The sequence below is a fragment of the Rissa tridactyla genome, chromosome 3, assembly GCF_028500815.1.
Source record: "Rissa tridactyla isolate bRisTri1 chromosome 3, bRisTri1.patW.cur.20221130, whole genome shotgun sequence".
NCBI lineage: Eukaryota > Metazoa > Chordata > Aves > Charadriiformes > Laridae > Rissa > Rissa tridactyla.
This window is the reverse complement of record NC_071468.1, coordinates 61,241,444-61,385,622: the sequence shown is the minus strand read 5'-3', so window position 1 is coordinate 61,385,622 and position 144,179 is coordinate 61,241,444. Positions and strand designations below refer to the sequence as shown.

General features: G+C 38.8%; 1 protein-coding gene across 7 annotated transcripts; it reads left to right on the top strand.

The window, feature by feature from the left end:
- The first annotated feature begins 29,226 nt into the window (after window positions 1–29,226).
- On the top strand, window positions 29,227–143,776 carry ADGRG6 (adhesion G protein-coupled receptor G6). 7 transcript variants are annotated; one of them, XM_054197072.1, is made up of 26 exons: window positions 29,310–29,467; window positions 35,433–35,533; window positions 71,971–72,312; window positions 77,876–78,496; window positions 83,413–83,481; window positions 86,566–86,649; window positions 93,782–93,867; window positions 95,227–95,279; window positions 95,360–95,413; window positions 104,561–104,703; window positions 105,431–105,545; window positions 107,593–107,654; window positions 109,149–109,356; window positions 109,843–110,008; window positions 113,258–113,398; window positions 116,473–116,589; window positions 117,720–117,765; window positions 119,542–119,648; window positions 121,990–122,117; window positions 123,458–123,726; window positions 125,316–125,430; window positions 126,501–126,784; window positions 130,547–130,648; window positions 133,000–133,152; window positions 138,057–138,103; window positions 140,479–140,617. In XM_054197072.1, coding segments are annotated over exons 1-25 (3,582 nt in total). In that variant the 5' UTR covers window positions 29,310–29,465; the 3' UTR covers window positions 138,071–138,103; window positions 140,479–140,617. The 7 variants fall into 7 exon arrangements, with proteins under 7 accessions (XP_054053046.1, XP_054053040.1, XP_054053047.1 ...); XM_054197065.1 differs by lacking the exon at window positions 138,057–138,103 and having other exon boundaries at window positions 29,308–29,467; window positions 140,479–143,776; XM_054197070.1 differs by lacking the exons at window positions 29,310–29,467; window positions 138,057–138,103 and adding an exon at window positions 29,585–29,941 and having other exon boundaries at window positions 140,479–143,776.
- Window positions 143,777–144,179: the final 403 nt, after the last annotated feature.

Sequence of the window (144,179 nt, the reverse complement as noted above, 5' to 3'; positions counted from 1 at the left end):
TGCCATGAGTCATGAACAAATCACGTAAATGGTTTAAAAGAAACTCAATCTGACCCCTGCAATGTGGCAACAGTAATGGCAGGTACTTTAGACTTGTCGGTAGCTTTTTTTTTTTTTAACATTACGTTGTAAAATTTAACACGAGTTGCTGGTGAATGGCTTGCTTTGTTCTCCTGAGATATGCACCAAGCTTGCACATAGTAAGCTATTTTACGTATTGCTGCAAGTGTGATTTCCATGAATCTGTACAATTACTACAGGAACGGTAGGTTCTTGGAGAAGGGACAGATATTCTTTGGTGACATGTGATTGCAGAGCATATAAAGGAGAAGTGGGAAAAATTTCCAGGGATGGTGGTGGTGAATAATTTGAGGATGCTGGAGAAAAATCCAGATTGAGTAAGTGGAAGCAAAAATTATTAAAAACAGAAAAAAATACTCTTAAGAATCAGTTCAGTTCAGTGGTTTAGTGCTTAATTTGTTCTGAAGATTTTAGCTACTAAACTGTGCTCCTAAAAGTTTTTTAATATGGGTTCAAAATTTACACAAACTAAATGTCATCAATGGCTACCATGGTTTTGTCCGTTTGCTTCGCAATACTAGGGTCTGGTATCTGTAGAGCACAAGCTATAAAAAGAACTATGTATATGTCATGAAAGCTTTTGTGTGTCACATTTGTTCAGGTATTTTGCTTCCTACCTTTATATTACTTGCCACTTCCAAGATTTGCTTGGGAGTGGGAGTTGTAATGACCAGCTGGCGTACCCCCATCTGGGCACTCCTGGAGAGTGCAGTTTTCTGCCTGTGCCATGACATTCTTGACACGCGATAGAATGAATTGCCTTGTATTTTCTTCTGGGATACAGGTTTCCACAGCTTCTCACTTTTTGTTCTAGATGCACATTCTTGTTCAATGCAGCCTAGCACTGGACGGAAGGATTCACTTATTTCTGTATCTTGTCAGCTCTCCTAAAAGTCAGCAGACTAACCAAAGATAATTTTCTTCTCCTTACAGCTAATCTTGAATGTATTTTTCTTGAACATCTTATACAAAACAAACAATTTGTAAACTGGAAAGAAAAAATTACATCACTTTATATGATTTTATTTTTTTCTATATATAGCCTTATTCTATATATAGCCTTATTCCACATTAGCAGATACTGTTTTTTCAGTTGTTTTTCCATTATAATTTGAATGTATTATTTCTTAACAGCATACATCTCTGTTTATTTTCTCTAATTACAGTTTTGGATGTGAAACATGGCTACATTTGCCAAAATTACAATCCAGTGAACCAAGAATAGTTCAGGGGGAAAAAGTGAGTCAGTATTTTGCAGTGCAGGTTCCATTTTGATCCAGTTTTGCTTTGCCTTTTGGAATATTCTTGGATAACAAAAGTTTAGGGTACAAACGCAGATGAACCCAGGTAGGAGAGTGGAAAGCAGACCGCTGTGTCAAACAGCATCCCTCAGCTTCGCGTCACTTAGCTGTCATTACCCTGCATAACAGCTGCCAATTTTCTATATGGGCGATTTTTCTAATTAGGAGGTGTGCTGGGGTTTTTTTTTTTCCTTTAGTTCTAACTAATTTCTTTCAAATAGGAGTGCTGTTCTGGAGGGAAAAAAAAAAAAAAAGAATGTATTAATGTATTAATTTTGTCTTGGAAGCTGCTCTGATGGGTATCCAAGAGCAGTACTTCTGACCACAGTATAAAAAAAAAACCCAACAGAATAAAAGGAACAGGATGTAAGCATACCAGAGTTTTACAAAGCACCCTTCTTCTTTTAAAAATGGGAGTGTATTAATGTGTTGAAGTATATCCAGTGTCAATTAGACTACAAAGGCATAACCATCTCTTTGCAGACTAATTAGACTTCCTACTCTTGCCTATTTGGAGTCAACAGTTATTGTGTACTGCTTCCTTGGCAAAGCTAGGAGCCATGCAGAGCAGAGGATCAGACAGAGCTGTGACTTTCCTACCTTACTAATGAATCTGAACTTCTAAAGGGAGAGGTGTGCATTTTTATATTTAACTTTGATTACTTACTTTATGAATCCTCCCTGACTGGCATTAAAAAAAAACCAAAAAAACAAAAAAACCAAACAAACAAACAAAAAAAAAAAAAACCCTAGCCTTTACTTTGATTCAGTGATGGATTTCTGCTATAATGTTTAGTTTTAATTTTTATTTTACCAGTAAATTCTTATGAGTCTTATTCAACTAGTGACCCTTCTTCTATTAAGGATGTTTTCTATTTTCTATAGCACAAGCTCGATAAAACTGATAGATTTTTAAGAAAAGTTGCTGTTGAGGGGAACTAAAATCATAAAAGGTTCAACAATTTCTCAGTTCACCTGACAGAATTTATTAATCATGAAGTTTATTACTGATGAAGTTCTAATACATTTTACCGTATTCGCAAAGGAACTTGCCATTGGTGTACAAAAGATTAAATTAATCCAATCACCACTGCGGTATTCCTTGATCATCCATAACGAACGTACGTATTGGAGGGGTTCTGACTTCCCCAACTGATCTCTCTGCTTTTCAGCAAAGATAGTTGGCAGTAAAAGCTACTCATAATTTTTTAAACACTAATCCTGAACGTGCAATGAGAATGTGCTATCGCAAACAGTGTTACCAGCATAAATTCTGTTCTTCAGAGCTGTGTTTCCTTAGGATCGCTCCTGGCGTGCTTGCTGCAGGGGGGCTGGTGCAGACATGAGAGAGGCAGTGGTTGGAGAGAGACTGTCACGTACTGCTCAGGCTGTTCCCTCGGTGTCTAACCAGATTTCTGGCATTACTGGCGCAGTGAGTGCACCCATTTTCCTTCTCTGGTTGGAGCTGGTATCCAGCGCTGTGACAGATTACTCCACTGAACAACCTCATCTGCCCTCTCTGGTTTAATCCTCTCTTCCAGTGTTTTTCTGCTTTTTTTCCTGTAGTTCTGCCAAACTTGAAGAAACATTTATGTTCTAATATGTACTTTGTATAAATACAGGACCTTTGATCCTGAAGTGTGCTAATGCAGTAAGTGAGATGTAAATGACGCCAGTGGTGAAGAAGGGAAACAAACTGGGAAGCAATGTATTCTGTCCGGGTAATTTGAGGGGAGGATATCTGGGTAAATTCTACTTTCCATAAAACCTCGCGGGTTCTAAATCTTGCAGAAGAAGGTGTAAGCACTCAGCATCACTAAGGGGCTACAGAGAAGACACACAGCTGTTTCCACACAGCACTCGAGTTATCCAAATGCTAGAGACAGAAAATAAATCATGCCTGGAATTAAACTAGCTAGAAAGTCTAAACTAACCTTTTGTTTAGTGCTCGTACTTCCAGTTTCGTACTCAGTTGTGCTGATGTTTGAGTTTTAGCTGTGCTTTTGGCCAGGCCATCACAGCTCCTAGACTGAGAACAATTGAACAAGGTGTTACAAATTAGGGCTCTGTACTACCATACACTGTGGAAATTATCACAAGGAAAAACAGACAAATGATACGTAAGCAAGTATGAGTATAGTAGAGCAATTGTATTGTCCAAGTGAAATAAGGGATTTCTGAATATATATTTTTAACTCTCCAGAATGTCACTATTAAAATTACATCTTTTTAACACACCAATTCTGGGCAGATACACAGAAACATAATTTGAGAATTGCGTAGTCTAACAGTTATTTTCAAACACAATTAAGCAGGAGCTTTAATTGCCCTTCAGTTTCTTTCTTTCATGACCGAAGGCTTCATCGGGGAGAAGTAGCTATAGTGAAACACGTAGTGACATGTCATGAGATAGGACTGTATTAAACTTACTGCATGTACAAGAAAAGGATAGGCTGTAAGGACATAGAGTAAATAATTCTGCTGAAGGAACACAATATGGAGCTGCATGGAATTTATGGCACATTTTTACCAATCAAGAATTAAAGTTTCATTTTGTCACCGTTCCTATTTCCACCTCTTATATCCAACTGGGCAGGGTTAATAATTCCATGTATGAAAATAAAATACAGTCTAGAATAAAAATTTAGAATCATCGTATCCCATTCAAAAAAGCCCATAGAGAGACAAAACCTTTGCATTTCATTGATAGGTACTATTTAAAACTTATCTGCTTCCAAAATGCCAGGCGGATACCAGTTCAGTTTAAATTACCTATCTGCCCAGGTGGACAGTTGTGCTGGGTAGCAACTTCCATGAACCTCTACGGTTGTTGGAACAAGGTGAGGAAGCTTCAGGTATGTGTGGTCTATGAGAACTACAGTTGTAAGTGTAGGAAATTTGGGGAAAGCGGTATATTTATAAACTCTGGTGTCTCCATAGTTACTAATCCAACATTCTTCTCCATTCCAAAGGCAGCTTCCTGGTTTGACATTAATATTCTTCATCTTGGTCATACCTGTGATGGCAGTGATATCTTTCTGTAGATAAATTCTTTGTGTAGTTGAAAACCAAGTGGTATTCTCTGACATCATTCTTCAGTTGTTATTTCACCAGAACTGTTGATCTTGTCATTTTACGTCATAATCTTGCATAAGTATGTATGGAGAAAAAAAATCAACAAAGTAAATGAGAACCTGATCCTTAAAGTATTTCTCTGTAGATGACTTGAAGTAGATGAATGGCTCTGTTTGTACACACAAACGCATTTTCTCTGTTTAATGTAACCGCACTATCATTTATGAAAAATGATTAGCTGAGTACCTGTCATGTGAATTTAAATCCTGTTTCCTTGCTGCTTATCAGAAAGCTAGAGGCGATATGCTGTTTCTGGTGTTTTGTTCCCAGAGAAGACAGAGGTGCTACAGCTGCGGCAAATGTAAACCTGGCAGACACTGGGGACAAGGAGGGGGAAGGAAGTACGTTAAGTGCTTAAAGTTGGGTAGTGTAAATATCCTTTTCCCACTCCCCATGCCGTTGAAATCACGAATACTTAGACCAACTGATAAAGCCAAAAGGGAGCTCTTTGTTTCCATGCATAAAAAGCTCTCTAAAACTACCTGAAAGGAGGTTATAGAGAGGTGGGGGCCGGTCTCTTCTCCCAAGTAACAGGCGATAGGACAAGAGGAAAAGGCCTGAAGTTGTGCCAGGGGAGGTTTAGACTGGATATTAGGAAAAATTTTTACACCAAAAGGGTTATTAAGCATTGGACCAGGCTGCCCAGGAAAGGGGTTGAGGCACCATCCCTGGAGGTATTTAAAAGACGGGCAGATGTGGTGCTTAGAGAGACGGTTTAGTGATGGTTTTTGTCAGAGTTAAGTTGATGGTTGGACTCAATGATCTGAAAGGTCCCTTCCAACCTAGGCGATTCTATGATTCTATGACATATTTTTGAAGGCTGTTTAACTTCAAGTGAGGAGCATTACTGCAGCAAAAGTAGCCATATCGAAGTTACCATAAATACTGCTAACGGCAAAATTGCGGCAGCTTGGGTTTCAGTGCTGCTGGTTACCCCTGCTGGCCTGAGGTTAGGAGTGCTCATACAGCAGCTGAAGCCTGTGTCGGGGCTGCTTCGCTGCCATCAGTACTATGGATTGTTGCAACAGTTGGCTTATGGTGCTTCCTGGAACTGGGTTTGTTAAAATATCAGTCTCTGTACGTTACTGTTTAAGTTGTCAGATTATGCTTAAATTATTAAATTAGACTGTTAAACAGGTTCCTCTGACCGGTGAAGTAACAGTGTCCTCAATTACTCCTTTGTCTGTCAAATCAAGCATTTTGGTGATACCCTTAACTAGGGAACAGCTCACTTTAGGAATATTATTTCTAATGCATTAAATCTGCATTTTCTACTAGTGAAAACCTTTAGCTACCGATCATGTTCTACTTTTTGTCCTCAGATCAAAAATGCCTTCGAAGACCATTTTTACTGCTATACAATAATTTGTTCAATTTTGAAACTGATGGGCACTGAAACACCTTTGGAGCCATACCAAATCCAATTTAATTTGCTCAAATGGTTTCTGTTTTTCAAAGGATACGTGCAAAAATGCTACTAAAAAATCAGGCATAGAGAAGTATTTGACATCAACTGTACTTCAGTAGTATATCCCTATAACAGAAATGGGAAAAGTATTTTCTTTTTATATTTAGGTACCTTTAAAGTAAGGTTTTCACATGAATTGCCTACACTTCAGAAAAGGTGCTTTTAAAAGAACTGTGTCTTGGGGGAAAAAGAGTCTTTATGACCTTTCATACTTTGATACCAATGCAGAACTTGCGCTGACGAAGCAATTATAATAAATGTAATTTCCTTATCATATAGATACACTGCAGCTAAATGCAATTTTCAAACACAATGCAGCCGAAATTCCACTCAAATTCATTGAAGCCAAATGAGCCACTCCAGCAAAATTCATGCAGTGCATTCCCATCACACGCTGCGCTATGTTTTCCTCACGGCCTTTTAATTTGCATCTGCAATAGGCAGCTGGAAAAGATCATCCACCAAAGCTAACTTTTTCCTAGGGAGGTGAACTTTTCTAAAGTACATTTCTCATCTTCAGTTCCAGGTAATAATATGTTCCCTGTCAGCAGTTAGTTAAGCTTAATTCTGGAAACTTTGCTGAAGCTGTATCCACTCTGCAGGAGGTACCTGAATACCTGTTACATATAGTTGATTCTAGTGCAAAAGATTAGGTTTTTTAAGTGAGAAATAATGAATTTTAATTATAATTTGACTGTTACCTGGAGAAGTGAGGAAGGTAAAGGATTTTTCCACAAAAATCGAAGGAACTGCCTAAAACTCTGCTAGGTTTTATAGTTCTCAGCTGCACTTAGCTCACCTTCCGTTAGGCCGTGTAAACACGTGCTTGACCTTCCAGTGGAGCCTGACTTGCTTAGGTGTGCAGCGTTGCACTGTTAGCTTTTATTTGCTGTCCTTTGAATAAAAGTTGAATTTAACTGGCTTTATCTGGACTGCAGCCTGCTCTTTATAAGTAGAATATTAGTATTTTGATTATTAGTTGTGGAGAAGACAAATAACATGTCAATTTTCGAGGGGCCTGTAAAAAACAGTAAACACAAATTGGTTCGTTAATGGCAGCGCTCTGACATGAAAGAACTGTAAACAATAACTGGAAATAGTAGATTAGGCATGAAAAATAAGACCTTAAAACTGACTTTATGCTGCTCCTTAAGTCTCTTCCTACTATGGGACTGCCTGTTTGAATCTGTTTATTAAATCTTGGTGCTGAAGGCTGTAACAATTACAGTGTCGTTAATGACAGACAATAGCAAAGCCTTCTCTTTCAGTATTTTCACTTTATGTACAGTTTCTCAGACTTTAATATTGGGAGGAACAGTGTATCTCAGTTGTCCTGGCTCTTGTTTTTTATTGGACAGTTGCTACATCAAACCCGGTAATTCCGTAGCTGATTGGGGTGATAGCTTTCAGTGACACCTTGGGGCTGGATCTCTATGATTTCTGGTTTGATGGAACTATGTAGGGAGTTACATCAGCACAATGCCTTTTGGGAGCATCAATATGCTTTGTTACTAGCATAGTTTAGTCTTCCCCCCAGATGGATGTAAATTATTTCAGTATTAACAGGTCAGTGCTAGTCCTGTGCATTCCACTAGTTGTCTCAGTCGATGAAGTGCAACAATCTCTCTGTGCAAAGAAGGCCTGTATCCTTTTTAATTCTTTTTTAGGGAGTGTCTTTTACCTCTGGGGATTATCCTTATAGTAATCTCTCTATTTTTTTTTTAATCTTAATGAATAATACCGTGTAGTATTTTGAATTTTGAACTGACAAATTGGCAGGTATAGATTGATAGTTGCATCTAGCCAAATTAAATGTCGTTTACAACACAGCCGAGAAGTAAATGAAAAACAAGATATGCACAGGGATCCTATCCATCCAGTGGAGTGCAATGAAATCAACAAAATACTTAAAGCATTGTGCTGTCCTCTATAAAATATTTTTCTAATGGAAGCCAGGCAGTACATGCCCATGTGAAACAGACTGCACCAGGCATTCTCAATAGTGGAAAAAAAAATGCAAATCTCTTGCCGATTGGCAAGCAATTTCAGTCAACAAAAAAGGTCTAAAATAGTATAGCCAACTAGTGAGCACTACAGCCACCTGCAAGCTCTTCCAAAGGAAATTCCAATTCTTAGAGTTCCAGCAAAAGGAGGGACAGCATGAGTCAAGATGAATTAATGAAAAGGAGTGCTGTGTGTGCTCTGCCTGCCCCTTTCCACCTACTGTAAAAACCATGGTTATGTCTACAAATATTAATTGTTAAGCTCCTTTCCCATATCTTAAAATGTTCTCCCCAAACTGCTAAGCCACGTTGCAAAATATTTCAGATGGGAAAGCTTCAGCTTTGAAATTCTCATGTGCGATAGGGAAAGGAACAGACATGTCAGAGGCATTGACTTGCAGCATTTAGGAGCAAAAAAGTAAAGGAAGCCTTCAAACGTGGACACGAGAATGATAGCTGCTTACAGGATAAAAGTTATATTTGGCATAGCATCTATTGAAAAGTGAAATACTGTCACCTTTAAGAAATTGTTGCATGAGTGATGAAATGCACTTCATTACAGAGCCATATGAAACAATTTATGTCCATAAATGAAAAATGGCCAGTCACCTAGGGCCGTTTTAGAGGAAAATTAAAAAATTAAATTCTAATTCTGAACACTGATGTGTTGGCAGAGATTTTTTTATTTTTTATTTATAAAGAGAGGGGTAAATAGACTTTTGGAAAGTTGGCCTTTTCTAGCTGTGGACAACCATTTGCTACCCCATTCATGAACTGAAATCTTAGCTAAATCAGTGAGTGTTCTATGTCTGATGTAAATGCCAAGTTCTGCTATCAGTGATTCTCACCTTGACTTGCTCTGCGAAGTTCAGCATTCAGTATCTATCAAAAAAAAAAAACCAACACACATTTATTCTGGCATGTTCTCCCAACATCTTTGAACTTCAGTGGTTCTCTCTTGCAGAGAAAACAATTTGTTTTATGAGGTCATAGTCCTCAAAAAAGCCACAAAGGCAAGGCTCCGTATCTTATTCTTGCAATATTCCACTCATTTCATTATATGTATGTCCACTCAGTGGACAAATGTGAACATGCTCATTGATACAGCACTCAGATGTATTCTGTAGCTTATACCAAGGCAACGGTTGTGTTGTAAACTTTGGGTCCCACTGACAAATACATGCAGAGAGCATCCAGATAGAAGGCAGAATCTTATCAAGCAACAGAGAAAACAGGAGCATAATTTCCCACAGTGACGGGACAAAGTCAAGTAAGTTTTCTGTTCCCATGTGATAATTTATTTGTCATTCTGACAAAATACAAAAGGACTTTGGAAGGAAGTACAAAAGTTTTAGAAGCTCTCCTTAAAGTAAACTAGCCTGAAGTGACAGCCAAAAAAATTGAATCTCAAGAGAAAGACAAGACCAAAAGTTTAGCCTAGAAGGAAGGGTAATAGAGCCTTTCCTTCAAAAGCCATAGCTCTAATTTCTTAATCTGGGTTGTGTTCTGAGTATGCATGTATAAGTAGAAGATCTTGGGCTGTTCAGCACATTCACTTACAGGAAGACGTGTAGACAGATCCACCGCAAAAGTTTGGGCTGTCTTGAGATCATCATAGAAAGGCTTTATGCAGCTTTCAGTAAACATGGCGGGATTACCACATGCAGTTAACAACCTACAGTCAACATGTTCCAAAGGTGCTTGGAAGATAGAGAAAGTGATGTGCGTTCCAACTGAAGGAGGAATTCAGATTCAGTATCAAAAAGAGAGGTAAGGTGAAGATTTAAGTCCTGTCACAGCCCCTGCCTGATGGCACTGGAGCCAGGAAGGTGGATGAATGGGATGGGATGGGATCTCGCTTGGCATCTAGTGAGCTGGTGCTGTGCTAAGGCTAAAACAAGCGGGTATGATCATGAGAGAACAACCCAGAAAACCATTCAGATTCCTAGGAGCAGTGTAGGGAAAGGAGTCAAAAATAGCCCAGTCTGAACTATACATTACTTCTTTTAGGGAATAACCTTCCTGAAGGCTGAGACTTCATTGATCCATAAGCGATGAGCTTTGGGAGGGCAGTGGGGAAGGGAGATTGGACCAGGTGGACAGAACATTTGTACCTTGAGTTCTGACACTGTGTAGTGGGAAACTAAAACCAAAGGATGACTGCCAAAGCTGTTGCGGAGATGGATATGTTATTGATTGTCTCCATAAACATATTGTTGGCTTATTGTTAATACTTTCCAAAAATGAAAGGCAGATTCCTTCTCCTCTTAAAATTTTCTTTGTTTAGATGCCATTATCATTCTTAAGAGAGAAAGGAAACAGAGCAATTGTGTGGGGTCAGTTTCCATCCTTTGCTCGCTGTGATTGAATTAAGTTGTGGTCCTATTATCTTTTTTTAGTAATTCTGTAAAGGAAAGAGAAGAAGTGGATGATCAACTAACAAATATTATAAATGCTCATGGCAACCATTACAAAAAGATTTTTCTTCACTCATTTGATGGCCATTTGAGGAGAGTCTAGTCACTTTATTTCTGTGCCTACAGCATAAACTGCCCTCCGCTACTGAAAGGATGTTCTGAAGAAATACTGGTAATGTTTTGACTATCAACTAAGCTGACAAGCAAAATGGGAAATCATTTTAGAATAGTTTCTTCTGGAGTAAAAGGAGCTCTGTGACTCTAAGAAAGGCTCTCTTGGAGTTTACCTCAGTTTCCCCTTGTAAAAGTGTAAAATTGTATTCAAAGTTTTTCTTAAGTATGGTTGTGTGTATATCATAATAAGGGTGCACACATAAAACTTGTGAATCATTGCTTTACAGTCACTCTGATTAGACTAAGCCTAAAATAAGTGTTTGCATTGGGAAATTGCAGCTTTCTATCTTAAAGCTTATATCAGGATATGTCAAGAGTTATATATCAAGTTTTTGTTACTGAATTTAATTATTCACTTCACATCTCACCATCGTATAGTTAAAGTGCCATACCAGTTAAAAATGCTTCTCATTAGTTTGAGAAACAGCCATAAACATGATATTGCCTGTTGCACAATAGGAATTTTATATATATATATATATGTATGCTTATGTAACTGGCTTTTCATGAAAATAAGCTGCAGTTTGCAGGGAGGAAGATTTTGTCTGTGTCATCTTAGTATGTGAGACTCAACTTTTTTCAGTGACGTTCACACAGTTAAGAAAATCAGCAGTGAGTTAGCCCCTCCTGGGATTTCTATTTAATAGTGTTAGTTAAGTTCATAATTGTACCTGAAACTTTTTGAAAAACACTTCGGCTTATTTTGAAATAAGGAGGGGCATTCTCGCACGTGAGAAGTAGCTACAGCCTGCCATGACACAGTAATAAGAGAAGCGGAGCCGGGGTAAGAAGAAATTGTTTGCAATGGCTTACAAATACCAGAAGGGGACTCCAAAAGTGTTGCAGACAAAACTGTCAAATTTATTTTGTTTATTGCTAGTTAACTTAAATTTCTAATAATTGGTTCTGAAAAAGAAACCATAAACAGTTAAATAAACACAAGCGAAACATCTTTCCTCCCCCTTTCCTAGGCTCAGCTTCTGTCAAATATCACTCCCCCACTCTTCCTGGTCTCGGCTCCCCTCGTTTTTACCACCTGTTACACTGAGACTGTCCCAGCTCCTTTACTGGGGTTGGTGGATAATTGTTACTTTCTGGCACTCCTTGCTTACTCTTTTTTCTCTATTGCTCTTCACTTCATACTCATTGTCCTCTGTCCCAGTGTGGGTCATTCACAGGCCACAGTCCCTCTGGGGTGTCCCTGCCCCGGCATGGGTCATCCATAGCTGGAGTCCCTCAAAGCCATAACTCCTTCATCGTGGAGCACCTCCTTCCAAGAGTGTGTCTCCAGCCACATCCCAGAAAATGTACCCTTCTACTTTCCTCCTCTGCTCCTTCTGCCCCGAGCAGCTACTGCTCTTTCTTAAACGTCTGAGCACAGGTGCTGGGTGCTCCCCTGCAGTAGTGTACAATAGGTTACCCACGCAGGTTTCAGAGCCAGTATGATGGGTTGCCTGCATGCGTTTTGGAGACAGGTGGACCCAGCTGTAGCTACCACAGAGCAGCTCATGGCTGCCTCCTACACAGGTCTTCCCTACTGCCACCTGTCCCCAAACCCTGTCAGTTATACTCAATATATTAGCCATGATGATTTTGAACATGCTGTACCTCCTCTATAGAGAAATCATATGAAATATCATAATAAGTTTGTCAGTTACAGGAGAATATGTTACAGTTGACTGGATGATTCTAAAGAGCTGGTGAGATAAAAGGGAAAGGAGAACATGATGAATTTGCAGAGGAACTATGGGGTTCATCTCACTTGACATTTGTTAAGTTCGTTAGGCCTCCCATGTTACGCTGATTTTCTTCACTCCTGTGGTCATTGCATCCTTCATCAAGCAAGTTCTCCCACCTGATTATAGGTGTCCAAAAAACATGGAATGTCTTTTCTACAGCTCTCTCGCGTAATGAATGAGGTAGCATAGATGTCTGTATTAGACGGTCTTCTAGATAGCTTCACTTTTATCTGCTCAATGAATCCCGCTCTGTTTTCAGTTATCAGTTATAAAATTAATTATCAAACCCACGCTACTTTCACAGACCAAATTTCCATTAGCATTGTGAGAAAATTTATGATTTAAGGGCACATAACTTTTCTCTTGCCCCTCTACTCTGCTCTGGTGAGACCCCACCTGGAATACTGCATTCAGCTCTGGAGTCCTCAGCACAGGAAGGACATGGACCTGTTGGGGCCAGTCCGGCAGAGGACCATGAAGATGATCAGAGGGCTGGAGCACCTCTGCTATGAGGACAGGCTGAGGGAGTTGGGGTTGTTCAGCCTGGAGAAGAGAAGGCTCCGGGGAGACCTTGTAGCAGTCTTCCAGTACCTAAAGGGGGCCTACAGGAAGGATGGGGAGGGACTCTTTATCAGGGAGTGTAATGATAGGACAAGGGGTAACAGCTTCAAACTGAAAGAGGGAAGATTTAGATTGGATATCAGGAAGAAATTCTTTACTGTGAGGGTGGTGAGACACTGGAACCGGTTGCCCAGAGAAGCTGTGGATGCCCCATCCCTGGAAGTGGTTCAAGGCCAGCCTGGATGGGACTTTGAGTAGCCTGGTCTAGTGGGAGGTGTCCCTGCCCAGGGCAGGGGAGTTGGAACTAGGTGATCTTTAAGGGCCCTTCCAACCTGAACCATTCTGTGATTCTATGATTCTTGTGTTAGCTTATTTGTTTTTCTTCTTTGTTTCTATTGAGAATAGCCACAGAGCTATTCTCAAAGTTTTACATACATGGATATTTCCATAATTGCTCAGACACCTAGGGTATTTAAAAGACGGGTAGACGTAGTGCTTAGCAATATGGTTTAGTGATGGGTTTTGTCAGCGTTAGGTTGATGGTTGGACTAGATGATCTGAAAGGTCCCTTCCAACCTAGAAATTGTATGATTCTATCTTTCCCATTCCTACAGAGGTAAATTCAGTCTTCTCTAAGAACAGTCCACAGATCAGTTAAGTTCTTCTGCCAGTTACCTTTCTTTCATCTGGCTCATGCCAGCTTGTTTCTCTCATTTACCAGGTCTACTTCCAGAGTCTGAGGATGCAGTGAATCAGGCTGGGACAGAGGGAGGGTGAAGGAAAAGAGTTGTAGGTAAAAGGCTGTGGTCTCAAAAAAACGACAGTACATGAAGTTATTTGCTTTATGACCACAGCAGGGCGGAAAGTAGGCTGGGAAGAGGATTCAAGGTTGGTATCTTCTTGCATTGCACCAACCACCACAGGGAACAGCGCTGAGGTTGGTTGGGATGTGATGGAGGCTGCAGGGCTGGGGTCTCCACGGCACAATGAGGGTCAGGAGAAGAAGGGGGCTTTTGCGAAGACATAGGCAGTATATGGCTTGGAGGAAAGACCATACTGTAGGTACCAAAATTTTCCTAGGTGGCTGCTTTCTATTGTTAGGGTATCAACACCATGGGGGCCAGTTCAGCATCCAGCAAGCAGAAGGCAATTTTGAAATTTTAGTGCATCATGGCTGTGAGAGGAAGGACTAAAAGGCTGCATTTGCCATAGTTTAAGCAACTTGAAATGCAAGCAAAAATACATGGATAAAGCATTAGAAGAAGGAGCATCGGTTTTTGGTTAGACAGTGTTACCCTCATTTGGATTCCAGATCTTAACTGTTGTCTTGGTGATTTTACTCACTGGGCTGTGCAAGACTTGTTTTTATTACATCAGTAATTTAAATGAGTAACTCTATCATCAGCTAGAGCTAAAATAATAAACTAGAATATATTTACATCTATCTAGACACAAGTGGGTTCTTAGCTCCTTTATTAAGCTAATATTTTACTTGAGCAATACACATATTAGCAAGCTGATTGTTTTTCCATGTTATTTTATGAATACAGCACTTCTTTTTCAGTGTGCATCTATGAGCTCTGTTTCTTTCAGTCCCCATGCAGACAATAAATTAATTAGTTATTAGTCAACACACATATATATTTTTGTGAGTGAATGTAGGGTATACATGAATATATCTTGATCATGACACACGACATTTTCTCTGAAGAAAGAGTCTTTTGTACTAACTATTCACACTGTCCTGCTGTTTCTTATGCAAAGCAAGTAGAAAAGCCATGGTGAGTTGCCAAGGAACTATTACCTCAAGGGAAAATAAACCCAAAACCTCAGGCATTTTGATCTATTGTGCATTTAAAGTAAAAACAAACTCTGTGCTAAAAGAGACCCAGATCAGGGGACCTGCAATCTCATCAAGGCTCGGTCATATACCTGGTTCACCAACCGACGCAAGTAGAATATAAAATATTGCATCCAACTTGCCTGCAACAACTTTTGCATCGTTAACTAAAATTGCACTGAATTTGGGCCCGTGCTTTAAGAATCTAGTTGTCAAGATGACTTTTTTAGGCATGCCATGGTAAGGCAACCGTGCTGTATCACTGTATTATTTTCCTGCTAAGTTTAGGCTTGGGGGGTGTGGTGAATGGGTTACAGTCAAGGGATTTTTTTAATTGTGCTTCCCAACTGCTTTTACATGGTTCCCACCAAAAAAAAATGTTAGTGGGAAGCTTAACTTCGTATTTTCTAAAGAAGAAAGCCTCAAGGGCCACATTTTTTCAGAAGCTTAGACAGTAACGTGTAAATTGCACGTATTTGCACTGTTGACACTGGGAAAGATGAATGTGCTTTCTGGCTCAGAAAAGGACAAATGCTTTCCTCTGCGCTGGAAGTTCACAGTCTTTATGAACTTGCTCCCCTACACCAGTCTTTATTCAAACCTGGTTTTCTGGTAAAAATTGTCTATTTGTTATATCTTAAAAATACCCTTGTGCCACAATAAATTTAATACAGTGCTCACATTTGCTGCTTTTGTCTGCAAGTCTGCTTGAGCAGAAAGTTCTTGAAGGCAAAACCAGTGATTAATCCATTGATGATCTAAAGAATACAATGTTTAAGCACTTGCGGTGCCTAATATGATGATTTAATACATGTCCAGCCTATGTCATGAAAATAAATCAGTGGTTTCAATTCTGGTCTAGTATATAAATTATTTATTTTCAAGGTGTTGTGTCCCCCCTTTGTAATAACTTTTAAATCTAGTGTAATTCAGAAGGCATTAACACTTAACTAATTTACAAATATGAAAACCAATGGAAAATTAAGAGGAAAAAAATCGGCATTTTTGCTAAGTCTCCACACAAAATCAACTTTTAGAGGGATGTCTTACTATAATCTCAATAAAAAGAGCATTCGATAAAAGGGGTATTCCTTGGCTCTTAATATTCCCAAATTTGATAAAAGGGAGGGGTAATGTTATACACTGTATCAAAGAGGATATCCCGGTATTAGTAGTCAGACTATTTCCAAACAAGCACGAAATAGATGCTGACGGGGAATGGAATTCTCCAGTGTACAATCTGACATTTAACCAAAACTTTATTCAGAAGAATTGTCTGTGGGTTCTAACACCATTGACTGTTTTCCTAGACCATACGTTCCTATATTTTGGTTGTTGTTGCCGTTGGTAAAGACTATTTAAAACGGCTTGGTTTCTCATGAATGTACTCGCATTCTGTTGAAGATTTGAAAGCAAAAAGAAAAATTCAGTCTTTTCTCCTGTTTCTTTCTTCCTGACCCTTTTCTGGATGGGGAATAATTAGAGCTAGAAAACAAAGGATAGAAAGTCTCATCTCTTCCAGGAATGAAGCATTCTGAAATTCCCCGTTTCTCTCTCTGTGTTTATCTGGCAGAGCCCCAGATCCTGTCACCAGTATTTACCCTGCGCAGCTCCTTACTCAAACCTTAATCCAAAGCCTGTTGAAGTCAATGGGAACCTTTCCCTTAACCTCAGGGGGAATCAGCTCTGCTTGTGTAGGCAGAGCAGTTTCAAATTATTTCCACTGCTGATTACAGTATAAATACTGGTTGAAATCAGCAACCTGTCATGAGATCCAACACTATAGCTAAGTTGACGATGTCTTAAGTTACTATTATACTCTTTTAGTTGTGCTTTAAGAAGTAGTTAAGTAGTAACAGCTGCCAGAAAAACAACAGATAAATGACTTTTTTCTTCTCTACCGAGACTAAAGAAATTAAGAACAACTGTACAGCTTCTAAAGACTGTGTCATTAATAACCATCACTGGAGACATCATAATGATTCTTCTTGTCTTTTGAAATGTTTATGTCTATAATACAAGGTAATCTAGTCAATATAACTTAGGGGAAAAGACAGGTTTTTTCTGGAGATTGTTTTTAATGGTAGAGGAAGTTCTTCTCATACAAGATAAAGGGACAAAATTTGGAGAGCAGCTTAATAGACACTGTTCTTACCAACTTCAGTAGGCATTTGGGGTGTTTGGACCTTTCTGAATCAGAGCTGGTTATTTATGGAAACTCTACAAAAAGTCAGATTTAAATCTTACTGACTATTGAACCAAGCAGCATTGGGAGCCATTCCAGGCAGACTGGAGCAAATTCAGCTCCATTTTCCTCATTAGCTTAATGGATGTCTGCTTTCCAGTTCATAAAAAAAAAGATGGGAAATAGAGGAAGAATGTAATGGTTGTAAATTCATGGCTGTTAATGATTTAGATTGTTCGTCCTTATAATATTTGGTGTAGTGGGCATTATCTCTACACAAACATTCTCACATAATACATGTGATGCCTAAAAACAGTGCTCTGAAAGGTGCATTTCAAGTTAAATTGTTAAAATGTTTACAAAAATGCTTGCAGTGTATGAACTCCAGGTCCAAGTTTTTGCATCATCTTTTCCAGCACCCGTTTCCTTTTGATCTAATAATTTTAATTTTAATAAACTTAATGCTTACTTCATACTTTTGAAGTTTTCCAATCTAATTTGGTTTTTTCCTTCTGTATGTCCTTCTGCCTTCTTTCATTCTTTCCTCTTCTCATTACGATGACTTCTCTTTCCATTTTTTCACTCTGTAGCAGTATTTCTCTTTCCCCGCTCTCCATCATGAGGTCCTGTCTCTACCTCTTCAGCACCTCTTTGGTTTATCCATCCAGTCTTCTCCCACCAGTCCATCTTCAACACTTCTACCATTTTCCCAGTGTCTTTCTTCTGAACTTTCTACCTGCTGAGATTGGCTCTATCTTCTTAATCGCCCCACAGATGTCTGTCTTCTGCCACCTCATACACCCACCCTTCTTCCTCATCAGTGCTTAGGGTTTTGCACTCCTTTGTTTACATGTGCCTTATTTGCTAAGATGATGTGTGAAATTCCAATGCAGGGTGGATCCAGCTGCCTATTATTGAGCAAGGAGAAGGTGGAGGGGGAGTGCTGTGCGCTTGGGAGGCAGAAAGATGACTAGGAAGCCGTTGTTGTGGTCTGTGGACACAGTGCTTTTTCCTTTTCATCATCCTCCAGAAACGCATTAGGCAATAAGGGCAGAGAGGAGATGGGGAGGAAGCACGTTTCACAAGAAAGGGCAGTACTCGTAGGAACACCCGCTCTGATTATCTAAATGCAGCCTTTTATAGTAGGATCATTTAATGGTACACAAAATAACTCTACTAATAAATTAATATTTCTGGCATACTACTTTACATGCCCTAAGGCAGTTATTTCAAAGTGGGACTCTAGTGCTGCAGACTACACTTTCATAGGAGGAGTTTGGGATAGACATTGCTACCTTCCCAGGTCATTCATCTAAGATGTCTTGTCCATAAGTTGAATGTTATATACCTACCATAAATGAGAGGTCGGCCCTCACCGCAGTTCCATTCACTTCTCTGATGAGACTTTAAATAAAGATCCCAAGGCAGATGTTTAGAGTTATGATGTGATGATGGTAAAACCAAGTCATTGAGAACCAGACTCCAATAACTTAGGACATAAAAGAACCTGTATATTAGATCATTGCTTTAGGGACATATTTGAGCTGCTGAGTCATTAACTCTAACTGGTCCGCCAAATATCTCTAGTTTGATACATTACTGACAATATTAATGTTGTGAAATTAATAAGCAGCACTAACATTCAACTGTCTGAATTTCCTTTTCTATTTGAAAAAATAAATACGTATGTTCAGGATAGATTAGACAAAGGCTAGATGCAGGAAGACGTTTCAACATCATAATGAAAATGGTGAACTTCAAAAGAATTACTGTATTTTTTTAATTAATCTTTGTGGATTATCAAAAAAAAGATCATTAAACTAAGTTCAGATGTTTTCTTACATGGGATTTATTTGGAATTTGTTCTTTAACCCTCTGCATTCTAGTGACTGCCCATTTCTAACAAAAATAATTTAAAATAGCAAAATAAGAAAGTTAAATGCAAATGATATTCAAACACCTTTAAACTTTAGGAATCTTGAATATTTATACTTTGTCTGTATTTACATTATTTGCAATGGTTTCTCTCTGTCATTGTTTATTGTAATAAATTTTGGAGATTAAGGGTGTATATAAGTAGTCAGTAATTAATATTGTTAATAGTAAGAGCAGACTTTGCTTATTTATTTTTCCTTTGCAGCATCTTAACCCCAATATATGCTATAATGTAACACTTGGAGCATGTAAGTAGTAGCAGCTCTCACGATTAGCTAGACCTGAAGACTGAAATTTGAAGCGAGCCACGGGAGCGCAGGAGCAGCTACAGTTCCTGTGCTGAGGGATCTGTCCTCTCCTCCTGTGTCCTGGTCGGCGGGCAAAGCTCGCTCCTCGCCTCTGTAAGTAATGGGTGATTTCTCCTCACGGGCTGGACTTTGCTGTGGGTCAGCTACGGGCTCTTGCTGCCGTCATTTCACTGGGAAACGTTGTCCCCTGCCTTTTTAACCACAGACCTGGGGAGAGGGTTGTGGTATGGGGTGGGTTACGCCGCCGGCTACATCTGCACTTAAACCCCTCCTGGCAGTCAGGGATACAGTCCGCAGGATTATTTTGTGTACCCACATATAATATAAAGCTTGGGGAAGTAAAATAAATAGTCTCCAGGTACTAGCAAAAAGAGCACAGCAGACGCCTCGACTGAGGGTAGGACTGGTCCATATTTCCTCAAAACAAATGGAAAATAGTGCTTAAAAATTATGAAAAAGTTAGAGGTAGGGGTTTTTTCTTTCTTTTCTTTTTTTTTTTTTTTAAGGAAGAGGTTTTGACTGACTTTGTTCTGTAACGCAGTTTGTTCTTTTTATGATGTTTTGAAAATTTTAATACAATTCAGGGAAATGACTGAGTATATCTAGGTAATACAAGCTTGGAGATCGTGGCTTGGGGTATTTTTCCACAAACATATATTAATCTCACTGTTTCTCAAAATACATGCAAAATATAGATTTTTTAATACTTTAAAAGGTATATCATAATTTTTCATTTAAGTAGGTCTTAATATAGAATTAAGTTGAATAACATTGAATTTAGAATCTCTAATTAAAGCAATTTTTCCATCAAAAACTCGTGAGGCAGGGAGGTAAAGGGAGAAGGAAGGGAGAGGAAGCAGGGCAGGAAGGAAAGAAGGGGGGAAAGAGGGTAGGAAAAATTTTATAATAAGAAGAATGAAACACCAAGTTTTCACACACGGTTAAATGGAAAATATCTTCTTTTCTCCTTATATAGTTTTCTGTGATTTGTCAAGCCCTGATTTTGAACTGGGGAAGCAGACATTCCTTGTTTCTTTCCTCTTCCCCACAAAATTTTCCAGGTCTTACTTATTCATCATGAAGAAATACAACCTCAATTGTTTTTCTTACGCACTCTCTCTTAAATTAAGGAAAAAAAGCATAGATATAACCATCCAACACATGCGCCATAGAAGCAACACTGAAAGATTAAGTGATTTCAATTCCTGAGGCTATGTTTTTAGGATGTTTTACTAGTCTCATTCTGAAAAACTGAAGAAAATGCATAAACTTTCACAAAAGATATAAAAGATATAATAAAAATCAAGTGTGACTTGGGTTATGACAACTTATAAGAACATCCTACAAATATAACCTTAATTACCTCACTAAATGGGAAATTCATGGGACTTCACATTCATGTTGCAGTACAAGTAGGTGCAGTCTTGCTTATATGATGAGAGTCACAGCAGTGTTTAAAAAGGAATAAAATAAAATAAATTGAAAACATATGCATCTAGCTCAGCTTTCACAATGAATTAAGCATGCTCAGATGGTGGACTAGGTCTTCTATTACAAGTCTGAATTAAAGCCGTCTATAAAACTTTGGTGTCTGTTTCTTCACTGCTGACTTCCTTCCCCTGTCCTGCAGCTGGTCCGTGGAAAGTCACCACTGATACTTCTCCTCATTCCCTGGAATCACGAGAAGATATTCTGTTCTAGTAATCATTGTCTTAATGGGGCTGTGCCTTTGCTTTTCAGGGTTTTTTGCTGCATTTTTTTATTTTCTGCCTGTGAGAGGAAAGGAGAAGATACAATGAAGAAGTAGCCAGGAGGTCTGCAGAGGTGTGGATTCCTAAATCATCTTCTGGAAAAGTCCAGGTTTGGGTGAGGCAAATATATATTAATCTAGTGATTCTGAACTCATTTTGGCTCATCTAGTGGTATTCCTTTGAGTGAATAAATTATACCTGTTTTAGATAAGCTCTTTTCCCTCACAACTTGTTTTTCCTTAGCTGCAAGTCCTAACAAGGATGTTGTATCAGTGTCAGGTCAAGTTGGACAAAATATGGTGGCTAAATTGGAGATTCTGGAGTTAGATGATCCAGTTTCAAGAGGAGCTCAGTGAGCTGAACATGGTTAGAAAGTAGCCACATAACAATATATATTGTGATATGAGTGTTCATTTCTCACCACACCCTCCTCGAGGTCCCAGCTTTATTCACTGCTGTGAGTCTACACATGTTCCTGCAAGAATCAGAATTATTTGTAGAACTTGAGATGCTTCTTCACTGTGCACGATACCTGCAGCCAGTGAGAAAGGGGAAACCACATATGGGAAAGGAGTTGAAGGCAGACAAAGCGAAGCTGTGAAGAACTTGTTCCTGCCGCTGCCATAGAGTTTTTTGAATTGAAAAAAAAAATCATTACTAGTTGCTCTATTTCCACTTCCCTATTAGTTTTTACTATGCGTAAGCCTGAGCTCAACAGGAATGCATCTTAAAAATACAGAAGTGTTATAAATATAGCACAAAAATCACAAGGGAAAATAATATCCTAAGAATTCCAGGCTGGACACTTAGTGTGTGGGCACTTTTCTGTAATTTTGCCCTTAATCTCTTTGTCTGTCAGTTCCCTATTTGGAAAATAAGGGTAAGTCAATGTATTCACTCAGGGGTGCGGTTTTATCAAGCATTCAGATATTGTGGTGAGGGTGATTTAAAACGTACTTCGAAAAGTTCGGTTTTTGGATTTTTTTCTCAGATGACACTCTTAATGGAAAGCTCTTTTTTATTTTAATTAACTGTTCTTGTGCTGGCTAGGGTCTGGTTGTCTGAAGCATGAGTTTAATCATTACTCTGAATTCACACCAGAGTCTGCCTGTTTAGTTCAGCTTTTAAATATTTCCTCATTATTCGGTTTGGGGAGCTGAAGGCTGCCAGACTAGATGTGCCCTGTATCTCTCCATTATGTGCTCCAGGATCAAGAAATTGTCATGTTTCTTTCTTGCCATGTGGAACAGATAGTATATGCTTGTGTCATTTATAATAATGCATATGAACAGGACACAGAATTTAAGTTATAAAGGCAGACCAAATTTTCATTTGGTTTTGAGCCAATGTTATTCTTTTTTTGTATAATTTATTGAAAAGTGGAATTGCAAGAACTTTTCTCATACTTTCAGAACAATGCTTTACAGCACTGGCTTAAAACACTGCTCTGTAACTCCTGTGGTTTCAGCCCGAATACTGTGAAAGGTTTTAGAAGAGCAGTTGATATCTAGTTTATCTCAAACATCGCACTATCGTATTTTTTTCTTTCATTCTCTTAAAAGTCAGAAAGGGTTTATACATCTGTATGCTTACTGCTTTCACCCTACAACTGCAGCTCTGCTCTTTGAAAACTTTTTTTTGATTTAATGTTGTACGGGTGTTTAGCATCTAATTTCCATTCTGCATGAGAAGTATATTCTTGTTTATGACATGGGGAAAAGCTAATTGATTATGATTAATGTGCAATTATTTCCGTTTCGATGTGATCCTGTGATTTTGTTACCACTTGTGTGGTTTTTACGAAGAATGATGAATGAACTTCATAATGTTCACTTTGGTTTCAGTTCTGATAAGCATCCAAATATTTTGATGCTTACTCAAAACTTATCCAAAGTTTCCTAAGCTCTTGAGTCTGCAAAACTAGTCTGAACACTTAGACAGAGAAGGGCTTTCCTCATGAGGTTTCCAGTTGTTCCACTAGTGGAACCTGATGGAAATACCATGAGGTCAGCTTTTCTTCCAGTTGTTCCAAATCTTTAACATCTGGACAGAAACCGGAAGTGAGAAATCCTGCCCAGAAGTTGTATTATAGGAAAAGTTGGGTTCTAAAAATAGGTGAAGAATGACTGTTTTTTCAACTCCTCCAAACTGGTTAATCCATGACTGAAAGTAACAAAGAATCAGAATTAGAGATGAATCAGGTTAACTGGTACCAGAAACTATAGCCTACTCAGCTGAAACCTTTTTCTCCTTAGAATTTGGTTATTTGCGAAGTGACATATGCAGAGCAAAATTCAAATTTGGTGACATTTGATGACACTTTAGAAGCTTTCAGGGATGAGTACTTGCTCTCATTCGGGCCAAGTATTTATTCATTCATGAGAGGGTAGTACACAGATCCTGATGGGAAAAGATTATCTCTGTTTTGTACAAAAAATATCTGTGTTTTCTTCCAATATTAATACTCTGGGGGAGACCCTAGCTATCAGTGTTACCTTATTTAAATAGCTCTAATTTCAGAGTTAGTCTGCTGAGAAGGTGGGGGAGTTTAGTTGGTGTCGAACTTAGCATTGAAATGACTTGCAGCCACAGAGACACACTTTTAGACAAAATAGTTGGATAGCTTAATGCATTCTACCCTGTCGGTTGGTATCTAATAAGTTCAAAGCATACTTTGCAGAATAAATGATCTCTTTGATGAAGGCCCTATTTTCACTACCCGTAATCTTCTCTTTACTGTGCTTCTTTCCCCATGCTTCATGTCACACCCCGAACGACTAGCTCTCCCTGCATATCCTCTGATTCTACAAGCTCTTGCTTACCAGGTTTATCTTCCTATTTGAATACCAGATGCCAGCTGAGATCAGGCTGCTGATAATTGCTCATGGCTGATGAACATCATCCTACAGGTTCTTTATAGCATTAGAGTGCATCACCATGTAATGCGAGCATGGCTCCCATGTCCATTCATCTGAAGCTGGGAAAAAGTTCTGAGGTTTTTCTTTCCCTTGAGAGAAACGAAAGTTCAGAAAGCCTTCACAAGTTGGCAAGGAAGGACCTCCAGTATCCTCCCAATCCCACAGATCAGAAATGTGTGCAAGAACAGCAGTGGCAGCATGCTCCACTTAGCAGCAGGCTAAGGTTTCGGACCTCCAGAGTGCTTGATCAAGAGTAAGGAGTTGAACTGAGCTCAGAAAAAAAAAAAGAGACAGTTACTAAAAACCTGAAATGTTTTGTGAAAGCCATACAAATTAGTTTGTTGCCCCATCTCTCTCTTGCTTTGCTCGAGGTCACAGACTTTACAGAATTTTATGGACTGTGGTGTGTGCAGGCACTGTATGTGCCATGCTCTCAGCACTTCATCAGAGACATTTCATCTGGCACAAAGCACAGTGTTTTAGCCGTTGGTAACCTCCCTAACAGGAAATATTTCATAACCTAATTTTTATGCACATGAAAGTACCAATGAGGCAAATATCCAAGTGTATATTAGCCCCTAAACTTCTGCACATGCATTGTAAACGTATATTGGAGTTACAATTCACTTTATGCTTGTTTTCAGGAGACAAAATATTAAATTCAAGAACATATATGTCAGCGCAACCATTTATAGGCGATATCACCAATTAACTGTAGTCAATGCAGTCCTTCCAATTCCCTTGTCTCCCAAGTCCCTGGAAGCCCATGCTTGCTTAGTACTTGATCAGGCACAGAAACTGCCTGCTGTTTCCCCCTATCTACTGGATCATCAGCCTCTAGGAAACATTCGCTCACCCAGCGTTCAGCCATCCCTGCCCAGCATGTACGTGAAACCTTTGCATTAAGGACCGCAGTGAAAACTGACTTGCCACCTCTTCAGTCTCTTAGTAATAGGAACCAGCCCTGTCTGGATGGCATCTCAAATCTGAAGGGAAAACATCTCTCCGGGAAAAAGGACTGACCAAAGAAGACCTGCCTGATCCTATTCTCACCTCATCTACACCTGAAACAGAAAGGTAAGGTTCCTAATCTCCCAAATAAGGGAAAATAAGGAAAGAGGAATCATTTAGAGACCTTCTGGCAGACTTGGTAGAAAAGCCAGGAAGTTCAGGCAGATGATCTTCTGGACTGCGAAAGATGGCTTCTGCTGTGACCCAGCTAGGGGCAAACAAGGCTGATGGGGGCTGGGAAGTCTGAGAGCTGATTAAGTAGTCTTCACATAGATAGAAGACCCTTGAAAAGGAAGAGTTGCAGGACTATAAAATTACTTTATGTAAAAGCATAGGGAAACAGGGTTCTTATCTGCTCTATCTCAATGGTCTGAAGTAATTCTTGAATTACAAGTATTGGGAGCGTCAGTTCACATCAACTCTGCTACTTCACTTTTTAGATCAATGCCCAGACTTTGATCCACAAAACCAGCTTCTGGGAGCTCACCTTTGAACTTTCAGGCTCAGCTGGGGATATCTACCATGTTTTCTCCAAGATGGGAGAATGACCAGGCAGAAAGCCAGGAATGATTGTAGAGTGCAAAGACAATTATTTTTTTTGCCCCTGAACTTTTTGAGAATGCATAGGATCTTGAGTTTTCTTCATAAGTTTATAGCATTGCACTATTTATTTTAAGCTTCCTTTTTATTGTTGTGCATGAAGTGTTTTCTCTTTTGCACTGCTACAGGCAATAAAGTTTCAGTATTTGTACTTCTTTGGAAAATAAACACAGGTTTTCCTAAATGTAATTGATATAATAAGGAGGAAACTTTCAAAACAAATGTTCCAAGAAAAATCACGTTTCTCAAACATTAAAATGAAGTATACAGACATTAAATATGATATTTCATATTATTATTTCATGAAATGTTCTTTAACATTCTTATAAAATATTTTCAGAGGTCCATGCAATGTTGCACAAAACATAAGGAAACCACCCTAACCGTAAGTTTAAAAAAAATAAATTAACACAGCCATAAAAATAGTGGCCTATAAAATTCATACAAAATATTTCACTAATCATCTGAGAATATTCATGAAACACTCTGGAATATTCATAGAATATGCTATCCCTGTGCCTAACAATATTCAGACACCATTACTTGTAGTATAATAAAAATAAGCGTAAAGCAACTTTGCCACTACAGACACAGTAAGAAAAGAATAAAAAGATCCGCTCGTCTTTCTGTTGGTATGGCTCACTAGATAAAGAACCTTTCACTGGTTGATTATAGCGCTGTTTCCCAGACTTGGGTAATTTTTTTCCTCTTACTCATATTGTGCAAAACACAGCCTGCAATGTTAACCCGAGATGGGTGCTGTAAGGTAGCTCGCAGTCTCTCACTCTGAGACGGGGACCTTAAAATGACTGTAATCTACACACACACAAACTCTTACTCTTGCGAAGCAGCAACACGACACTTATCAGATAGCAGGCTTCCACGGCTGTAACAGTGGGAGTAGATTAATTCTCTCAGCATTACAAGAGAGACGTTAACATCGTTCATGTCCATATTGGTTTTGAAAGGAAATATTCCTTTTTTTCATTACATGGAAGTGGTGAATTCCCAGCAGCTTGAACCTTTCTGTATCATCCCGTGTTAACAAGGGCGAACATGTCATGATGATTAACCACATTATGGAAGTTAGTAAGAAATATCTATGTCTGTTAAAGAGATCATTGCTCTTACAAAGAATTTGTTTCAACTATGATGTTAGGCCAAATAAGTAAAGATGTCTTCTTCAGAAAAGTAGCCCCTCTCTGACTACTCACCCCATACCAAGTTGTTTCACTACTGATTAAAGGCAGATGTGGCGCAATGAGCAGCTGCCAGATAATGATGGGCATTTTCTCATGAGCAGTTAGGCTGCTCTTTGCTGCTCTGCAGCTCTGAGACAATCTCCAGCAACACGCTACTTCATCATCCAGAAAATCTGCGCTGCACGTTATCCCCACTGGACAGCGCTGGCATTTCTCACCAGGCAGTGCTTGGTTTGGGGATCCAGAAGCAGCAGTGCTCCTGCCATGAAGGGGAAAGCAGAGTGATGATTGAGTAAGTATACGGCAGCAAATTCAGAACAGGAAAGTTAGCCAACAAAGAGCTTAACAAAAGTACGACAGGAGAAAAATCCCATTATTTCTTTATTTTTTCTTTTTTTTTTTTTTTCTTGATTGCCAGGTTCTGGGGTTGCAGTCACCTCTAATGCCTTCCAAGTAGGGAAGGAAGATGTAAGTTTCCAACAGCCCAGTAGATATGCACTACACACATTAACACTACTTTCTGCATAAACAGATTGACCTCTCCCAGATGCTCTTGACTTACTGTGTACATCAGGTACAACGTGGGTCCAATATGCCCAGGAGATATTGAGCTTAGTCTTCAATTGATCTGCACAGGTACAGTGAGTCCAACGCATTCTAGATGCACAAACTTTGCTGTGCACATGAGGTAAATGCAATCTGCATGTGTACAATAAACCCGGGCCGCGAAAATTTGTAGGTTTATTGCCCAAGCACAAACTGACTGTACATAATAGAGTAAGTCTTGTGTGCATTGATACATTGGACTCATTGCAAATGCAATATAAAGTTGATCTACACAGACTTTATCCAGAAATAGAGCAGATTGCTACAGAAAGCAATAGGGCAGTTGACGACACGTCTTGGAGGAAGGCTGGCACGGACCTCTCCCTGTGCCTCCCACAGTCCCCTGGGGGATCCCCCGTGTGACACCAGCCCAGAAGCAGGGTGGAAAGCTGTGCAATGCCAACTCAGAATGCAGAGCTCTCAACATGGAGAAAAGGCCGACCATGTACAAAGTCATCCATGCTGCCTCCCAGTCGCCCCTGGCCACGTAGGTTTGGCTAACCCAGCCCCAGCGGTTCCTGCGCCCATGTTGAGTGCCAGGAAGTTACACTGAAAGCAAGCCTACAGCTTATCGGTTTTAAAGAGATACTAAAAATTGACCAGAATGAGTGAATATTAATGGTCAGTATAAAGTTCATGAAAAATTTAGTGATTTTTTTTTTATTTTTTTTAAAAAATAGGAACTCTATTTGCTTTTAACTGCCATTGTACGCTGATAACTTCATTGAATGATTCATTATGCCAAGTCTTCTCTTCCCCCATCCTTCCTAATCCTGCCAGCTCAGACCCAAGGAGCACTGTGAAAAGTTTGGTCTTCTTTTGTGACCTTGTGTTTTGCTGCGTTTCCTTTGCTATCATTTCAATGTTTTCCAACCTAGCTGTAGCGCAGTACCATGTTCTACAGATTTTAATTGAGCAAAGCAACTCAGGATCATTAGCAAATGGTGCAAACTACCATCCTCCAAAAATGCTACCCAGGAGTGAGGTGTGGACCAGCGCTGTATGTGCGAGCAGCACACAGCCTTGTATGCTTCAGAAAATGGGCCAGGGATGCGTCGCCTCCACCTATCTGTCTTCTATCCCAGGTGTAGTGCATTATGTGCATCAGAAAAAAAAAAAAAGCCACAACTGAAGTGCCATGGGGTCTGTGTCAGCAGTCCTGGGACACAGCGCGGTCGTTTGTTTCCCGGAGGCATGTGGGCAGGCCTGTGTCCAGTGTAGTGGGTGCATGGGGCGTGTTTGTCCCCTGGGATGCTGCGAGGTGCTGCATGCCCAGGAGGTACAGCTATGGAGGGTAGTGCACCTGGGATGGGATGTCCTCAGAGGTGACCTGTGTCCTTTGGGTATGGCTCTGGTAACTACCAAGGGTGGTGTACCTGGGATGGGATCTCCTCAGAGGTGAGTTGCGCCCTTTGGGGATGGCTTGGCAACTACGGAGAGTAGTCTACCTGGGATGGTACCTCCTCAGAGGTCACCTATGTCCTTTGGGTACGGCTCTGGCAACTAGCGAGAGTAGTGTACCTAGGATGGGACATCTGCAGAGGTGACCTCTGTCCTTTGGGGACAGCTTTGGGCCTGCAGCTACCCACCCCTGCCTGGGGACTGTGCACCCCTGGGCTAGGCCCAAACCAGTGGGCCGGGGCACTGTGTGGCAGCGACTGAGTAAGAGATGGCGTCTGGCGTGGCCCGAGGAGCGCCCCTCCCGAGGGTCGCTGTCGGGGGCTGTGGGTGTTGCCCCGGTAGACACCCCTCTCCCCAGAGCGGCACGCCGGTCCCGTGGAGCGGGAGGAGAACGCCGGGCCCCACGGTGGCGGCAGCCCGACGGGCCCTGTCCTGCCCCCCCGCGGTGGGCGGCTGGGGCCGGGCCAGCCCGCGGGGCCGCGCCGGAGCCGCCACCTGAGCCCCCGGCTCGGGGACCGGCGGGCCCTGCCCTCTGCGGGGGCGGCTTCGCTCGACACCGAAGTTTCCCCGACTCCGTGCCGAGAGAGAGAGAGAAAGGCAGGTCCCGGCGCGGGGCGGGCATCGGCGGCGGAGGAGGAGCGGACCGGCGCGGTCCCGGCCGCCGCGGGCGGCGTGTGCGGGGGCGGGCGTGGACGAGAGGTGGGCGAGCAGCGATGACCTTTGCGAGGAGCCCGCGAGGGAGAGGGCCAGAGGCAGAGCGAGCGGCGGCGGGGGAGGAGGAGGAGGATGGTTGCTGAGACTCGGAGGAGAGCCGCCCCGTAATGTCACCATGTAAGTCTCTTCTCCGGACTCTGGGCTGCGGGTTTGCTTCGTGGGGCAGGAAACCAGGGCCAGATAGGAAGGGCTTTCCCGCCAACCGCCCCCCCACCCCGTACCGTAGTAGGTGATGAGTAATGTCAGGTTTGAGCCGTGTAGATAGGTAGGGCTGAAGGAATGGGGAAACGAGGGAGTTTCACATCGGGAGCTCAGAGGGCAGGGCTCTGCCCCGTCCGGGCTCCGGGTCCGCCGGCGGCTGCCCTGCAGGGTCTCGGGCGGCCACTGCCTCTCTCAGAGCACTCTAATCCCGTCCCTGGGGCTGCTCTCGTGAGTTTCCCCGTGCTCGGAGGCAAGTAGCGAAACCCTCAGCCCCGCTCGCTGCGAACGCCGGTGTCCCGGCGCCCGCCCGGCCCGGCCTCTCGGCTCGGGGCCGTGGTCGCTCACGTCGAGGGGCCCCGTCCAGCACAGGCGCCGTTCCCAGCTCTCCAGGTGCGGTGCCAGCACAAGTCGGGAAAAAAAAGGGAGAGGGAGGGCCGGGCGGGCTCCATAAAACCTTCCCAGCCCCACCGCTCCTCCCTGCAGCGCACGGCGGAGCGGAGGCAGCGCGGGGATCCGCCGCCGTCGGGGGGCGAGGGGCGGGCGTGGGCGCCGCGGGCGGGTCGGTGGCACTCTGTCCTGTCCTCACCCCGCCTGGCCCCGGGCGGGCCACCGCCGTGGCCTCTGGACTCCTTCCCCGATATGGTTTGCCCTTACTGACAGGCTCTCGCCGAAGGTAAGGCAAGGCGCCACAGTTGGGGATTTGGCGTTTCGGCGGTGCGTTCGCAGCCAGGTGAGAGGGGGGACCTGCGGCTGGAGATAAGAGAAGGAATCAGTGCAAGGGCAAAAAGGGTAGGGTTTGCTAACAGCGCACGGGGGAAGTTAAGGCAGAAATGAGAAGTTCTGAAAGACCTAGTGCTGCAGCACTACGGAGTTGCAAACTCTGGTTGCGGTTGCCTGCAACTGGGAAAAGTTCATTTTGAAAGGGAAGCCAAGGGACCAAGGCGGATCTGATACAGCTGGCACTCTTTAAATTGAAAGGTAGTGTCTTATTTTTTCCATCTCTTTCGATGAGTGTGAGGGTGTTTTCAAGATTGACTGTAAGAATAATTAGGAACTAGTAGGGCTTAACAAAATGAAAGTTTTAAGTGGTGTTGTGTAATTCATCTTTCAAGACATTTGTGCACTACAGTTTAAAGGGTTTCAAAGAAAAAATCGACTCCTCTCTTAGCCTGCAGGAACCAAACTGTGAGTTGTAATCACTTTTCTCCTGTTGTAGTTCCACTTCAGAGTGATTAAGCTTAAAATCTTTTTGTTTACAATCTATATGAAAAAAAGAAATTGTGAAATTGATGTTATCTTTCCTTTAATTTTAAAGTGTCAGCAACATTTTTCCTTAATAGCTTTAGACATGTCAAAGACTGGAGAAAGTCATGCCAGTCTGCCTGAGGCAGAATTCACATCCTACTCCAGGGAACTTTGCCGAAGCTTTGAACAAGGAAGATGGTGTATTCAAATGTGTAGTGCATGTTTTGAGATCATACAATATACAAATGAAATGCTCCAGGATTATTCACGTTTTGAGAATACTTTCTTGCAGAGCTGCATACTCCTTAAAAGGTGATGATATTGTGCTAGCTGGCTGCTGGCATGTAGAGTAAAAGGTTTAGTAGTTAGATGTAGCAAGACTCCCACTAATTTCATCTTGAACTATGTCAAGTTACCATCCATTTATGGTTTAGATAAATTACATGTCTATTTTGCTCTTCTGGAATGAATTGTGAATAAGGTCATTGTCTCCCTATGTTATAGGAAATGAAAGTAGCTGTGGACTGGGCTTTATTGAATTGGTAGCTAGAGTGCATAGCTGGTCATGTCACACAGTGTCTACAATGATATAATGCAAGTCCATAGAAAAATCAGTAGTTCTTCTATCAGACTCCATAGAAGGTCACTTTCTGATTTTTCTGCTGTTTTTATTATTATTTTTAAAAACGGCATTAAGAGGGATTGCTGTTGTGAGACTATATGCAACTGTAATAGAGGTACTTCTACTATAGGAGCAGTCCTCAAATATATTTGGTAAAATGTTGGTTTGGATTTGTGTTTGACAATCTACAATGATTTGTTCAGAGCTGCTAGTGTGTTGCCAGCTGGGAACAGAATAGGGCTTTTTCATTTAAATTGAAACAGAATATAGAAGAAAACCCACTATGAACAGTGTTGAGCAATTTTAATGTATCCAGGGTTAAAGACTGAAATAATCCATCTGTGTTCTGAGATCTTTGTTATGGACTGCTTACTTACTTAAACTCTTGGTGTGTTTTAGTAAATTACTCTGCTGATATCCATTCTCTGTGCTACTGATGAATATTAAATGACAGAATACATCCTTTTAATACAATTTAAAACAGGAACACAAGACCAAAAGTGTCTCTTGGGCCATCAAGTCAGTGCTGTTGTGGCAGGGGACCATATAGTCCCTTGATAAGCTATAAACTAACCCAGAACTGTTTGTGTTTTGTTTTGTTTGGTTTTTTTTTCTGTTGAATTATTCATATGCTGTTTGGATTCAGTTCGAGATGTTAATTAACATTAGTAATCAAGAAAATGAACCTTAAAATAAATATAAACATAGTGAGTATTAACAGGTGAATAATATCTGCAACTAAGTTCAATTTTTTTTGATGCCTGGCAAGTATTTACCAGTTGCTCTGGCTCCTTTGCGTAATTGTCTGCCAATTGGGATCTCACATTATAATAACATCAGGGATGGATTTTGTTATGGAAGAAGCCTTTTTGTTGGCAATGTGTTAGCTGACTTCCATCCCTGACAACTTCTTGTGTGAACAGGGGCGTTACACACGTCACAGTGTAAGGCTGTGAACAGTCAGTCTTCTGAATTTTTGGCTTTCTGTCTATGCAAGATCTCAAGAACATGTAAATAACTGATTTCCTCACTCATTTATAGCACTCAGCTAGAGGTTATGCTTTGTAACATAGATCTTCAAAAGTCCTCTCTAAAAGAAACAGACCTGACTTATGGTGCCTGCATTTGTGGTGTGGTTTTGTGGTGTGCTTTTTCTATGGCCTCGTTTGAATTCGATAAACCTTTCTTGTCAACTGAGATGAGGCAGTGTAAAGAAAATTGTTTTGTCCTTCAGCAGTAGAGAATGTAAGCAAAGGAGACAGGTTTGCTATTTTTTACATATTTGTTTGTTTATTTTGGTGGAGAATTTTATATTTTTTTTACAGCAATTGTATAATTACCTAGCCTTTTTCTCTGGGGAAAAGTCTTTATAGCTACTCCTTTCTGCCTTGTTGTTTGCACTTACTTATGCTCTGCGCTGTTGTTGATTATCCATGTTCTTGAAATCTTTCTTGACTTGTGCTTTTTACAAGAGTGAGGATGAAGAAACAGACTGTAAACTAACATGGTGGAGTACTGGCTTGTAAACTTTACTGCAATGCAAGTAAACATTAACAAATAGAAACTGGCCAAATTAAATAGCTCTCAGGCTAATGCAGAATCTCAGATTCTTTAAGAAAGGCACTAAAGGCAATGTGACTGGGTAGATTCACTTCAATCGAGGCAGTAGAAACCTGTCATGTTATTTTTCCATGAGTATCTCACAAGTTGTGTCTTGGTTTCTCCAGCTATTCAATGAGAAAAAACTTCAGCTGAATTCAGAGACATCAAAATTGATGGTTGCTGTAACACACAAAAAATGTATCAATGCGATGAAAACCAAAAGCGATTTCTTCTGAATTAATAAATAATTGTTTGCAACTGTTTCCTCGTCTGATAACTTTACCTGTGCTTGCTTAAAACAAACCAACAAACAAAAAGCCAGTAATGCAACCACTTCTACAGGTTTGCATTGGTAGATTATGCAGCAGTTTGTTTCTTCTGTATAAACAGCAATATACTTCTGTGTCTCTGGTATGTCATGCTGTTATCCTCAGCATTTCCATTTTCCCACTCTGTGAGTATATACGCATGCTATATGTGTTTTTATGTGCATATAACTGTTTTCATGTCTTAAATGGACTTCTGTTCCAAGTCAATTTTCTAAAGTCATATTAAGGGTATTGTGGACTTATGAATTATATACATCAAACAGTAACTGCTCCCAAACATCAGCATTCTGATGTCTGAGATTTTAATAGGGATTTTTGGGTCATTAAGTTGAAGGACAATAATTCTATTGTTTGATAATCTGGTTATTTTGTGTGTCTGGCTTCATCAAAGAGATTCTTGTATTTCAGAGCCCAGTGTTTTCTGTGCTTGTCTTCAACACTTGTTAAGTTTGACTTTACAATATCTCAGAAAAATAAATCGCCTTCAAATTCCTAATTTGATACAACTACCCATAAAGAACTGGACTTCTTTTGTAATCGGATACTTGTGCTATGTAGGGAAACCTAACTGATTGCAGCAGTCTGTTGAAGTGCCATTTACCTGGGCCCATTGGCGTCTGGCCCACAGGAGTGGTTTGATGAACTGCTACTTTTAAAACTGAAACATTAGTTGTTCCTTTACAATGGTTTATCTTGCTGCATTTAAGCTTGGCTTGTCTACATTACAGAACTCCCCTTTGGGAGGAAACAGAAGCCGATACTAGGAAAGGATTTACGCTTGCCCCCAGGTTTCACTGGCCCATTCACAGCAATGTCTGTGGAGCAGAAGGAAGACTATTTTCCCAAGTTTAAGAAAATTAATTTTTCTTGCCACTGAGTATGAACTCTGTTCTTTTTCACTTACCTCTTTCACATTTCTGTCCTCATAAATCATACTGGTGGCTATTCCAAATACCTTCCTTTCTTCTGTATTTAATATGCACTAACCTCGACATTTGTGTTCACCAGTGTTTCTTCATGACTATGCATTTGTGGTTTTTCTTCACATACTGTTGCTGGGAAAAGACTTGTGGAATATTTTGGGGATTCTGTTAGAGGTTTTCTCCCAGTATAACTAGATAATATCTTACTGAACAAAAGCCAGTTATCGCCAAATAAGAGGGGAAGGAGTTGGTCAAAATAATGCGTGTTGTGTTTCATTACTTGTTGCTTGCTTTTGCGTGTTGCTGATTTGTTGAATAAACTGAGATGGGAATGTAATGAAGCACCATTCATTTGGGATGCATGGTTACAAGTCTGATCAAGTTTGTTAACAGTCTTTCTTGCTTCCTCTCCTGGCCACTATGGAGGAAACATTTTGGTTTAGCCATTAAATGTCCTGTATGCTTCAACGCAAAGGAAACTTTAACTTCAAGCTATAACTGATAAAGATTTTTATATAATTGCATTTGTTTTATTAAATAATAAAGATGCCCCTGACTGTACTGGCAGCACAGATGAGCCCCTAGATTTTGGCAAGGAAATTGTCATGATTTTCATTAAAGTTCCCAGCGGAAAATGTCATAGCTATCAAAATATTAGCATTGAAAAATATGGAAAGGCTGGTTAAGGGCAAAGACAAATTCTCACCCACCATCTTTATATAGTTAATAACAAATATGTATGTATTACATATATTTAAACAGCATAAATGTATTTGTATATGTAAATTATGTAACTAGGTAAAGTAAAACTTTGTAATTTCCAAAAAAACCCTCTGCGCCTTAACTCTTTCAGACTGTCACCATATGGGCTGCTTGTTTCTTTTGCTGAGACACCACCCACACCTGTCTGCTTAGAAGCCTGGTGCTGGCCAGTCTTCTGTTTTGTTGTCTCGTAAGAACCAGACAACATAATTTCTGACCCTTTTTAGCAAGCATAGAGACTTCTGTCTCTGTTTAAGCAACACTAGGGCCATCCGGAATTTTCATGTGCTGCTTTATTTACTGCTAGTTACTAGTTTGACTAACAACAGTATTTTCTCGTTTTCTTGGCTTGTTGTAAAGCTCCCTGAATTCTTCCTCGCTTTTTTTTTTCCCCACAGGATGTCTCATGTAAGTGAAATGTGGTGCTATCACTGGAAATGGAAGCTGCAGCACTGTCTCTGCTTGTTTACCACATATATTATATGCATGCAGCAAGGAGGTATGTCAGCAAATTATCTTCTCGCTTAAATAAATGGTCTGGGAGACAAAGTTTTCATGACTGAGGGCTATGCTTACGTATGACTGAATTATGTACAATATAATGTTTTGATGAAAATGATGTGTTATAGTTATTAATTGTGATTTGATAGGTTGGGTCATATTTTCTGCTACCGCTGAATTTTCTTTTTGTTGTTTTTTTATCATTTTGCTGTTATTAATTGTTACCATTTTTTTTTTCTTTGACTTTGTTCTTTGAATTCTTTCATTTTGCCCTCCCTTTGTCTTTACCTTGTTAAGACCTACCTCTCCTTTGAATTTCCTCTGGTTGTTGGCATACTGTGAGTAATCATGTTAGTTCTTCCCTTTTCCATAGTACTGTTTGTGCCTGTAGATCATGTATTCAGTAACCCTTCACCCCAGTTCAAAGCTGTAAAATAACTGTAGCACGCTTATTATTTTTAAACATTTGTATCATTAAAATAATAGAAACATTCTTCAGCAAGCTATGTGTACATAAGATAATCATACACTGTAAAGAACAGTCAGTTTAAACTTAACATTATCTTGGTCTGTAGTGACACTCGAGTACAGACTCATGTAACACATTCTGACTGTTTTCTTTAAACATATGAATGAGAGATTTCATTTACTAAATGTTTTTTCCTAACCACTAGAGTGCAAAATATTTTAGGAGCTCCGTCTGCTTTACTGGAAAAAAGAAACCCTCTGGAGTTTATTCTGGAGCATATGAAAATTTTGGAGCAGCCGGTAGTGCTCAGCTAATTCCATATCAGATGGGTAGTTTTGCTGTTACAGACTTGCCATTGGAAAAAGGATGGGTTATATATAGAAAGAGTTTCTAGCTTCTTTGATATTGCTTTTTCTTTAAATAAAAAGTGCAGTTGTTTTGGGTTCGGTTGTTGTTTTTTTGTTTTTTTTTTTTTTTTTTAAACCTGCACTTTTTATTTAGAGAAAAAACAACGCAGTAGCTGTGCAGTAGCAGTTTCCAACTTCATGTCACTTTAATAGTTGTTTTCCATTTCCATTAAATTGTGTAGCCAGAAAGGTACTTAGGACCCAGCTCTCACATTGGCTGATGGCTTTTGTGTCCCTGTATTCCTGAGCCATATGTGACCCTGGGCCATGCAGCTGCCAATCTCAGCATAAAGTAAATTGGGAAAAACTGCTATAATTTACAGCTACTCTGGGTTGTTATCTGGTGACTAAAATATTAAGACCCAAAGACCATTAGTCTTTGCTAATTCCTCTTGAAAAAAGTTTAGTTATTGAAAGTGCAGGTGACAGAGCAAGACTAAGTCCCATGAGCCAGAAGGTCCTAGCTAGTATACCATGATGGAGAAAGACAGCAACAAACTCACCTGTGCACTCAGTTAATCCCAGCATAGCGTTGCTACCTGTGCTGGTACTGAACAAGTAGGTGGGTCAAAAGCCCTATGCCAAACTCCGAGATACACTTCTACAAAACCCTATATGCCCTTGGCTAACTACTTCAGCAATAAAGTTGTTGGTGCCATTGGATTGGTAAAAGCACACGAAGTGATCTAGGTGATTCGGTCTCCTCTGTTACAGTTACTGTCTGTGCTCCTTTCTCAGGCACTGGTTCGGCATGTAGGAGACTCAGAACCAGGTCTCTGATGGAAATCAGAGCAGAGACCTGAACCTGAGTCTTTTACATCTCAAGTGCATGCCCCTGGGGGCTTTTCCTTTCTTGCTTCAACTGGAAAAGATTTGAAAACTTCAAAAATTTCAATAAATGGAAAAGACCTTTCCCTGTCTGCCTGAATGATGAGTAGATAAATAAAGTACAGAGTAAACACCCAGGTTCAATAGACAAATGTTTGCTGTTCAAGAGTGAAAGAGATCATAGATAGTCTGCTGTTAATACTTGACTGAAATGAAAATAAGACTTTTACCTTTACAGCAACCTGTCATTCAGCAGTACTTGCCTGTAGACCCTCAGGGTTCATGTTTCTTTTTATGTTGGTGTAAAAGCATAGGTTATTCTGCAAAATGGAGACTTTTCATTTGCTCTTTTTACTAGAGGAAGGCAGGCAAGGTGGGAAACACTACTGCTCCTGCATTTTTTGTGTTCTTAAAAGGTATTGGTCACTTTGGCTGTGAATTCATATGGTATCCATAATCTCTCTGGCAGTTTAAGCTTTACTGAAGTTATAGGAGAAATACCATAAAACCTGACATTCATCCAGCTTCACTAGTGAACTGTAAGCTTAGAAAGCTGTTGGGGCTTATTAAGCTTTGCCTAGAGGAGGTTACATAAAAGCGAGGGATTAAGATCATCAGGTACAGGTTTTACGGATTATTTAAGTGGCTATTCAGAAGGATAAAAATATCAGTCATGCTGTGACATGGAAAAAATGAAAAAATAATAATTTTATAGTTTAGCTGGAGAAGAACTACAGGAGTTGGCCTGCTTTCAGAAAGAAAGCTTAGGAGAAGGATTACAGAGTAGAACACTTAGAACATGAGTGGCATGGTCTGTGAAACGACTGTTTAGCCACAAATTGATCAGTAAGGTACTGACAAGCAGGTGCAGCAGTGGAGTGTAATCCCAAAATATTGGTCTGATACCTCAGAGGAATCAATGGATACACTCTGACGCTTAAGACAGGAAGACAGAAAGAAATTATGAAAAATAAATTAAAAAAATGTAACATGTTCTTTAGTTAAAATCTCAGCAGCCATAACTGTTTTGGCATACAGGCTTCAGATCATGTGTTGTGACATGAGGAGAAGTTGGCCGGTTTCTATTCCTGTCTGGGGTAGACATCCCTATTGGCCTTGAGAAAGTCATTTAGCTGTGCCTCAGTTTCCCTGCCTGTAATGATGAGTGTATATCTTGCCTCCCTGGTAAACAGCTTGCCTATCTTCCAGTGAAAGGATTGTATAGAAAATGAGATGGTAGAATGGTGATGTTTTAAACACAATCAGTTAAATCTGCTTTTATCTGAGATTTAGACATTCCCGGCTTTCCGTTTGTATGTATGTTTTAGTGGTTTCAGAGAGCCCAAAAGAGAACAAAGAGAGCGAAGAGAGTTCAGGAAAACATAACTAATGGGGGCAGACAGAAGGAACTAAGATTTTTTTTGGTCTAGAGTAGGCAGAAAGGGGAATGCATAAGAATTGAGAATATTTAAAGAGATAGCTGCAGTGTGAAGGGATAGACTGATCTTTCCGGGCAGCTGAAAGGGCAAAAAGAATGGGCTTAAATTACAGCAAGATAAACGAGGGGAGGACATCTCATTGAAAGGTATAGATAGCAGCGGAATAGATTGCCAAGGTAGACTGCAGAATCTCAATCCTTGGGAATCTATAGTAATATCTGCCAGAAATGGTTTAAATCTATAGTCCTCTTTCCATAGGGCTGAGAAACACGTTAGATGATTTCCAGATTTCCTTCATTTCTATAGTGCTTCCTTAATCTTTGCCCTGTAGAATCTACTTTGGCTCAAAATCTGGGAGATGAGCAGGTCCATTGGAAATTGCACTTTTCAGAATATGACAGTGCTTTTGCTGTGGTGTTTGTCCTGTTGCAATGGCCTCATTTTTAACTGACATAAGGAAGCAGCAGCTCAGTATGGAAGGTAAAAATCGGTAGCTTCAGGCATGTGTAACCTCACAAAAAGTGTTCCATTTAGTCTCCCCTTGCTTTTTGGCATTTCTGCTCTCATAGCAAAATGTCTAATGTTTCAATATTATACTATCTTTTGGTTTTGACTGTGCTCTCTATGGTAACTCCAGAGCAGAACTGGAGTTTTTTCAGTGACCTTAAAAGCAGATTACAGTTTGCATAATTACTTTCCAATCCAGTTTTCAAGTGTCTTGTCAGTACTGGACTTCCAGGGTTTTGGACTCTTGCACATTTTGAGGAGATTGCAACATCCTCATAACAGTGTTTTTTTTTTACCTTCTTCTGTCATCAATAGGTACATAATTGCATAAGAGTCGATAACTGTGTTTAAATTTTGACTACCATGCAACCATATATAGTTTTATTCAGGATGTGGAAAATACTTATTTTAATAAAGCCATGAGTACATCTGCAATTCTTATTGCGCTGTTTCTGCATTATGCCCTATACTGCTGTTACCACACAACTACTATGACTGTAGGTAATGCCAGAGTGAGCATTTGTCCTTTCGTTCATCCATCAGTAAAGTGTATTGGTGTCTGTAGTCATGTTTCCATGTCTTCAAAAAGATTTAATCAATCCCCAGAAGCTCACCAAAGAGTAAGTTTCAATTCTTTTACAGTCCCTGAAACTGTAATTTCGTTTTTTTTTAAGTGGTGATTCAAAGCAAAAATTTGTTCTGTTTTTAACTCCTCAAGAAAAAGAGGTGAGAAAAAAGAATAAAACTGAAAGCAGGTCCTTCACCCACATGGCTGATAATGGTCTCCAATATAGGATCATGTCTGTCCATCACGCTCCTTAACTGGGCCTGTGTAGCTAAAGGAGGGATTAAAGTCCCCCCCTTGTTTATGGGAGACTTTCAGAGTGACCCTGCGGGCTCAGGATCCTAATAAGAGGTGGGACGGGAGTATGGTGGGAAGTATGGCTTATGCCACCTGCGCTAGCAGCAAGCGTTAGTCACATTGCTGTCTGTGAAAATGGTTTGGGTTTTATCTTGAACGGCCCAAGTCAGGAAGTGCGTTTTTTCACCACAGATCTGAAACTGCCTGCCCCAGACAAGGGCCAAAGATCCTATCGCTGAGCGAATGATGAAATGGTTGTCAGCACGTTCCCTTATCTTCCTCTCTCTTTTACCATGTGCACAGCCAGAACCAAGATGTTAACCCACTCAATCAGCACAATCCTCACATACGGCAGGGAGGCAGGGGATGACTTTATAACATGATTACTGGCACTTTGTGAAACTTCTCCTGTGGTATCCTCAGGGTGAGAACAGATGTGCATATATTGCTGAGTAGACGTATTGCAGGGTAGGTGTGACTGAGAGTGCTGTCCCTGACTCAGGCACAGAAATTCATGTTTCTGAAAGTTATGGAAAAACTCGGAAAACCTAAAAAGTTTGAAAAAATTATTCAGTCTGGCAGTCCCTTTCCTTACATAGGCATAGATACATCATGTGTAATTGAGAGATTAGTCAGAAGGAATCTGGATATTTAATGAATAGCTCCAAAGTATTTTTATTCTTACTGCTTTCTCTGTCAGTCTTCTTTTGTATTGTAATGTAGCTTAAGCAAAACAAATCAAAAGCAATCCTTTATGTTCTGTTTAATATCTAAATTTCTGCTGGCTTGAGGCATGTGTTTAGAATTTCTGTTCGTATAAATCTTGCAGAGAAAAAGTTATTAGTTGGCTTTCTTGTATTTCCCTTAGTTGACAGTTCATTAATGTAAAAGTAAATCACTACTGGAATGAATTTCACAGGAAGCTGCCTCTCATTACCTCTGTTTACTTTTTTAACTATAATTTTTTGATGGTGTTGATAATGCTTTTCCCTAAAGTGTTTGGACTTCATTGCATTCATTAACCATAACAATATTGCCTTAAAAGCACAGTGATTTTTTCCACACCCCCCCGCCTTCCTCTGATATGCACCTGTAGCCAAACTCAAATGGAATATTGCAAAACATCACAGAAATTCAAAGTTTCCTAGGACCTCATCTTACAGGGTGTCTGCACTCCTTTATTAGATGACAGGCTAAATAGTGTACCTTTCTCTAAAGAATATACCTTTCACTGAAGGTCCTGTCTTTATGAACTGTAGGTTTTAGAATATGTTTGTAATTTATTTTTGCCTCACTTTTCCTGTTCACTGTTAAAAACATAGCCAAATGACAATTTGTCAGTTTGTCTATATTGTCTAATGGACAATGGACAATAAAAGTATCTAGCTCAGTGGTATATCCAACATTAACCCCAAAATTACTTGTGGCCAATTGGCTGCCTCTGATAAAGGCTATTATGTAAAGAAATTAATTCTTTACGGTATTTGTCATTTGCTCTCAATAAAGTGAATGAATATTTCAGAACAAAATGAGCTTCTGTCTCATTAAAAGCCAAGCCTGAAGTCTTTGCAAATGCCACTTTTTTTCTCTTGTGGATTAGTAATGTGAGAAACGTTGCATCATGAAGCAGAGGTCTTAACTAGAAATAGAAGAGTATACCAGATAAAAGTTCCTTACATATAAGTCTAACAATCATGTGACATGCATTTTAGTAAGTATTAGAATTAATACAGAGTATTTAAAATGGTTGATTTCACGTACCAGTGGACCTTTTAAAAGTGAGTGATTACCACTGTAAAGTCAGCCCCTGTAAATTAATAAAAAGGGCTAATCTTGCAGATTTTGGATGCATATTGTTATGTCCGTGACTGTTTTGCTAGAATATTGGATTTGCTTACTTAATGGGATTGCTTAAGCGATTTGCATAAGGTGTAACATGTAATGTTCAGTGTTCACTAGATCAAGGCTTCAGTTATCACTGTCTGACAACTGAAATGTTAAAATTTGCATTTTTATTACAACCACAGCACAGAGATGTCTGAGACAGATATACCTACCCCACATATTATGTACGGACAATACTAAAATGTAGAAATATATGTATGACTTTTATTTTACAAGACACTATTTACTAAGGTACTAAGAAATAAGAAAACCTGCCCAGAAAACTACATTCCTTGTTAAGATTGTGTATAGAAATACCTCTGATTAAATAATTCACCTAAATAATTCACTAAAATATTAGTGTAATAATGATAAATTACATGAGAGAAGTGCTGTGAAGTACTGAAGTTATGACGATACATTGAACCAAAACTACCTTTCCTGTCCAAAATACAATAATATAGGCACTCATATCAAGGGAAGACAGAGCTTCCAGAAGTACCTCTTGTTTTGTCTGGATTCAGTGCTCGCTGGTCTGCTCAGTTCCTGTAAATGACAGACTAAGCTCTAACTCTTGCTGCAGTACAGGAAAATTAAGTGCATAATTCATAGTTAGAGTTCTGCTTATGTACTCCGGCCTCCAGGTATCATTCACACTAATTCATTTTATTGGGCTTCTCTTGAAGAATCTAACCACTTTCTGCTCTAAACCCAACTCCAGTCAGAATTTTTTGGCACCACTATGAACTTGTACTCCTTTTTTCCTCATCTTTCATGTTGTCATTTTTACCCTATTGTCTGGGACAACAGCAGCTTGAGCAGTATGTTGACTGTTTTGAATTTGTTAGTTGGAAACAGTTCTGCTAATTGTCCTCCAGATTTCAGCCCCCAATCATGCTTACCAATTCCCATTCTGTGAATTTTCCCTTCAGTAATTTCTGAACAACTTTTGTGTTATTTACTGGTTTGTCCAAATTCCAGTGTAGCAAATAGTTGCTTTTGACAAGAGAGGCCACCACGGTGGTAAGTCAGATTGTTTAATACTCCAAAACTGCAGCTATATCAATTAAGATGCAAAATACTTAGTATTCTATGGAAGTGTCAGCATGGCATATTTTCAGATAATGTTTGTTTTTTTTTTTTTAAAGTTCTTGTGGACTGAAAGTGTGTTGGAAAATATTTTGCTTATTTAAAGAGTGACAGAAAGTTAGTTCCCATTCTTGAAACCACTTTGGGATATCCCCAAAGTAGTCCAACTGTCTTCCAGTACACTGTAAAACAACTGCTTTTTTCGTGGGTAAATATCTGCAAGAGTTAGCTCTTGAAGAACACAGGGTAGATCCATGAAAAGATCGTCACACAGCTAACCTAATTTTTGAAAGGATACAATGCAATTGTAGTTTTTCCAGTTCCAGCTTTTTTCCCCTCGTGAATATACTTCTTAATGGGTGTCAGGCAGAAAACTGCAGCTCCCTATCTTGAACAGAGTTTGTTTTGTTCAGATGCATGCTCTGGCTTCTCACAGCTCTGCTCATTAAGAGCTGTGCAGCGACAAATCCATACTATGAAGCTGAAGTCAGTTTGTTTTTTTTTTTTTTTTAATCAGAACTTGCTATTTAGGTGGAGAAAAAGACCTCATGGTTGAAGTTATCACAGAGGCATTTGTACAAGTCCCAGTCCTCAGTGATTTTTGGTTTGTGGCGCGAGGATTGAGGGGAAGTGTGGTGGTTTGTTGGGTTTTTTTCCCCCCTCATTGTCTTGAATTTACAGGAAAGGCTTATAAGCGGGTTTAAATTTTAAATCTCTTACTGTTTTTTCTTCTAATTCTGTGTCTAAATATTTTCCAGTTCCAATGTGTGTTAGTCATATATCATGCTGCACTTCACAAGAACTGGAAGTGTCCAGGGAATGCTGAAATCACCTTGCCTGCGGAGTCGTTAGCACATGCAAAGGAATACCAATATTGTGTCTTCATATGGAAATCTAAAATAACTAAGAGATTTCATGCTGGGTATGGGTGTCCACCTATCCAATATTTTGAATAACAAATTGCCCAAATTGTGTTCAACTCGTCTTGGATTTTAACTTTGGTTTAAAGTATAGTTGTATATCAAGAAATCATATCTGTAATATACACAGAAAAATAAAAGGGCGAAATGCTGGTGTTGAACAAAGGCATCGTTCATACAATGAGTTAGAAGTTGCGGGGTTTTTAAGAAACAAAAGATTGTTTGACTGGTAAGAATGTTTAAAGGAAGTGTAACTATAAAAACAATGAGCCCTCTCCCTTCACGTGTAAGCCTGGTACATCAAATGTGCTGTGTGCACCAGCTGCTCTGGTTACAGTTTATGATGTAACTAGTTTATAAAATGTAGGCTTTTTTTCCTCAGATTTTGGCGGTATATTGTTTTCATGATGTATGGTATTTTGATGTTATTTTGAATTGGGTGTGCCTCTGCTACAATCTTGCCACTGGAACTGGCAGGTACAGCAACAGCACCACCAGTCAGGGCTTCCCTCTCTGTCCCCGCGTATGGGGAATTACTCTTCTGTTAAGTAATTATTTCACTGTGTTGCAAATGCGTTGCACTTAACCCTTCCGCGTTCTTAGAAGGGTCTCAGTGAAAGTCAAAATGGTAGAAGTAGCATTGGTATAATAATAAATTCCTCTTTTTGGTGGCACACGGCAATTAGCAGATAGTACTGAGGATTAAAAAGGCAACCGTCTCTCTCTGTATACACACTCACTCCCTCTAATAAAATCTGCGCATGCTTTTCATGTGTGGGTAATACCAAATGAGTGGTTTCTCAATCTTAAACTTAAAAATTACCTGTAAATAATATATGTCTAGCTTAGTCAGTTGTCTTTAGTTTTGGGTGGTTTTCTTCCTCCCGTTGTCAGGAGTATTGATTTAATGTGATACAAATAATCTCTTTTAGGCAGCTCCTGTAGTCACTGACTTTTTTGACTACTGCCCTCACCAAATAGTATCTGAAGTGGTTCTATATTTTTTTTATAGCATATCAGAATTGAGTGACTGGCAATTTAATTATATAATCAATAGCTGAACTCAAGATCTTAGGAAAAAATCATCTATTTTCTTGTGCTTGGCTGCATAAATCTTTTTCTGAATAGCACATCATAGCAAAGGAATGTATCAGATGCCAGAAATGTAGCTGAGAAGAGTCCAATTTTTAAAGCTATTGTTTTCAAAACTTTTATCTTGCTTTTTCATCTTAATTGGTTTTCTGATATAATAAATATTCTGAATTTGAAGGAGAAAATTACAATGTTAACTTTACAATTTCACCATATTATTCCATTTCTAAGAAGAATTAATTTTCCTAAATAAAAAGATTTTTTTTTTCGAGAAAGTAAAGTAACTCTTACTAATAACATGATTGAAAAAAATAATAAAATAATTTCATAGCAAGCATGCCATTTGTTTTTTTATGATTAGGAATGGTGAAATAGAGTCAGATCTGCTTTAACCTTGAAATAGTTTTGCACAGCTTTTGGAATAAGATACAAGGAAACTCTTCAGTAAATATTCAGCTATATACAGTCTAGTGGTTCCTCCATTTTAACTGAATTGCATAACATTGATTTTATTTGGTACCACCAAAGCCAGAGCAAGTTTTACTGCCCCCTTGAATAGGAGCCGAGATACATCACTGTTGAGCACTTTGGAAAATCCCTCCCCAAATGTCCAAATAGAACCTATTTGGAAGTTGGTGTCTTGGCCAAACAATGTTATGTCAGAGGAAGCCAAAGTTCTGCCCCGTGCCTTTAAAAAGATTTAACTTGCATGGTGCTGCAGCATCACTGTTCAGTGCTTGGAAAGGGAAAAGGCTTAAAGAACGAAAGAAGAGTTGCTGTGTACGCTTGGCAGCAATTATATGTTGTAGCTTGTGGTTTTTGTCTGCAGATTACTGTGATCTCACCCAGTAATGCTTGAAATGGAAGAGGGTTTTGTACTCTGCTTTTTGTCTGTGTAATCCCCATGTCATGTGAATCCTGACTTGGTACCGAAGAATTGACTTGAGCTCCAGCAAAAAACTCAAATGCACAAACTCTCCTGGAAGGACTGTTACTGAAAGACTTTTTCTTCCAGCACCGTTCATGCTTTACGCAGGACACCGTACCATTTGCAGGAGTTTGGAGCACCTGATTCCGAGAGATTTAGTGGGAAATGAGCATCGTCAGCACTGCCAAAAACTGAGCCAAGGAGAAGATAGCATTTTTTCTGTTTCTCCCTCTTTTCAGCTAGGCTTACTGCATCCTCCTGGGGATTGTGCAGTAACCAGCAGAGCCAGTTAAAATATCATAAGAATCCAGACAGCCATTCTTGTTTCTATTTACCCACCCATCCATAATCTGCCCGTTTTTTAATACGAACACAGAGAAGAAAGCTTTCCTTTTCCTCTTTAAATGGATTGCTTTTGATTATAGTGGCATGAAAGATTTTTTTGAGCTTTCCTCATCTTTTACTGTAGTGTGTGTGTTTCTAGTGAGAAGGCAGCTCAGCCTGGCCACAGTTTTAATCTTTAGGGTGAGGTCTGCAATGCCTCTTATCTTAATCAGCTACTGTGTTTATTCACTTGAAATATGTGAAAATCTGAAGAAACATCTTCTATTAGTAGGGATCAAACCAAACTACCAAAAAACCCACAAGAATCTGGTCTTTAGCAATTCATGGTATTTCACATTATATTTCTATCAGCTTTCCTTTGCAGAATTCATAGTAAGGAATGATATAATGACAGCAGAATGGAAAATAATCTTGCATATTTCAAAAACAAAAAAAAGGTCTTGAATTAGAATCTGGTAATCAGAACATGAATGTTGTGTCACAAATATAAATTACTTAATAGAGTTATTTAATAGCCATTGGTGAAAATTGAAGGAAACTTTTTTTTTCTCTTGCCAAGAATCTCTTCTGTGGTACTTGCATTTTGTTCTTTATAATTTGCCATAATTTAATTTTCTTTGTGTTTGTGGTTCAGTTTTTTATATTGGCCCTCCAATAGTTCTTATAAACAGTCCCCACTAGTCCATTTATATCATTCCTTGTAAAACTTACGGTGTTGAAGTGTAAACTTAGAAGTATGTATACAAATACCAATGGTAACAAATATCGTGATAATCAAATGCTATGCAAGTAGAATTTGTATGGTCAAGGTACTCTACAGATTCAAAAACCAGTTACTTGAAATGCAAGGAGATAATCTGCACCATTAGATACCGTTGCTGGGCTATTCCTACCAACTTCTCAACCATTATGAAAAACACTGGTCTAGTGAATGTGTTCCCATATGGATGTTTCTTAGGGTTATGGTGTATATTACACATACAGAGCTTTCAGTAAGGTTAACAATTCACCTGCTATGTTTTTGAAGTTATAATGCAATTCCATGAAGTTATAAGTTATATAAGTTATATAAAGTTATAATATAACTATTAAATAGTAATAATGGTGGTATTTTATTATTTTTCTGCATGTAGCATGACCTTTCATAAGTAAACTAGTACTAATTAGCATCATCATATCTCACTGTGGATATGTGGCCTGGATGCAGGATCAACCATTACCCTGTGCTTGTGTACTGCCGTAAATAGTTACTTGACTTGTTCTTTAGCACTGCTTTAAAAATGCAATTAATATAAATTGTATGTGATAAAAACGACTGATAACACAATATGTTTATGGTGCAAATTTAATACAGGAAAATGTTGAGCTAAACTTTTGTAATAGTTTAAGAACAAATATCCATACGGAAGCACATTAATGTGTCTATTTGGATTGTGCAGGTGGGTCTCCTGTACTGTGTGAGCGCTGACAGATTTATACGTCCAGCCCAATAGCACAGAGCCTTTGTCCACACTTTAAGTAAATTACGCTTTTGAATATGGGCTGCTTTGGTCATGGAAAAATATATCTGTGTGAGACTTGAATGAATAATGTTGTTTGTTGTGGGGACTGTTTTATCAGCAGCGATATGAGAGGTTTGAGTGAATATCCAGGCTCCCAATTACATACGGACATTGTAATTTCCCTGGAATTTATCTTTTCTAATTATGACATAGTGCATTTATTTCTGAAATTTCACATGCTATTAAATGTCTCTTACTTTGTTACTGCTTCAAAGTAACGCAAGCCTTCATTCCCACCAATTCTGACAAAGAGTAAGACATTTGCTTCTTTTTACTTTGTAATTGTTTCCTGTCTTATGTGGAGGTGAGGAAAAGACTGGGATTCAACTAGTGAACCGAAATAGAGAATGATAGTCTAAAGTCAGCACTACCTACTTTGGCTGAAATGTTGGAGACTTGCATGGTAGAAATAAAGGCATTAACCAGTGGGGTAGGTTTCAAAAGTGGTTTTCAAAGTTTGACGTATTCTAAATAATGGAAGAAAGCTTTAGGAAGAATATATTATGAAGAAAATACTGAGGCTGGAAAGCTGAAAATTCAATGATTTGGAAATAACAGAACTGAAGAATTCAGGTTGCCTATGGAATTTTCCATTTTCACATCCACCATGATGACGCAGGTTTTAATTACAAAGTCACCTGCTTTTTTTCATTGGCCTCCAGCATTGTACAGAGCAGACCTGCTAGGAGGCTGAAAACAAACATGGTTTTTAAGGCCTTTGCTTAATATGTGGCCAGAGGTAGAATATATACACTAAATGAGCCATTGAATTGCAAGAAGATCTCACGGCTGGGGTGGTTGAAGGTTGTGGTAGAAAACGGAATGCTATCTCTGACTCTCGTCTGCTAGGAGTGGCTAAGCAAATGAATTTCATGGCTGTCTTTAAAGTGTCTCATCTTTTTGTGCCTAATTTAAAGCTCTAGAGTGATTTGCACCTATAATTGCAGTTGAAGTAAATAGGAGTTGTGTTTGATTACATTAAGTTTTATATAATGCTGCAAATCATGACTAAGTTAGGTCTTCTGTGTCTGAAATTAGACACCTAACGTCAGAGGATTCTTCCAATCTTGGTTATTCCCCAACTACCCTTCTGTAAAATGAATTTAAGAGTACTTCTTCCCTCATAGTCATATTGTAAGTTTTAAATTAATAACTGTTGGAGAAATGTTCAAATGTTTAACTAATGAACACCACAGAAAAGCTCATGAGGAAATCAGTGATTCTGTCTCAGGAGAGAACTGGAATTGCTGCAAGGTGAAGGTCACACATCGAAGAACAGAGGTAAAGCAGGATACTGAAAAATTGCTTATTTCATGGGGTTTGTCCTTCCTGTGCACTAAATGAGGTCCTGCAAAAACGGTAGTGTGTCATTATGTAATTGAAGATTTTTTTTCAACTATCTGTGCAGAAAGGCCAAAGGAAGGTTAACTCTGGCATTTCCGAACTCAACAGTCCTTGATTGTGCAGTCCTAATGGTGTCTGCATGATTCTGGGAGGGGTTTATAACTGTGGTATGTGTCTGTATACGCAGATAAAAATTACTGTTAGAGATGCTTACTTCAAATTTTAATTTAACGCATATGCAGAGCAGAAAGCCATGTTAACAAAATGTCACTTATTTTTCTTGTTTCATTCATTCTCACTTAATCAGGGTGTTCACCATATTTTTGAAATGGTTTAAGGAAGCTGAGATTGACAGTAATTGGAGTAATCAAGCCACTTCACTGTGAAGCAATTTGTTTAGGAGTAGAAGAACTTTCCTTTTAATTTAACTGTTCATTGTGGCCTTTGAATGACCCAGCAATTAGAACAATAGCAACCTGGTTCTTTATGACCTATGTAACACCAGAACATAGTATTTCATAATGAAAAATTAAAAAAGGAACAGACAGGTATTCTGTTGTAGTACTTCCTAAATGCTACTATCACTCATAAGATACTTTTTTTTTCCCCTCTTTTTTTTTTTTTTTTTTATTCCACCCATAACATCAAGGGAAAAAGAAAACAAAACACTTTGCATTTGGAACAGAGAATTCAATGCTACACTTAACAAAAGAGAGACAAGAAAGTATCTATCTAGAGAAGAGATGTTAAGGCTTCTACATCTGCAGTGTTAGTTTCTGGAGGAGCACTTAGGGAACGCTGGAGTCTGCATGAGTAGGTCCTGTGTGGACTGAGGTTTGAATGAAGGCAGCATTTTGCTAGGAAGTGAGATTCTCTGAAATGCATAAAATCTTTCTGTGTATCTGAAGTAAAGGCAGGGTGCCCAGAGATTTGTGGAAAGATGCCTACTTCTTCAGCAATAAATAAAATAAGTGAGTAAGTAAATATATTTAGTCAAGGGTAGGATATCTTTGATGTGAAGATCATCTACTACATGAAAGACTGCAACTGGCAATGCCAAGCATACCCCTGCTTCCTTAGTGCCTTTGGTGCCAACATCCTCAAAAAGAACAAGGATTGTAATCCTTAAGACTTCAAATTTGAAAAAGGATTTCCTTTAGAGCTAAGGTTGTTTTTCTTACCCTCCAGACATGTAGCTAGTGGTAGGATGAATTAATCTTCCAGAAATTAAGAAATGTTTAATAACTGTGGCAGTTTTTTGTTTACAAGTCACCAAATAACTTAATTTTCCTGTAACCATGGATAAGGTTCTGATGCCCAGAAGTAGGCCTGTTACTGGTTTAAGCCAGAGGTCCAAGCAGCCCAGTGTTCACAGATGGGCACCTGGAATAGAAGAGTTAAAACAAGGCCTATGTGCATGATGCTTCCCCTCAAAACTCTCCCAGTCTTCAGCTGTTTCCATTTTGGGAATGAAAAATCTCGCTGAGGCTGGTGTGGCTTGCCTGTTTAGTACTCTGCAATGGATTTCTGCCAATTAGTTGCCCACTCTCCCTTTGAACTTGCACATCCACAGTTGTCCTCAGGCAGGGAGTGCCACATGTCCACCTCCCACTGCATAAAGAACCACCTTGTTCTCCTTACTTTACCTGGCTTCTATAACAAGAGGCCCCCAAGCGAAGACAGTGAGCACATACTCCCTCTCTCTGTTTTCCCTGTCACCCACACACCTTTTGTAGACCTTTGTCAGATCTCCATTACATCAGCTTTTTTCCCAGCTGGAAGAGTACTTGACTACACCCTCGCTTGCCTTGATTGTCTCCACCCAGGACTCCCACCTCTGCCTGTGGCTCAAGGGCTTCATTCAGGCCCAGGCTGGGACACGGACGTGTGCCCTGGGCTGTCAGCTAGCAGCAGGAGCTGCCCCGGGAGCAGCAGGAGCTGGGTGACCCGTGATGTGGGAGGACTGGGGAGCCGGGGTGAGCCCAGCGCAGACAGGGCCCTCGCTGACCAGGTGCAGTCCCACCATGTCTGAGCTCGGTCAGCAGACAGGGTGAGTCAATAAGCCAGGTTTAGGGTCCACCCAGGGAGTCGGGTCAGGAGCAGCCAGAGACACATACGCCTACAGCAAATGTCCAGCAAGAACTGAAAGCCAATTAAGGGCTTTCAGTACACTCAGGGCACTGTCACACTTATCTGCATTGAATATTACTTGTCGTTTTATTGCCTAGTCACTCTGTCTTAAAAGAGACTCATTTTTCAGTTCTTTACAGTTTGTCGTCAAGGTATGTACTATCTGGAGTAGCTTTCTATCATCAGCAAACTTTGTACTCTTCTACTGCTTTTCCAGATATGTTCTGGGTATGTTTAGTAACATGGATCCCAGCAAAGACCCCTGTGGAACTCTCCTGGTGACTTTCTTGCCTTTTTACAGCTTCACGTTTTCTCCTACATCCCACCTCTTAACTGGTTGTTTATCCATGCCAGAACTTTCCTTACTATGTAATGACTGCTTCGCTTCCTTTAAAGCCTTTGGCAAAAGTCTTTGCCAGAAACTTTCTGGATATCCAAGTGAACTATGTCAACTGGATCACAGTTACCCACATTGCATGACTGAACCTTTCAGAGAGCTCCAAGAGGTTTGCAAGACAAAACGTTACTTTACAGAAGTCATGTTGACTCTTGCAAATAGATTTTATTTATCCAGGTGTCCACTAATTCTAGCATTTCTTATATCACAGATCCCTTGTGGTAGCCGAGGCGCTGGTCTGCTCAGTGAGAAAAATAAAATTGGAGTAAATCAGTTTTACCTGACTGCCAGTTACTAGCAACCTTTACAGGTGTTAGTGTTATTACCAAATCTTCAGGATATATGACTTGTAATTACACTGCTGTTCCAGTGCTCTAGACTAAGACTGCATCTTGCAGAAATGGGCTCGAAAATAATAGGATGTGTTTGATCATGTTGACAAGCAGTGGAAAGGACTGAGCGGTACTTCTAGTACTTTATTAAAATGTAATGAAAGGTTTGAGCAGCTCACTTGAGTGGTAGTTTCTCATTATAATTTTGTCCTAGAGCCACTCTTGTGGCTCACAACTGTGAACATTAGCAGAACTGTTTCGGTTGCAGCAAATAGGTAGACCACAGTTTGACCGTCTTGAAGAAGGAATCAAATGTCTGTTTTTCATATAATGCTCCCTCAGACTGGGAAGGGGAGAGAAGAACCATCATTGGAAAAAGAAAGTGTGAATTTCTGCTTTCTTCTGAAATGCAGAAGAGACGGGAATAAACTAAAAAGCAGAAGGAACTGAGATAGAACATATAGCATCTGTGGTAAATTGTGGACTGTCTCACAAATGTAGAAAAAAATCTGCTACTCTGCACAGTGCAGATCTGGTAGTCATGGGACTAACAATCCTACCTCTCCCTAAAAGGTTGGAGCACTTCTGCATATCCTTGTATTGACTCAGATATGGTCACATAAATAGAAGAGATTATTTCTTATTGATGGACAGTTCAGAGATTAGCTAGTGCAGAGATCAGAGGGATTTATACCTTTATGTTTGAAAGACCACGCAGAAGTCGGTTCTAAGCGGAAGATAACACTGTTGTGCTAGTTTTGTTTTTTTAGTAAACTCAAATGCCAAGAAACTTCTGATACTATTACTTCCTGGAAAGTAATTGTTTTCTCAGGACAGGAAGGCTCGTAACTTGTAAATGAAATAGCAAGGTTTGCATTTGCAGAGAATAACAAAATTGTTTTAAAGCAGACTTAAGTATAAGACAAAATAATGTGAATGAGAATACCTGAATTATTTAATGTATTTAAATTATTAGGCTTCTAAATTCTTTTGGGCTATCGGCGTTACAACCAGAACAGTAGCTTTTCGTACATTCCACTCTACAAAAGAATATATATATATATATATATGTGTGTGTGTGTGTAAAACGATAGCGGGCATGTTTCATAGCTAGAACTTCTTAGAATTCTTTTAAAATTAGTGACGTTACTGGTGTGCGAGGGTAGTCTCATGGGAAGAAGTCAGTAGAAGTGTGTCTCTTTATGCCTGCCTAGTATCTTGTCTAGAATGTTTTTTCCCCATTTATATTCTAAAGTTACATTTTACCACTTTAAGTGCCAAAAAGGAGGAAAATCTTGTACTTCTGATTATTGTAATGTTTCTAACATACCTGTTTTCCATAGTATCTTGGCCCTCTACAATGTTTACCATCTCTTTGATTTCTTGAGGTTAAGAAATTTGTACACTGGAGCTACTGTTTTCTTACTGTCATTGTCATTTGCCATGAAATAATACGTTTCGCTTTGCATCTGTGCTAACAGTCATGGATTACAACCAGAATTATAGCTCACGTTTAGTCTTTTGAAATGAAACTGGGCCTTTGCTTAGTCTTGGAGACACAGTCCTGGGAGGAGGACCGGCTTCAGGAAGACCCGGAGAATTGCTTTGAGCAGAAGTCTGCTTTAGGCAACAGAGCAGCTGTAGTCCTGCTACACACAGGCCAAGGTGGCCTCGCTGCCATTAAGGAAGGGACGTGAATGTGTGGCTTATGCTGAAGGAAGTGGGATCACCCCTGCAAGCAGCAGCAGTGACACCTCATACTGATAAAAGCAGTAGGTGTTGCAAGGTTGGCTTTCCAGATAATTCTTCATCATGCCCATATCACTTAACCCACTCAGACCCTTATACTTTGCTGGTGCTGCTTCATCACAGCCCTTTCTCCACAGATGGGCAAAATAAGATCATTCTTACTCTACCGAGAAGATTTGGATGTAAGCATGGTGGTGTTTATTTTTTGTTGTTTTGTTCTATTTGGAAAGTTTGTATAATCAGCTGTTTTAGGGTACGGTATTCATAATTTTGGCTCTGTTATCATTTTGCATTTGTTTTGTCGGTGAAGTCAGCCTCAGAGGTAGCACTTGTGAACAGCCAAGAAATTTGAAAAGAAAACGTGTAATTATCTGTCTAGTCATAAATGAAAAAAGACACTTCTGGCAAACGCTTGCAAGTCATACGTAGTGATGAATCTGGAGTTGCCTGATTATTTGCAAACAACCCTCTGCCATTTCGGTAACTAAAAACTGCTTAAAGTTGCTGCTGGCACTTCATTTTAGTGAAGTTTAAAGTTCAGGCTGGAGCAGATTTACCAGATGAGCTAAAGAAGTGTTTAGCCTGCCACCATTACTACCATGTAGTGCAGCGTGTGATTCAATACTGGGAGATGTGGTCGCAGTTTCGTGGCTGTTTCGATCTGGATGTCTTGCAACCTTTTGTTTCTATGACATTGCATAGATACGAGTGGGTACCTGAAGGGGTCTGTTTGTCGTTTTAGGCCTTCCTCATCTGGAAGGAAGGCATTTTGCCCAACTGTGTCCTAGGCAGACCATCGAGCAGTGCGCTGCCATTTTCATAGCTGATCCAGACCCAACTAAAGAAAATATACAAGCAGTTACCATCTGAGTTGTTATTATAAGAATTTTCCTTCTTGTAGACTGATCATAATGACTCAGTTATCACAGGCTATAAAATGCAGTAATTGCTGTTAGTACTGTATACTGTCAGAGCCTGTTTTGGCTGTTCTAGCTGAGTAGTCTGGAGACTGATTACAGGAGGGGATGGGAACTGCCTGGGTGGAGAAAAGCCTGCAGTCACGAGAGTCACAGGAGAGCTGTCTAGCACACCTGGTGGCTTTTCAGACCATAGATGAATCTCCAGCACTCTGTCTCACCGCAGAGATTACTGCACAATAACATTTAAGAAAACTATGAAGAGGAAAAAAAAATATCAGAATTCCTGGAAAGATATTTGGATGAGGATTGGTTATATTATCAAATCAGACTGATTATTTTTTTTTTCTCCAAATATATCATTTTTGTAGAAACTGAAAAGTATATCCATTTTAAAGAAAAGGGATGGGATAAAAATTCTAAGTGAAACATTTTGATGATGGAGAAAAAATACTTTGAAAATTCAAAGCAAAGTTTTGAGTCATTCTTTTGAATTGACTTCAATATTACAAAAAGGTTTCCTAAAAGATTTAAAGGCAATAACGATGACTTTTTTTATTTGCTTGAAGTGACTTATTTGATAATATGTTGCAGAGGTTTTTTTTTTTAAGGACATCTCTTATTTTTTCCTTTTATTGGAAATAAGTTTTCCTGTCTAATTATTCCTATGCTACTTATTTTCAGGAAGACAAATTAGCAGCTATCACTTTTTAAATCTTCCAGTTACTTCTTGACTATACCAAATTAACATGTCTGAATCAGCTGACCTGGTATTAGATTCTTGTTAGATTTAATACCTTCAGGTATTAAAAGATTTTTCAATTTTTCCGTGTACACTGAGGGAGAACTATACTGAAGCTACCCTGAACCATACTGAAGACTTCCATGTTGGTTTGCACACACTGCTCAGTAACTTTCACTGAAAAACTTGCAATGATTGGTGCTAGTGCCATCCATACAGCTACTAAAATAGACTTAATAGATTTGATTTCATAAGAACTAGGAGATCTGGAAAGCCCATCTCTTAAGAAAGTAGGTACAATAATTCTTTAACTCTTGGGCAGCAGCTGTTTTGCAGACCGTGGCACTAGGGTCAACTGGAGTAATTAAAATAAGAAGTAATACTTTCCCTAAGGAGCTCTTTACATTGGCTGTATCTTAGTTGAGTTACTAGCTGAGAGTCCTTGATAAAAAACTCTAGAAGAAAGAAAACATAAAGTCACTGAGTTTTATTCACTGAACTCTTGACCAAAGACTTAATCTCAACAAAACGGATCTGTCATAAATCAAAATAAAACTCAGATGATCTTCCTAAAAATTCTGCCGTTCCTGCCATGGGAGTCTATCATAGTTCTAGGCTTAGTCACTGACTTGTGTTGAAGAAATAATGCTGTCACAGTACTGTAGCAAGGTGGATTTAGGTTGACATGACAGCATGCAGAATACAATGACTACTTGGTTATGCGTAGGTAGTGTGAAAGAAATTGTTTAATTTTTCTTATCCATGGCAATTAGACACTGTGGTCGGGGTGAAATGCAAGACTTCCTTTATTTCCTGTTTACACAGACTTTATCCTCTTTACTCTGTACTTCTTAATGATGGTTTTGGACTCTTTCTCCTTGTTCCTCAGTGCTCTGACAGCCTGTCCAGCTTAGTTCTCCCACAGCCGTGATGTTAGACTAATTTCTGCAGGGCTGTTATGAAATCATTTATGACTCATTCTTCTCTTGCTTGCATGAGGGAAATATGCCCATGAAAAAAATCTCACCGTGGCAGGGCAAGGAACGCCTACCAACTTGTTAAGTATGCTGAGCTGTGTTTTAGCAGGTCTGTACAGCAGGTTCCAACCTATACATTGCAGCATTAATATGCTGCTTCCTAATTCCTACCCTTAGGGCGGCCTGATGGATATTTCGGAATATCCTTGCTCCCAGGGTATGGTATATCATATTCAGGAGATACTATTAGGAGAAAGGGAGGGTCAGATATAGCCCTCACTGTTTTTTCACCAGGCTTTGTCTGCCTTTTTCTGTTCCACCCTTGTGTAGATACAATGATATGATCATTTAGCAAGCAAAGCGGTGTTATGGTGGGCCGTAACGTATTTTCCATGTCTGTAGCTTTCCTATCCTGACACTGTCTTAGAGCTGGGACTCACCAAACAACAGTTCTATGTTTTTTAGGCCACCTCTTTCCTTTTCTGACGCTACCTCTACGAAGGTAATATATTACCCAAATTGGGCCTTGCATTTATGTTTTTCTTTCCCTCTGGAAATGTTCTCTGATCTGCCTCATTATCTTACAGCTTTTATTACTTTCTGCATGCAGATAGATGTTAGAGGGACCCAGGGCGACATTGTTGGAATGATTTTTCAGATTACTTCTTGTTTGTGCAGATTTTATCTTCATTCTATATGCCTGGTAGGGACCACCTTGAATAATGATTGAAAACTAACACCACAGATTTATGGAGTAATAAGAATTTTCTCCACTCTGTTGCCTGCTATTTTCGGATCCGATATTATAATTATTCATAGGTAGTATGTTTTCTATATAAAAAACTGCCACTTAAGCAGCTTCTTTACTATCTTCATGGACAAAGTTCAACAGAAATAAAGTAGGTCATTTGTTTCTATTTCAGAAACTGTACATGACCAACAGTCAGATCACCCTCTGAGGTTCCCTTATTGTCAACTATAGTTTTTCATGTTTGATTTGATCCAAGTCCCCTGCAAAAAGTAGGAACATTTCTTTGAGTTAAAAGAGTTTTGGGTCAAGTCTAAAACTGGCTGGTCTGGCCAAAGACCATGAACGGAGAAAAGCTTCTAGTAAGCATAGAATCTCAAACTAAATTAAAGAGGATTAGATATGTTCTATGTATGTTATTTGTTTAAAATGTTTAAACAAATCTTCTTCTGCAAAAGCCTGAATTCCTGTTTTTAAGTGTTTGTCTGGACTTCCAATAAAATATCTAGAACATCTGGGTGGACAACAGTGAATAGAGTTCATCCTAACTTTTTACTTGACAGGATGATAGGATGCAGGTGTGGGAGACAGACACTATTCACACCAGTCTCCTCAGACTACTTTTGAACACTTTACTGATATGCTTCATTAGCCCCTGAGTGAATTTTTAATACAGAGAAATAATCACTGAGATAAATCCTAAAAGAGCTGAGATGAAAGTCATTGATGGGTTTGTTTACGAACCAAGTTCGCAGTTTAAGAGTTTACACAGCATATGTGAAGAACTTAGTGAAAAATAAGAGACCCCCAAGAACACTGCTTTATTTATATTTATTGTAAGAGGTAAATTTAAATGTCTTGCTGATTTACTTAGTGCATTGTGAAGGGTCATACTTGTAACATAATGGTGTGCGCCATAGCAAATGGCATATGCATTATATTTTGTTGCTTTTTAATTAATTGTCACACATGGAAAACTGCTTTTCTGTTAATCATTACATGTGTTGACACTGATATTTCTCCTGTTTTCTCCCTCCAGACTTTGCAGTTAACTCTGCATAATCACAAACTTGTAGTCATGGGTAAAAATATACTGTCTTTTAACTGTGTGCTCCTGACTCTTTTTTTCACTGTTACTGCAAAGTCAATCTACATTCAGGAGGCAAAATACCCCTCCCTCTTTTTGAGAACTGTGCTTATACTCTCTGCGCTGGTTATGTTTACGTCTCTGGGCTTGCACCATTGCTAGTTCAAATGCTATCTCAAAAGTTAGAGTATCGTGATTTTGAATATTTACAGAATCGGAGTAATTGCAATTAAAAACTATAATCAAAGGTAAGTAATATGAAAGCAGTGGGAACTGTAAGTACTTTTGGCACTTCAAAGAGTCAGGTATTCAATATTAGGGTTTGATCAGTGTCTCTTCCGTATTTGTTCTTTTTATTAAGCCTATTTTATTTTAGATGTCAGTGAGGCTCCATCACTGGAAAGTCCAGGACTTACTATCTTGAAAGAATCAGTTTTGAGGCTTTGAAAATTTCAACAGCAGTAAACCTGCAATCAACCTGGGGTTTGATTCTCAGAAGGGTCCAGATATTCTGTCTAGATACTCAATACTGATGGCAGATCCTGAATAGGTACTTTCATATTAGTTTGTATTTCATGTGCAAAGACAGACAAAATTGATAAGTGGACTCCAACTCTAAACAAGAATAGATCTTTTTAAATGCTTTGAAATATGTTCTCCTTGAGAACAGTTGAAGTGTTCAAAGCAGTGTTGGAAATGGTGTTAAGAAGGGAAAGCACCACTGTCATTGGTGTTCTCTGAGGGTGGGTTTTGTTAGAAACATTAGCTGAAAAATTAAAAGGTGAGGATGTTAAGTTTTGAGATGATGACATATGTTGTCTTGCTTGAACTTCAAAGCTGTGTTGTATACAAAAGAACTGCAGAGTTTTGTATTTCAGGAAAATATTTTAAAAAAATAATCTATCTCAGACAGAAGGAATATGGGAGCAAACTGGGATGTGGTTGTCATTAATTGAATAGTTAAGGCAATTAATGTAGTACAGCGTGTTAAAGGTCAAGTAAAGGTACAATACTTGGTAGTAACTGTTAGTGTATAGTCATTATTAGGAGAGAACAGTTTGTCCATTTAGTTTTATAGAAGGATGATGCCATAAAGTTCTGTCTCGTACTCACTTCCCGTCTCATTTCAAGGAACACTGTGCACCTGCCATTATGCTTCCTAATCTTTTAAAACCTCCTTACACTGTGTCTCCAGAGCTAACAAAATGCCTTTTTCCTGTCTGCTTTATATGTAAATAACAGATTCATGAAAGAGGTTTCCTTTGGTTGATTGGCTTGGTCTGGTTTCAGAACTTACAGAGTGAGTCAATTGTAAAATGCTGCAGTTTCCATTAAGTGGCAAGTGTTCTAGATGTCGTTTCCAAATAATGCTGATGACTGCAGAACCATCACAGAAAATAAGCAAGTTCCTTCACATGAAGCAAGTTCTGTTAAAACTAAGAAAGCATTTTTGTTCTTATAACAAGCTGAACAACTTGCTGACTTCAACTTGGGATAACAAGAAGTTGTAAGACTATTTTCAGAATTCCTCTTTCAGTGAAGAATTGAGTTCTCCTGGTATCTGAGAGCTGAAGCAGTCCAGTATTCCATGATTAAATGTGATACATGTTCTGAACATAGATACCAGTTTAGCTTTGTAGCAGACATGTTAAAAACATCACATCGATATCTGGAAACCTGTTCATTAAGATGCAGAGTAGACAAATAATAAAAACAAGACAAAGCATTTTGAAACCTAACAGAGAGGTTTTCAAGCAAAACTTAGTCAAACCTATCATAGTTTCCTTGCTAAAGAGAGAATATTTTCTGGGGTTTATATGTTAAGCAGTCATAGTTGATGAGAAAGACACAGTTATATCAGTTAGTTATTTCTGATTTGATCATTGTGAATTTGTTTTCTTGCTTTCAGTGATTCTTCTTTGCAAGATGCAAAAAGAGAAGTGAGGCACACATTGTCTGTCCTCAAGGAGTTAAATACATGTAGTCTGATCACAATCAAATTCCTAACTTGGAAGTCTATTCATCCATGGAATATTCTTCTCTAGGGAACTGGTAGAAAAAGCTGATAGAGCTGGAAAAAGTACTGGAATTTGTAGGGAGACTTTTTGATTGATTGCAGTGGGACTTCAGTGGCTGGAGTTGTTGGAGAACTGGATGGAGGTTAGAAAAATAAATCACATAGTCCAGACTGGCAAAAAGAGAAGGTTCAGGTGTAATCACACAAAGATCGTCCATTGTAATCTTAATGGAAGCAGTTGAGAGACACTTGACTGTTTAATACAAGACACTGCTGTCTGCATTCATAATGTTTTCTTTCCTGCTGTTACGTAAAGGAGAAATACACCAACAAACCAGGAGTGGAAATTAGTAATACAGCAATGAAGGAATTATTGTTTTGAGCTATGTATGCCATTCCCTTCCGTCTTTACATCAGATACAAACACCACAATAAGAAAGCAGTTCTAGATGCTTTATCATTGCATATATTCAAATTATAACTAATGGCCTGTTTGAGAATATATAGCAAAAAACAGCATTAGAGATGTCAAAGTAACACTGAATGTCAAAAACATACACATTTCCCTCCCAATAGATATTAGTTTGCCATATCATACATGGCATTATTCTGTTCTTAGCAATGCAATGCAAACTCTTGAGAAGTAATTTCTGATCTCACTCTTGTGTAGCTTCTCTGTTTCCAGCAAGTCCCTAAATGAAGTATGAAAGGTGAAAGCTTCAATCCGCAAAGAAGCTCTAACCCCTTTCCAAACTCCTGACCTCTCCATTAATAGCGTACAAGAAAATACCTGATATCATAATTTAGAATATCTGCTTTGGGTATTGGGTGGGTGGTGGGTTTGCTGGGTAAAGCACCCAGTGAAGAGGCAGTATTTTCTACTTTCGCTGCACAAAATATTCTGTTACCCAGAAATTTCATCCTAACAATTTCTTTAGTCTGTGTCCAACGTATACATAGAGGAAAATGTATTTCTTGTATGCATCTGTATGAGTTTTACTAAGAACATGACCTGTACTCAGATATAACATTATTTTAACCAGTGTCTGTGGAGTTTGATGGGATCTCAAATTCCTTTTCCATTCAATTTTTGAGCAGTCTCCCAGGCAAGCACAACACTTGCTTGCACAAATGATACCCAAGAAATTATGTAGCCGTACAGCTCCTCAGCTTGTATGTCCTGGTAGAGTTGTGTTGAAACTAACTGCACTCATGGATTTACTCCAGCTGAGGATGTGATCCTTTTTGTAAAAAAGCAGCAACTGAACAGCCAGGAGCCATCAGACAGAACTTCTTGCTGGAGTGGAAAAAAATACCGCATTCTTGATGACCATTCTTCTTGTAAATCTCAGCATGTTTTGTGATGGAGTGTGATATGTAGATCTCAGTTTCAAACCATTAGATTATACGCAGCAACCTCACAAAAAACTCACCTGTTCCCACCCTATACCTTTCCTAACATAATGTTCTCTTTACTGAGACGTGTTAGCTTATGTGCTTATTGTACTAGCCCGTATGCTTACTAATTAGTTAATACTTTTTTTAACCAGCATATCTAAACTAAACTGTCAATACCACTCTTTGTCCCAAACTTCTGCTACTTTGTGGAAAGAAAATCCAACTCAGGCCAAAACTAGCGAGTCAATTCTGTTATTTTTATAAGATTATCACAGGAATGCCAATGAAAATATTCTTAAGTTACAATGGGTGTAACACAGGATTTTCACATTACCCCCTCCCTCCGGGGGAAATCCATAACTTTGTCCACAGTGTGAACTCCACTCATATGGGTCAGGGCAGATCTACCAAGTCAGTGTGTTTGTTTCCACTTCCATTTTCATTGGCACAAAACCAAACAACTAAGGGGAAACAGGCAGTGCAGGGCCCCCACCCTGGCTCTGAATATATTTTCTTCTATTGTAGCTGGTTCCCTCAATTTCCCAGATCAATCAAAACCTGCTGGAGTCACTGCTGTGATAAAGTCCCTTGCTGTCAGGAGGTAGGATATTTGTGCTAGAATGGTGCGATGGTAACCCAACAGAAATAAATACCTACTGAATTCCAGCATAAAATAGGTCCTGTGGGTGGTATGGAATATCTGGAAACACAATGAATTTCTAATAGTCTTTGTATTGTGCTAGCATCCCACTCTGAGAGACTGAAGAGAATCAGCTCTGATCTTTTCAGGGCTATCATAATGTTTTGGAGATCTGGTGCATAAAAAATGCTGATAACGTTAATACGTGGATGACTCCATTTGAGGGCTAGTTAGAATGCTAGTCTTGAGAAGTCAAGAGGTCAGTTCCCTGAAACATCCTGTCCAAAGTCTCAACAGCTGCAACGAACAGTACACCCTAAATTGGTGTAAAGTTCCAGTCCACCTATGTCCATTATGAAAAGGATTAAGAATCATGTGTGGTTCATATATTTATTTATGAGAAAATAAATATCAGAATCTCTCTTGATGTAGGACCATGTTATACAAATGTGTCATGAGGAAGTGCAGATCAGCTTCTGCTGTCTTGGTTTTAGTGAAAAGTCTGTTGATGGGTTTAGTAGCACTGCCTGTGTTCGTGGTAAATCCTTCCTGAGTCAGTAATTTACTATTGTCACTTCTGCTTTTCTAATCTTAACCTCAGATTTGAAAATTAAGCTTTGCTCTTCCTGATTTTTTTGATACATTATTACTGTTACTGACCTCAAGTGTATCCTGAAAGATAGCTTTTATTATCATGTTAGAAACAGGATGTACTACCACCTGTTTCTCCCAGATTTACATGTAGTGTTTGAACCACCAAAATTAGCAAGAACAGCTTTATTGCACCCTACATAAGATAGGGCCTCACGCTCTGGCTTGCTTTCCCTTCCCCACACGTGCACTGGCCCCCTCTATTCCAGTAAACGAGACGGGTTGGGGCCTGTTCTCTGCCTCAGAGGCCAGCTCATGCTGTGTCCCAAATGCACGTGGGTATAAATACTAGGGTAGCTGTATTCAGGCTGCGTGTCGGGAATGGTCCCTGACCTGTTCTGGCTGCTGAGCCGTGCCCAGAAAGGGTTTGGAGAAGAGCTGGCTGGGCTGGCCCGAGCGGTGCCGGGGTCGGCCTTGGGCTGCAGCCGTACAGGCAGTCGAGTCCCGGAGCCTGGGATCCTGACCGCCGTTGAGGTGGAGCTATTAATACTGTTCCTGATCAGTTTGTTGAGATTAGTTTCAAGCATAAGCCATGAGGCTTACAATTCCACGCAGTTATGTATCTTCTTATCAATTATTATATATCTGGAAGGATTCAAATGTCTTATTAGATACTTGGAAAAATGTCTGTTGGCTTTCTGAATTTTATGTTCCTTGCTTTCATACTCTTCAGGTCAGAGTTCCACAGGCTGATGTTGTAACATAAGAGATAATATTGTCTTTTATCAGCTTTCAATTTGCCACATACAATTTCATTAATTAAGTGCCTTGTTCTTGTCTTACAAAAGAGAGAAAATAACCAGTTCTAGTTCCATGTGACAAAAAAAAAAAATTTGTTAATACTCTCATAAGCAATGAGGGTTAGAGCAGCAGGAAGCAGGAATAATAAGTGACTTCACAGACAGCAGTTACACTTACATATATGTCTATATATTAGCCTGTGAGGAGAATTTTTTTCTACCATTTCACTATTCTTAGGTGCACCAACCAGTTCAGCCGTCTAAAGTGTATGCTGCAGGACATAATGCATCAGCAAAAGAAGATGCGAGGCAAGCTGATATGACTGGCCAGGGAAATAGTACTCTCTTTGTCTCCTGGCTTCAGTGGCCAAAACCCAATTGTTGAATTATTTTGTGAGAGCACAATCTTGTCTTTCATTGAATTATAAAAGGCTCTGCCAGGGTTATGTGCTATTTCCAGTCAGGAATATGGAGGCTTTAAATTCTTGCTGGGTACAGGGAGTGCTATGCAGATGATGCAATGGGAATGATGCAGAATGAAGAGTCTGGACTGAGTTTTTAGTAGTGCTTAAAATAGTGTTTCCTTGCAAATCGACAAAAAACCTCACATTTGCAAACCAAGAATAATACAAAGATGAAAGACTCCTTCTAATTACGTCTTTATTATACTCATACTGTGCAGAATGCATTTGATTATGTGTTGCAGCTTTCAGTAGGGTAATGTAAAGTTTCACTCATATAAGGCTTATAAGATTTTTATTTTTTGAATTATGCTGGTTATATTGCTGGTGAGTCTATGCAGGTGGTTTCACATAAAAACTGGTAATGTTTATCCTGTTGGGGATTCTATATATTCTACATCTATTAATATAAGTAAGTATTTTAGGAATGTTGCAGAGAATTCTCTAAGTTGAACTGGGTTTCGTTTTTTGATGACCTACTCTACACTGTCAAGTATTTTAGTGACCAGGAGTTTAATTGTTCAGTGTTTGGAGAAATATAAAACTCCCCAAAGGTAAGCTGAAATGTATTTCTCTGTACACAAGTTGTCCAGCATCAAAGCCTGCTACTAATGCCTTTGCAGAGCTGGAAGTTAATATAACATCCTACTAACAAAGGGTGATGGGACATGTTGGAACCCTACCTAGAGGAATAATACTTCTATTTTTAAGTGGGGGGGGCAGGGAATAAGTGACTTTGACGTGGTGATGTTTTTAACAAGTTCGTGACAATTAGAATTAAAACTCGCCTTTCCTGGTCTTTAGGTAGAAAGTAATATGGTAAGGAAATTCAAAGATTGGAAGGAACTATTTCTGTGACAGTTTGATATAAAAGGTCAACCTCTCTTTCCCTCCAAATTCATTCAGCAGCTTGGGAATCTAGAATATGCCCAGTGGGTTGCCAAGGAAAGGAAGGAAGAGCATGGATTGCTCTGTGGACATTAGGCCAGGTGTAAAATGGTTCATGTAAATAATTTAGTCACACGGTTACCAGCTTTTCATATGCAACCTGTGTGTCTGTGAGTGGATCTCTCTCCCTGAATGGGTTTTTGCGTAGGTTGGTGCTGTTATTGCTTCTTTCCTTAAAAGGAGAATAGAATGATCAGAACTGGAGGGGACAGCACAGCCTTCCTCGCTGCTCAGGTTCGTGCTGTGCCTCTCCCCAGTTGTCTTCATAGGGGCTGCCCTCCCGCTCTGCCTTGAGGGGGCTGCAATGCTGAAGATGGGACGGTAAAGCTTCGACTACAGGATTCAAAAGCATCATTGCGCAGGAAAGGACTTTAAATAGTTGCTGAATTATAAGTCCATGTTTAAATCCAAATCATATCTGTGAGACTTTAGAATTTGCTCAAGAATTTTGTGAATTTAGGCCTGTGTACACTGTAGAAATGCTGAAGTAGTTCCATATTATCGTTATATGGTTGGCTCATCGTATGAGTGGTTCCATATTCTTACAAATCAGGGGACGCTTACACTTATACACAATCACAATCATATTTCCAGCCAGTAGACCTCAGCCCTGTAACATCATATGTGCAGGGCCAAACTTTTCTACATATAAGGGTGTGAGTCTTCTATTTATTGCAGAGATAATCCTTTTTTGTTGTTTTTGTCCTTTATTTCAGTCCCTTCTTTTTTTTTTTTTTTTAATCTGTGTGTTGAAATAGTTAGAGCTAAGATTGTCCCTTTAATTTGAGGATTACAATGCATGTTAACATTAAATTATATGTTTGTATAGTAATTTTTATCAGGGTTAGCATACTGTAGCAAAATAAGGATCTTTTGGGGAGATCAAACAGCTTCTACAATTTGGAAAGTAAATAAAGAACAAAAATAGACCTGTGGCACCTCCTCATTTGCACTTTCTCAGACAGAATTCCATCAAATTGTGGCTTGCGCAGAGAGCAGACAACATGCTTTGGTGTGCAGAGGCTCCAGAAGAGTGCTATGCTTCATGTTTTGAATAAAAATTTGAATAAGTCTTATCTTATAACTAATTTATAAGTGAGTAAGCAGAGCGTTACTTTATGTCCAGAGTGAATGACATGACACGTCTTTGCAATTAATATATTCACATTTTGCGTATTTCTGTAGATGTATAGGTCTCCTTTATGTCCAAAATGATTTTTTAAAGTGAAGATAAGCTGCTGTTGAAGCCTTTGCCATATGATAGCTGTTCTGGGTTTAGTGTTTGTGTCTGGTTGGAATAACACGGGTTTGTTTGTTTTGTAGCCATTCCAGCCCACCCACATCTTGGTGGTTTGGCCCTTCCACTTGCTTGTCTGCAGGTGTGCCCATTGCTGACCTCATTCACCCGTCTATTTGGAGTCATAAATACATTTAACCTAATGTTTAGTTGTATCTCTGTTATGGTGTCCTTGAAATAGAAAAAAAAAACCCAACGATTAACTGTTTATTATAAAGGAAGACTTTTTCCTGACTGATGTTTATCAAAATAGGTATTTTTTTCATGCTGTCACAGTAAACGATTGTAAGGTTTCACTTCTGGTTTGGGCTTTGCCACATGCTTGCAAGTGCCTACGCCATCTCACCTTCCCATGCTTCTCTCATAGTTCAAAATGACCGTCTTGTAAATGCTACCTTTTCAAATGTATGTAAAATGCTTAAAGGTTCTCAGATGTCTACATGAAAGCAAATTATAATTAATCCTGTACTGCTTTTTTATGTCCAAATTCCTAGGTTCCATAGCTAAGATTTATTTCAAGATATTTTCCTATGAACATGTGTCCTCAACAGGGAGAAGTAGAGTTCATTTTCATGCCAAAATGGAATCCAGGAGCATTCTGTCTTACTTTTATGAGGGAGCCTTTTAATGGGTTTTAAAAAAATGCCAGTAGTGTTAATTCAACCCACACGGGCTATTGTTGGTATCCTGTGCCGCTGCCTACGCATATGTAGTCATTTACACTTCTGTCAGGTGGTAAATGCTGTACAGAAGGCAAGCTGCACGCTACAGCTGGAAAAAGAAAAACCAAATGCAAGGTGTCACTTAGTGTGAAAACAAACTGGATAATGCACAAATTGCAAGTGCACACATTTTTCCCGAGAGACCCTGTTTCCTTTGATCCTAACCTTTATAAACTTTTAAGTCTTTGGGGCTGAAATCAACAGTGTCCCAAGGTGGATTGCTTTTGCTGTTTTAAAAAAATTCTTCACCAAACAAAATTTGTTGTCCAGCATTTCTCCAAGTAACTGCAGAAATGAAAGCAGCTGGAGAGGTAGAAGTCAAAACTCATGCCTGAGGAAGAAGAGCCAGACTATAATAGGGCAAAAGATGAGGTTCTGGGGGAAAATGATGACAATGGAGAGAAGTGTGAGGAGTTAGAGGAAAATATGAATATTACCACACATTTTGGAGTCAAGTGCTGGAATGTGTTAGTCATGTAAGAAGAAATCAAAAAAGAGAAGTACGTATGGGATGAGGTTATATACAGAATGTTTCCTTCCCAAATCTGCAGTGCAGCATTGCAGCTCTGGGTCTGACTGTGGCTTCCGCTGCCCACAAATGGCTCGTGAAACTCACTTTCAAATTGTGTATCTCAGTGCCTACAGGTGTCTTCATGAGTTCAAATGGTGGCATTCTGTGCTGAGGCTCTGAAGAGACAAAATCAGTAGACAGAACAAGCTGGGTGATTAATTTTTCTTCCATAGGAAGAAGGTTTGCGTGTGCATATGTTTGTATGGTGCAGTCTTTGATGAGTCACGTACTGTTTCCCTTAGCCCCTTAGTTTTAGAGTGATCTTCATATGAGTCATCATGATGTAGGAAAGACTAGTATAGGGTACTTTTCTCCTCATAGAAATTAAAAGGTATATATGTGAAGAGAGGGACTAGTCTCATGGTTAGGAAAATTGGCAACCATGAGAACAGGATTCTATCCCTGCCTTTACCGATAAGTTCCTATTCAAGATGGCCAAATTGCTTTGACCAAAATTTTCCATTGGCCACTAAGTATTCATTTTTGGATTTTCTACAGTGAGCCAGGTTGACAGACTGCTCTCCCAGATGCAGTTTAAAGTCATAGATAGCGTGCTTTGGACATATAAAATCCTGTACAAATACTAAGTAGTTAAGGAAAATCAGTGCTCTCATTTCTTAGATTAGGAATCCAAAATCCATGGAAACTTTTGCCATTTTTGCCCATTATCTCCATGCCTAACTTTATCCTTAAAAAATGGGCATGATAGGAGGGGAAAAAGCCATTTCCCCTACAGTCAGTTCCTCTTCTGAAGTCAATTAACATTTGTGAATCACTTAGATAACTTTTGTGAAAGCTCTAACATACTCCATAGGAATTTATTTGTTTTCCTTTTTAGTATAGTGTTGAAGTGTCATACTAAATACTTACTTATTCTTTTATTGTTGGAAGTATGAGCCCTGCAGGGGAAAAAAAAAAAGTGATCATGAAATGAAAACCATACTCCAGAATGTTCTCATGATGGAGACAAATGAATTGCCGAGTGAAACTTTCAGTTTAGTAAATGTTGAAATTAAGTGCTTGATTTCTCTGTGTGGGGAGGGTGTTCATTTTGGTTTGGGGAAGAAAAGAGGGAGAGAAAAGATGAAGGGTTTTATTGGATAAAATAAATTTAGAGAATGAATTTCCTGTGGTCTAGGGTGATAAAAAGTACTTGACGGGTAGACTCTATATATGTGGGGTTTCTGACCAAGAATATCATACCTAAATTTGTTCCCATTAAAATCAATAAAATATGTCAGATTGCTAGTAGAAATATTTGTGGTGTGTATTGCAACAAGTATTCAGTATCCACAGTTCAGACTGCTTTGGGCCAATGGGATTGCAAAATATCTGTCAGTTTTGGCTGACAGCCTAAGGTTGCCACAGCAATTTTTCTCTTTAATGAGTAAAATAGGTGGTGTTTATAGAAAAAGGAGTGTCTCATGAGAAGCTGTGCAAAAAGTTCCATTCAAAACCATTCGGTTTATATATAGTTTTGTTGTTTGTTGTTTTTTTTTTTTTTTTTCTTTTTACTTACTACTGTGGACATTTGCATGAAAACAGGATACTTCTCCTTCAAATTGCAGTCAGGGACAGAATAGCTACTATGCCAAAATGGAGCCAACCCACTTCAAAAAAGTAAACTATTTTGCTCACCAAATCTGTTTCTTCTGTGTATGTAAAGTTTTGAGCACTTATTTTCCTACCTAAATTTAGAGGTTGTTTTTTTGAGTTAGTTCTGTAAAACCAACAAAACAATATGGATATAATAAAATGAGAATGTGTTAGTGAAAAGATTAAATGAGTAAAAAAACCAATAACATAAATAGAATTTATGCTTTAGTGTTTACAGTGACAGACAGCAGGGATAAAAGTATTTTTGTTACGTATACTATGGGTTTTTTTACACAGCTTAGAAACAATGATAAATACTCAAGAGAGAGATAAATAGAAGAGCTGAGTCCTGTTTTGGCTGATGGTGATCAACAGAATTAATACAGGCAGGCTTCTCTTAAGAAGGTCTCTGTTCTTTCTGATTGACAAATTTGACATTTCCAGTCTCGGGTTGAATGTAATATTCTACCAATTTGAGAGATACATTTTACTGACAAGTGGCATATTTTTTCTGGTTCAGCAAAATTTTATAATGCCCTTAAGATTTACTTTAGGAGTCCAAGGCTGAATGAGTGTACATTAACACCCATGTTCCTATATGTATGTATTTACATCACTTAACAGCTTAGTCCCTGGCTTCAGGTCCATCTGGGTGCACAGGGAAAGCTCCCAAGTGCCCAGATAGCTCTGTGTCATTTCTTTCTCTGCAGAAATGAGTAGGAGAGTGGGTACAGCGTGCTGCCAAATCCTCAGCCCCTGTAGCCCTCATCCTAGCAATAAGGAAGGCAGGAGCGTGAATCACTGAGCCTTCCAGCTGGAGGCAGCTCCAGCCAGAGCCGTTTCACAGCTGCTCTGCCCTGTAGAGGCTCACTCGCCCTGGACTAGGAGACCGCAGTGGCTTGTGGCTTAGAGCATGCTTTTCCTGTTCCTCCTCCTCTCAATCTAGGGTGGTTCTCTGAAAACCAATACCTATCTGTGCAAAATCCACTGGACAAAGCCGTCATCTGCACAACTGCAGGATTTATAGTCACCATACTAATAAGTAAATATTCCCTCTCCGGTTAATTAATTGAACAGCAGGGTTTCAGGGCAGGTAAGCATAGTCCTCTGACTACCAAGATTTGCAGAGACATTAAGAGTGGACAGGCTTCTGTTTCCCAATGTCATGAGTGAGGCTTCTTCCCAAAGCTTCTTGCAAATCTTTCAACCTTTTTTTCTCATTGGAACAAATAAGCATCCCACTGATCTTTTCTAATGTAACCAGCCTGTATTTGGCTCTGAGAGCCCAATTACTTAATAATCTTTTAACCTCTTTGGGGCCATATGAATTCATGATTTGCAAATAGAAATTATAAAAACTATAAAATACACCTTGCAATTGTCCCCGCAGATGTGGACTGCTTCATTTTTTGCCGTGCCACTTCACAGAGTCAGGGCCCATTTGCTTAGGACAAATACCATTTGAATGTGACTGAACAATATCAGGATCCAAGGAGTGGAAATAAACATCAAGGGCTCTTTGGAGAAGTTGGTTGCATTTATTCCTGTTTTATAGCTGCTCCATATGCAGTTTACACTTGACAACTTTTTTATTTGCTTTTACCTTGGGCAACTAATAATGCATGTTCACATTGTCCTATTTTTTTCATGCTTGTAGTACTTGTTGCAGGATTGGGGCCTAATGAAATGTTTGCAAAGCAATTCAGCATAAATGTGCCAGTTGATTATACTGGCGATATTCAGTTCCCACCTAGTTTGTTCAGTGCTGCTTTGGCAAACTGTTACAGATTTTAGCAGCAGTCAGTTCACGGTAATTATATCATATAATGCACTAAGTAAATATGTGATAAATGAGCAAATTTAAACCAAACAAGAAACACAACCCTGGGGACTAACTGGGCCTGAAATTCTCATGGTGAGCAAGCAGGTGAGCAAAGGAGTATGAGGAATAGGATAAGAATTTCTTAGAGTCTGACTGCCACAAATATGTCAGTGGAGCTGAGTCAGCATGGGAAGAGTGCAGTAATCTGCTGTTGATTCAAAAGCCGGTAGCTCACTGCTACCCTTCTGGGTGATGTGGAGAGCATTTGCCGGAAATGCTGATGACTAACCTTTGAGAGCTCCACAGAGCTGCTGCTTCTGCCACTCTTCAACCCATCTTTTGTGGCTGCTGCATTCCAGGGACATTCCACTGGAAACAATAGCATGGCACAGAGCTGCTGGAATAGCCACCAGTCAGCAGGAGACCAGCAGCCAAAAAATGTAAATGATACCAGTCATCTTTTTTAGAGTTTGCAGTTTGAGAATTTGTTTGCCTTTCTGAATTCAATAATGGTGCTTTCACTTTGCCTTTGTCAGGTCAATTTACACAGCAGACATATATTGTGTGCCTAAATGAATATTTAGCAGTATAATTTATATTTCTTTTGTGCAGGATTTCTTATACAAAATATTATTTTGCTGTACTATTCCTCCAGCATTTTGCCTGCTAGAAACCAGGCCTTTTTCTGCCTTTCTTCCTCCCATCTCCGCTTATGTGTTTCTGTATAGAAATACATTCAGTTTTTGTATTGATGATTACTTTCCTGTTAAGTTATCTCTCTTCCTGACCTCCAGCCTTTCTCTGTTTTTATTGCCAGTTCATGGATGCTACGACTGTAGGATCGTGCTAACTGATCCCTCTGGAGTTTTCACTTCTCCATGCTTCCCCAGTGATTATCCCAACAGCCAAGCGTGCAAGTGGATCATCCGAGCACCTCATGGATTCATCATACAGCTAACATTTATTGATTTTGACATTGAAGAAGCTCCGGGCTGCATTTATGATTCATTGACATTAGACAATGGAGAAAGCCCAATGAACCTTTGTGGCATCACTGCCAAAGGACTATCCTATAACTCTACTGGAAATGAAATGATTGTGTCATTTAAAAGTGACTTCAGTATCCAAAAGAAAGGTTTTAATGCCAGCTATGTACGAAGTAAGTAAACCCAAAGCATTTAATCTCTCCTATAGATGTTTAGAAGCACACGTCCTATAAGGGTTAGAATGACACTTCCTGAAGCAATCCAGTCCTCAATGAGAAGGGAAAGGATGGGGAGACTGCAGGGTAAAACTACAGAGTTCTCTTGTATGTTTTTTTTAACTAATTTATTTTTCTTTGGATGAAAATAAATTATTTTATTCTGGGACATGACATCAAACGTGTTTAAAAAAACTTCTCACATGCAAGCATTTTAGGCCTAACAGGGCCTCTCCCTGCAGATTTATGCTGGAGGGTTTGGAAGCAGGATACCTGTCCTTCAAGCCAGTGTACCTGCAGAGGGACAGAGAAACCCAAAGAAGAGCATGAGACGGAACTTAGTTAGGCCAGAAAGAAGGCCAGCCCAATCCTCTAGGCCAGTTAAATGCCCAACAGCAGGGAGGAGAGGCAGAACTTCTCAGGGGTTCTTCCAGCCTCCCAGGGATGAACTGGCATTGCAAAATAGCTACCTTTTGTTCCAGTTCCTTGACCTTCCTTTCTCTTCCTTAAACACATAGCAATGCTTAGATTTTAAAAAACTTAACAGCTGCAAAAAAATAAGACACTCATGCTTTTCCCCTAGAAGATAAGGGTACAAATAACACGTGGTTGATGTTTGTTTTGTTGTTTAAAGCATTAATAAGAAGTTGCTCTCACATGACAGAAAAGGGCAGCGAGGTAACGAAGGGTAGTAGGATGATCACTTACAGGCCCCATACTCATCATTCATTCCACATCCATCAGGGTTATAGTTTACAGTTGCATGCTCCCAGTAGGTTTTCTTTTGTTGAAGTCACACACTTTAGGCTGAATACTAGCATTGCGTTGAACATCTGTATTATTGTAGCACACTTAACGTTCCTCTGGCTGGCTGGCTGGCTGCTGTAGAAACGCTGAGCAGGTTTGCAGTTATCTCTTCAGTCACAAGCATATCTTTCTCATTACTTTTTTTTTTTTTTACGTATTTATTACACATGTTAGATATTTTAAAATAATTAAGATAGTAACCCCCAGGAATCATAAGACAAAAGTAGTCCTGATTATCCCATCAAAATTTATGTGCAGTTCTGAAAAGAAAAAAGGCAATGTCATATCGGAGGAGCTAAAAATACTTCTTTCTGTGGAGGTCCTTTCATGCTGACAAAATGAATGTAGTAATAATTCTAGGAGCACCCGTTCTCTTCTGAAAGTGGAAGCAAATTTTCTGAAAGGTTTCTCTTGCTGTATCGTAGGAAGTTGTGAAATCAAGTGGATCGTAAAAAATAATATGCAATCAGGTTATGCAAAATGATTTATTTCTTTATTCCTCTTTAATATTTTCATGTTCAAGTATGACTATAAGGGATAAGATAGCTTACAAATGGAATCGAAACATCTAGTGTTGCCCTCAGATGTGTTCAATGAGGAGGACAGGAAAGGTCTACAGACATAGAGAACCATTTGTATATATATAAGCATACGTAATGTATTTTTATGAAAGCAAAAATATTACCTCCATGACAAATTGAATAATACCTTACATCCACAGATAGCACCATTAAAAAATAAAATAGTTTTGGAAGGTAGTTTTAAATTTTGAATATTATTCCCCAGTGTGAATACAGATATCAGTGACCTTCACCAGTGACTTATATTTTAATGTTTCACATATATTCGTTCAGAAACTCTATGTTAAGGCTTGCTGGATGCCAGGACAGCTGGCTGCATGCATCTAGGGCAAATTATAACTGTATTCTGCTTATTGCCCACAGTTGTGCCGTTACATTGGGTTCAGAAGATAGTTACAGGCAAAGATCATAGCAACATTTAACCTGCCAATGGATACAGAAAAGGGGCTTGGTAAAGGGATCATAATGTACTGCTTTCCTTTCAAGTTATAAAAGCATGTAGACTATAGGACATCAATGCACACACACACTGAAATTACGACGCATCTGCGTGGCAGATGTCAGTGCTACACTCATCTGTCCTCGCAAAGGGTTCCCAAAGCCATCGCAGAGATTGCACACCCCCTGACTTCAGGTCCCCAATGGAATTTTGAAGCTTCTTTGTCAAGCTGACACCATTGTTACTGCTACGAATATGATACCTGGGCAAAATCATTAATTTCTCCCACAGTGAGCGAAATAGTGCTATGTTAATATTTTCTTTCATTTCTCAGAAATGATCTTAAGTAAATAATAAAATTAAGTAGCTTGTTAAATTTTGAGTTTCACAAAATAATGCAAAGCTGGAAAGTAAAGGGCTGTTCAAAGACACAGCAATTTGCTATCTAGAAATGGTATTTAAAAATACATTAATGGTACGTCCTAATATACAATAAGTACACAAGAAAAAATATATGCAGGGAAAGACAAATACAAGAGAGTAAGTGAGTTTTGTGAGGATATTAGCTGAGAATAGAACAGCTTTTGTGTGACTGCTCAGTTTTATGTAAGATTGGTTTCAAACTGAGTTTCACAGAGCACATCCTGTTACCCATAAAAAGTTGGCCGCCCACACAAATGTTGGCTTTCCTGGTTGTCACCTCCTGCAACACACCAACGGCAGATGGATGGGCCATATCCTCAGCTGCAGTAAATGAATGCAGCTTTGCTAGTCTTAAGGGAATTACGTCAATTTGCACCAACTGAAAAGCTGGCGTGTTAAATAATTTTCTAGTAATGATTAGCTGTATATCTCCACCAGTGAGTAGATGTCACTCAGTTGCCAAAAGGAGAGGAAGGAGAGCCAACAGACCTCTGTTAGTACTGAAATACTTGAGACAATGTCACATAAAATTAGCACAGTTGCATAGTACTGCAGGAGCCCAGATTAAAAGCATAATTCAGTGTCGTGGTAACAAAAAGCTCTCAAACAGGTATTTGGTATGTAAACACTTGCAGACCACATTAAAGTTGATGCATCATCTTCCAGCATCAGTGAAAGGGCAGATGAGAGCAGTGAAGCTAAGAACAGAAGCCGCCACCACTCAAGCACTGAACCGTGCTGAAAAGCTCATCAACTGGCAGAAAAGCAGGTTTCCCTGCAAGGGATTGTAAAATACAGTCTGGGGACTCCTGGCTTGCTTATGTATAAAGGGGTGTATGACATGTGAGACAGTGAGCTGAAAGTATGATAGGGGCTCTAAAAGCAGCAGAGGCAGGCTTCGTGTCATCCCAGCGGTCCCGTAAAAGCCAATGTGGATCTCAGAACAGTGAGCTGCCTGTTGCTGGTTGCCCCTACTGTGTCCGGGTTGCCAAGACTTTTGTACATTTTTCATGAGTAAACAGCAATGTGTCCAAAAAACCCCTGTTCATCATAATCCAGTTATCTTCCTAACAGCAACAATGTAATATCATTCTGAAAGTAGTCTAAACACTTGGTTGAGTATTCCAAGAATATACGTATATTATTCCTCAGAGAATAACCAGTTTCTCCAGTACTAACATCTGAAATTCATCAGTCTGATGACTGGCTGTGCAACAGTAATCAGGAAAGAGATCTGTGCTTAATGTTGATGGCAGGATACTGTTTTCTCCACATAGACAAAATACTTGTCAGTTTTGTCCTTTCACTGTATGGGGAAGGTGCCAGTGGTTAAATCTGTCAGATGAGTACAGCAAAGTTGAGTAGACTTGTTCAGTACTTGAGGAGTGTCCTCCCTGTTTATTTCGCTTCCTATACTGTTTAAATGTGACCAGATGATCCATAACTCTCCTGACCACCCTAACACAAGCTGGAAAGTGCTCATATGAATGAGCTTTCTTCTTTTTCAAGTCTCGAATCCTTATACTTCTTCTGGAACACTTTCCGTGTTACATAAAGAAGCTTACAGTATAATTAACCCATGAAAAAAAAAATGCCCCTGTTTTCAATGGAGAATTGAACACACGTTCTATCTATAAAATTGTTACAACATACTTTTTCCCTTGGGAAGAAAAAAACAACCCATGAAGTAAATCCAGTAACTAAAAAAACCCAGTATTTTTCTCTCTTCCCTCCCATTCTCCAGTTGCTGGGTTGGTGGATAACGTGCAATGCTTTGTGTTATTTTACTGTGTAATATATTGGTCAAATGATGTCCTTGTGTATATCCAAATATAGGTAGTTTGGAGCTCAGAGCCTTTGCAAGCAGATGGCAAAGGGAAATTGCAATACCACAGACTACACAAAATCTTTATGCCCCATATATCCGTCTCTCTTCCTGAGTGTGGCGTGACAGTCAACCTTCCCTCACATGTCTCACCTTCTCATAGTGAAAGATTTTTATTTCATTCTGAGAAGGAAATAGGTGTATTAATTAACGTATGTATTGTGGCATCACTTCAAAATCCCAGTGGAGACTAAGGATTAACTACCGTGGCGGTTATTCTTCAGGTCTAGCAAAAACCAGTTTCATTTCCAGCATATACACTCTGAATATGTGTAGAAGAGGTAGCACACATTTCCTGGAGATGTGGTCTGCCACGGAACTGTAGAACCAGCAGTAACACTAACGGCTGCTGCAATCTAGTGCTTTTGCATGACTGATAACCTGAAACTTCTTTCTGTGTGGAAATTTACTAGAAGAATTTTGCTGCCCTAAATGTGCCAATAAAACTGAGCATATTGACACTCTATTTTGAAAAATAGCGTTCTCCAAAGTAAAGCGAACAGAATTGTCATTAATGTACTCATGGAGAAAAAGCGTATGTCGTGTGATACTGTTTTTCACATTTGGTGACTGCCACTTTGCAAGTGCAAATGAGAATACTTAATAACAATTAGAGACAGAGTAATTCTCTCCGTGCCTAAATACCCTTACGGCTGTGCATATTTGCAAGAGGACTAGCCATTTCTAGATACTTGTGCAAAATCCCAAACTGCTGACCCAAATATTCACAAATAGTAAATGGCTTGGATGTAAGTATTCATGAACATACAATTGCAGCGTTCGACCAGAAGGCTGCTGGAGACAAAGTGAGAAGATGCCTGATGGTTTGCAGAAACCAGTTAGCTGAATTCAGGATCAAAAGTCTTCAGTTTGCCAAGGAATCTAATAGAGGCTTTCTTCTACTGTGGTACTTAAAAGAGCAAGGCCTGAACTTCATTAGTGTAATGCAGTCAAGCGGACAAGTAATTAAAATAATATATCTTAAAAGCAAGTCATACTGTGTTTTTACAAATAACTGTTTTATTCCATTGCCTAATGCATCCTTACTAGATGAATGAGTAGTAATTTCTAGAACGTGTTCTGAAGCAGAGTTGGAATTTAGTAGGTAATGTGTCCTAATATTGCTCCTAATGCAACTTGAGGGGTTGTTAACAGTGTGTAGCGCAGCATTCTCCGTGCCATTGGAAAGGAACTCTGCATATTCTCAGCTGAGTGCACTCCCAAGCCAAATTCCCTTTCGCGTGTGCTATTGGTATTTTACAGTGATAAAAACCACCTGATGAATGTTTGATATAATGAATGTTACTTTAACCCCAGTCTGCCTTTTTTTTCTGTATGATGAAGTTGGGTTTTTTTGTTAATTTATTTATCTGCTCTTGGTTCTAGTCGCCGTGTCTCTGAGGAACCAGAAAGTCATCATTCCCCAGGTTCCCGATGTCGATGCTGTGTCCGTGTCAGAGGCTGTCTCAGTGCCAGAGCTCAGCCAGTTTACACTGTGCTTTGAAGCAACCAAGGGCAGCAGCGATGACAACGATGACTGGAAGGTTTTCTCCTACACTGATGCCTTTTCGAAAGAATCCTTCAGCTTCGGGAAGACCACAAAAGGCCATTTTCTGTCTATCTCAGGCATGCAGTGCATCCTTGAGAATGCGTTGCCCCGAAATGCAGAGTTTTTCACAGGAACTTTTCAACAGCTCTGCGTTGTAGGGGATAGCTTCTCAGGCAGTATAGGTGTATATGCCAAAAACACCTATCATATAGTGTACTGTCCAGATATCTTTGGCAAAGTTGTCCCTGGAAACGGGAGGCTGGTGCTGGGCTCTAACAGCAATGAAGTGAGCTCTCTAAATGGGGACATTTACAACTTCCGCCTCTGGAATTTCACCATGAATGCGCAAACACTGGCCAACCTCAGCTGCGATGTGAAAGGAAACATTGTAGACTGGGAAAATGAATTCTGGAGTATTCCAACTTCAGCACTGAAAGCAGAAAACAATTTGAGTTGTGGTGAGTACGCCTTGCCAAATCTTTTTGCTTATTTTCCCCCCACACTTCTGCATTGTGTTGAACATATGATATACCAGCACGGAAAAAAAAAGAAAGTTCCTGTGAAAGAAAAACAGCTAGGTCTTACCTTTCTTCGACTTTAGCTCAACTCTTACGTACACAAAGGCTTTGAGAGGGTGTAGAGTTGATTCCCTAAAGGAAAAGAACAAGTCCCCTAAGTGTATTGGGTTGCTGCTTGGAATGATCTGCAGATCAAAGTTTTTCCTAACCAGTTTGTTTATCGGGTTTCCACTCATCCAAAATGGGGATAATGGGCAAGTACTTGCTAGCCTCAAGTAAGATTAGAGTGGTCTCTGGAGAAAAAAACGTGTGTTAACTAACCATTTTAGTAAATGTTTTTGTACCTACCCTTTGGCCCTTCGATTAGCCAGAAGGAGCACTTGCTCGCCTTGTGCTGTGTGCAGAGCCAGCAAAAGCAGTGACAAAACAGCAATGCATATGAGACAGAAAAGTAGGAGAAAAGATTAAATTAGAGGAGGCAGACAGGGAGAAGAATTTTAGATTAAAATCATGGGGTTTTATCTTCCTGATGGTATGTTATCTGTCCTTCTTTTAATTGGTAATTTCTCAAGGTCTTTATCCCTGTAGATTACTCCAGAAGATAAATTTCAATACTTTGTCCAGCCTGTTTTCCTTTCATGGCTCACACCCTTTATTCTCATAAGTGTCCAGGTGTAATTTTAAAATATGTATAAGTTATTACAGCTGGTTCACAATTTTCTACCGGAACAGTTTTTTCCAGATGAAAAAAACAATCAAACCTGAAAAATCTTTGTCACTTTGTCACCAGTATTATTATTTCTTTTTTTAAAAAAGAATGTTTTGGTTAGTAACAACTTTAGAGATATTTTGATAATTATAAAATGCGTATCGCAAAATCTGAATCACGGCCAGCAGTAGTCTATACATGCACATATGAAGCCTGTGAAAATCAACTGCCATCAAACTCTATGTCCACAGAGTCTGAGCCCTCCTATTGTAGCAAACACACATTTGTTTAAAAAAACCCCCACAACCCAAAAAGTTAAAGTAAACAGTAACAAATATTGGCTCTTTCTGAACCACATGGGGTCTTTTCATATCTAATGTTGTCCTCTCCAGTTTTGCATTCTTGCTTCTCTGACACCTTACGACTTATTAGTTTTAACATAGTTTAGATAGTGTCAATATAAGCATCTCCTGACAGAGCATCTGTCAGCGCTCTGAGAATCCTTAGCTCAAACCAGAAGCTGGCATCATTAAGGTGTGCTAGTTTCTGTATCCGATAGCTCATGAGGGATTAAGGTGGCTAAAAAAACCATCTTGCTTGCGTTAGTTTAGTCAAACCAAAACATGAAGTACTCATTCACAGCAAGACTCACTGGGGCAGCTCTCAGCATGCCTCTGCTAAAAAAATTTAAGCAACACCTCTATAAAAACATGAGCAACTAGGTGCCTTTACCCAGAACAAAGAAAAAGCTGATCTAAACATTGACCGTGACTGATGAAGGCGTTCTGGAGAAAAAAAAAAGTTGTTGCTTTTCCATCAGTATGAAATGATCTGGTAGGAAATAACTTCTCAGAAAATCTTACTTCTCTTACAACATTATACAGTGAAGACTACAACACCACTTTTAATAAACAACCTACCAAGACCTCTGTAAGTGTTGCAGTCTCATTTAATTTTGACTGGAGTACTGGTCTTGTCCTTCTTTCTGTTAAGGACTGCACAGTCCTGTGACACAAATGTAATATCACGGCTGTGGTCATAGAAGCAATACACTGTTTTTCATTCCACAGCCTTATTCCTTGGATGTCATTGTTCATCAGTTTCCTTACAGCAGAACGTTATTTTAGGAAGCGTATATTAGCATTTATATGTTAGGCCCAGGTGTCTATACAAGCCGCTTTAAATGTATCCATATATAAGTCTTGTTATTTCCTCCAACTAAGCCTGTGAGAAAACTAACTCACTAGTCAGTCTTTTTCTTTTGAAGGTGTTAAATCACTGCCTATGATACAGGCTTTCCTGAACCAGAGTATTTCCTAAAAGAAAATACTGGGTGCAGTGCCATTTCAAAAACGGTTACTAGTCCCAGAGATGGAATTGTTAGAATTTTCTTCCTTTCGTCTTCCTGAATAAAAGCCTTCATTGTAAAACCAGCCTTCAACAGGAGAGTTGATGAGTCAGGCTATCAACCATGAATAAACCACTGACAGTGAGGAGATGACTGTAACTGATTAGGCTTCATTTAGCAGCAATGGAAGGATTTATGCAGAAAAGAGGTTTTTGCACAGCTCCAATAATGCTTCCCCAGGAAGCGGCATGTAACTTGAAAAAAAACCAAACCAAGCATTTAGCAGTGATCTCAACATATCTGTGCCTGAACAGTGCTTACATTTTTCAAGGGGTATTATTTTCATAGTTTTTTCAGACAAAGCTTTTACAAGTAAATTTACAGAGCATAAAAACACTGGCAAATTGTTCCAGATAATCTTTTCATAGTTTTACCTTCTCCTAGTTTATTCCTTAGACTAATGTTTTCACAGCTGTGCAATCATGGTGGGGTGTTTCTGGAAGACTTGACAGAATTCTGTTTTTATTGCTGTACCTTTGCATGTCTTGCATTTAAAGGTATATGTACACAGCTTGGGTAGCCGGACTAATTTTAAAACAAGTAGCCTAGGTAACGATAGCGGTGTCACACCACCAATTCAGAGCTCAGTGCGGTTGAACTGAGGAGCATTTAATCAACTTCTGGTGCTGATTTTGGAGCCTGCATTGGCTACACCCATAGGAGGATATGATCTACTCCATTTAAGGGTAATGTGGCTGCACGGCTGTCCATGCTTGCAATTGCTTCATGTACACTTCCTATGAGTTCTTCATTCCCAAAAAACAGAGGAATTCTTAATTTCGCTGTCACATTGAACTCAGGGTGGGATCTGTCTGCCTTAGGCAGCTGAGTGGTGTTTCAGGCTGGGCTAATTGCCCTCAGTGCTGTTTATAAATAGTGGAATGGAAAAGGCTGTTCCAAAGGTCAGTGCATCTCGTACTGGAGAAGACGTGTCAGTGAAGTCAGAAGTTTTTGCTGTAGGAGTGCCTGTTTCTGTGCACTGACTATAAAGAAAGCCTAGCGTGACGAGCAGATACGGATGTCTGAGTTTTAGGTACCTGAAGTGGGTGAGATATATCACACGAAGTGTCCATGATACAGGTCCATATCTGCTGTTCATATTGCTGCCCGTGCCACTTGACTTCATGAAGTAGCCTATGCCAAGTGTCCGTTTGCATCCAAATCATTATTTTTTCTCTAGTGGACACTGAGGGAAAGTCTAGGCTGGACAGAATTCAACCCAATTAAAAATTAAAAAAGCTTATTGAATATATTCACTGAAAATGTTCCTCTAAAGTATACAGTCTTCTGACTTAAGTGTTTTGTAAAGTTGGATTGTTTTTTTTTTTTAGTTTCACCAAATCAAATCATGACCTTTTTTTTAGTTTCACCAAATCAAATCATGACCTTTTTTTAAAATCTCACTGCAGAAAATACGAAGGTCCACAGATTTTCCAAGCCAACTTTCATGTGATCTTTCCATGATACAGAACCAAGAGGAGATAACTTACAGCAGGTTTTGATATTGGCTGTTTAATATTAGCAAATATATTTTTTGGGGAAAAAAAAAAAATCTCCTGCAGGAGGTAGTATGTTAACTTAGAACATCCTTCCTGGAGTTCGTAGGAAGTGTACCAAGGAAGTGAATTTTCCTGTATGCCTTAACCTATTGGGGGGGGGATGGAGGGAACGGACAGGACACAAAAAAAAACACCCAACCAACCAAAAAAACCAATCCCGAACTTTAAAATTTGTTGAGGATCACATGTTCTAAATTCTGCCCTATTTTTGTCGGCAGCACATGCAATGGTATCCGTGGCGTGACATGATTTCTGGGTCGAGGCGCCATGCTCCGGCTGCTCTTGCATCACAGGAAATGTTTCCCTAGTTATCTTTACGAGCTGCTGGGTGGTGGCCCTTTAATTTTATGGAAGGATACAATGTTTCACGAGAGAGCCTCATTGAATCAATATGGTTCTGAAGTCGAAAAGCAAAAGCCAAAAGGGCACCGCTCCCAGGAGGTTCAGGTTACGCCGTGCTCTATGGCCCCGTTATTTTCAGTCCAGTGTATCTGCAGCTGAACCACTGAGATACGCAAAGTGTAATTAATGCAGTTTCAGCAGTTCCTTTTCTGTAGCCATTCTTATATGGCCTGGTTTTGTCTCCAGATCATCAAAGTCCACGCATGTTGTTATGAATAATTCAGTAGAGATACAGACTTATAACATTATGTGCTTATAAATCATGCATACCAGAATATTAATCACGCCCACGCCCTGGGCAGAGGAACAAGTTTAATCACCTTTAATCTGGCTGGTGTCTGTCACAGGCAGGTTACTCAGAAGTGTGTGGTGGGCAACCTGTGCTACAGCCGCGGAGCGTGGCTGCTTCTAAGGCACGCGTTATTACTCATGAAGATTGCATAAATCCTATGGCCATACTGACCCCTCTGCTTCAAGCCGTTTCACAGAGTACATGCAAGCTGCATTCATGTAATGCGATGTTATTTAGCGAAAGCTAAGAAAACCGAGGGAGGGTACCTAAGTGACTGTAACCTGCAAGTCAGCAGGCTTTTCACGGATCCCTCAGCCGTAACAGAAAATGAAAACACATAAGTCTTACAGGCAAATGATGGTATCTGGTTTGCCACTGAGAGAAATTAGAAAAAGGACTGTGTCACTGCAGGATATGTTTTGAGACATGATAGTTTTATGCCCAGTAGCCAAACCTTTCTAATTATTTTACTTTCTTTTTCTAAAGGCTCATACCTAATTCCCTCTTCCACAATTGAACCAACCAGTTGTGCAAACCTGGGAAGCCTTTGCCAAGGTAAGAAACCCAGGTCATTTTCACAGTTTCATCTTTGTGAAACCTTTATTTTCCTTGGGGTTTTTATTCCATTTCTTTTTTATTATTGTTTCTGAAAGGGTGAACTGCAATATAAAATAGCAAGGAAAGGAATTCTTTAGTCTCATCAAGTGTGTGGGTGTCCTGTACGTACAATATGTGGAAAAAATGTGATCACTCCCTTGATAATACATTTACCAAATAGTCTCCATTATATCAAAACTGAATTAATTGACTGCTTTCATTTCTTTCTCCATCTCTTTTCCTCCTGCATATTTTGACAGTAAAATATTAACCAGGATAAGAAGTAGGTACATCTGTTAATAAAAAATGAGTAGATGTAAATAAAGGAAGTGACTCTTGGAAGGCTAAATACTTTGAAATTAGCAGGTAAAAATCAAACTACAAAATCCAGCAGCTATTAGTTACTGAAACATTTGTTACAGCATGTAGTGATGGTTTAATAATGTAAAAATCACCACATGTAAGTATTCATTAGGTGTCTTTAAAGGTCAGCTCAGCTGAATGCAAGGAATAGGTGAGCCCTAAAAATTTCCATGCCATGTAAATTGTTGAATGTGCAAGGACAGTTAATTTGTTCTGCTCTGCTGAGGGGCTGAAGTTCTATAAAAATGCTTGACATGAACAGCATCAGCCCATTTCTACAATACCTTCATGAATACCGACCTGCTAATGAGGTGGCATGCTATGTTAAACTTTAATCACAGCAGCAACTGCACCAAAAATAACGTCTAACTCTGTGACCCTTTTTAGGCTGAATGGTGAAAGGAGATAGGAGAGAATAAAATATAAAAAGGGGGGGAGGAAGTCTCAGAACTCTTTTCAAAACTGACATTTACAAGTAAATCAGATTTAGCTTAAAAATAAAAAAGAAAATGCACTCTGCTTGGGAAACAAGTAAGAGAACTATGTCAGTCTTCAGTGTACTTCTCCCAGATTTACTGTAGTAAATTTGGTTCAGGTTCTTGGATCATATTGTACTGGTCTCCACAGGGGAAGGAAATGTCAGTAGTGTCCATAATCAAATTTCAAACAGTAATTTTTAGGTATCACATTCACGAAGCACAATATGATCTAAATACTGCTACTTGAATAGCTTAGGTAAAGGTGACAGCAGCAGTTACTCTGTATTAGTCTTTTTATATGTAAAGTGTAATGCAGCCACCATATAAAGAACTTCGTGTATTCTCTTGGAAGCAGTCTGAGCATTTTCCTCCATCAAAATGGTATGGTGTGAAAGGAGAGAGAATATCTTTCATTAGGCCAGCTAATACGGCTGCAGAAATGCACACACTTTCAGCAAAACAAACCTGCATTTCTAAAAGCCTCATCCTTTTTTCCAGCTTTATTAACTTGTCTAGTAGAAGATAGTGCCTCTAATAAAAGATGCTACCTTTCAAACTTGCCTCTCTTAACTTCTTAGACCATCGCATCTTCAATAAACACTATGAATACTTTCTCAAAGGTAATACTCTTTCCTTCTCTGAAAACTGTTTGGTAAAGCGTCACTGGTGTTCTGTGTGTGTCACTTTGGAAGTGGCAGATCGGATTTACCCTGTTCATCATCATCATCATTATTGTTGTAATAACGAAACTCATAAAAAGATGTGTGTCTCTCTATTTCTGTCAGCACTGCAGACTTATTTCAAGCTGAGAGGCCAGTTTGGATTCCTTTTTTGTTTGTTTGTTGTGTGTTGTGCAATAGCACCAGTAACAAAGTTTGTGGATGCCAGATTATGTCAGCTACAGTCTGGTTAAAGAGCCATTTTCTCCTTTATGCTTAGCAAATATTTTCATTCATTGGAAGATGCCTCCTTTAACAGTGTTGGCTGGAAGGTACAATCAGTAAGAAGCCTTATAGCTTCTTTCTCAGGCAATATAGCCCTGAAGTTACATGGAAGAAGAGCTTTTTTGTGTTATAGAGCATCACTTTATATACTCACTTTCCCAGTTAGAACTTGTTTGCCGCAGTGTCCAGCTCTTCCTTCTCTTTCCCTAAGTTTCTTGTTTCACTGAAATCTGAACGTGAACCTGCTCCCTAAGCTGACACCTAAGTTTATGACTTTCAGACTCAAAAAGTCAGATGAAACAACCTCACAAAAAATCAAAAGTGCAACATCTTGCCTAAAATACTGTTGTTTAACCTTTCCAGGTTGATTCTTAGTCAAAATCTGCAAAAGCCATGTAACACTGTGAGATTATACTGCACCAACCTTCAGATTTTAAAAAGAGTTTTCAGGAAAAAAGAAATCTGTCAGTGAGTGGATTTGCATTCCCTGGGAGTTACTAGCTAAAACTAAATTATTTTCCAAACTATTATTTGAAAATTTAATGGCATGATCTTTGAATTCCTTTAGCATGTATACCCTCCCAGTCCTCTGAGGGGGAAATTTACAGTTTTGGCTCCTCACTCAGATTTTGAAAAGTGTTCTAGCTGGTTCTCCCAGGAAACATTTGCCAGGGTTGTGTGAGGTGACTCCTGTTAGTGTCGGTGGGAACAGTACAGCTGAGATCCTACATGAAGCTTTCAAAATATATATTCCACTTCAATTATTCCAAGTCTGATTTAAATTCTCTTTATTGTATGGAGTTCAATGGAGTTAATTGGATCCTTACATGGGTGTTTTAATTTCGCATTTGTTTGTCATCTTCAGTCCCTGAGTAGGGACAATTATTCTTTTCACAAGCAATATTCTAAGTGCATGCGTCTTAGAACTCATAAGATCTATTTTCTGGTCTTTGCACAGCTGTTTGGATCTGAAGCTCTCATAAGAGGATTTTGAGTTTATGAAAGCAGTACAGGGCTGATCTTGCAAACCTTACACTGGCAAAACTCCCACTGAAGTCAGTGAAAGTGCAAGATTGGGACCTCAGTTCAAATCCATTCATCACTTTGTGCAGAAAAAATAATGTGTTTATTTAACATTTATGGCATTGTGTGTAGATGGTTTCATTTTACATTGTCATGCGTTGTTCCCATTTTGTCTTACCTTATTAACATTCATATTTCATTCAAGTTCACCTCTTTCTCATCTTTATTACCAGCTACTGTAAATGCTACTACTCCTACACCACCCACTGTCACCACTAACATGCCCGATACTAATAGAAACGATAAGCCAAACAATGGTAAGAAATCCTGTGTTACATTTTTCCTTGTACTGTGTCTAGAACAAATTTATTGTATTTTAAGGTGTGTTTTTCATCGTATCATAATGTCAAGGGTCATGTCTCAGTTCTGATCTCATTTACACTGAAATAAATCTGAAGAAACTTCACAGGACCACGTAAGAGGGGTGTAAATGAGAACAGAACCAAACTCAGTGTTTATTTATATCATGTTTACCTGGCTCTTGTATGAAAGGGACTCACTTTGTGCCACCCGTTTTATTTACCCATGCAAAGAATTAGGGGAGAGAGAGGGATTTTAAAAAAGGGTCCGAGAAGAACCATGCTATTGAAATGTTTTAAGGCCGCAGGTTATGAGGCATTGTGTAGCTCCCATTTGTGCAGCCAGGGTGGTAGGATGCTGGGATTGTCTGTTCCTCACAAGTCAGGCGCAGGAGCCAAATGGAATCGTTCCTATGGAGCAAAGCCACTTCCACTGAGTCAACAGGAATCTTTCCACTGACTTCAAGAAGAGCTGGATCAGACTTTACTAGGGAAAATGTTGACAGTATCAGATATCGTTTACTTTTCATTTAGAAAGATTAAGGGAAAAAATAAGGTAGTAAATGAGCCTATTATTAGCACAGGAAAAAAAGCAGGGATTTCTTTTGAGGTTTTCTCAAATTCTATGATATCACTGTCTCCTAGAGACTGAGCATCATTTTGTGAGGTGTTGCTGAAATATTCATTAGTTTGTTAAAGATAGTTGTTAAACATTATTAACAACACAAAGATAGATTTCTGCAATTTTCAACTGAGGCTTAAGGGTATTTTTTGTAAAGATTTGTTTTTTCAGTGTGCTCCACAGAAATAAATTAGAATCTGGGAGGTTTTTGTGGGTTGTTTTGTTTTGTTTTGTTTTGTTCGGTTTTTCCCAAATGCATCAATTTTTACTGTAGGATTTAAAATTCTTGGAGTATTTTTTCTCTTGGCAGACCATTTCTTATACATTAGCAACCAGGCAGTACAGCAGACAATTTGAAAGAATTTATCTGAATTCAGCCTTTTTGGATTATTTACTAAGCAGTAGAATTAAAAAGAAAATATTGAAAAATTCTTCAAAATCGTGCTTTTTTGTTTTTGTGGAGCCACTCACTCTGTGTTCTCCATGAGCAGTTCACTCTGATTTTTGTAACTACAGAGGAGATGAATGCCTTATTAATGTTAGTATGAATAAAAACTGGACAATTAAGTCCTCTCTTTGGCTTTGAAACTCCCAAGAGAAAGTAGAAAGACTAAGAAAAATAAGCCAAATTCATTTAGAGTAGAAGTAAATTAAACTTTCACTCAGCTAACTGGTGTCATTTCCCACACTTGGTAAAGTTGATTTTTGCACCAAGAGCAGACAGCCAAGAACAGACAGTGAAGTTGCATATATTTTCTTTAATCCATTAACTATATGGCTTACTACACACAGACCTGCAGGAATTCAGACTTCCTGCTACGGTTATCTTCAGAACGAAGAGAAATTCACCTGAATCCTCACATTCGCATCTACAGAAGCAGCAAGAATCTAAGATAGAAGGGGTCAAAACCATAGGGATTATCTCAACCCCAATTATTTGGCCAGTGAAACAAAGGCCTCTTCGTTTCAGTAAAAACTCAGCAGATGAGAAACCAAAGAGAAAAAACACACACAGCTTGTTTCTTCCAACTATGTCCACATCAGCTGCTTCTGAGGACACCAGCAATTATACCTTGGCTGTTTTTACAGAAAAAATCAGCCTAGATAATACTGCGATGAATCAGTTACCGAATGAAAATATTTTGAATTATTCTAGAAGTTCATTTCGTGGCACTTCTGATGCAGCAGATGCTGTTACAGAGCCTTCCGTGAATGCAGCAGTTCCTCTTCTTCAAAGCAGAAGTCCAAATGCAGAGCTAGCACGGACTTTGGCAGATGGGCTGGATCATTCTGATTCTGAGTCAGCGTTCCGCTCTCCCGTTAGCAGCAGCAGCACTGCTTACGAACACAAAAAAGAAACTGTGTGGATTTCATCCTCCAACAGCGGCACAACCAATGTCATACATATAAGTAGCGTCTTGGAGCCTGTGACTTGGTGGAGTGAGACTGTACTTCAGCATCAGACCACCTCTGACATTCAAGAAGACAGACATCATTCTCTTTCTAGCTTATCTATATCACTTATGGAGGAGAAATCATCATTTCAAAAAAGTAGTCTAGATTCGCTAGACTTTGCACCTGAAAATTTTTACCTGGAAATGACAGAAGGCAATGCTGATAGGAAAATTTTTTCTATGTTAGCAGCAAACAGTGAATTTCAGTTCAGAAAATCTACACATATTAAGGAAGATCACTCAGGAGGCATTACTGATTCACCGTCTGTGGAGACTCCACATGCAAACCCAACAACTTTTTTTCAAAACATGAAAAAAGCATACACAAAACTTATGCCTGACATCCAACTGACAAATTCAGTCCTAGGAGACAGTAGAGAATTACTAACATTTTCAGCACTTCTGTTAGGAACAGGCTGGACAAGCTCAGCATTTAAGCGTGTTGCAATGACCCTGCCTGTTTATCAACAATCGTCAACTGACATCTATTTGGAAAGTGGCAGCATATTTATATCTAATACCGATTACTGGTCTCATTATTTAAAACATTCAGTATATTTTCAAAAGCCAAGTGAGACCCTTAGAAAAGAAGTACTGGAGAAAAATTTAGATGCATTTCATGACAGTAATGAAAATGAAGAGCCATCTTTTTCCATATTAGATCCGGAGTACATGAATAGAGTTGACAACCACTGGGACTCAGGGTACTTTGATTTTACAACAAAATATGTAGATATTTCCCCTTCTTTAACAGCAAGTTACTGGACTGTTTCCTATCATCTGAAAGAGGCATCTCAGGTGTTTTCTGGGGAGCCATCAGAAAATTGGTGGCTCTCATTTAATAAACTGCTTTCTTCCCCAACAGAGAGATTGCCATCCATCAGTTTATCTACTAAATCTGACAGTATCTCTGAAGAAACATCTGCCATTAAATTATTAGGTCACAGGGCTGAAGAAATGAACTTTAGTCATGCATCAGCTTTGGAAGCACAGATCTTTAGTTCATTTATTCTGGGCCTTTCAAAGAAAATTTCAGAAAGTAATGGCAGGACAATGTTGCAGTCAGCAATGAACTTTGCAAACCTAACCATGTCTTCAAACAGTGATTTTTATTTTGATTTTCCTTTCCCTTCCCTGGAAGCACCTTTGAGTCAACCCTCTGTACAGGTACAGGTAAGTCCCTTTGATAAGGTACTTGAAAACTCCACAGAATATTTGATATTTGATAGTTTGCATATGCAAACTGGAACTGATATAGTAAGTGATGAAACCAACACAGCCTTCCTCAACAATAGGCAGCAGCTTGTTTCTATCCTTCCAACACATTCAGGAACCCAGCCTTCGTGTTCAAGGGATAGCCAAACTGCTTTCTTGGCAGTTAAGAGTTTGATAAACAGTACAAGGACACATGGATCACCACAGTCTCAAAGTCTTTCAGTGAATGATGCTGTAACAAATACCATCGATAAAGCAAGAAATAAAGTTCAAATAGATGCAGGTGTTTTTTTAAAAAACATCTGTTCAATGAGTTCTGACTTCCTTCCAATGACATTGTCTTTGGAATTAAGGCACCTTCTTCATTCAAACTCAAAATTCAGAGTCAGTGTACCTCCTAACATCTATGCCACACCTCCACTCCCACAAAGTTTTCAGGATCATCTTGATACAATTTCTCCAAGCCTGATCCCTCAGTGGGATGTAGCAGAGTTAAGCTTGCCAAGAGTAACACCAAGAAGTCATCTAACTGTTTTAGAACAAAACTCTGTTGAAAATCAAGGGGAGAGCCTGAGATACTCTCTATGGGCAGTAGAACAAAAAATCATTACTGATAATGAAGACATAAGGAATTCTGCTGTTCTGACACCAACAAACATATTGAGGCTTTCCCAATGGGATTCAGAAGGGGAGGGGCCTGGATCCTTTACCAAGCACAGGGAAGGAATGTCTTCTCTGAATATTGTTAGTACTCATGCCTTGGATTTTGAAAATGCTGATTATGGACATTTTGCAAATCTCTCTTCTATTTTGGAGTCATCAAGAACTGCAATAATGAATGATGCGATACCTTTGCCATCTTCATACAGTGGACTTATTATTGAGCACAAAGAGACCATCTTGAAGGGCAGTCTGACAACACCTGCAGCAGCAATCCATCACTCTTTCATGCAGTCCCAAATGCCAGTTTCTTCTGTAACGTACCATCAGTCATCAGTTTCGGCACATGTTCATTCCTTGGCCAATTTGCCATCTGGGACAAGGCAAAATACCACCCTTTATCCACCACTGAATCAACTTACTAGCTCTCCTACAGTCTCTTTATCTTGTTTGTGTTACTCCTTCACTGAGCTGGGCTGCCTGTGTCCACCTGAGGTCAACTACAGTATGTCAAGTCATCAAGTTAGATGTAGAAAAAAAAATAGATCATCTTATCTATTAGATATTTAATTGGTAGACTGAACATAGAAGTAGCTGGCTTTCATCCTTTAGATATAGATCCATTTAGCATATGAAAAGATTTTGGAATAGTAATTTAATTACAGTAGAAGGGAATTTGTAACATCGTAGTGATAGTAAATGTCATTAATGTGTGATTTCTAATTTTTGTGTACTTCTCTAAGAGAGCTCTCATGAGACTGTGAGGATAATATATTGGTCTGCCATGTATTTTATATATTTTTATGCTATTTTATTGTTTGAGACTGGATGAATGTTTCTCACTTATGTTATTCGTATATTTTTGAGGATTTAACTTTCAAAAAACAAAGATTTTCCAAAAGAAACTTTTGGATAATTTGCCTAATGGAATTAAAAAAAAAAAAACAACCTTATCCGGGTATTTCATTGATCATTATAATTGTGTAGTTGGTGGTGGGTGTGGGAAGAATTGTTTTTCCAAATCCTTTTTTCAAATTATCTTTGGCTACTTTTCATCAATTTTCTGCCCATAACAATATTTTTTTTTCATTCAGCATTTTGAGGTGGGATTTCCATTGTTTAATTTGGATAGTGAGAAATCATTTTTAGTTTTTGCAATCTGCCACTGCAGTCTCCTGAGAGTGTTTAAAAATGTAGATTAGTTCTTTGTTCTTGTTCTTTTTTTGCCTCATTAAAACATGCTTTGGGTCACCATCTGGCGGAGATCTTGAAGCTGTTGACTAGTTTAGAGTTACTATGTTTGATTTTAAAAATACTTTGCATATTCCTATATTAAGGTAATTTTGTCCATATACATAATTATATAAATGAGATTATAATTATATATATGATTATATATGAATGTGTAAGAATATATATAATGCACACTTTCTGTATGTGTGTATCTGTATAGCACATATAAAAGGTACATTATACATATAAAATTGAATATATGTATATACAGAGATATATACATATAAATGAGATCCAAGTCTTGCAAGTATTTAAACTTGCCCAAAGTCCAGTTTCTACTTTCAAAGACTTATTTTTTCTCTTTTTTTATTTGAAACTATCACAGTAATAATAACAAACTAAAAAGTATTTTCAGATTAAACTGCACACCAGTTTTGTGTGCCTGCTGAGTTAAGGGAGGAAAAAAAAGAAAATAAATCAAAAAGCAAGCAAGTTCATTCTACTCATATCTAAAATTTAATCATAGTTTACCAAAGAAGATAACTGGTAAACCATCACCCTGCAAGAAATTGATTCTTTAGTATTTTATTGCAGAGGGATTTTCATAATAATCTTGGTGATCGTATGATCAATTCCGTAATGAAAAGAAAGAACACTACTCAAACGAGCTCATGAATAGGATAATAACCAATATATACAATTAAATTGGAAAATACTGACTTCAAATTTTTTTCCAGATACTTTTATTTCAAGCTCTTGTGAAAGGATTATCTAGTCGTAATATGATGAAATTTGCTTCACCAAGAATAAAAGGACTTTTATTCAGGCTAAGAAAGATAGAGCAGTTCCTTTACAATCAAGAGACAGAAAGGGATTTCTGTATAAATGTTGTCATGTCCTGTTCTGTCTTATGTAGTCTCTGTAAGATTTACGTAAGATTTATATAAATACATGCATCCGTGATCAAGACTCACAGCTCCATTTGGTAACAGCCCTGAACCAAGTAATGCCACATGTGCGGATACATGCAAGTGATTTGATCCAGAAGCTTTTAAACCTCCCCCACATCCTGGGAAATTTTATCCAACTGGAGCGTACAGAATTTTTCGTAGCTTAGTGAAAAAAAATTTGACTTGTGAAAAGCAGAGGTTTTTAACACAAAGTGTAACTACGAGATGATTTGATGTTATTTATTAGATGTGAAACCTTGTAATGCTGCCTACGAACTCAGGAGCTTAAAGAGAATTTATATTTACCCGGTGCCATTTCAAAACATTTTTACCAAAATTAATTTTGTAAAGCTAATGTGGGTTCTTCTACTCTCTGGCCATCACCAGAGAGAGAGCAAAGACTGTACTGTGAAAACAGGGGCTGGATATCCCTTCTCCCATCTAATTCTGTCCTCAGTTATCTTGTTACTTTCAATTGATGAGCCTTACCTGCACTCACAAAGTTTTAAGTCTAATCTGCAGCGGTTGAATTATGGATCATAACAATATGACTGAAAGGAAAATTTATACAAGTTACAGATTTTAATAATTATGATTATTTTTTAAATTCATGACACTTTCATGATCCTGATTTTACACAGCGTGTTAAAGGCATATGCAAAATACTACCCATACGTACATTGTTTGTGAGTTTCCATGTCACATTTCAAGTGTCTCCAAAAATATGGAGGGGGTGGGAATTTTTGTCTAATTCAACAGGACTAGCAAGAATGCTAGTCGGGACTAGCCCACAGGGCTTGTTCACTCCAAATTTGTATAATGCCAACAAGAACTTGAGGTGTCCTTGTATCTGGAGTTCAGCCCAATCTTTATATTCATCATGAAACTAAAGTCTCATTATTAAAAATGTAAATTTGCTCAGTTTCTAACATTATAATGCTGTTTTTAATGGACAGGTGGGCTATTCTACAGGATATCTATAACTGTCTTTAGTTCCAACTCCAACTCAGTGTCAAAAGTACATGAAGTGGTTGCAGAATGGGTAAGTTAAGTTTTCTTTCCTGTGTGATTGCTTATATGAATCTGCCCCAATGATGTTACCAATCTGAAAAGAAAAAAAAAAGAGAGAATATAAAATAAATTCTTAAATTAATATATGTTCTCTGAAGATCATTCTATTAATGAATTCAGATCTAGCTGGGGCTGTTAGGCACGATGGATAAAATTTTGTAATGTCTCCACTATACTAGCCACCTTCTTAAGAAATATAGATACTAGTTGAGATATTTTGGAAAGTATGGAGAAATCAGCATTGTCCACTGAAAGAGGTAGATGTCTAAATTACAACATCACCGTACAGAGCAAAATTTTTCTCACCAGATGCTATCGTGGTTTTGAAGTTATATTGTGATAGCAATAATAATAATAAAAAAAAAAAAAGCAGTGTTCATTTGTATGAAGCAATACATTTTTCCAATTTACCCTGATATTCTCTACTTCAGAAGTCTTCTGCCATAAGTTGTTGGGGTTTCTAGTAGCCCCTGGTTTTAAAACACATTCTAGGAGATATAAGCTCCTTTCTGGGCCCTCTGGGTGAAGAATTCTTGAAGTTCCTGCCTTTGAAAGTTCCTCCTGTCTGAATACAGAAAATTCTGACCTTTTTGATAGTTCAGGTAGTGGCACTCACACAATCTGTAAGTAATCTTTATACCAACTACTTACATGAAAATATGATGTCATAAATATATTTGTTTTTCTTTCAATAAACCTAGAGACTTTCAGATTTCAGAAGCTAAGGAAACCACCTGTAGTCATCTACAAACCAGAAATGCAGCCATCCACACCTGCCAAGGTTGTTCTCTTAGCAGCAGTAGCCAGGCGAAGTACGTAGATGCCTGAGCCAAAGAATCGAGAGAGGTGTCACTTGGCCCTAGCAGAGTTTGCAAAAGGGTCTCCCAGGGGGAAAACTGAGTAGCCGTTGCCCATTCAGAATAAACAGTACAAATAACATCATAGGTTCATAGACTTTGAGGTGAAAATTGACCCTGTTGTTTTGCTAGTAAGTCTTTTCTAATGGAAGTGTTTCTGAGAATTTAAGATGAGGAAGAGATGGAGAAAAGGAAAAGTTTGGCATCCTGTGCACTCACCTATTCACTGTGTCGTGACCTTATAGAGATTTCCTTCTGTCAGTAAAAAAGCCCACATCTCTCACTACCAGTTTTACATCTATATAACAGTCACCTCACTGAAATGGGAAGGTGTTCTCTTTGCTTTGAAAAATTGAAGGGGATTTCTCAAGGGGGAGAAAGGTGAAATTATTCTATATCTTAAGCAACAAAGAACTCCAAAGAACAAGAAGACATCTCACCATTCATGTGCTCAATGTCTTCCTGTTTTTCAGCTAAACCGCACTTTCCAGAACTGGAATTACACTGTGTATGTGGTCAATATCAGGTAAATGAAGGGGGAAGATGTTTATGCTATGTTCCTTTTGAGAATTATCCCACCCTAATTAATGTTTATTTCTCTCATAGCATCCACCCTGGCTCCATAAAAGAAGGAGCAAGAGCAAAAAGAAGTATTAAAAGGTAACATTTTAAAGAGTTTTTCTTGATAGAGGCAACAGCTGCTATTACAAGTAGCTTTACAACAGGCTTTATTGTCTATTATTGGATTCAGAATTCATTGTCTATTATTGGGTATATGCTGCCAGTCTGTAAATATTAGACTGCTGGCAAGCTGAGTGCTCTGGATGTGCTCAGAAACCTAATACTGATTATCGTGTTTGTTTTCACTTAAAACCTACCAAGCTTTAAACCTCAACGGATCATTTTTTCAGAGTTCAGGTTTCGTCCATCACAAAACTGAATAGACATATCACGTATACGTGGTATAGTACACCCGGCTTTCTTTAGCAACAAGCTTTGGTACACTGGTATCTATCCACTGTCACTGTATTTATTCTCTTGAACCAGAGCCTTTTGAGTTAACAGACATCTTACTAGATGCAAAAAACTGAAAAATCATGCTAGAATTGAAAGCCAAGCTAGTGTGAGTTAAACTATTTACCATATGCTCTCATTTCCTGACTTCTGCTGGGCTCGGAGGGACTGGAGTTGGGATGGCTTCAAAGGCAGCCAAAGAAAGTTAGATGGGTCACACCCCCTGAAAATTGGGCCTCAGGGGATTTCTTTGAAAGCAGCAGCATGATTTCTGAGGTTTATGTGGGGAGGGAGTGAATCTTAGGACCAAATTAAGGAGAGGAAACCAAAACATAATTAGTCTTGTGAGGAAGGGGCAACAAGTGAGTATGGGATGTATCTGTTTGCAGTGTAGGCAAAAGTCCTGTAGGAAAGGACTTTGCTGACTCCTGAGAACTACCATGATAACAGCTGGGCTTTTTAATTTCAGAGGTAGCCCAATATTCCCAATTTACCCTCAGGAAGTAGTTACTGGTGCTTCCAGTTTTCTACAGAGTTTACCTAAATGTGAAAAGATTTGTAAATGGTACTATCTCCTTCCCACACACCCACAGCAGAAAGACAGCTTTTATGGGCAAAACCATTTAACTGGTGTAGTGTAAACTCGGTCTCTGAATGGACTATTTTGCTGCTTGACCTACATTTATAGTAGGGTGTAGTGATGTGGGTGGGATTCTTTTTCACACTTCTAAATGATACAGTTATGCCAGAAAAACCTTTTAAGTGGAGACCTTGCCTTGGGTCTTACTAACAACCCAAGACTGCTGAGGAATGTAAAGCTTTCCCCATCCTTATTCCTGTCTCTTTTACGTGACTAGCAGCCCAGTTTGTCTGCCTCTGTTCTCTCCTAGTCTGCACACCTGATTTCTTCTCATCTCACCTTCCCACTATCCTGTCCTCTGGATTTTGTTTCTTCTTCCTGGTCTGTAAAAAAAAGGAGTTGAAGAGGGAGAAATTATTCCAGTAATTCCCTTTCCCTGACATATGTCACTGTTATGGGGAAGTTACCCCATTCCTATTTACTTTGCTCATCATATGTAATTTCAGAGGCAATGGAATTACGTATTCATAAAAAGCCATAAAGGTTTTCAAGGGAGGCCTGGTCTAATGAGAAACTATTCTTCTCATGGGCTGTAGTGCACTTTATGTCAAGGCCAAATGGCATTTTATCATCATTCTGAATAATTTAGTATAAATACTAATCATGTCTCATAAAATGTTATTGTTCTCCAAATAATCAGGATCGTTATGCTGTGCATGTTTTCTTAGAAAAAGAAAAAAAAAGAGAAGTTAAGATTCTGCCCAACCTAGCAACCCAGTTGGAGTAACATGGGGATAATTAAAAATTTAATTGAGCTACGTGATATGTGACTAACAAAAATTACACTTTTTACACATCGTGTATGCACATTTACATGTATCAAAATACATATACATGGGATTTTTTTTGCTGTTTTTTCCTGTATTTTTCATGTCTTCCATATATTTTCATGCATTTCACAGGAGAAACTTTTGAGAAAAGTTGGCGTTCTTCCAGCTTTAGGTCTTCTGAGTGTATGTCTACTGTTGTACATTGCTTCCCTTCTGAAACAAAGGAAAGATCAATTTCCCTGTAGTCTTCAGTGTTCTTGGGTTTAGTCACTAGGTTTCCAGTTCTTTGGTGTTCACACAGCTGTTTCTAGATTTTGCAAGGAAGAAGCCTGTTGAATTTCTGAAGATCCAGAAAGTAACCCCTGGGTTTTTTCTACTACTTCCCAATCATTGCTTTCAAGATACTTTGTTAGATTTTCCACTTTCCTGAATTTGTCCTGGATAGGATTCTAAGGAAATCCCACAAGACATGAAAGTAACATTTTGGGGTATAAAAAATCGGCAGGTTACAGGTTGGACATTTTTAATCCCTGATGGAAGGAAAGTTAATTTCTCACTACTAAAAAATATGAGAAAGATCCACTGAAATGTTATAGATGAGTTCTTTTATGTAACTTGCTCACAGTGTGATTTCGTACAGTTTCTATTAATTAAATATTCCTGTAAATTATTTCTGTGAATAGTTGTCCAAAGATTTTCTTATTTCTCCATTTTGAATAGTCAAGAATAAGTCTCTTGCAGCTTTAGACATTCCACTATTTCCCTTAGTTATTGTGGTATTTCTTTCATTTACCTTCATGTTTATCTGAACAGAATTTCACTCCACAGTTAAAATTTAAGACCTAACCCATAAGTATCACGGCCTTAACTTTCATCTTTTACAGGATTGAACATATTAGTCTAACTCACTGAACCTTAACTCTCTTTTCTGGATTTTCCACAAGATCATAGCCACCTTCTTTCTAAGCCACTATCATAATTCTTTAAATTGTTCTTTGAGAAGTTTTCCCTCTCTTTACATGAATTCATATTCTTATAATTCAGATCACATGTTTTTTCCGTACCTTTTGGATTAGTATTTTATACAACAATTAAAAAAGCCCCCAAAGAACAAAACAGCCTTTCCCAACCTTTTCTATGCATTCTGCTTTGCTTCAACCCTTATTTACCATACTGCTACCTTATCAAGGAACTCCTGTTATTGGTCTCCCCACCTAGTCTTCTTGCAAGTGAAAGAGAAAGAATCGTTAGAGAGAGAATGATTCAGAGAAGAAATAGAAGCTGGAAGTGGGAGGTAGGAAGTTGGCTTTTTTTGGCACGTTAAAAATAGGTGTTTTCCAAATAAATATTTTAAACTGTACTGCATTCTGGAGAGGAGCAAAACAAAACAAAAATATGAAAGTGGATTGTTATTCTTTCATTGCTGTGCTCTATGAGCTGCAGAAATCCAAAGTACACTGTGCTTGTTATGTGTTTATGTACATGGTGATGAGACAGAGTGCCAAGTCCAAAAGTGCCTATTACTATCAGCACCTTTAATACTGCGAGATCTCTAGATGACAGCAGTATATCAAGCTAATACTTTGGTAGATTATTAACCACTTTAATAGACAGAATTTTATCACAGCTATACTTGACTTTGTGTCTGTGTTTAATTTTTTTCCCCTGGTCATGCTGTTTCTGTCTCTTAATGAGAGGGCAGCTGTTCAAAATAAAAGTATAAAGGAGTTCAGAACGAGCTATGGGCATAGCTGTTTCTTTGCCTCCCGTTATTTTGCACAAACCTTTGAAAGTGAAGCTAATTTGTCCATTTTATGTAAATAAATTATAAATCTGTTTGTTTCTTTCATTAATTCTTTGCCTTTTAAGACTGCAACTTTGTCAAAACTTTCTGTGACTGCTGCAGCTGCTTTTCTCAGAAGGTTCCTACTGATCCTAGTCTTGTCAGATGACTATGTAGGGCTGCCTCAGTAGGGGAATTAGTCATTATTAAGCAGATCAGCCCCCCTGCTTCTCCTTTCTTCTTTTATTTTGCAAGTAATTTTGAGAATTCAGGCCCCAATTCATTTATAACCTTTTCTCCACTTAACATACAAAACAGATTTTGCTTGCTCCAATTTCCACTGCTTGATTGTCATAATTTTGGCCTATTTCCTGCGTTCAATTGCTTCTACTATGTGAAACGACATTAATATTAGTACTGTTAAACAACTCATCCAAATTAAAAGCCACACTGGTAGCAATCTGGGTAAAGACCACTACGCTTAAAGAGAAATCCCTTCTCTTAGGAATGAAAATAGGGAGGAAAGTGGTAAATCAGAGTTGCCCGTGCCTAGTCCTGCTTTTTTGAAGTCCGTGGGATTTTTACCACCAGTGTAAGGCAGATTCAGGCTCCTGCATGCTGTGTTCTTGGGTGCTGTGTTGCTTAATGGAAAGTTTAATGCACTTGGATAAAACTTAAGTTAATTAGATTGTGTAATAGTTTTAGACAGGAGTTAGTAACATCAGAGCAGCATAATTTTGCTTTTATAGTCCTAAGTATCTTTAAGAAGTAAATTATTAGGTTTTTGCATTCTTTGTAGATTACTTCAAATTATTTGTTATGAAATAATAATGCTATTCTCATCATAAATGAAAACATCTGTGATGCCTATTCGTATTTGGAAAAATTTCCTTGATTTCTTCTGGTGAGGTTTTAGGAACAACTAGGACCTGGGCCACCTCAAGTCCCCCCAGCTTCAACTTCAGTGTTACTGAAGGCGGTAAGGGGCAGCTTTGACCCGTGCTGAGCAACATCTTAAAATGCCACAAGAGCCAAGCAGAAATCCACAGGTTTCTCCACAGTGCCCTGCTGGCATCTTGTGTCTGTGATCTGAAAAGAAAGCCTTCATCACAGATGGAGGGATTTGGGAATTCTTCCTGAGTGAATGAAGGATGATCCCTTCTTAGTCTCCTGCTGAAGCTGCCTGCTCTTGATCCAGGTTCCAATGACTTCCTTTGTCTTTCCACTGACTTTATCTGGCTGTAGTGTAGGCCTGACATTGTTAGATGTCATTTTTCAGGAAAGTAATATATTGGCGAATGGGGTTTTTCTTTGTTGTTTTGGAACGTAGCTCAAGTGTAACCAAAAACTCATTTCAGCAAAGACTAGCTGTTGAGATGTGAGAGATTCCAGTCTTTTCTGTTTTGCCTTTCTGCTACGTTCTCTAATAACAAAGAGTCTTCATACCAAATCATCACATATTATAAGTGCTTTCTGTTGAAGAGACATAGTTGTGTGTATTCTCACACCAGATCTGCAAGGAGGAGCAAGGCCAGGAGACACAAGGACAGGCAGAGAGGTGTGACCATGCTGCTCACAGCACTGTTCTGGTACAGTGACCATTAACTTAAACGAAAGGCTTAGAATGCTTTTATTTTCAGTAGTCCAAAAAGTAGATGCAACTTTTAGTTTTGTGTCCTGAAGTCTCAGATGTTATACTTTTTCTGTATCATCACCTTCTGCTGAGAAAGGAGCTTCTTCATCCTTGGCGTTACTTTGAATGTGTCTATTGTGCCTGGTCCTACTTTTTTGCTCTCCATTCTGAACTGTTTAATGGTGTCACAGTCAAAATCACCTCAAGTAAAAGTTTATCTGCAGCTCAGATGCTTTTGTGAATGCTTTTTCTTTTGTATTTCTTTCTGTCTCATCCTCTGTGTTTTCTAACATTTTGAATGCTATTTGTATTACATCTTCACTGAGTGCCTTATGCAATAGTCACCTCTTTTTTTGCCTGTCCAGTTAATGGGAAGAAGTTGGTAGTGTTTACAGGTGACTATGTGCTGCCAGTCTTGAGTTATAGCTACCCATCGCTGCTTATCTTCAAAGCCAACATAACAGCAAGATTGGTAAACAATTTAATGCTGACATCTTAAAACCTTTTTTATATATACCAGCAGTTAGAAATTAAATTCCCCATGACTTTTTGTGGAAATTAAGATTCCCTGAGTACTTAGGTGCTTTAAAAATGATTCTTTATATACTTTAAATCAAGTAACATTAACAGTGAAAGAAATTAATAGGGATTTGTTAAACAGTTTGAAAACCACACTAATTCAGCATTAGTTCAGCCTGTCTAGTACAACAGAAACGAGAGAAGTATGCATTGCTAATTATCAACCACATATCTCCAGGTATGAGACAGCCTGTGCTGCACGGTTCGCATGGTTTGTTAATCCTTCCTTCAGGCTCCTCGCATCGCGTAGCAGTGAGACCACAGCCCGTGTGTAGGCACACTGTCCTGGAATAGCTCTGAGTCATGCTGCAGGAGAAGAAAGCCGGCTTTGTGGTACGCGCCATGGCAGCACAGGCACCCCCACCGCCTCCTGGGCCTCTGATGAGGATGCAGCTTCGTAAAGTCCTCTGTCCGAGCCAGCTCTCTGAGCTCGACAGACCAGGACAAAGTGGGATAGATGCAGGTCTTCCCCTGTTTCCCTGCTTGCTCCAGCTGTCACCATTTCAGTTAAAGAGACGAGAGGCATAAATGCTTATTCCCATTGTGTTTACCTACACCGCAGTCCATTTTTCATATTGACAGCAGTAATACTAGCAGTACAGGTTACTGTAGGTGATGTGTAATTTGTAATTGATTACTGCTGCGAGAATCCATCTGCTTTTGTATGGCACACAATAAAAGATGTAAGGTTGGGTGTAGCAGCTCTGGTGACACCAGCAGAGCACGGCAGTGTTGACATTTATTTGAGAGTAGGCCTACTGTTTCCCAAATCAAGAATTTTGTTCTTCACCATTTAAATGTTTTCTTTCTGGGATCTGAGTGTGATAAAAGTGGAAGGAAGCACTCAGCTTCATGTTGCGTCAGCTGTCAAGTTAAAAGGTATTTATTTACTTTGGGAAGCAAGCATGAGTCATTCTGAAAAGTTTATAGAAATTGTTTTCATCATAATATGGAACAGGCTCTTATTACACAGTATACATGACTTGTGCTCTAAGAGTTTCTCAGAAAACAAATAAAAATGTGGTTTAACGGATTATTTTTATCAGTGCTTCATAATCAATACTTTTCTCTATAATTGTTCAAGATAACTGTAACCAGTCCTACCTCATCTATCATTATCCCTCTGGTTTTTTGCCGTTATCCCTCTGCGCAGTTATGGGTACTAAATATCATTTTGGTTAGTTGGGAGTCCTGCAATAGGCAGCATAGTAGTAGCAGTGACTGTTCACTTCTGTTTTGCAGCCAAAGTGCTGAGTTAGGGAGTGGCATCGGTATATTAAGTTTTCCTCTTCTGAAGTAAAGGGAATAGATGAGTGAAGCCAGAATCTTTTAGGAAAGATGGTTAAGTGCCAGGAGACTCTGGGGCTGAAGTACTGGAGGGCTGAAGGAATTGGCAATCCTGTAGGCAATTTCCATGCTTCTGCTAAAAATAAATGCCATAATAAACTTGTGCCTCGCAGTATATCCGAGGTGTACAGCAAAAACCTGTTAATGCACATCCACCCTACTGAGACTATTGCCATATGTTAAACACTTCACAGAGACCAAAGGAATGTTAGGAGGAGCTCAGTATCTCTGGGAGCAGGGCAGGAGCGACCTGGCCAGGATAGCTGGAATTTCTCTGCTAAAATACATCCATTGGGGAAAAAGCAAGCCGAGCCAGCAGGTAGTCACATTTTTGTCTTCTCCAGCAACATGTTACCAGTAAAAGAGTGGATATGGCAAGAAAAAAGAAAAGTGTACTGGTATTAAACAAAAACAAACAACAACAACAAAAAAAAGAAAAAGCCCACCAACCAGGGACTGTGTATAGTTCTTTACAACTGCAACAGTGAAATGTGCAGAGTATTTAGTTCACATTTATGATTTCTTTATGAGGTTTAGGCATTGCTTTTCTTTTTTTATTTTTTTCCTAGACTGAGAGGTTGTTTTCTAATGCCAGCTCTTTTAATGCCATTTCACTAATGACGGTACTTCAGAATTGATGATTTGAGTTATTCAGTTTTCAGAATGATGTCTGACAGAAAGAGGGTTCAATCTGCCATCTAAGAGCAACATCTGTGCTCTAAGCTGTACTTTTATACTGGGCCAGACTAGGCACCTCTGGAAAGTGCAACTCTGAGCTGTCGACATGGGGATGTGTTTCTGGAAGGTTTTTGGAAATCAGGTCCTGGTCTGTCTAGGATGGAGTACCTGAAAACCCTACTAGCTCTCTCCCGTACAGTGCCCCTACAGATTTTTTTCTCCTACTCTTCTTCAAGTAAACCGCAAGACCCTTTAGCTCACTGCTGCTTTCCTGCACTGGGGGCCGCTGGTGAAAGCAGCTTGGTTTGGTGTGTGCCCCGTTCACTGTATGCGTGCTGGCACGGCTGCCACTTCCCAGGCTGCCAGAAACTGCTCACACACCGCGAAGTCTTTATTCAGGCTGCTGGGTATCCAAGGGCAAGACTAAGATGAAGACAGCCCAAAGCAGGCTTGCTTTTTCCTTTTTTCCAAATTTTGGCTCCCGTAGAGATCCAATGTTCCATGCTTCAGTGTCGTCACCTCCTACTAGCCAGAGCCAAGCAATGCTCTTGGGTACCGACATATTCTCTTCTCCAGCATGTGTTTTCTGTGTCCCAGGAGGAAATTTTTGAGCCTTCCACTCTGGGCTTCTTTCCTGTGTCCTGCTAGAACTGCTTTTCTGTTCATTATTTCCCTTCCAGAAAAGCTATGTTTTTGGACGAGGGTGGGGACTGTTTTATTTCTCTCACAGCAAAGAGACTTGGGCACTTTGAACTACTTCTTATGCCCAAGAAAGTAGCAGTGGGCTACAGTACAAAACAGCTATTACTTCTCAAACTTGAATTACTCATCTGAGCAACTAGACTTTCCTAATTAAGACTAAAAGTTTCAGAAGTGTGTCAGGGTGTTTTTTCACTCCATCAAAATTTAGACATTTAAATGTTAGGCATCTGTTCTTCATTAATCTTCTGGTCTTCCTCTGTAGTCAGTGGAGAGAGAGACCTTCTGGAAGGTGACTTGTCCCATCCTGACAAGTCTTGTAAGGTGGGATGAATCAGCTCTTAAGTTCCTAAACCATCAGGCACCAGATTTTTAAATTTAATTAGGGCCTATTTAGATCTCACAACTCACAACTTTATACTTTCATCTTTTAATATCTTAACTCTCTTGATGAGATGCTTCTTTAATGGTAATTAGAGGACAAGATTTCCTACCCGTACTTTCTTGTTGTGGCCCTATATATGCAAAAATGCATATATGTGTCTAACATTGTATTGGTGACACTGTTCCATACTCAGAAAACCAGAGTTTGTCAGATAATTTTACTTCCACATATTTGGCCTCTGCTGTTCTGACTCAAACATTCGGATTATTTTCCTTGCAGTTTTGAGGTTTTGGCTCTTCTGGTTTATAATTCTACCAACAACATCAATTTAGAAGAGGAAGAAATCCGACAGAAACTCATAAGCAATAATGGGACCATGGAAGGAGGATATAAGCTTCATACTGTGGATGTTGATCCAGTAGGTAAGTATTTTTTGGCTTTGTTACACAAGAAATTTTGTTTACTTGTCCATAAATAAACATCTGTGTTAAAATTTTGTGATAAATTGTCTTAAAATGTGTTAAAATAACACATTTCCAAACGGTGTGACTGTTTCAGATTTTAAATTGTTCCTTTAAGCCTTATTGTTCCACTAATCTCAGAGAGCTGTGCTCGATACCTCTTTTAACACAAACACAATTGTCCAGATTGCTTTAGCCAGTGTTTTGCTGTCTGGTTGAAGGAGGCTGGGATAGATCCTGACAGCTCCTCTAGTAGTTTGAGGATAAAGAAGTATGATTTACAGCCAGTGCTATAATGAGACATTTTGGACCTCCAAGGCCCCTCATTCCCACTCTTCAACCCTGTTGTTTGTGCTCCTGCCACCTACTGCCCTTAATCAGTCTCCTTCTAGCTCTCATCTTTTCCCATTCAACTTCTTCCAGTCAGAGATTACCCTTCCCTTGGGAGGCTGGTGGAGTGCAAGTGGATGCAGCATGAATGTTCAGTCCTTGCCCTTGAGCAGCAGCAGCAGTATATTTTGTCCCCTGTTGTGCACCCCTCTGTTGTTACAACTCCATAGTTAACAACCAGGAATTTCTTCTGAAGACAGCTTTGTGCTGTAGACCAGTTGATGAGCAGAGGACAAGAAATGCAAGATGTTTAGATGATGAAATTCACCATTAACACTGATATATTTTTATTTTACAGAAAAATGTTTAGCTGAAGAAAACCCTCCAAACTATTTTTGGCCAGATACCAGACCGACTGTGACCAACTACACATTATGCCATGGGAGCTCAGTTCAGACAGCATCAAGAACCTGGTAGGTGTTCTAATACCTTGAAACTGAGAGCTTCGAATGCAACTTTCTTTTTGTATATTATTCTGGTTAAACTGCATCCTCCATAATGGTTGCCATTGGCCAGTATTGTATTTCAGGAAGATGATTCCTATACTGTGAGAGATATGTACTTCAGTAAGAGTATGTACTTCATTGGTAAGGAAAAAAAGCTCATCTACCACTTCTGCAGGGCACATTGAGGCTCTCAATTAATACATGTTCCAAGTGACTATAAAAATAGCACCTTCTTACAGAATGAAACTGCTTTCTTCAAATCATGATGTTTATGTTACCGAAACCAAAGTTTCATATTTGCTACTACTCCACTACTATTATCTGACTTGTATAAGAAATTCTCAACAAAATTCTGTGAAGATGAAATGTGTACTTGGTTTAATCCAGCACTTCTCATCTCATTAAGGGAAAGTAAAAGAAATCCCACGAAACAAGCATTTTGCCAGTAGCAAGTCATAATTGAAGGTGGGGGTAATCTTATGGTTAAAGATTTGAACTTGTATTTTTAAGGTTTAGGATAAATTTTCCCTAATATAGGCTTTCTTTGTGAACATCTACAAAAGATTTAGACACTGTATCTCTATTTCCCATTTGTAAAATGGGGATATTATTACTTCCTTTGATATATTACCAAAACAATATGTCTTTGATCTCCTTTGAGTGTCTTGAACATGGCTACGATGATGCAATAGTAATTAATTTCTTCAGTATTTAGGATGATCACCATTAAATACAATGTAGTAGTCTTATCTGCCAACATTGCATCTGGAACGTGTTCTGAGAAAACCAGATCTTTTACTTTTTGAAAACAATATGGCAACATGGATATGAATCAGCTTTGAGGTTCTGCGCCAAACAGGAAAGAAACTAGCATTATATTTAACTAACTCACTTCCTCAGCCTCTTAATCTTGTACAAGGATTGCTAGATTCTGATTGACCAACTTTTGTTGTAGAGTGAGTAGTGCAGAAGTCGAATTGTTTTTATGTCAGCGCCTCAGAATCATTAAAAATTAAGGCTTCTGGCCTTTGCTGCCCCAGAATTGCTTATCTTTATTGTTCATTTGTGGTCTGCACAATGCCATTGATTGTCCGTGTACAGCACTTCTCATAAAAAAAATTACAGTGTTCTGCACTGTGCTGTGCTTTCCTTGCCTCTGACTCCACCAGCTTTTGCCAACAAGGACCACAGGTGAGGTGTGTTTTGAGGGAGGATGAAACTCTTCTAATGGTCCCCTCTAGTCCTGTGCATCCCACAGTAGAAGGTTACCTGCTAGTATGCTGTTGTAATAAAGGTAATCAACTGAGGAATAACTTTATTCTGTCATGTGCTGAGTGAAAAGATAACTTTTTCCCATTCTCCATCATGCCTTCGCTATGCTATGATAACATGATTGTCTTTAAAGAAAACTAAGGAAAAAGTGTGTTTAATTTTGGAGCATATCTGGGTATTTTGCTATGGTAAGGCTTTTTAAAAAAGCATTTTTAAAAAAAAATATCTTCATATCTAACCCTGACCTTGGACTTGGATCTGATGGTGACCTGCCCTAGCTTTCATGGGTGGTATAAGTTTGTATCTCCACATAGCTCCCTGCGCGTGTTCTTCTGAGAGGTATTTCAGCTTCCTATTGACTTGATCAATGCCATTTATATCAAAGGGAAATTATAGAAAAAGCATCTGATTAGGCCATAATAGCGGCATAATAGTTTGTGTCAATATTTGGGTCTTTCCTGAAATACAAGGACAGAATTTCTATTGATGCAGTTTATTAAATCAGTAGGAATCACCTGGGAATTTGTCCAGAAAGAACTAGGGTTTCTCTCAGCACTGTCACTTAATTGATCACCTGTTTCCAGTATCAAGCATACATATTTCATTTCACTAGGGGCCATATTACTAGAAAAATTGTGAATTGAGAAGAGTGGACCACTGTGACACCTACAAAAGAATTATGAAACGTTTACATAATTTTGCTATGGTATTACATTTGAATTTTGTCATTTTTTCTCTTTAGCTATTTGGGTCTGCAGAATTACACATCATACTGGGGCCAGCCTGATCTTAGAAATTGCACAGGTGGGTATATTGATATTGTTCTTTGGCTAAAGTAATGGTTTTGTAGACTCTGGTTACCGCTTACTATAAGGCAGTTACATTAAGGAAGAATATCATCCTCTTCTATGCTAAGTTTTTTAAAATCTTCCTAAAAAATCAGTGCAAAATAAATATTTGAACTCTGGGGAAGTGTACCAAATTGAATTCAGCCCACCTGTGAAAAGCTCTGGATACCAATTAATGAAATAAATCAAACTCTTCAGGTAATTTAAGCAAGGACAGAGGCAGGTGGTAGCTTGCCTCAATTTGATATTCAGGTTCAGACAAATTTTTAAATGTTTCCAATGCTTGTAGGTGCCAGTGGAAAGACTCCCACTCTCTTCACTGGGCTTGCGATCAGACATTTTCAGATTTATTCTTGGTTTGCAAAATGCCCCTTGATGTCATTCTGGCCTTAAAAGAGTAATAAAATAAATAGACAACAGTTTTATGGCCCCTTTTCTTAGTGCCAGAGCTAGTGAAGAGAATGATACTCTCATAAGTAATTCAGAGCACGTACAGTAAGCTCCTGTTCTGAATTGCTTCCTTGAAGCCTCTTTTTCTCTCTGCACTGATAGAGGGGTCCTAGGGAGCCTGGCTACCTAACTTAGTTGATCAAATACTTGCAGTCAGGCTATATGAAAACATCATTTCATGTAAAATGAACATTCTACAGAAAATGTAGCAAAAGATATATTATAAAACACAACATTCAAAAAACACAGCCAGTTGCAGACTAAAGAAGACTGACCTTCTTTCAAAATCTTATTTGGGAATTCCAGTAAATCTCAAATATTTTGCTATTGTAAAATGTTAGTGTTTACATTAGTTTCCTATCCAGGTGGCATCAAACTTACAGTTAAACATGTAATTTACACTAAGGTTCTGGCATTGGACACACCATCAAACTTTCCTTACCAGGAAGATTCTTCTCATGAAATTTGCTTGTGTGTTTGCTTGGCAACCCTCTGAGTAGAATACAATCTCTGAAGGAACTGAAACAATTACAGTGGGGTCAGGCTTTCTCCCCAAAACTTAGAAGAGTGAATATTTTGTCAGTAATAGTGACTTTGGATGCATTTGTTTCACTTCAAGAGTGAAACTGTTTTTCCCAGTGAACAAGAAAGGATAGAATAAGGAGAAAAAAAGAGAGAAAATATGCTTTGTGTTCTTTCCTTCCCCCCTTTTTTCTTTCAATCATCCCTTTCAATAATAGTTCTGATTTACAAATTCAAATCAAATTAAGGAAAAGAAAGACACAGCCAATGAGGACAGTATATAATAACCAGCAGGTTCTACATAATTTTTCATAAAATTATAAATTTTTAAAATGATTAAATTCTATGCTCATTATAAGTACCACAGAACATGCTCTAGCTTTCAACAAGGAGGATAAAAAAGTTGTATTTCTGAATTACTTCAGGACTGATATGCATTATTTTCTCTTTTTACTTCATTTGATCTGTACACTTACAGAAAATGCAGCTGATATAGCCAATCAGCTTCTGAATCTCACTGGTGAAGGGCAGCAGCTAACCTCAGACAAAGTAAATGATGTTGTGCAGAAGCTCAAAAAAATTGTGAATGATGAAGAAATTGATGAATCACTGGGTTCTACTGTGGTGACGATTTTTTCCAATATTCTAAACAGTTCAGACAGTGTATTGGCGGCATCATCTTCAGAGTAAGTATTTCTGCATTTGAGACAAGCTCTTGAGAGCAACCTGCAAGGTTGGAAGGACTGATCCTTCCATATATAGACAAACAATTGCAGTACAAAAATCAATTTTTTCTGATTTCCATCAAAAAGAATTTTCAAAATTAGTTATACCAATATTTCTTCTTGTACTAAAATTAATGTGCTGACAGGGATAAAGTATTTGGATGGAAAAGAAGTCTCCTGATACGTGACGCAGCATAGAGCAAAGTATTGTTGGAAAATTATTTCAGGACCAGTGATATGTAATCAGATAATTTCTGTCGCACAAAAGCTTTTGTTATCAACAGAGATGCATACGTTTACAGCCCAACAGTCTCTCTGTGAATACACAGATGGGTGATAGAAACGTAGTCAGTAATAAGAGCATTATCTTAAATGTGGAGAGCATGCAGACCATAGTATTCTTTTTTCTGTATTCAGCTTTTAGAATAATTTTATTTCTGTTTTTAGAGCTCTAAAAACTATTGATGCCTTGGCTTTAAAGATCCAGTTCACTGGACCATCTATGAGTATTTCAACACGAAACCTCGCGCTTGGAGTGTCTTCTATAAACTCAACTTCATTCAAAGGTGGTTCTTTCAGTGTCAGTCCACAGAATAATGCATCTGATTTCCAGGTATGGAACAAGCAGTTGTGTTTGAACATGAAATGTGCCTGTTGTTCCAAGTATGTTTACTGCGGTTCCTAGAAAACCACTTAAAGCCCCCAGTTCTCCCCCTACTTTCTATTTCCTTTTTCCTGCAATCATCCAAACAGATTATTGTAGCATTTCCTTGACTGACAGGAAACTCAGATAAACTCACAGGTTCCATATGGATGAAAAGTAATTTGCTTACAAATCCAGAATGGACTTTATCCTTTTTGTTTTTATTTTTTAACTAATGAAAAGGGAAAATAATCTTTAACAGTCTGCTGCATTACCCATTGTACACTAGCTAACAATTCCATTGATTTATTTCAGCTTTAGAATAAGACACCTAAATGTAGGTATCTACAACCTTCCAGTATAGTTTAAACATCTACTACTAGCAGAGACCTAGGGCTGATACAGTTGTTCACACATAGGTTGATAGGCTTGTGTCGTTTGGGATGTTCGGGGTGGTTCAAGACAGTCACATGGAGCTCGACCAGCCTAGACGTGAAAAATAAAAGGAACACAGGTTACTCAATGCAGAATGGTCTCCAGTGCTACAGTACCTAGATAGGCTGGTATAGTTAAGATATTTGTCATCAACTCAAAAATATTTTTTCTTCTTTTTTCACAAATACAAAAGGTCAGACATTTAAAAGCTATGAAATAGCATTTGAGATGAACATGAGCACCTATTAGGATTTTCCAAAGGTTCTGTTGAAATCAGTAGCAATGAGGTGCCTAGACATTTTAAATTCCACTATATGCCTGTCTGCATCTTATGGCACCTAAATGCTTTTAAAAATGTTGTGCAGTGTATTTTTTTCACAATCATATAAGTCTATGACAGAGGTAATGTAATCTGAATTTCCTAGGAGTCTAACCATTCAAATAGAGTGAGCCTTACCTGGAGAAACATACAGAAAAGATTAAATGGAAAAAAAAAATTTACTGTCATTTGGGCCACAGGAACCAAAATTCAAACAGAATTCAAACAAAACATGGCATTATGAAAATGGTTAAAGACTAATCACTAGAGTATAAGCAATTTATGGAATCAAATTAATTCCCACTGCAAATTGGCAAGACAACAATCCTAAAAAAGTCTGATCATTTTATAAAGTACTATGTACTGTAAATATCAAAAACAGTAATGAAGACAGTGCTATAAAAAGTAGTAGTACTATAAGAGGTTGCAGGCCTTTTACGTGCTGTGTATATAGACTTTGGATCAAAACTCAAATGCTGACTTAAATAGATACAGATGGATTTAATGTAATTGAGTTTTCACATATTCATATTCATAGACATTTTGGCTAAAATGTCTTTGAATTAATTTTATTAGAAATTTTTGATGATTATAAATCTACTTTTATTTAGCTCTCTTATTAATGAAGCTTAATAGCTGATTGTCCTTTGATTGTTATCAAAGGAACGTTTCTTCTCCACATTTCATCCTGTATTTATGGAAAGAGGAAAGGAAAAATTCTGAAGTCAGGTTTGGGATGTTTGCATGTATAATAAGAATTACCATCTGTGGCTTGAGGACATCCAGGAATTTTCTTGCCCTGGAATCATTTATTACAGCACTGTCTAAATAATCATAAAATCCAAACTCCGTCAATTTATTTATAATGTTCCTATTGGAACATGAGCTTGTTCTCAGACTTTCACATTTCCAACAGCTGATTGAGAATTCTTAGCATCCTTCCTACCAGAAAAGTCTGCAGCAGCTGTGGTCACTGTTTATATTTTCCATACCTATGAGGAAAGATACTTGCTATTCCTGCTGGAGGGAGATTCCCTTGTGAAAGCCCAGGTTTTTCACCAGTGATGTGATGATCTATCTCAGGCTCAGCAGGGAGCATTAAACTCTTCAAGCTGTATGTCAGAATGTTTCCAGATTTTATTTCATTTTTTTTTCTTAAAGTAGATATGAAGCAAATGTATCCATGGCAATTTGGAAAGATTCTATTTCAGTCCCCTGTGTCTTTATGTTTCTTGCCAAACCTTTGACTAAGTTAGCTTTTGGTGATTCATATTATTAAATTGTTCCTGTAATATATCCATGCTTCTTTATAGAAGCCTCTTCCACTCTATTTGCAGACAATACCTAATGGGACATCTTTATCACACACGCACACACTTTCTGTTTAGTGTGGCAGAGTTATCTTTTGAAAACCTTTTATTCAACTGCATTTAGCCCGGTCAGGAGATATCTCTGAACCACTTCTTACCATTTTCCAAGGGTGTCTGTTATTCACAGAAACTCAGTGAAAATTTAGAAGTTAAATAAATGTATCAGTAACCTATGGTTTTAAACTTTCTATTAGCTAATGGTGCTTTTAGAATCATACAACTGATGATGAGAGGCATAAATCCATGATCAAGTTGCCTCTGGAGAAGTCAGGAGTGTGAGTTTCCTTATCTCACAGTAAAATTCTTAAACGCTTCTACTGTAGAGCCACTGTGAGATGTCTTGCTCCCCTTCCTTTGATGGGTAAGGTGGCACACCTCGAGTATGCCATGGTGGGAAAACGTGCAGTCACAGAATTGCTTGCTGTCTGGTAGCTAATGAAATCCAGGTTTGCACCCTCACTTATTTCCTGCTCACTTGTTACATCTCTGTGCCGTAGAGGGCTTTCAGCTCTCTGAAACCTTGCCTCTATAGATTAAGCTTATATTGATGGCAGAAGGTGTCTTTTTTGTGCTACATAGCACAATAAATACAGAGAGGTGACACTAATCATTGTTTTAAAATCTCCCTTCTGTAACAGAGAAATGAGAAAAACTCATAAGAGAATTAATTCAGACGTGCAAACCAAGGTGAATAATACAGCTCAAGAAAGAAGGATTCAGAGCATATTTTTCCATTCTCAACATTTTTTGGTATGAGGAAAAATATCTTGAAGGCTACTGAAAATTATTATGAGTGCCATTATTGCCATCTCATTATTTCCAAATCATCATTATAGCAGTGGAGGAGTTTGTTTGTTTTATCTAATACCCTTCTGTAGCAGAAGACTGATCTCATGCTGGAAACGTGGGAAAACCTCCTAATCCTTTTTTGTATTTATTTATTGGATCAACTCTTCGTAAGTACAGGTCATATTAGCATCGATTGGTTCTAGTCCCATGTTTTGATATCTTTGCGTAAGGGTGTGAATCTGGTTGCGGGCAATGGATGGTTTGGGTTTTGTCTGAACACGTTCTTCTTTTGTTTTTATTTAACAGATAGATTTTGACAAGGATCAGACAAATGCCTTCGCTTCTGTTGTTCTGCCACCAAGTTTACTGAGGAATTTAAGTCAAGAAGAGTTTGAAGTTATATCCAGGGCTCAATTTACTTTCTTCAATAAAAATGGTCTTTTTCAGGTAAACTTTAATGTGTTTGAAGTCATTTGAGTTAGGGTGAGTCAAAGGCAGCTGCTAAAAGTTTTCTGCAGTGTAATCATTTTACAGCATCTCATGAGTTATAGGAATGGGAAGATGATAGCAGATATAGGCACTAGAGACAGTGTTATGTTCAGAGTGATAAAATAGACAAAGTGCCCAAGTTGAATTAAAGTCAGTATTTCGACTGCAAATTCCTGCCACGTGTGAGATAAACTTTTTCTCAGGGTAATCGATGGAAAACCTGGACGTGAGCTGACAATGTGTGCTCACAGCCCAGAACGCCAACTGCATCCTGGGCTGCATCAAAAGCAGCATGGCCAGCAGGTCAAGGGAGGTGATTCTGCCCCTCTGCTCTGCTCTGGTGAGACCCCACCTGCAGTGCTGCGTCCAGCTCTGGAGCCCTCAGCACAGGAAAGACATGGACCTGTTGGAGTAAGTCCAGAGGAAGGCCACAAAAATTATCATAGGGCTGAAGCACCTCTCTTACAAGGACAGGCTGAGAGAGTTGGGGTTGTTCAACCTATGCATACTAGTCTTCTTTTCATACATGTATTCTCATAAGCACACAGTGCTTTAATATGGAATAAGGATAACAATACTTGTACCTGAAAACTAAAGGGACTCAGGTAGATCTGATTTTTTTCTCCTTTGGGTCCCATAACAGAGCAATTATAAATATTTCCTGTGTGGTAGATGCCAAAAAATTAGGAAGAGTTTGCAGCTTGGAAAAAAAAACTAAAAACCTATTTTGAAAAAAATAATGAGTTAATTAAGAAGGAAACATTGTTTCATAGTGAACTGTAGACTGAGCCTCAGAAGACTTGAGTTTGTTTTCCCATTAGTATTTCAAGTGACCTTTGGCTCTTGTGCATCCGCAGAACTCTGTAGTATTGTATTGTCCCTATATTATCGTTTTTATTGGCAGAGTATCCAGATTCTTCAGATAATCTAGGCAAGAAAATACCCATGACCCCCAGTTGCCTTCTGAAATACACCCCAAAGTATCTTTAACTATTTAAAATAGTCTTCATTTGAAGCCTGCTTTTGAGAAAAACAGGATGGATATATTTAATAAAGAAACCAGAATACAGATGTCAGCTTGTCATAACGGCATGAAATCATATAAAGACAGAATGTGTCCTTTACTGGTACTGGAATGTGTTACTAATTGATACTTAATAAGTCATTGAAAAGCAAAAAAAAAGGTAAATTTGCAACTAGAATTCCTTCCTTTTTTTGTGTGTGTTTTTCAAGATATTCATAGATAACATGTTCAAAACAATTAATTCAAAATGTGTAAAACTCACATTTTAGTAAGTCTAAAACTAAAGTCTCAAAAAATAAAGTCTAAAATTAAATTGATCCCCATGATATCTTAAACTCAATAACTTTATCTATTAGTATAAAAGTATTTCATAAATTAAAAATTAAAAGACGGGTATATGTAGTGCTTAGGCATATGGTTGAGTGATGGGTTTTGTTAATGCTAGGTTGATAGTTGGACTAGATGATCTGAAAGGTCCCTTCCAACATAGGCAATTCTATAATTCTAAATATTTTTATTCCAACTGCAATTAAAAAAAAATAAATCCCAGTGCTATTAGCTGTATTTAGTATAAGACTTCAACATAGCAGTGAAACATCATACTTCACATCATTGGAGGGTTTTTTTAATTACAACTGAGAGAATGCTACTAAGTTCTTTCTTGTCATTCATTAAAATCTGATGGTTACATTACTTAGAAGACTATATGAAAAATTGATGTAAGCTATTCATGTGGGATTCATTTCACCAAAAGTAGGTGTGTTCAATGTACATACCTATGCCAGAACTTTTGTTTATAAGCTGCCTTCAAAGCCAGTTGATGGAAAAGAATGGACCCTTGGTGGTAGGCAGTAGGTTTTCTCTTGTTTGAATGCTCAAGACCTGTATTGAGGTTCTGCTATTTCATTCTTCTGGAATTTTTAAGTTTTAAGGAAATTATGTCTCAAAGCTCCTGTATACTCTGAAGTACTGTGTTTGAAAGCTCTTAGATGTGGTTCCTAGGAAACCAAATATTCTTCTCAGGGTAACATGCACTTAATAACTGAAGCTATTCTGTCTCTCATGAGTGCTGGCATCTCATGAGCCCAGTGCTGAGCTGATACCAGACATCTTGTCAGACTAACAAAACCCCTGTACTGAAGGACTCAGGAGCATTCAGGAGTTTGGCAGCCCAGATTTTTGTGGGAAAAGTGAGTGGCAATAGACTTTGTTTGACCTAAGATCTGCCACAGACAGTGACCAACCTTCCCAGTTTCCCATAAGGCCAACCAGGCAAATAACTATGCAGGCTTCAATGGAATTTTATCAAAAGAAAATAGTATTTCCAAAGCACTTCCAATTTAATAAATCATCAGTTTACAAGAAAAACTTTTCTTTTGGAAAATTCTCAACCTGATACTATTTCACTGCAGGTTAGAAACAGCATTGCTCAGTGATAAAGTCAGTCTTCTATTTAAATGCCCACCAAATAAGACTTTGTAGAAAATAATATCTCATACATTATGTAACATTGCTTAAAATTTTTTTACTAGTTCTTATTCATTGTAAGATGGAGGATGATTTAGCAACTATACACAGAAAACAGGTTATTCTCCAGAAACTTTGCATCGACTAAAGAGGACAACGCTGACAGTAAGATAAGCGAGCTAGTTCATTCTTGTTTAGGGAAATGAGCTAGTCATATCATGGGTTGTTATCTGCTACATTGTTTGAGTTATAATTTTGTTGTCATCAGACATACTGATTAAAAGGTGAATTTATGCCTTCTAACCTCTCTCTATAATTGTGCCTATGTATGTTTATGACTATAAGGAAAATAGGAAAACTTCCATGAGACAAGCCCATAATTTGATTTTATAAACATAATGTTCTTATATTGCGTGATCAAAAGTGTAGAAATGCTGACAACTTATTTATTCTGGCACGCTGCAAAAATGAAACTGTGTATTCTGGCTTTTAAGTTATGTGCTGTGTAAGCATTTATTGTATTTTTCTGAATCTTTCAAAGGATGCAGAAAATCCTGCCAATTTGACCAGTTTTGTGGTGGCATGCAGTATTGGAAACATAACCATTCAGGATCTTCAGGATTATGTGAAGGTTACAATTAAGCATACCAAACTTCAGGTAAGACAAGGCTTATTATTCAGAACAAGAGACATGCATATTATATATAGTAAAGACTGAGCACACAGCCTGACTGATTTGGATGGATTTTGAGTAAGAGCATAAACTTAAATGGAAATAAAAACATGAGAACAAAAGCAAGTAGGCAAAAAGTGAAAACAAATAACATCTCCCATCCTGACACATTTCTACTCCATTCATGATCTAACATTTATCTGAAAGATTATTGATTCTGCCACGCGGAGGCAATTTCTGTGACAATAACTGTAGGCAAAACCTCTGTTCATGACCATGTTCATGACCAGTGACACAATTTATTACACTGAAACTTTAGAAAGACTTAAATTCTTTGATCAAACATGAATTGTTTTGTTAATAGTTCCCCAAGTTATGTTGTTGTTATGTGGCTTTCAGCAAAGGAAGAAGGGACAGAACCACATTGTTAAAGGATGACTACAATTAATTTAGGGAAATACAGACCAAATGCAACCTTTTGGCGCATACTGTTTCAGTTAAAAAATGTGTGAGCTTGACTCTGTTCTCCGACATGTTGTCAGCACCTACTCCAAAAAACACCAATAGCACTAGAGAAGTTATGAAAGAAGATGTTAAAGTGCAATACCTAAGTAAAATGTTTATGCAATGAGAAACTGGTTTGTAATTCTCACAGTTTGATTAAATTTATCCTGCATTTCATTATAATGTTTATTTTAAGGTCAGGCAAAACAACATCCACTTAGGTTCAGCAGGTTTTTGCACATTTTCAAGGCCAGTTACATAGATGATTCACTGAGAAGTCCTGAGGAAGTCAACAGTAAAAAGTATTTAGACTGTGTAAAGACATCATACTAATGCATAACTTTAGTGAGACAATAAAACTTCATTATTTTGAGGATGTGGAAAGGGAACAGTGCAGGGGAACAGTGCTCTAGATTTTATAATCTGGGCAGATCTGTTTTTCCAGCAGAATAAGTAATAATTTGACAGTAGGCAAAATTTCAACAGTAGAAATGATATTTATTCTTCTGCTGATGAAAAGATATGTAGTAAAACATCTGTTGTAAATATATATGTCGATGAGCTTTGTGTCTGAAGATGTATACAAAGTCTACTTTTGCATGTGTTCTTAGGAAGATCCTAAGCCTACCTGTGTCTTCTGGGATATGAACAAAAATGGTAAGTATAAAAATACTGTAATTTATTTTATGTGAGGAATAAAGGTATCTAAGTTTTAAAATTGGTCAGTCTTGGCCATTTTGCTTCTTAATCAATCCTTGCAGAACTAAATTATGTCTTTAGGCTGTATCATTTTTTCTGGTTAGAACAGTTGCTTGTAACAGCAGATGTTAAATATTCTTTTAAAAAGTATTTTCATGTAAATTTGTTTAACATTTTTAATTTGTAAATTGTTTCTCTACTTTTCTATATCTGATAGTCATTTTTCACTGATCTGTCTGTATATGCAAATTAAATAGTAATGCTACTCAGACATATGAATAGAATATGAACGGTTCTTAGCCATGCTTTTTAACTCGTCACTTTTAAAGTGTTGGGTTATTTAATTTTTAGGTTGTGCCTATTACAAAACTTAAGATTTTTTTTCCTGTGGAAGAAGGAACTACATTACACAAACTTCATCTACTTTGTTAATGGATGACAGTCAGCATGATGAGGTCCCATATGGAGAGACACATTAACAAGACAGCATTTTAGCCCATTCTTCATTGCTACTGCCTAACCCGTGTGTGATGTTACACTCAGGCCCTTCATCCTTTGCACAGACAAAGCCATTCTCTGGGATGACTTTCCAGATCCTTCTATTTTAGAGATCACTACTGAGATGTTACTCTTCCTTACAATGAAACAGATAGAGTGAAGAAGTAACTGTCCTTAGCAGGGTTGGAGGGGTTTAAGTACAGAGAGTCTTGCAAGAAATAAATTTACCATCCAAAGTGGTACTTCAAAGTGGGAAATACAGACAGAAGAATTGAGGATAATGCAGAAGGATAAAAGAGCGCCAAAAAAAAAGAAGAATCTAGTTAAGAAGCTAAACTTAAGAAGCACATCAAAGGAGAAACACACAGGGAGGAAACTATTCTCAGTGGCCGCTTCAGTGGGAGAGAGTTTCAAGTGGTTTTGGAACATGTTCACAGTCTCTTGAGAGATTCTGTCTTGAATTTGAGGTAAAGTTATAGGGCCAGTCAGATAATTTGCTGGATTTTGCCTGGAGTTGGTCAAAAATGTCTTTAAGAGTTCAGAGAATATGAACTATATCACAAAATCAGTTCATATTTTATCAGGGAAAAATGAAAGGGGAAGTAATCAGAAATACAAATTTGACTTTTTAACATTTAATTTTTAAAAATAAAATCTTTCTACTTATTTTTCAGAATAGCCTTTTCAGGTGGGGTGATCAGGGGATAGTTTCCTTTATGCTTTTTCTTAAGGCCACAAAGGATACTTGTGATTACCCACTCGAACCTCCCGCGTTCCATGCTGCAGAGAGGAAGGGCGGCACCCTCTGCTCCTGGGCCATAAATGCTTTCATGTGCCTGGGGATATGGGAGTAGCAGGGAGGCAGGTGCAGACATCACATCGGCGTGGTAAAAGGGAGTTCTAAAACCATCTTATTGTTGGGCTAAACTAAGGTGTGTCTTAATGCGTGATCCACATAGTAGGTCTTATTCATCCCTCATTAAACAAAAAGCTCTCTACCTTTATTATAGATCTCCATGTATTGCTTCTGCTCAGTAGGCCATTACTGGGACACTCATCTGGTGTTATTCTCTGTAGAAACTAGGAAATCTGACACTTGCTTTTTGCCTGATCGTTCACTCGTTCAATTTGAGAAAGCATTTCTGCATTTGCCCAAGACAAAGTGAGAAATCTGTTAAAAGAGGTGGTGGTATGAGTTTGTTGAAAGGTATGGTTTCTCCCATTTCATTTCCACAGGTGGCAATGGTGGCTGGAACCCTGAGGGCTGCCAAGTGGACGCAGAGTCCAATGAAAATGAGACAGTTTGCTTGTGCAACCACCTCACGCACTTCGGGGTCCTCATGGTAGGCAAACTCACTGTTCGCCAAGTTACCTTCCTTAGAAACGGCAACACAATTTTTGTCTTGAGTCAAGACAATCCTCATTTTTATTACTTGGGGTGTTCCTTTTGTACATGATTTTTAATAATAATACATCATCTTTCCCCCTGTTGTCATAAAGTTATTTTTCATAGCAAAATAACTAATGATAAGGATTCAGGAATGAGGTAGTGAATAAAGTTAGTAACGAAAGCATATTATTATTATTATTATTATTATTATTATGTTCTTTACCAGTGGCTAAGTATTATAAAATAAAAAGTAAAATATGCCTATAAAAATATTCTATATTTTGAAAAGTACTGTGCCACTAAAGACCTGGGGTTGAGACTTCTGAGCGATATTAAAATACAAATAGCATATTATAACATCCAACTTCAAAGTTGAGGCATGGCTGGGTGAAAAAGAAAGTCAGGGACTGTAAAACCAAAGCCCGTACTAAGGTTCCCATTAGCAAAACAGAAAAAATGTATTAAGTCCTAAGGTGCAGGGGGTCCCTGTCATTTCCCTTAACGATATAATCTGGCCACTGAGGGCTGGTACAAAATGTGTAACCCGTACGCTATCAGAGCCTTAAGCAAAGTCTCCAGTCTGGGCGGCCGAGATAGGTAGGGCATAGAGTATCAGGGAGATGAAAGAGGGAACCATACAAAGCACTTCAGCCTCGGTAGCATCATTCCTCTAGCATTAGGTGCCTTCAGCAATTTGCATGTGTGAAGTTTTCTTTAAGACTGAAAAATACCAATGTGGAAAAGGTGGAATACTGCTATCTTTTTTCAGTATTTGGTGATTTTTTTACACTCAGTAGTGGGCTGAAATGCTTCTTTCCATCTGAAATTAATATTCTTTAGCCTCTAAAACATACCTGAAGGAAAGATGTTTGCTCCTGATCACAGCAATGCTGTGGAAATATTTGGGTTTTGCTTTAACTTGTTGCAATGACACATAGGATATAACCACACAAGGGAGCCGCATGCACTGACTTTTTCAGCTTTGGCCTTCCAGAGCCTTCTAAATAGAGCTGCTCTCTTCATGTCATGCTCAGATGTAGATATGAAAAAGCCACAAGCTTTTTGTCTTTTTGCAAGCTAAATTGTGGTCTTGTTTCACTTTTCATCCTCGAAAGGAGAAAAAAAGGGCTTTCTTCAGGATATATTCAATGAGTCCCTTCTCTTCCCTGAATGCTTTTGTGGCAGCGGCAAATAAGGCAGAAGTTCTTTGAATTTGGGCTGTGTTCCAATAGATTTTTACAGTTTTGGCCCTTCTAATTGCTTTCCATTTGAATAATCTTTTCTGACTTTAATTTAGATATTAAATTATTTTCAAATAACACTCTCTTTTTGTATATAAACAAACTGTCGTATAAGGTTGGGACAGGGTGTAAAAAACTGCATACAGCGCCTTTCTTTTCCTATGAAGAATGGTGTATTTTGTAGCATTTTCTTGGTTTCTTTTTGCTGGATAGATTTGCTAGGGACAACAGTGACACTGGCTGTAGAATGGACACCATTATATGTTAGTATTTGCTCACATTTACTCCACAGTAATATAGATCCAAAAAGTCTCATTTTTTCTTCTCCTTAAAGGAAATAACACTGGCATTTATTCTCAGACGGTACTATGTGGCAATTACAGTTGGACAGAAAACTGGAAAAAAAATCCTCAGAATGTTCCTGCTTCATTTCCAATTTTTTTTAAAATGTTGTCTTTGTCACTATTTTTCTGACCATTTCTATTTATAACTGTAGTTTGCATGTCAAAACAGACCATAAAACCAAAAAGCAATATCTTGCCCTTGGTTTCACCCGTAGATGATTAGCTACATTGACTCTTATGAACTTGTAATAAGGAGAAATGATGTCAGAAACTCTCCAGAATGTTGCACGTTTCACTATTAATACTTTTAAATTACATTTTCAATACACATTGAACTTAAATATCTACTTAAAGTGAGTTGTCTACAAGCAACTGAACTAAAATGTTTGGAAAGGGGAAATCTTTCCAGGGAAGTACATTTGAATTGCTGGTACTGAATTATAAGGGTCAGTATCAGGCTCTGTCTATCTGCTGATCACAGCAGTTATAATATTTAAAGCACAATGTTTTCAAGAGCTATGGGAAGGAAGTGAGAGGTGTAACGACTATAGACTAAGTATACTCTGCAAACATGAACCCTAATGTCAGGGTTATAGTGGTTTTGCCAAAGCGCTTTTGAGTTTTACTTGACAGATTACCAAGAAATAGTCTTGTGCCTGTGGAAAAGGTGTTTGCTGTAACTGATGCCTCTTCCTCCTCTCTCATGTAGGACCTTCAGAGAACCATTACACAAATAGACCCACAGAATACCAAGGTCCTCACCTTTATCACTTACATAGGCTGTGGGATATCTGCTATATTTTCAGCTGCAACTCTTCTGACATATATTGCATTTGAGTAAGTACTGGTTCTGTGGAAAACATCACAAAGGAAGTACCTGTATGTGATGAATGAAATAAATTAGTTATATGGTTGGTGTGGTTTATTTGTCTAGGAAGGGAAATCTATGTTGTTTTTTTTTTTTAATAACTGCAAAATCGTGGTCACAATGTTGTTAGTGGAAATTTTTTCACGGGGACATAAGTTCAGGCTTTTTCCTCCTGTTTCCAACGTGTTGTGCTGCTCAGCCTGGGCAACAAGGCTAATGTGTCTCAAAATTTTTCTCTTTTGGGGGTACAGTGTTCTCTAGATTCTAAACATATATGTATTATTTTAAAACCCACAACCAGGCTTTTTGTAAAAAGAAAACAAAACAAAACTTGCCTGTGTGAGCAAAACAAGTCATAAGTATAAAAAGAGAAACTTCCAATTCAAACAACTACGTTCTAAAGCCCTTCAGAAGTAAGTAGGAAGAGAAATAAAATTAAGACAAATTGTGCAGTTCTACAACAACTTCAACAGCAGTCCTACTGAAATGGGAAAATGACTCAAGGGAATGCAAAAGTTTTGAAGTGATACAGTTCTGTGAACAGTGAAAAGAGAAAATGAAGTCATGTCAACACAAAGGAATCATTCTGCCTGTAACAGGACAGGACAGAGTAGCTGCTGAAGAAGGATAGTTTGCTGGGGGGTGAAAAAGGGGGTTTTCGAGTTCTAAATATCTCCAGTGATTGCATTCCTATTGCGTTACCTATGGTATAAGGTTCTGGTCCAAGATGGCAGAAATTGTTAACTTGCCCCTCAGCTCATGCACTTCAATGTGTATCAGTTAAAAAAGAAAATTTACTTGATCTTCAACCTTCCTAAGATTCTATTATTAAAAAAAAACAACCCTCAAACAAACAAACAAACAGAAAACAGCACGCACTGGACAATATATTCAAAAAATTAAGCAAAGATTTACATATAAAATGATCAGAGATGAGTTTCTGGTCAGCTGTATTTTGAAAGTTTTCTTTTCATTTTCTTCAATTTTCATTTGAAGTACAAAACACATTGTATTACATTTAATTTGAAAGTTTTTTTAATAATAAATCAGCTGCTAAAATATTGTGGCAGTTAATTAGCTCATTAAGGACCCAAAGAAAGTGGTGGCTTTCCCTCACCACATACAGCAGAAGCCTTCGGTGATACCACACAGAAGTACACATCACTATGCCTTATTGCCAAAAAGGCTTACAGCTAGAAGGGAGATCCCTGTGCTTTTATTTACTTTGTAAACTGGTACACTCAGCTGCTGTAAGCAGCTTGGGTGATTCAAGCCAATTAATCATATGCACCTGTATTTCTCTCATTAGGAAGCTGCGAAGAGATTATCCATCCAAAATCCTGATGAATTTGAGCACAGCCCTGCTCTTTCTTAACCTGATCTTCTTGCTTGATGGCTGGATTGCGTCATTTGACATAGATGGCCTCTGCATAGCTGTAGCTGCGCTTTTGCACTTTTTTCTTCTGGCCACCTTTACGTGGATGGGACTAGAAGCTGTTCATATGTACATTGCTCTAGTGAAAGTGTTCAACACCTATATACGGCGATATATACTGAAGTTTTGCATCATTGGCTGGGGTGAGTTCAGTAGATGCAGTATTTACATAGCGTGTATTTTGAAATGATGCTACATAAAAGGTCTCTATCACAAGTGCAGAGCAGAATCAAAAATCAGCATGGCGTTTCCTTCCCCCTGCCCCATGGCAGTGCCAGCGTACAGACAGCCCTCCCTGCCACCAAGTTCCCCAGTATAATTCTGTGCAAACACACCGTAACTGGCACTCCCCACCCAGAGCAGCTCAGCTCACAGCCTGAGGAGGACTGGAGCGACCAGGTAAACTGGTTTACTTTCCAGAGAGGCCAGAATGGGAGAGGGGAAATGCTAGTGTCACATCAGAGATGGAGAACCGTGGCACACAATGAATTCAGAAACTCTTGCAGTTGCTACAAAGCCTATGGGGATCTTTGCATTAACTTTCAAAAAGCTTTCAATCCAGCTTAAAGTTTCTTGCCAGCTAGTACAAAGCCTATGGGCGGAATCAGAAACAACCAAAATTTCCTGAGCTTCTGCACAGTGTTTAAACCACAGAGAGATCCTGCCTGCCCTAAGCGGTGTACACTGCAGGACTGAAATGGAAAATGTAGTACTGAAAAATAACTGTGAGGCTCAGGCAGCAAGGCTTTTATTCTTCATTTTTTTTCTATATCAGGAATCTGTGCCTTCAGCCTGAAAGCACATATTGTCTTTGAAATAATACAACACAATACAAAACCATTAACCTCATGGCTAGAGCACTGACCTCAGTCCAACTGATAATTGATGTCTTTCCATTGGCAACTAGCATCCTCTTTGGCAACCTCAGCAGAGGACAAGGACTGAGTGGTCGGAAAAGCAAATTAACCTCTTCCCCTTTGAATCTGTTTTGTCACAGCAAGAATAAGACATGTAAATAAGACATGTCAGGAAACGTACGTTTCTTTTGTGTGACCTGTACCTCTCTGCACAGAGTTCTCTTCTGCATAGTTGTCTATCTTCCAAAAATATTACCTTTACCTTATTATTGAAAAAAAAATATAGTTTGCTTGATTTTGGGGGGGACACATTTAAGTAAAGGATACATAATGCTGTGGAAAAAGAGAAGATGTTTACAATCGAGAGAAGCGGTGGAGAAATTACAGGTTCAAGTTCGTGTTCCCCAGTTTCCCAGCCTAATCAAGTGACATTAGCATCTCTGGAAAAAAAAAAAAAAAAGACAAAAATCCCAATACCATTCCTCCATTAGATCTTGTTTTTGCAATAGTTCGTTAATCTTTTTCTCACTATATGATGAGAGCCTGTGTGCAATTGCAAATTTAACTTTGGGTAACTAAGGGAGGTTATTTTACTTTAGTTCCCATATGGCATACTAAAATAGCATATTCTACCTTACAGAATATTATGAGGCTTATTCATTAATGCTCATTAAGGGCTTTGAAATTTTTATATATTTGTACTGTTTGAAAAATTGTTTCCTTCTAGTTCTGTGTGCAGTTTTCTGACATAGAACTACCTCAGGATACTCTGTACTAAAGCAATAGGAATGGAGACATCAACAACTCAGCTTTGCCTGGTGATTTTGAAGGTTTAGGAGATTTGAAAGCAAACTACATGTTTTCTTGTGTTACAGGTTTGCCAGCTCTGGTGATAGCAATTGTTTTAGCAAGTGCTAATACAAATGCAAGTAATATCTATGGCAAAGAGTTATACGGCAAAGATGCTAATGGGCAAGGGGGAGATGACTTGTAAGTATTTCTTTTAATCTTTTTCAACTTAGCATTTACAACCTGAAAAAAAAATATTAACATCAGTCAGATCGCTTTGGAAAAGTCAGAGGTGCATTAAAAAAGCAAAGTGGGGAAAATCATCTTCTAGATTATTTGAATCTGAAGTGTGAAGAAGGTGATAATCTGCGTTACCCAATGCCAGGTACAAACACTCCTCTGGAAAAAGAAAAATTCATAAGTTTTGTCATGAAAATAAAATAAAAATACCTGGTTTGTTTTAACTTAAGTGAAAGCTCTATCTTCTAGCTAAGATATTATAAATATTATAAAAATAGTCTCCTTTGTAAATAAACCAGACTTTTGTCAATGTAATTCAACAGCTTTCTATGTTCTCTTGATATCCAGATAATAACCTCCAAATGCCAAAATTTTTACATGACTGTTACTCGTTTTCTGTTCCTTGCCTGGCAAAGCTTCATCATGATAAATAAAAATGTCAGTCTGTATTTTTATTAAAGTATCAAGCTAAGCATTCTAGCCGTTTGCTGCTAGAGGAATAAGCTACATGCTGGCATGACAAGACATGGCTGACTGTCAAATGGCTACCTCAAAGGACTGCCCATCCTGCTTCTTCTCCAGAGATGTATGAGTTCTTCTTTAGCTTGAGTGGCAGAAACTTGCGATTTTGATACTGAAGATCTAAGTTTGCCTATTCTGTTACTAAAGCTTCCTATGCTTCACCCAGATGAACATGGTGAAGCTACTCATACTGAGTCTAAGCTTTCCATGATGGGATTGCAGTTCCCACAGCTAGTATCTGAGGTCAGATTTCCTTTTTAATTATTTTTAACTAAAACGCGGTACAAGCCTCAGATTTCTGACATGACAATACTGTGGGCCGTAGTCACTTAAGATGCCACTGGGCTTCATCCTCTTTACAAACAGAAAAGCGACAAATGTTACATTTCCAAGTATAGCTCTGCATCACTGGTATCAGACATTGACTGACTTTCCTTGGAGTCCTATACATAATTGGAGGATAGCTTGCATTATCTAAAAATGGTCATATTTTTGTATTTTTTTTACAGCTGCTGGATCAAGAATGAAGTTGTGTTTTATGTGACTTGTGCCGGCTACTTTGGAATCATGTTTCTGATGAATGTTGCCATGTTTATTGTGGTGATGGTGCAGATCTGTGGGAGGAATGGGAAAAGAACTAATCGGAGCTTGAAGGAAGAGATCTTGAGGAACCTCCGTAGCGTGGTCAGCCTGACCTTCCTCCTGGGCATGACATGGGGCTTTGCCTTTTTTGCCTGGGGTCCCTTAACTCTTCCTTTCCTGTACCTCTTCTCAATTTTCAATTCATTGCAAGGTAAGATGAATTTCTTTTCTGTGAACAAATAATATGTGAGATGTTGCTGTTCTGGGACATATTATGTCCAGTGATTTGACTGGGGAACTCTGTCTGGATTTTCCCTTGATACTAAACCCTCATTAGTTTCCCCTTATGCAGAATAATGATACCAACTACATATGTGTTGAATATCTTAGTTAAATTAATTCATGTTTCAAGGTCTTTTCCATAAAATGCACTGTATTATAAATAGTGCTATTCCTAGCTAACAGTCCACAGTGATCTCTGTTGAGATAGATGCTGTATGACCTTCAACATTTCCTTTCACTGATTATAACAAATATAGGAAGCCTCTTTCCTTAATTTATTCCAGCAGGGAATCTGTAAAGCTCTTAACTATTTTATTAAGGCATGAGATGCTCATAAAACAAAATTTAGTCCATTTTCAGCGTGGAGACATAGCCTTTGGTTCTTTAAGGAAAATCCAGCGGCTGTTATAGTCAGCTTATTTTTGTTTCCTTTACTGAAGTTTTGAATATTTTATTTTTCCAACATAGTTCATCCTTCTGAAAAATGCTATAAATTATAATCAAATAGTTATAAATTACAGAATTGTATAGCTGACATTTAAAAGAATTTTCGCTCAGAGATGAAATTTGTGTATGTACCAAATGATGTAAGAATCTCCACCTCCGCTTGCCCTACCCGCTAATAAAATGCAATTAAAAACGTAACAAAGAGAAAACCCAAGAAGGTCACGGGAGGGGTATGTGTTATACTACACACGTATTGATACAAAAGATAAATTTGCCTGAAAAAAAACATAACAAAAAACAAACCCAGGAATGTCATTGGAGGAACATGTGTTATGCCACACAAATATTGAGATAAAAAATAAATTTTCCCAGGGTCAGCAAAATATCTTCCCTTATGGAAAAAGTACTTAATGTTACACTGTGTGGATTTTATCTGTCACAGTTGAGACGTATTTACTGCGCTAAGAGATTTATTGAACTTTCGTGGAACGAGAATAATGTTGTGGGTTTTGGTTTGGGCAAGTTTCAACCTAAAATGCTAGGCAAAATGGCAAAAATTGTTTGGAATTGTTCTTTCTAAAGAGTTTTTTTTCCAAAGGACAGTTTCTGATACTCCCCTAGCAGCATAATGAAGTATTTGCTGCAATATGTCCACGTTAGAAATTCAGAAGGGCCTAGAGAGATTAGAAGTATGGGAAGAACATGAAAAAAGATTAAAACTCTGAAAAGCATGCCAAGGATAAAATTCAACGAGTTCTCTGTAACCAGAATTTCCAGTGCAATCAATTAGGCTTGTATGTGCAGAGTGTGCATAAAGTTGATCACCACTGCTTAAGTCTCTGTGGGGTAATAGCACTGTTCAATGGAAAATGAATTTTTGGAAGGCAGTTAAGTCAGAAGACGAAACTGAAAAACCTGAGGAGTTGCGCTTTTCACAGATTGTGGTAGCAAAAATGGCACAGTATATGTTCAGGCCTGTCAAATCAGGCACAGAAGATAGCAATCCCGTATCTGAAAACGCTTACTGCTGTGTCAGAAAGAGCTAGGCAATAAACAAAAAATAGGATATTTAAAATCACATACGATGGGTGTAGTGCACATGTAGCAGTAAAGGGATGGTATGGAGCAAAGAAAAATTTAGGATTTGTATCTGGTAGCATTTCCCAGCGGCAAAAAGCAGTTCCGTATGGCAAGTCTTTCATCGGTATTAGCATGAGCTTAATTATTGAGCCCTCAGTAAATATGTTTATTCTCTCTTGCAAGTTTTTGAAAACTGCACTAGTATTTTAAGTGATACCAGAAGCCTCCATCAACCTAGTTTTCTGTGCACTGGCAGTGAAAAAGTAAATTGCAGCAACTACTGGTGTTACTGTACTTTGCTGTTTTATCTACATAGGAAATGATTTTTCTCTCTTTGGAACATCTCTTTTTTTGGCTGCTCATTTTATACATATGCCTGGGCAAGCCAAATACTTTCAAGTCAGAGCCAAGCTAGAGCCAAGCCTGGGGTCTGATTTGGCTCTGGGAAACAAAACCAAAGCTGTATTACTAAAGCACATTGTAAACTTAATGAATAATGAAATACAGAGAAAAAAAAATCAGACCAAGCCCAGACAGGGCAAAGGCAAAGTACTTAATGCAGTACACTCGTTTTTTATTACCATTTAGAATATTTTCTTTTTTAACCATTCAGAATATTCCAAGCATTCACCACAATTTAATTAAACGTCAATTTAGCAAGTTTGTAGCTATACAGAAGTCCTAAGAGGTACTTTGGACCACAAACAACTGCATAACTCTAAGCCTGTAAGAGCTGCAAGTGACTGCATTGGAATTACTCTGTGCTTAAAAGAAATCAGACACAGAAATATTTTACTAAATGCAAACATAGTGACCTTAATTCAACAGAGCTTGCATATGGGATGCATTAAGGTGTGGTTGCCTTCCTTAAATTGTGCTTTTTTTTTTTCCCCCCCATCAGCTCTATAAAAAATTTTGCAAAAAAAGTGTTGCGTGACACAACCTTTACCTAAACTTAACTGCTCTCAGCGGTCGCAGCCTGGCCTGACGGCTATAAGCAAAGTCCAGTTCAATGACAAGCATTCATGCAAAATTAGACCTCAGTACTTTGGAGAGAGGATAATTTTATGCTCCAGAGCAGTTTTTTCTAAGCTATACCCTGCCATTTTGTTCTACCAGCTGAAACATTGTCAGCAGTAGTATACGGAGCTATTCATGATGATCATAAAGGAACGGTCTCTAAAGATGGCACTTAACCCTCTTTGCCCACTTTATGTAGCATTTATTCATGTTTAAGATATAATGACGAGGGATTTGGTGGTAACATTTTGCCATCAGGTGTTCAGCCCCAGCTTGGCTCTCTCCCAGTGAATAAAAGTACAAGAAGAACAGGCCAAGCTGGAGAACAACGGAAGATTCCACAGCCAGTGCCTGCCTGGGAAGCGCCAGGAGCATATGAGATTTCCAACTTCTATATTTAGCTCCAAAGTATCTCTGTAGAATGACGAAATCATACCATACGCCCAGTTAAAACCTTCTTTACCATGTGACAGGTGCTTAGCTTCTGGTTTGAAAATAAAGATTATAAAGTTGCATGAGAAATATGAACTCTAGAAGAACATTCTTAAAACACATTCATTGCAATTGCATACACAAACCAGGTAATTTTCTTCAGAATTAAGTAGCTGGACACATAATTGGTACTTCTGAACATATTATTACAATTTTCATAACCATTCCAAGTGCATGCATGTGATGCACATACATCCAAGTGTGCATTTTCAGGGCACTCTTTAGTGTCTATTACAAGACTTCTGGTTTTAAAAGAATACAACCTAGTTCTGTAGATATGGAACAGGAGGAGATAAAATATCTTCTTGCTAATATAATAGTGTCTGTATTTACTTTGCAATCTGGTTCTTGTTCTTGCAGAATACTCATTTGGTTCAAAGACAAAACCTTTTAATTATTTTCCTGTATCTAAATCAACAGTGTCAATAAAAGAGGTCCTATTCTCTTTCTTCTGATATCCCAAGCACTTATATAGCAGCTAGAGGGTGGGAAAGCTTTAATTCATTTCCATACCTCTTAAATGAGGCATAGATGACAATAAAAAAACTTTAAGGTTATTTTCCTTTGCTTGTACTTCATCATCTTTTTAGTTAATCTATTTGTCTATTTATAAATATGTGCTTCATTTGCTGTTTATTTGCTTTTGTCACAGGTTTATTTATATTTGTATTCCATTGCGCCATGAAAGAAAATGTGCAGAAACAATGGAGGAGACATCTCTGTTGTGGCAGATTCCGACTGGCAGACAATTCAGGTAAAAGCAATTCACAGCTCCCCTCCTTAGGTGCTGCAGTAGTCCATAAAAGTCCAGGTGAACAGCTAGCTGTGTTATTTTTAATATAATACACTGTAAGCCAGAGACATGGAAAAATAGATTAATCATAGGCTTTCACTTCAGTGCTAACAATTGCCAAGGGACTTTTCAGATATCACTTCATAAAAATTCTCAAATCTTCTCTTTCATTTTTCCACTGAAGGCAGCTAGTAAATTTTGTAGAGCTATGAGCACGGCTTTGGAAGGCCCTTTGGACCCTAAAAAAAAAATTAAAATAAATAAATATCCAGAGATTCAAACTCTGTCATTCAAAAGCCAGTCTTATGGCTTTTCTCCTACATTACAGTATGTTGACTGAATTGTGTGGACTGTTAGGTTGATGTAGGAGCAACTCTTAAAAGGGTAGAAATACTTTGAGGTTTTTTGCCTTTATCTTTGCCTTTTCAAACTGCTCTGTCCTTCACCATATAATTCAGAGAGACCATTAGAGACTCAAAACCATAGAAAATTCCTTTAGCAGAAGCCTGATTAGGCTCCAGAATTTAAGTTCGTCTTTATCTGCAACTCTTGGAGAAAAAGGAGAGCGGTTGGTTTGGACACTGAAGTGCAACACTCAGGACACTGTGTTTGTAGTCTCCTGCACCTTTGGCCACCTCAGATTGCATTAGACTCCTGTGTTTAGGCAACTGGATCTTGGTTTGCTTTACGATGTAATGATTTTGGACCATATAATTCTTGTTCATACGGTTCTTGCTCAATGACCAAGGTTGAAATCTGTAGTTGGTGTAAGGTGGCATAAGCTCATTGCCTAGTAAGGTAAGCCAGTTGATTCCAGATAATAACAGTGCTCCAAATACCCCAGCGTCCTTTCTCTCTTGGCATCCAAGGTTTGTTTCAAGGTTTTAAGTAAGTGCTTTGCCACCAAGACTTTTGCTTTGTCTTGTTCTGTTTTGTTTAGAAAATGCATTCTCATTGTACACTATAAAACATTTATGCTTTTACTTTGTAGTAAGAAAACCTGATTTATGATTTCAAATTAGGAAAAGTGTATTCATTCTGATCAGGCATCCAGATTGTTTCGGATGTTCAGTTTCCATGTGGTTCATGCTGTAACTCATCAACTGGAAAACACAGATAGATCAAATTATTTCCAGATTTTTATGCTGCTGTTGGGTAGCTTCTGGGTATGACAGAAATAAAAAACCTGAAGGATTTGAGTACTTCATTTGAATAGTTAATGTGCTGTCATTACGCCTAGCATTAACCAGTCCATCACCACTGGCTAGTTTTATTCTCCATGAATCTGACACACTTTTCAGGCAGAACAGTGAAATATGTGAACTTGCATACCTATCTGATTGAAATGTACTTTAGGGCATGCTATGATAAAGCAAACTAAAAAACAAGCCAAAGCCTTGCAACACTGCCATAGCTAGATCAGAGAAATAGTAATCTATACTCTAGAGCAATGATTTAGGATAAAATATTGGTCTTGATTTAAATCAAGGCTAAAGTGGTCCATGTATCTTTGGTTTGGACTTCTCTTCCATTCTGTGAATTTCATTGCAGTACAGTGAATTACAGCAATAAGACTAAAGTGTGAAACTACCTGTACCTACCTGCAAGTGTATGATACAAGAGTAGTTAGATACATTTATTCTACTGGTATTGGGACAAGTGATGAATTTTTCAGTGTCAGTTTTCCTCAGTAGGTTTATTGATATTAGTTATGTAATTTAATTTTGGAAGTTGTTCCAGTGTAAGAGCCTATTGTGTTAATGGTTCAGACAAAATGCTTCAAATGTGAACTACTAAATAACCATTCATTGTTTTTTAATAATCCACCAATATGCTAACCCCTATAACAAAAAGTGCAGATCCACTAGTGTGTAGTATCTACCTCAGCAGATCAAGGCCTCAAACCGTAAGACCTCTGTAAATGCTCCTGTCCAACCCTTTCCTATCCATCCCTTGAGATTTCTCTGGTCAGGTGACGAAACTTTGGCATTCTTATACTGCTGCAGATCTTCACGGCTCCCTTTCACCCTGGAAAGCTGTGTCTTATTTACAGTTCTGCCATGCAACAAAATTATATTTAGTGTGTTAGAGCAACCGATTTTAACTACCGTGGTAAATAGCAAAGTAAATCAAGTTGGAATAATTCTCGTAGTTCTTAAGAACCAAAGAAGCTGCCTGACAGGAAGAACATAGGCTGTTTGTTATGAGCAACACTAAGAGATGCATCTGATACCTGAAATGTTCATAATTTAATAAATTAGGCATTTAGCACCTATGTTAATTATTTATGTAAACTTTTCAATCATTTTTAGATTGGAGCAAAACAGCAACCAATATTATAAAGAAGAGTTCTGATAATCTTGGGAAATCCTTATCATCTAGTTCCATTGGCTCCAATTCAACCTACTTAACATCCAAATCAAAATCTACAACAACAACATATTGCAAACGGAACAGCCATACAGGTGAGTTCTTGCACTGTAACACAGTACATCTGTAAATATATAGTTTCATGTTAAAGGTACAGTAGGAATTTCTACCCAAAGGCTAATGTAAGAAAATTTCACCAATTTATATTGTTTCAGTATTTTTAAAATATATGTTACTGTTTAATAAGAATCATAACCCAATATACAATACTTCCAGTATATAGTTCTTATCTGGGTATGGTCCCATGCTAAACAAAGTAGGTGTGACAAAAGCAAATCTTACCTTTTCTATAGCACTTTCACCTCTTTGGCTAACAGAAGGTAAGTCTTATTATCCCGTTGTAAACACAATAGTAACCAGTAACCAAATCACAGAGAGACAACATGCTATAAACCCTTCAAAAAGGATGGGCCAGGAAGGAGAGGCAGCGCAGTGGCCCTGTACGTTAGGGAGTGATTTGGTTGTCTTGAACTTAACGATGGTGACGATAGGGTTGAGTCTTTATGGGTAATAGTGAGAGGAGCAGCCAAGAAAGGCAGATATCATGGTGGGACTCTGTTATAGGCTGCCCAACCCAGATGAAGAGGCAGACAAAATATTCTATAAGCAGCTGGGAGAAGTCTCACAGTCACTACCACTTGTTCTCGTGGGGGACTTAAATTTACCAGTCATCTGCTGAAAATACAACACAGCAGAGAGGAAACAATCTAGGATCTTGGATTGTGTGGAAGATAACTTCCTGACACAGCTAGTGCGGGAGTCAACTTGGGAAGGTGTTCCGCTGGGCTTGTTGTTTGCGAAAAAAGAAGGATTTGTTGCTGATGTGAAGGTTGGAGGCTGTCTTGGGCACAGTGATCATGAAAAGACAGAGTTTTAGATTCTTGGAGGAGTAGGGAGGTGGGTTAGTAGAACTGTCACCTTGGACTTCTGGAGGGCAGACTTCGACCAGTTTAGGAGACTGGTTGACAGAGTCCCTTGGGAAGCGGTCCTGAGGGGAAAGGAGTCCAGGAAGGCTGGACATTCTTCAAGAAGGAAATCTTAAAAGTGCAGGAGCAGGCTGTCCCCATGTGTAAGATGAGCCAGCGGGGAAGAAGGCGAGGCTGGCTGAACCAAGATCACTGGCTAGAACTCAGGAAGAAAAGGAAAGTTTATGGCCTATGGAATAAAGGTCAGGCCACTCAGAAAGACTACAAAGATTGTGTGAGGCTATGCAGGGAGAAAATTAGAAGCTCCAAAGACCAACGAGAACTTAATCTGGCTACTGCTGTAAAAGACAATAAAAAATGTTTCTAGAAATACATGAATAACCAAAGGAGGACAAAGGAGAATCTCCATCCGTTATTGGATGTAGAGGGAAACATAGCAACAAAGGATGAGGAAAAGGCTGAGGTACTTAACACCTTCTTTGCCTCAGTCTTTAATAGTAATACCTCTGGGTACCGAGCCCCCTGAGCTGGACAACATGGATGGGAAGCAGAATGAACCCCCCATAATCCAAGAGGAAATGGTTAGTGAGCTGCTACACCACTTAGGTGCACCCAAGTCTATGGGGCCGGATGGGATCCACCCAAGGGTACTGAGGAAGCTGGCAGAAGTGCTCACCAAGCCACTTTCCATCTTTTATCAGCAGTCCTCACTAACTGGGGAGGTCCCAGTTGACTGGAAGATAGCAAATGTGACACTCATCTACAAGAAGGGCCAGAAGGAGGATCCAGGGAACTACAGGCCTGTCAGTATGACCTCAGTGCCAGGGAAGGTTATGGAGCAGATCACCTTGAGTACAATCGCACAGCACATACCAGACAATCAAGGGATCAGACCCAGTCAGCATGAGTTTATGAAAGGCAGGTCCTGCCTGACTAACCTGATCACCTTCTATGACAAGGTGACCTGCTTAGTGGGTGAGGGAAAAGCTGTGGATGTTATCTACCTAGACTTGAGTAAAGCCTTTGACACCATTTCCTACAGCATTCTCCTAGAGAAACTGGCTGCTCATGGCTTGGATGGGCTTATGTTTCACTGGGTGAAAAACTGGCTGGATGGCCAGGCCAGAAGAGTTGTGGTGAATGGAGTTAAATCCATTTGGCATCTGGTCACAAGTGGTGTTCCCCAGGGCTCAGTACTGGGGCCAGTTCTGTTTAACATCTTTAACAATGATCTGGACAAGGGGACTGACTGCACCCTCAGAAAGTTTGCAGATGACACCAAGTTAGGTGGCAGTGTCAACCTGCTTGATGGTAGGAAGGCTTTACAAAAGCATCTGGACAGGCTGGACTGATGGGCCAAGGCCTGTTGTATGAAGGTCAACAAGGCCAAGTGCCAGGTCCTGCACTTGGGTCACAACCACCCCATGCAGCGCTACAGGCTTGGGGAAGAGTGGCTGGAAAAGAACCTGGGGGTATTGGTTGATACCCAGCTGAATATGAGCCAGCAGTGTGCCCAGGTGGCCAAGAAGGCCAACAGCATCCTGGTTTATATCAGAAGAAATAGTGTGGCCAGCAGGACTAGGGAAGTGATTGTCCCCCTGTACTTGGCACTGGTGAGGCCACACCTCAAATACCGTGTCCAGTTTTGGGCCCCTCATACAAGAAAGACATTGAGGTCCTGGAGCATGTTCAAAGAAGAGCAGCAAAGCTGGTGAGGGGTCTAGAGCACAAGTCTTATGAGGAGCGGCTGAGGAAACTGGGATTGTTTAGCTTGGAGAAAAAGAGGCTCAGAGGAGACCTTATCACTCCCTACAACTACCTGAAAGGAGGTTGTAGCAAGGTGAGGGTCAGTCTCTTTTCCCAAATAATAGGCAATAGGACAAGAGGAAATGGCCTCAAGTTGCTCCAGGGGAGGTTTAGACTGGATATTAGGAAAAAATTCCTCACTGTCAAGCATTGGAACGGGCTGCCCATGGAAGTGGTTGAGTTGCCATCCTTGAAGGTATTTAAAAAGACATGTAAATGTAGTGCTGAGGGACATGGTTTAGTGGTAACCTGGCAGTGCTAGGTTAACAGCTGGACTTGATGATCTTGAAGGTGTCATATAAATTCTATGATTCTATGATGTTCATCACCCAAGGTTAAGATAAAAGCTAGCAGCACAGCTGGAAACATCAATCAAGTCTTGTGAATCTGAGTTGATTCACTTGGTCAAACTGGTTCCATTTAACTGCAACACATATGTAAAGCGACACATGGAGGCTACTTGGAAAAGGATACTGTGTTCACAGAGTATTTCACAAATAGCATGCCGTATCTACTGCTTATTTATGTAGATGTCAATGGTGTGTGTAATAAAAGACATCATCTGTATTCCACTGATGTCATAAAAATGTGCTCGTTTTAAGACCACTTTAAAGGCACACAAAAAGAGAGAAGCTGGAATGATTTGCAAGTCTGTTGGCTTATGTCTGAGATAATATTTCAGAAAATCACTTAAATAGTTCAGATTTTTTTGTTATCGGGTTTTTGTGAACTCATGCTTTTGTCCTGTGTAAAGCCACATAACATCACAGAATCTTCTTCTAAAACAGCAGAAATAAAATCTACACACATATTTCACCCAAAGATGTATTTTCTTGCTTTAAAATATTTGTTAGAAGCAATGATTTAGATATGAAATAGCTGATTTTACTGGAAGGAAAGTTCCATTGTTTCTTAAGAACAAATTATTTTCAGAAGTCCCCAAGGTCTCATTTATGATGGTATGATCTCCTTTCTTGAAATGTGGCATAGTTTCCAGGAAATACCTTCCTATTTTTATTGATGGTCATTACCATGTTCAATTAGGCACACATATTTTGTCTAGAATTCCCATTTTTTTAAGAATTACATTCTTATTCTCTTTGGCTGTAAGCACTCACCCAATATTGAGTGTATCCACTGAGAGGTTGTGCATCAGGTACTTTAAGAGTGTAAATCTTTTCTGGCTATGGAGAATATACATGAAGTACATTTGCTTTGAATACAGTAAGAATCACTGGTATCTTAGAAATTCCCCAGTGTAGCTGAGCTTGCTCTCAGGACTGCCATTCACAGCTCTTTGGGGAGCACACAGCTGGCGCCTGCTCACCAGGGTGCCTGTCCCTGCTGCCATCTCAGGTTTGATGTGCCACGCACCCAGCTGCCCTAAGCAAGCTGTCCTCAGTTCTCTGTCCTATGAAGGGACGCTTCTGTCAGCCGTCTTCCACAAAGAGCGTCTATGATATTCACCGATCACAGTGCTACTATTAATTTAATAGTAGAAGAGGAGAGCATCGTGCCCTTTCCGCTGCAGAGCATTCTCCATTCTGCAGACAGAGAATTGTCATTGGTACTCGTGGCAGACCAACCTTTAGACCCTTGGTATTAGGATTAATGAAAAAAATATGCTTAAATGTTTTGTTGTACTCGGGGCTTTTTATCAGTCTGACAATGAAAGAGACTTAGTGCTGGAGTTTTTGCAATGCGTTCTTGAAGCAAAACAACAACACAGTTCCAGATAAGAAGTAAGCTAAGAGAAACTTGCAGTTGGGAACACGCTCCTGTACTTTCTTCGAAAGTGGTGAGCTTAATCCTATGCATAAATTATTTCCTAAAATGGATTGCAGTTAGTAATCTCATCATAGTTTGTAATGTGACTGTTTATTAGACATTAAGAAAACATCAGTTTTCTCTATATTTTTAAAATTTTAAGACATTTTACTTTGACCTCTGAAAATACACATTTTATTGTGATACGCCAAAGAAATTTTTGCTTAGGTTTTCAAATACTGACATATATTCTCACGTGTTAAAATAATAGAAAATAACATTAAGGTTCTGATTTTTAATACAGCTAAACTTCTCATTTTGATGTCTTAGCTAAATTGCAGGCAAATAATGTAATAGCTACATGTCTTGGCAACTCTTGTTAATATGGTTATAATGTGCTCCCTGGAATTGACACAAGCATTCATGTGTTTGTGGTATAGATAATGTCTTCTAAGGCCCTTTCCTCATCAGTGGTGAAGCCTTACAGGTAAAGTGAGAATTGCTTTTGTGGAATGCATGGTTTGAACAGGGTGGAGGGATGCCACTTGCATGATGTCCTCATTGACACAAAGGACTTTGCTAAACAGAAACGCTGCTTGTTTCTCACTATTACATCTTGCGCCATTGATGCTGAATCAAAGGATAAGCGCGCTTCAAACTCTGGGTGTCTGCACTCTGCATGGGGCATGAAGCATTTGGACGGTGCCATTTTAGAAGACAGACCATGTCCTGACATTAATGCCTGTGTACAGTAATCTGGGGAAAGGAGATTAAGTTGGAACATCCATACACAAAGCATACATTAGAAAGGAAAAACAATCAGATTGAGTCCTAGAATGTGTTTTTATATTTTTAAAAGTTATTACAGGAATTTTAAGATATTGTATTTCTGTTTGGTCTGTGGCCGTTATGGAATTAGTCTTCTAGCAACATTTTTTTCATATCCAGTCACACACAAAGTAGGTCTGAATGACAAACTATGTATGTCTGAAAGCCATGCTGTGAACTGCTGGCTGAAGGCAGGATGCACTGACTAGGACATGAATACTGGATGGACCCTACTGGGTGGACGAAGAAATCACTTTGGCATCTTGTGGCCCTGATGTCTACGAGTCTGACACAAACTTTTTGTACGTAGTACTTAAATACTATATATAACACTTCAATGAATTAGAAGTTAAGATTATTTCTGCAGTGAATTTGGTGGTAAAAATCCCAACTACTTCAGTGATACAGGATTTTAACCCTGTACTTGGGTGTGAAGCCCATTGAGCTAAAAAAAAAAAAAAAGAGGTCTGCACTGGTTTCAAAGGACTTATGTAATCCTGTGCATGCAAATTTCATGAGGAAATAGCTGGTATTTAACAATGTAATGATGCTTTGTGGAAAAAAAAAGTGTACATGTTTGCAAGGAATTTCAAAAACCTTTCCTAAAGACTAAGAATTAAATTTTCATCTTTGAAATAAGATATTTAATATGTAGAAAAACTTCAAAATGTAGCACCATTGGCTAATAAATGCATAGATTTGAAAGGCACACAGTACCCAGCAGTTTGCTATTGGACATGGAGTTATTTGCTGCGATTCATGGACATTCTTGCGTGCTTTGAGAAAATCATTCTGATATGCCTTAACATGCTTGTTTCTTTTTTCATGAGTACAGCTGTTTTGATTTCTCACTCTACAATCCATTTCTCCTTTATGCAACACTTTATGCTCTTGTATGGCTTGATATCATGACTTCTGCAGGGGCGGGTTACTTTTCCATTTATTTCTAATTAATGATTTATTTCTATAAGAAACAATTTTTGTATGAAATCGTAGTTTAAATAATATGAAAAGTGGTTAAATGATCCTCTACCAAGGAATTTTTGAAGGTGATTTTACCAAGGTCTTATAAAGAGCCTTCAAAAATGTCACTTGTAGAAAACTTTGCTTCACAGGATACTCCATCTTACTTGTGATGGTCCAAAGCTTGCCTGGCTTAAGAGAATTAATTCCAGCTTTATTCACTTCAGTGGAAGAGATAAGAAAGCTCATCAGGACAATGTACTTGAGAAAATGAGATAGCAGCTCTCTCCTTTCGTTGCTCACTACGTGAGCTCTACCTACCGACCGTTCTCTGAACAGCAGCGCTGTGAGCCGCTGAAGCAGACTTTCCCAGCCCGGCTGGGAATTGCCTTGCTCCTTTTTCTCCTCAGTTCCACCCTCGCCTTACGGCACATGAACTCGGAAGGGATGCCAGTTTTCTGCATCTTTTCCTCCCCACAGTTGTTCAGTTTGTACCCTCAACATTACGGAAAAGACAAAGTGATGCGAGGCAAGCACAAAGTTCAGGCCAGTTTTGGCTCTGGTTATCTAACTTAAGATGCAAGTCATCTTCTGCTACGTTCTGCACAGAATACATTAGTTCTGTGCATAGCTTAAAACCTCCACTGTTGACATAATTAAATACATTTACTGTCATTTTCCACTACTTTATTTTATGAAGATATTATTTACAAGATGTTGTGAAGGTCCCCCCTTTTCCAGTGCTATCCAAATGTTTTTAGTTTGTAAGATTCAAAGCATTGACAGTACATTAATATATAAAGGAGTCACAATAGTCAGTTACACTTTAGGTAAAATAATAGGGGGATAATTTTAAGATAGACCTGAGAGGTCTGCCCACAAAACCAGGCATCTAAAAAGAATTTAAAAGAAGCAATGCCAAGCCAAAAAGTTGTTTGCTGGCTTTTAGGGCAGTAATTTAATTCAGCAGTAGTAGCAATTGAAGGCATATCTATGTGGGAGTGACACACCTTTTAAACTATGAGTTTGCTTACGAAGCCCTGAATTCTTGTTGCTTTTTCCTCTTCCTAGAGAATGTTTTTCTTGACAAGCCTTCTTCAAAATTTGCCCAAGAGGATGGAGAACAGACATCAATCATCCCTGTCCACCAGGTTATTGACAAGGTCAAGGGATACTGCAATCCTCACTCCGACAACTTCTATAAAAATATCATCATGTCCGACACATTTAGTCACAGCACGAAGTTCTAACTGGGCTTCTGAATTTTTTGAACCAAAGGAAGACAAAAGTCTGCCTGGAATTGAGAATACTGGATGTCATAGAATGTGACCTGTTTGGTTATTTTTTCCCAGATTATAATGTTCTCCTGTTAACAGTTTCCACTTGAGGACCAATTTCTCTACCTTTTTGCTGTTGTGGAAAAAGACAATTTTCCACCATGGCATTGAGCTGTTTTTAAATGTGTGCCAGCCAACATGATGCCTGGACAGCTAATTGTAATCCTGTGTAAATATTTTTTAAGACCGGAGAGCCACAAGCCTAACTCTAAATTATATAGTCCAAGCAGAAGCAAATCTTGACTTCTGGAGAAAATAGCAGACATGTCACGCAGTACAGGCAAGACAGTTTGAACAGTTTACTGATGGTTTTTTTCTTTTGAAGAATATGGATTTCCCCTACGACACTTGTTAGATTCTTGCTTCTTGACTGCCTAGTTCTGTCTGTTCTTTATTTGTAAGTGAATAAAACCCTAACACCAGTGTTAAAGGGTTATTTTAAACCAGTTTTCACTAAATAGACCTAATCATGCAAATCTTGCTTACCAAAACAGTATGTGCTGTAAATTCAGGCTATTTTGTATCCATGTACATAGAAACACACATTACATAGATGCGCTGGCTGAGAAGGGCGTGCAGGTGGCTAGTAACTCTTGCGAATTTTAAAGCCATTGATATATTATATATGGAAACAGACAGTTGTACCTATTATTTGCATCTGTACAGAACAAGTACCAGGTAAATCCAAAGTTTACACAAAGTCATGTGTCAACATTTATTGATTGGTATGTATGAAATGCAGCATCTCCCATCACAATTCTATGTTTAATGTTCTTTCTCACTAAACAAAACAGAAGACAGTCATCTATATATAGATATATAACTATATACCTAGATCTCTCTCCACGCATATTTTTATAATAATGGACTCGGTAAATATGACAGAGGAAACCACAATGTGTACCACAGACAATCTAAGAAAAATGAACGGTGCTAAAACTTAAGTTTAAGTACTTAAATACAAGATGAAAAAGGCTCTGAGGAGACCTTATAGCAGCCTTCCAGTACCTAAAGGGGCCTACAGGAAGGATGGGGAGTGTAATGATAGGACACGGGGTAACGGCTTCAAACTGAAAGAGGGGAGATTTAGATTGGATATCAGGAAGAAATTCTTTACTGTGAGGGTGGTGAGGCACTGGCACAGGTTGCCCAGGGAAGCTGTGGAGGCCCCATCCCTGGAAGTGTTCAAGGCCAGGCCTGATGGGGCTTTGAGCAACCTGGTCTAGTGGGAGGTGTCCCTGCCCATGGCAGGGGGTTTGGAACTACATGATCTTTAAGGTCCCTTCCAACCCGAACCACTCTGTGATTCTCTGTAATTCTCTGTAATTCTGTGTAAGTCCATGGGTTCATTTTTCAGTCTCTGTACTTCAGACATACTGTATGTATAGACACCTACATCAGATGGCATTGCAACATTAGAATAACCTGGAATGCATTTATCAGTAATAAATAACTAACATCTTTCCGGGCACATAATGGTATCAGTATCAGTACCCCCCTCCTGCCCTGGGGTTGGTTGACTTGGTTGCGGTTGTCGGAGGCACAGAGTTTAAACAGCGTTCAGGCAACATCAGGGAATTTCCATTGCTATTCTGTGTGCGCAATAACACTGAGTTGTGTCTGTGTGCAGACAAGAGACAAGCGCATAAAATGCCTACTTGTTTTAATCTTTATAAATGTATGACACTTTAGCATGCAGCCGTGACTGCCAAAAGTGCATCTCTCCTCATGAAGCACATCTCGCCCCACGACAGGTTTTGTAAAAGTTGTAACTGCACATGTCACTGAAAGCATGAGCCAAAACATCAAAGGTATTTTCAAATTTCAGAGGAGAATATCTCCTAATGGAAATTTTCCTTTTTAAAAAGGCTTTTCTTTTTTTTTCCCAAATATTTTTAGCCAAATATTTAATTAATTGTATTCAGAAGGTGACCACAAAGTTGTGCTGTGAGATTTTTCAGTTGTCAACCAGGTGGATGTTCAGTGATTAGGGAGGTGATTTGTGCCTTTCTCTGCTCTTTGCATGCGCTTTTGTGTGCAGAGATCGTTTAATGCTGTGACCGCACAAATGGCGTATTTTCCCTGGCTGCAAACACCTGGCGGGAGGAGGATGTCCAGACGGTATTCCTTCCAGAAACACTGCTGTCGCTGCATGGACCTTAACGAAACCTCAGTCTCGTAACTGCAGGTACTTACGTGGTGGTATGAATGAAAATCAACCCGATTCGCTTAAAATGTAATTATTAACAGGGATGAGTGTTGTCAGATATCGTTAATAAGGGAGGTAATTTAGGGAGAGATTATGTACAAGCATTTACCGAACTCATATTTTATCATCCCACTTGCTTAACTACTGTAGGTAATAGTGTTCACATAGCAGCTGACTGTGAGATTTCTACCTGATTAAGGTGTTCAGAAGTGAAGGAAAACCAAACATTCCTGAAAAAATGAGGAATCAGTACAACATAACAGATTGGTAAAATATAAATGAAAAGCAAACACAGCATCCTGACTGAAGCCGAGCTGTAACCTAACTATCAGTTTAATGTACAGCTACCTATATTTTTGCTGATTTAAGATTTTTTCTCTTTTTTTACTACCATGTAGTAATCTTAAACTGTGTGTGTCAGTTAGATGCTCTTGAATGCTCTCAGTTCTACAATGTAAAGCTTCTACTTTGTAGTTGACATGCTGTAACCTCCCCTGTATATATTTATTTATTTGTGAGGTTAAATATGTCAAATATATTTAGCTCTATAATGACTGTTCTTGTTACTTTAAGCTTCTACTTCATCATAGAAAAAGAGGGAAAGAGTAATTTCTTATATATGTTTTTTCCAAACACCTTGTGAAATGATTTACTGTAGTTCTATCTTTGACAAGTATGAGGAAACATGTCAGTGTAATTTTTAATACTAGTCAGTGGAATGTAGTGTAAGAGGTTTGAAGATGGACTAAAGCGGAAAGAAACATTTTCAAGTAAACATTCGTGATGTTAGTGTTCCAAATAATTAAAGTCTTTTAATAGTGAATGTTTGATTTTTATTTTTTTTTCTTTTTTAGTGTTTAATGGCAAAAATTGCAGTGGAATTCTGGAAAATAATCTTGTGTTTATTAAGTATGTGAGACGGGTACATGCCTAGCCAAAATGTTGGAAATAATTGTGCCAGACTAAGTCCATCTCATCAGAGGAATGCATTTTGCAGAATTTGCTTTTTCCTTTTGTGATTTACTCAGTGCCACATCCAGCGAATGATCTGAAAGTTATGCAAGTTCGTTTATTTACGGTAGCAGTCCTGTCACAGAAATGAAAGGAAAATCAAGGCAACAGGCAATATGCTGGGATGATCTTTTAGAAGTAATACAAATGAGTGATCTAAAACTCAGGAGTTATTTCTATTCGTGTGCTTCATTTTAGCCAAATGTAGTCCCTCA

Bases quoted from the DNA above. Each gene is read 5' to 3' on its own strand.
- ADGRG6 (XM_054197065.1), top strand. The intron at 35,534-71,970 runs GTATGTCAGCAA...TTTTATTGCCAG, and splicing joins TATATGCATGCAGCAAGGAG to TTCATGGATGCTACGACTGT. The intron at 117,766-119,541 runs GTAAGTATAAAA...TCATTTCCACAG, and splicing joins CTGGGATATGAACAAAAATG to GTGGCAATGGTGGCTGGAAC.